The 144,179-nt window shown below is 35.4% G+C and overlaps 1 protein-coding gene across 1 annotated transcript; it reads right to left on the bottom strand.

The window, feature by feature from the left end:
* Positions 1-46,881: 46,881 nt before the first annotated feature.
* Positions 46,882-141,636, bottom strand: BCHE (butyrylcholinesterase). Its single transcript, XM_066240822.1, is given in 9 exon segments — positions 46,882-47,158; positions 53,723-53,889; positions 120,887-121,433; positions 121,436-121,555; positions 121,558-122,406; positions 128,848-128,863; positions 128,865-128,956; positions 141,036-141,094; positions 141,347-141,636. Coding segments are annotated over 9 exon segments (2,265 nt in total). The 3' UTR covers positions 46,882-47,033.
* Between the last annotated feature and the right edge of the window lie 2,543 nt (positions 141,637-144,179).

The following is a 144,179-nucleotide window of genomic DNA, read 5'->3' as shown; positions in this document are numbered from 1 at the left end:
CTTGCCTAAAGCATATTATTTCATTTATCAGTACATATATTTGTTAATCCCCCAACCCCAAAATGGCTTAGAAGAGGCAACACATTGTTTTTAATTTACACTAAAGAAAAAAATACTATATAAAAAGTTTAGATTGTTTTACCAAGGTCATTTTTTTAGTTACTTTATTAAATCCTTCTCTTAAAGATCTGGTTCTTGCTTGTTTTTTAAAACTTATCTTCTGCCCTTTTATTTCTTATACACCATAATCTCTGGCTACAGAGACAGTTTTTCCCACAGCATTGGAATTTGCATGCCAGTTGCTCTTATTATAATATGAGTTCTTGGAAGACAGAGATAATAAATTTCCTTTTATCCTGTGATAATTAATGAAATTTGTTCAGCATGTTTTTGTTAGTTATTATAGTATACACTAGAGACAGAAAAATATTGAGTACAGTTTTGCCTGATTCTAGTTGTACTAGTCTATAACTAAGATAAATATATATATATTTTTAATTGTTATTATGCACCAAATAAATAAATTTGAATACATTTTCCATAATTTGCTTTTTTAAATTTAAAACATACTTTTAAGTTGCTAAAACTTTATTTCCAGACAAAACTGTATTGGATTTATTTCTTACTATAAAATATCTCTATACTAGGCAGAATTTTGTCTTCATTACTTTTGTCCTTGGTGTTTATCACACCAATGAATATATTACATTACATGGTAAAAATAAAATTTTACAGATGTAATTAAGGTTAGTAGTCGGTTGACTTCAAGATAGAAAGATTATCTTGGATTATTCAGGTAGGCCTAAAACAATCACATGAGGCCATAAAGGCATAAGAGGATGTCATAGACATGTGCATAAAAGGTTAATGAGGAATATTTGAAGCAAGAGAAAGTCTCCATTTGTTATTACTGGCTTGAAAATGGAGGGAACCAGGTAAAAAGCATAAGAAATTAATTCTGCCAACAACAATGATATTGAAAAAGAATCTCAAAGCTTAAATTGACTTGCAACTCTGCTGACACTTGGATTTCAGCCTTGTAAGACACTGGGAAGAAAATTTATGTACAATATGCCAGAATTTTGACTTAAAGCTGTAAGATAATAAATGGACATAGTTGTAAGCTGCTATATTTGAGGTAATTTGTTATTCATTAACATAAACCTTATATACAATCTATATCAATGTTCATTACTGTTACAGTTTTAGTTTCTGAGAAACTTTATTGTTGATATATAGCACATTAAATTGATAAATGTTTTAATTAATCTTAATTGTATGTTTAAGAAATTATAATAATGACACTATACTTACGTTCAGTGAAAGCATAATTATTGTATGAGTAGGGTACAAATTTGTGTGTTTCTAGAAAGGTTTTGTGTTATAATAGAAAAATGACTGGAACAGCTACCTAAATGGTCACTAACCACATGATACTGAGCAAATCTTTTATTTTCTCTGCATGCTCTATTTCTTGTATTTAAAATGAGAACATACTAGCTCTCTTCTCCTCTCACAGGGTTGTAAAATACTAATGATGTAATATGTATAAGTATACTTTATGCAGAACAAAACATAATGTAAATATGACTTCTTGCTGGACCACTGATAAGTCAAATACTAATGTTTAAGTTTTCTCAGCTTATTCAGAATAGTTTTCATGATTCTACAGTAATTAATATGTGCAGTTGATTATAGCTTTCTCAAAAAGGTAAATGGATCAATAAGTGGGTAGATAGATAGTTTAATATATATATATATACATATATATATATTTAAAGCATTGTATTCTAAGGAAGATTCAAAATATATTTAGAAGACCCTTCTTTCTGCATAAATGATTTTAGAGGGTTAATACCATTGCAAATGTCTCACTCATTAAATGCCACTGTATAATTTATATATATACTTTTTTAAAGCAAAGTTGCTCAAGTAGCAAATTCAAAGTGACAAGGCTCTTTATATCATATATGCAATGTTATTAATTTTGCAGCATTTTAAGGAGATCTTAAAAATAGTATGTCATGAAATCACAAATGTACATAAAGTTTCCTAAGGTCTAGATACTCACAAGTCTAAACTCTCAAATAAAAGTAGAACGTATTAAAAAGCTCATTCATGTAAATAACAGAATGAGCAAAACATATATTGTCTTAGGCAGTGCAATTGTTGGTCAATAATTCCTTATTAGTTGTGTTATGTTATTGTTTCTATATTAGTACTTCACATTTTATCCTTTAATCTGCTAATTCTTTTTTTACACCCTGACCTTTCTTATATTTTCTGGCAAGCAACTAGCCTAGCAAAGACTTAACACAATCAATCTACAGTTAATTGTTTTTATTAAATCTTTATTAATACAAAATTTTAAAATTTTAAGATATTTTTTCCTTTTCAATAATTTTCAAAATATGACTAGGTTGTGCAAGGTATTTTTTTTAAATGTACAGTCTGACTGAGTTTGCTAAACTTCTAGTTTTCATCAAAGATATTTCTTAAACATAATTTCTTCCAATATTTTTTCTTCTCCTACCAGCCCTTATTCTTCTGAAAAAGCCCTTATTCACTCTATTGCTATGTCTGCAAGCTTGTTGGTTGCTTTGCACCTCTAAAAGTTTCATGGACTTCCCTTTTTAAAGTTTCAGTCTTTTTGCTATCTTCCATTTCTCCCCTCACCATAGTCATAGTTTTGTTTATATTATCAAGTATTTGGGGCATGTACGTTACACCTATTTTAAGATACCTGTGTACTAATTCCCTCATCTCTGTCATTTTTTAAATTTATTATCTTTTAGAAAAAGAGAGAGACAGAGAGAGAAATATTGATTAATTTTTCTATCTATTCATGCATTCACCGGTTGAGTCTTGCATATTCCTGACCTAGGACCCAACCCACAACTTTGGTGTGCCGGGATGACACTAACCAACCAAGGTAACTAGCCAGGGCCTCTGTCATTTTTGCCTGTCTTTCAGTTGATTCATTTTTTTTGTGGGTTATAGGCCATGTGTTTTTCTTGCTTCTTTATATACTTAGTAAATTTGCATTGGATCCTGGACATTATGAATTTTATACTGTTGGGTGATGGATTTTATTTTATTTCTTTAAAAAGTATGAGCTTTTCTTCTGGTAAGTAGGGTAAGTTACTGGCCATTGATTTGACCCTTTTGGAACAGGTATTAAGCATTGTTAGTGTGGGTTTATTCATTCCACAGCTGATTTGACCTAACTTCTAAAGTAATCCTCATATGTGGACTATCTGATGTTCCATACATGTATTTCTACTTTTGGCATTTTCAGAGCTTTAGAATTTGTTTATATTATATTACCCCAATTGCCTCATGGAATGTCCACCTTGTTTCAGTAAAGATCACTAAAAAAGGTAAATATTCAGAGACTTTTCTAAAGTTCTCTGAAGCTCTCTGTGTGCTGCTGATATATTCCCCACTGTATTTGACCCTTTATCTCTGCCCTCTGGATCTTCATCTCAATGAGATTGCTTGCCTTTGTTTGGTTTATCTTTCTTTTCACCACAACCTGGTAACTGCCTTCAGAAATAATTAACCTATATTAATCATAAAGCTGGCTTATTTGTTTTCTTTCTTTCAAAGATCACAATTCTGTTCTGGATGTTGTTTAATGTCTGAAATCTATTATTTTGTATGTATGTATATGCATATATATGTATATAGAAATGAAATAGTATATATTACTAACATAAGTATATATGTTATTAACACAAAAATAGTTGTTTATAATAGCAGGGCCATTATCATAGCAGTAATTATGGTAAAATAATTGAAATACCTTTGAAGTTGTTTTAAAAGTATATTTTTCATTGAAAAGGTCTAGAGATAATGGTATATCACAGCCATAGAATATCCAGTACCCAGCTCTTTGCTTTAAAGTACTATTAAGCACCAACATAAACCAGAACCCCTTAGAACAGGGACTGATTTCAAATATGGGACATGGAAAATAAAGATGAGCTTAAAACAACTTGTTACCTTGAAAAGTAAAAAAATAAATAAATAAAATTAAAAAAAAATTCCTGATTGAATAGCTCAGTTGGTTAGAATATCGTCTCAAAGTACAAAGGTTGTTGATTCCATCCATGGCTGGGGCACATTCATGAAGAGATCAATATTTCTCTCTCTCTCACACTCTCTCTCACTAAAAATCAATCAATAATTTAAAAAAAAAAACTTTAAAAAAAATGCTAAACAACAATAATAAAGCAGATAGGGCTACATTATTAGATAAAGCAGACTTCAAGACATGGAGTATTACCAAGTATAAGATTTATTCATAACAATAAAAGAGTTAGCTCAACAAGAGGATCTAAAAATATTGAATGTATGTGTACCTAACAATAGAGTTCAGCAAAGCATAAAGTAATAACTATCAGAACTATAGGGAGAACAAGAAAAACCCATCGTTACTTTTGGACATCCTGTATGATTTTTATGTACATGCACTTCTAAAACATTAAAGAGTTTCTATGCCCTGACCAGTTATCTCATCAGTAAAATGTCTCCTGGCATGTGTAAGTCCTGGGTTCAATTCTAGGTCAGGGCACACAGGAGAAGCAACTATCTACTTCCCCACCTGTAAGGCCAGTGGCAGGCTGCCATCATGGCCATGGCTATGCAGGTTTCCATTGGATTCAGGCAGATGTGGAGCCAGAGGATGGTGAGCCACTTCATTTGTTAAAGTCTCGTAATGGTGGTCGAGCAAACAGTCAGGGAAGATCACTTCTCTTTCAGTCAGGGCTCCCAAAGACCAGACTCATTCTCCAGACTCTTCTGGAATCACAGGTCCCTACAAGCAAAACAGCAGTCCCAAGCCTAACAAGCTGGGCCAAAATCAGGGATTGCCAAGCCCCTCACCACTCTCTCTCTCTCTCTGAACTCCTTAGCAAAACAGACTGGGGGAAAACAACAACAACAAAAAAACAAAACAAAAAAAAAACCCTTCTCCAGAAAACAATAGCAAACAATGGCTCCTCCCAAGCAGGAAGGCAATCCACAATTTTCAATCTGTCATCCTGAGGGCAAGCAGCCACAACCTTCCATAGACTATACACACATGGCACTACCCCAATACAAGAGAGCAAACTTAAAAAAACATTTGTTTACCCAACACCACCCCTTCTCCACCCCCCTTCACTTCCCCTCCTGCAGCATGACTCAAATAGTAGAGCAAGTTGGCCCCAGGCACTGAGGGTGGTTCCATGGCTGTGCCTCAGGCACTAAAATAGCTTGGTTGCTGAGCAATGGAGCAGCAGCTTCAGATGGGCAGAGCATTACTTTGTAGGAGACTTGCCAGGTGGATCATGGTTAGGGTGCATGTGGGAATCTATGTCTCTGCCTCCCCACTTCTCACTTTAAAAAAAAAAGGAGTAATCTAAGTAAAATCTCAGTAATGGTTTCTCTTGATGGGGGCTTGACTATAAAGGAAATATGATATTTTCTTTGGCTGATGAAAATACATTTCTTTTTGACTGGAGTGGTTGTTTAACAAGAGTACAAATTTGTTAAACTCCTAGGGCTACACACTTAAATATGTGAATTTTATTTCCTGTTATTTTTGACACAACCTCAGGCCATTGTCCAGTATTTTACATAGTGCCCTTTTGTCAGTTAATATATTTAATATTGGATTTTCTACATGTTTATATGTATTATTTTCCTGTTGGAATTATAGATTCTTGCCTGAGCTATTCACTTACTTTGCCCAATTTAGGTAATCAATAAAGACCTGATCTGTGGTGGCACAGTGGATAAAGTGTCGACTTGCGATGCTGAGGTCACCAATTCAAAACCCTAGGCTTGCCTGGTCAAGGCATATATGGGAATTGATACTTCCTGCTCCTATCCCCACCCTTCTCTCTCTCTCTCTCTCTCTCTTTCTCTCTCCTCCCCCCTTAAAATGAATAAAAAACAATAAAAAGATATTCAAATATCCATTGAGCAAATACAAACTAACTATAAATATTGAGTCTAACATTTTAAATTGGACTAATTTTGTTTTGTGTTGTATAGCAGGGGGTGGGAAACATTGCCCATAGGCTAAATTCACCTACTGCTTTATTTTGCATGGACCACAAGCTAGGAATGATATCTGCATTGAATAGGTTGGGAAAAAAACGTCAAAAAAAGGAAAATCACATGAAAAGTAAAAATATGTGATATTTAATTTTTAGAGTAAATAAAGTTTCATTATAATGTAAAAAAGTAAAAGGATGAGCAAGGATATACTGTGCTAAACTGAGTGTGGTAAAGCTAATTTGGTTTTAAGCTTCAGGATGCAAGGTGTCAACAGATATAAATAAAAAGAATTCATAAAGGTAAAAAGTTGTAAGTCTTACTGACAGTGCTAAATCCAAGAATCTGATTGTAACAAACCCTCAATCCCTCTGTAACAAAACCTGCTGTAGGGTAATTGGAATAACAAAGTAAATTCTAATCAGGAGCCACACAAATAATCAGCTATTTTATAGGATACAAAGTAACAGTGGGGGTCATGCAACAGATTGAGTAAAAGGAGTTTACCTAGGCTACAGAAGTTGATACAATTTGGAAGACTGTGAGATAAAGAGATAACTGGTTTTCTCCTACACTGTTTCAACAGCATTGCAAAGATGGGATTTATAAATACTTAATAAATTAAAGAAATTAACTACAGCATCACTAAACTGAAAGTACCACCTACACCACTTGCACAGTTTTCTATTAATAGTGAGAGAAACATTAGCTACCATGACCTTGGAATAAATTATTATTGAATTAGAGCTTACAGAGATGAGTTACTGCCTCTCATATGCACATTACTTATAACAAAAAAATATCATATTTGGAGTCAATCTTTTCCTGTAGAGTCCATGTTAATCCAAATTCGGAGGGACCCGAAATATGGAAGAAAGGAGCAAGATCCGTCATTTACACATTAAAGCTTTATTGTCTAGCTTGGCTGTAAAGCCAGGAGCCGTGGCCAGGGCCACTATCGAAGCAGCCGCCTGGCTCATGCAGGTTCGCATTGGATTCGGACAGTCGGTAAAGAAACAACGGAGCCACAAACTGATGGGCCATAGTCTTTAATCCTAGCTTGCACCCGGCGAGCAAGTAAAAATAAACACTGGGCTCCAAAAGCCACTCACATTCAGTGCTCACAAAGCCACTGACTTATCCGAGTTTCCTAGAATCAAAGGTTTCTAGCTCACCAGCCTTATTCTCCTCAGTTCCCCATCTCCTTCCTTATCCCAGATACAAACTCTGTACAAACAGGCATCTCACTCAGCACTCCGCCATCTTGGCTGCTTTTCCTGGCCTCCTCCCGCTGCTGGCTCTACTCTCTCTGCTCTCTCATGCTAACCTCAGGAACCAAGAGCGACAAACTCCCACTCCGTTCCCATTTTATAGTGTAGAAATACAAACCCTTAATCCAATATACATAATAGGGAAGTCTCTAATACAAAGTCACTTCTCTGAGGCATGATAGGATTGTACCACCTCACACCAAAAAGGGTGGGACAGGCTTAATCCCAAAACCAAGCCTCAGGGTACAACAATTCTCAACACACATTAATATCACCTGGGCGACAGCCTCCTCCTATTATCTTTAACAAAGTGAGCATAATACATTTTATCTGCCCAACATTGGCCAAGCGGCGGGAACTCCGACAGAAATCTGATGGAGAGCGCGCTGGCCCTTCATTCTACTTAGTTTTTATAGTTTTGTAAGTGGGAAGTACAAAAGCAAAAATTGCAATTAGGAGCCCTGTTGGGCGGATAAAATGTATTATGCTCACTTTGTTAAAGATGCCGTCGCCCAGGTGATATTAATGTGTGTTGGGGGCAGGCAGGATCATTGTAGCCTGGGGCTTGGTTTTGGGATTAAGCCTCTCCCACCCGTCTTGATGTGGGGTGGTACAATCCAATCATGCCTCAGAAAGTGACTTTGTATTAGAGACTTCCCTATTTTGTATATTGGATTAAGGGTTTGGATTTCTACACTATAAAATGGGGATGGAGTGGGAGCTTGCACTCTTGGTTCCTGAGATTATCATTAGAAGAGAGAGCAGAGGAGAGCAGAGAAAGGCCAAGTGGAGGAGGCCAGGAGAAGCAGCCAAGATGGTGGAGTGCTGAGTGAGATGCCAGTTTGTGTAGAGTTTGTATTTGGGATAAGGAAGAAGATGGGGAACAGAGGTGAATAAGTCTGATGAGCTAGAAACCTTTGATTCTAGGAAACTCGGATAAGTCAGTGGCTTTGTGAGCACTGAATGTGACTGGGTTTTGGAGCCCAGTGTGTATTTTTACTTGCCCGCCGGGTGCAAGCTAGGATTAAAGACTATGGCCCATCAGTTTGTGGCTCTGTTGTTTCTTTACCGACTGTCCGAATCCAATGCGAACCAGCAAGGGCTGGGCTGCTCTGATGGTGGCCCTGGCCGTGGCTCCTGGCCTTACAAGCCCCTTACCGCTATTGGTTATAGTCATATGTCCTTTAACATGATAGGACCACGTTCAATTTGCAAACCAGACATCATTTTGGAGAAAACAAAATTTACAAGTCAACACAATGGTAGAAAGATATCTCTTTACATATTAAAAGGCCTTCCTATATTTTCTAGTGTTCATCCGCCATCTCTCTGTCCAGAGTCAGACGTATTAACCACATGCATTTACATAAGAGAGGTAGTTTCCATGGGGACAAATGCCCGCAAATGGTTCATTGCTATAAGAAAAGGTTTATTTTGGCTTTTCCCTTCCTGCACCTGGCTAGCCATTCACTCCTTTCCCCACAGGTGTGGTGGAATGTCAGGGAATCTATGCTTTCCTTCCCTTTTCATTTACAATACAGTGGCAACAGCCTTCCTGGTTATGCCAATCACACAGTACAGAGACTATTCTCACAATTTCTCTGCACACTTTAACCCAAATTAATAAAATGTTCTCCAAGCCTCCTAAAATATTAATATTAATTCTGTAGCCTTTTGGTACTTTACAACATCTTCAGGTCAAATGGCTCAGTGGCTCCTCAGTCCAAAAGCTACACAGTTACCACTGTGTGCTTAGACTTATAGCCTTTGTTGGTCAAATAGGTTTGTAGGCATGATATATATGTTTGCTCGCTTGTGACTTGTGATAGGTGTGGGGGACAGGCTGTAGGCAGGCCAGGTTGTTGTAGCCTGAGGTTTGGTTTTGGGACTGGGCTTTTCCCCACACCCTTGACTGATTGTATGGTCTGGGTGGTGCACTATCATGAGAAATCCAATTATGCCTTGGATAAGTGACTTTGTATCGGAGGCTTCCTTGTTTGTATATTGGATTGAGGGATTTTGGTTTTCTACACTATAAAGTGGGACAGACCAGGAGCTCAGACACACAGTTCCTGCTATCACAATTGCAGGGGCTCCCCTGATCCCTTGCCCTTCATGGGAAGAGCTGGTTTTCTGCTTTTCCCTTGTCTTCTTTTGTGGTTTGCCTGTCTTGGTGAGACACCAATAAATAGGATGGCCCCCCATCCTCTGACTCCGCCATTTCTTTATCGCCTGCCCGAATCCAATGGGAACCTGCATGTAAATGGTCACGATGACGGCTCCTGGTCTTACAGTCACGATAACGGCTCCTGGCCTTACAGCCTTATTAATGTTTTATAGAACTGTGTAGCACTCCATCCTGCTGGGAACTTCCAGTGTCATGTGGAGAAAACCTACTCAAGACACAAATTTATGTCAAGAGGAAGAGGGGGAGGCCTCTTCCTAAGGGTGGCAAAGAAAACCTCCTGAATCTCCTTCTCCCTTAGCTTTTATTGATCAGAAGCAGAACAGAGGTAACAGGATTACAAGGGAGGGAGGCCAAGTGATAAGAGAAAAGAATGACTAATGGCCTTTTTGCTGACATAGAGAAAGGGCTAGTTTTGGTCAGTACTTTCTTTTTCTTTTGCTAATTAACAAGCACAAAGAAAGGGGCAATCTAGAACCTTTAGATTAATTTTCTAAAGCCCATTCACAGGAATTCGTTGTTTCTGCAGAAAGGTCAGTCACACAGCTTCTTGGTGTTTGCATCCAAGAAACATTTACTCAGGGCTTTTACCTAAATTTCCCCAGTCTAAGTCATAGAGGGCTCAAGGTTAGATGAGTGATTCCTTACAGAAATGGGGTGGGGAAGATAATGGATAATAATTTAAATGAAGATGAGATGGTTCTTCAGTATATTATGATCTTTTTTTTGGTTTCTCAGCTACTTCTAAGAGAACAAGCAGACATTCCTTGTTTTAAAAGAAACTCATTATTCTATGGCATTAGTTATTAAGGAGAGAATAAATTCAGAATTAATTATATGAAAGATAAAAGAAAATGTTAAGGTCCACACTTAATAAATTGTGATCTATTTCTGAATGAGGATGAAAGCAGGTTTCAGATCAGGATCACCTATCTATAATTAGTACAATTATTAGAACTCTTACTGGCAAATAAAAAACCCATTGGTAATTGCTTAATCAAAAAGGAAAATTTAGGCCCTGGCTGGTTGGCTCAGCGGTAGAGCATCTGCCTGGCGTGCGGGGGACCCGGGTTCGATTCCCGGCCAGGGCACATAGGAGAAGCGCCCATTTGCTTCTCCACCACCCCCCTCCTTCCTCTCTGTCTCTCTCTTCCCCTCCCGCAGCCAAGGCTCCATTGGAGCAAAGATGGCCCGGGCGCTGGGGATGGCTCCTTGGCCTTTGCCCCAGGTGCTAGAGTGGCTCTGGTCATGGCAGAGCAACACCCCAGAGGGGCAGAGCATCACCCCCTGGTGGGCAGAGCATGGCCCCTGGTGGGCGTGCTGGGTGGATCCTGGTCGGGCGCATGCGGGAGTCTGTCTGACTGTCTCTCCCTGTTTCCAGCTTCAGAAAAATACAAAAAAAAAAAAAAAAAAGGAAAATTTATTAATTCATAGGTCTTAGGGCACATAATTATCATTACTGTTGTTTCTTCAATGACTATTTTGGGTGATTTTCTTTCTGGTGTTTACATCAAATGAATCTTTCTTCTTGGAGTCCAAAATTCAAATAATCTGAGAAATAACATTCTAGGCTAGTGCAAAGACACCAAGGCAAAAATAAGTTTGTTATGTTTGACAAAAAAAATCAGAACTTAGGATACCAGGAACCACAGGAGATAAAGTTAAATCTTGAAGGGTATTATAAAAGCATTAGGAATTTGCATTTTGTCTTAAATTTAGTGGAGAGCTGTTAGAAGGGGTAATAAGCATAGGAATGGAAGTGACGTCATGGAAATGGCGCCATGAGCAGCTCGTCCGACAGATTTCCCCAAAATCTCAACAAATTTATCAACTAGAAACAGAAAAATTTATCCTCGGAGCATTCCGGAGTTCCACACAAACTGAAAGCAAAAGGACTGTTATCACTTGAATCTGAGAGACGAGGGTGTGGAGGAAGCTAACTACCACAGGGACGTTCATTCAAGCCGCGGAGGGAGTGCGCCTGAGGTGAGTTGGCCCACGCTCGGGAGTGGTGAGCAGCCGCCGGCGCGCGCCCGGTGCCGTGGTCCAGTCACAGAGCGAGCACCGCCAGCGTCCCCAGTGGCCCGTGCACTGCGAGTGAGAGTCCCCAGCCACCGGTGCCCGGAGCACCCCACTCACGTGCGTGCCCTGGGTGACCCACGAGCCCAGAATGCCCCACTGGCCCGCACACCCAGGGTGTCCCATTATCCCGCGCGCCTGGTGCGCCCCAGCCACCAGCGACCGGGCGAGCGGGAGAGGCGCCAGGGCTGTCTTCCTACTTGGGAGATTCTCTGCGTGGGCGGGGCACCTCACCCAGCCATTCAAGCTAACAATCAAGCGTTGGGGAAGGGGCGCGAGGACAGCCTGAAATACTTTCTGGAGCACAGCTGCGGACCCAATCACTGAAATTAGCTTAACCCACAAAATCTGCTCACCCACGGGGCTCTAATTGATAAGATCTCTCTCAGTTCAGCGATCCAAGACAAGAGGCGTGATATTTTTTAGTGCCTCTCGCTAAAGGGGTGGGGGCAACTTCTGATTGACAGAGCCTCCATATTCAGGAATAAACACTAACAAGAGGGACTTGGCAGATAATAAGATCTATACTACAGTAGTCGCAAGCAGTGACTAGTGCCTCTTCTTTCCAGCCAAAACAGGCTACAAAGTGTGGAAAGCCTGGGTTGAGTGGTCCAACTGAATGCTAGGCGCTGAACAGTCACCTTGACAACAATTGACTCCCAGCCCTGCCTGATTATGCTGGAGGCTCTGACTGCCAGAGCCTTTCCCAAAGCCTTTCGCTGAGTGGGAATAGAGTGGGGATTTCCTACCTCTTTGAACCTCTTACTCCCCAGGCAGAAGCAGTAGCAGCCTTATAGCTGGATCACCCGGCTGCTAATTCAGGAAGTGGAGACTAGGAGAGAGACTCCAGGAAAGCAAACTCTCTCATTGTTGGACCCTGCAAATGCCAACAAGCCTTGACTACCAGCAAGACTAAAGCCAATTATGTGACATTGCCATAGAATCCCATCAACTGCAAATCCCTACCTAAGTGTGACACAGGGACAGTGCCTGGGGTACAGAGTCACCAACCAGGAAGAGGGAGAGAAAGAAAAAGGAAGAAGTTAACCTCTCAAAATCAAGAAAAATCCATAGACTTTATAACTTGTTCCACTAATTTTTCATTGTTGTTGTTTGTTTCTTCTATCTTATTGCCTTTATTATTATTATTTCTATTTCCTCCACCTCGGTCCATTTATTCTCTGCCCATCTTATGCTTCCCTTTTCTTGAATTACACTACACATTAGTGTTACATTTTATTTCTTTTCTTCATCCTCACTCCCCTTTAAGGTTACACTCCAAAACACTTAACTCTCACTCTCTCCCCTTTTGTTTTTTTTGTTTTGCTTTATTTTGGTTTTTTCTCTTTCTTTTTTTCTTCCTTTGTTTTTCTCTTTTTCCTATTTTTTCTTTCTATTCATTTCTTCTTTTCTCCTTTCACTTTTCCTCCCATTTAATCCTCAATCACAAACAAATTATTTAATTTGGGACTCAAGGTTTTTTTTGGTTTTTTTTCTTCTTTTTTTGCTTTTGTTTTAGGTTTTTTTTGTTTGTTTGTTTGTTTATTTTTGTGGCAATTTGGGTACTTTTTACGTTGCTTTTTAACTCACTAGCATTCCTCCCAACCCAAGGTCTCCATTGTATTTAGTCTTCGCTCTACTTATTACAACAGATTTTTACTTTTTATTTTTATTTTTTTCTTCTTTATTATTCTTTTTTTCCCCTTTTTTTCTGGTTCCCTCTTATCTCTCTCATTATATCTCTTAGTCGACCATCACTTACAAGCAAATCATCTTATGCTTGTCTAAGATTTTCTCCCTTTTTTTTTTTTTTGCATTTAGTAAGTCCCTACTCCCTTTTTTTGCCCCTTGAACTCTTCACCCCAAATCAAGCCCTCCGTTATAGGCAGTTTTTGTTCCATTTAGCATAATATAACTCACAGGTCATCACGATATTTCCCTGAGGAGGGGAGACGAGGGGAAGAGAAGAAAGAAAAAAGGGGGAAATAATAAATTATTACTGTTTTTTTTTTTGTTTTTTTTTTGGTGGGGTGTTTTACCTTTTTTTTTTTTTTACTTTTTACTATTTATTAATTCTAATTAGTGCTATCAACAAGGCCACCCTCAGATGCCAATAAGAAAGAGGAAATATAATATTATGGATACAAAAGATAGAGAGGAGCCCTGGCCGGTTGGCTCAGCGGTAGAGCGTCGGCCTAGCGTGCGGAGGACCCGGGTTCGATTCCCGGCCAGGACACACAGGAGAAGCACCCATTTGCTTCTCCACCCCTCCGCCGCGCTTTCCTCTCTGTCTCTCTCTTCCCCTCCCGCAGCCAAGGCTCCACTGGAGCAGAGATGGCCCGGGCGCTGGGGATGGCTCTGTGGCCTCTGCCTCAGGCGCTAGAGTGGCTCTGGTCGCAATATGGCGACGCCCAGGATGGGCAGAGCATCGCCCCCTGGTGGGCAGAGCGTCGCCCCTGGTGGGCGTGCCGGGTGGAACCCGGTCGGGCACATGCGGGAGTCTGTCTGACTGTCTCTCCCCGTTTCCAGCTTCAGAAAAATGAAAAGAAAAAAAAAAAAAAAGAGAGGTAACACAAATAGATGTGGAAAAATCTATGGAGAAAAGATTTAACATATTGGAAGCCTTGGAGCTAAATGACAGAGAATTTAAAATAGAAATCTTAAAAATACTCAGAGATATACAAGAAAACACAGAAAGGCAATTTAGGGAGATCAGAAAACAACTCAATGAACACAAAGAATATATTACCAAGGAAATTGAAACTATAAAAACAAATCAAACAGAAATGAAAAACTCAATTCACGAGCTGAAAAACGAGGTAACAAGCTTAGCTAACAGAACAGCCCAGATAGAAGATAGGATTAGTAAAATAGAAGACAAGCAACTTGAGGCACAACAGAGAGAAGAAGAAAGAGAATCAAAAATAATAAAAAATGAGAAAGCCCTACAGGAATTGTCTGACTCCATCAGAAAGAATAACATAAGAATAATAGGTATATCAGAGGGAGAAGAGAAAGAAAATGGAATGGAGAATATACTCAAACAAATAATAGACGAGAACTTCCCAAGCCTGTGGAAAGAACTAAAGCCTCAAATTCAAGAAGCAAACAGAACACAGAGTTTTCTTAACCCCAACAAACCCACTCCAAGGCACATCATAATGAAGATGACACAAACCAATGACAAACAAAAAATTCTCAAGGCAGCCAGGGAAAAGAGTACAACGTATAAAGGAAGGCCTATTAGAATATCATCAGATTTCTCAGCAGAAACTCTACAAGCTAGAAGAGAGTGGACCCCAATATTTAAAGCCCTGAAAGAGAGAAACTTTCAGCCAAGAATACTATACCCATCAAAGCTATCCTTCAAGTACGAAGAAGATATAAAAACATTCACAAATACAGAAAAGATGAGGGAATTTATCATCAGAAAGCCCCCACTCCAGGAAATACTAAAGGGGGTTTTCCAACCAGATTTAAAGAACAAAAGAAAACAAAACCACAAGTTTGTGCTCCACCAAGAACACAATAAAACGAAACTTAAACTGTGACAACAAAAAAAAAAGGGGGCGGGATGAGGATGGAGATTAACAGTAGCAAAGGATGATGAAATGCAGAAATACTCATAAGATAGGGTACTACAATGAATATAGTAGGTACCCTTTTCATTACTTAATGGTAACCACCCTTGAAAAAACCACCACAAAAACACTTGACTTAAAAAAGGTAGCAACAGAGGAAAGAAAAATGGAATACAAACAAACAAAAACAAATGATAGAAAAACAAAAGAGAAGAATCAAACAAGATACAAAACTAACAGAAAGCAATTTTTAAAATGGCAATAGGGAACCGACAAGTGTCAATAATTACACTAAATGTAAATGGATTAAACTTACCAATAAAAAGACACAGAGTAGCAGAATGGATTAAAAAAGAAAATCCAACTATATGCTGCCTACAAGAAACACATCTAAGCAACAAGGATAAAAACAAATTCAAAGTGAAAGGCTGGAAAGCAATACTCCAAGCAAACAACACCCAAAAAAAAGCAGGTGTAGCAATACTCATGTCTAATAATGCTGACTACAAGGCAGAAAAAGTACTCAGAGACAAAAATGGTCATTTCATAATGATTAAGGGGAAGTTGAATCAAGAAGACATAACAATCCTTAATATATATGCACCAAACCAAGGAGCACCAAAATATATAAGACAGCTACTTATTGACCTTAAAACAAAAACTGACAAAAATACAATCATACTTGGAGACCTCAATACACCGCTGACGGCTCTAGATCGGTCATCCAAACAGAGAATCAATAAAGATATAGTGGCCTTAAATGAAATACTAGAACACCTGGATATGATAGACATCTACAGGACATTTCATCCCAAAGCGACAGAGTATACATTTTTCTCTAGTGTACATGGAACATTCTCAAGAATTGACCATATGTTGGGCCACGAAGACAATATCAGCAAATTTAGAAACATTGAAATTGTACCAAGCATATTCTCTGATCATAAAGCCTTGAAACTAGAATTCAACTGTAAAAAAGAGGAGGAAAAACCCACAAAATTGTGGAAACTAAACAACATACTTCTAAAAAATGAATGGGTCAAAGAAGAAATAAGTGCAGAGATCAAAAGATATATACAGACAAATGACAATGAAAATACGACATATCAGAATCTCTGGGATGCAGCAAAAGCAGTAATAAGAGGAAAGTTGATATCACTTCAGGCCTATATGAACAAAAAAGAGAGAGCCCAAGTGAACCACTTAACTTCCCACCTTAAGGAACTAGAAAAAGAAGAACAAAGACAACCCAAAACCAGCCGAAGAAAGGAGATAATAAAAATCAGAGCAGAAATAAATGAAATAGAGAACCGTAAAACTATAGAAAAAATTAATAGAACAAAGAGCTGGTTCTTTGAAAAGATCAACAAAATTGACAAACCCTTGGCAAGACTCACCAAGGAAAAAAGGCACAGGACTCAAATAAATAAAATCCAAAATGAAAGAGGAGAGATCACCACAGACATCATAGATATACAAAGAATTATTGTAGAATACTATGAATAACTATATGCCACCAAATACAACAATCTAGAAGAAATGGATAAATTCCTAGAACAATACAACCTTCCTAGACTGAGTCATGAAGAAGCAGAAAGCCTAAACGGACCAATCAGCAGGGAGGAAATAGAAAAAACTATTAAAAACCTCCCCAAAAATAAAAGTCCAGGCCCAGACGGTTATACTAATGAATACTATCAAACATTCAAAGAAGACTTGGTTCCTATTCTACTCAAAGTCTTCCAAAAAATTGAAGAAGAAGCAATACTTCCAAACACATTTTATGAGGCCAACATAACCCTCATACCAAAACCAGGCAAGGATGGCACAAAGAAAGAAAACTACAGACCAATATCTCTAATAAATACAGATGGTAAAATACTAAAAAAAAAAAATACTGGCAAACCGAATACAACAACATATTAAAAAAATAATACATCATGATCAAGTGGGATTCATCCCAGAATCTCAAGGATGGTTCAACATACGCAAAACAGTTAACGTAATACACCATATCAACAAAACAAAGAACAAAAACCACATGATCTTATCAATAGATGCAGAAAAGGCTTTCGATAAAATACAACACAATTTTATGTTTAAGACTCTCAACAAAATGGGTATAGAATGAAAATATCTCAACATGATAAAGGCCATATATGATAAACCATCAGCCAACATCATATTAAATGACATAAAACTGAGGACTTTCCACCTTAAATCAGGTACAAGACAGGGTTGTCCACTCTCTCCACTCTTATTTAATGTGGTGCTAGAAGTTCTGGCCAGAGCAATCAGACAAGACAAAGAAATAAAACGCATCCATATCGGAAAAGAAGAAGTAAAGGTATCACTTTTTGCTGATGATATGATCCTATACATCGAAAACCCGAAGGACTCCACAAAAAGATTATTAGAAACAATAAACCAATACAATAAGGTCACAGGATACAAAATTAACATACAAAAGTCCATAGCCTTTCTATATGCCAACAATGAAATATTAGAAAACAAACTCAAAAAAATAATCCCCTTCACGATTGCAACAAAAAAAATAAAATACCTAGGAATAAACATAACAAAGAATGTAAAGGACCTATATAATGAAAACTACAAGGCATTATTAAGAGAAATAGAAAAAGACACAATGAGATGGAAAAATATTCCTTGTTCTTGGATAGGAAGAATAAATATAATTAAAATGGCCATATTACCCAAAGCAATATATAAATTTAATGCAATTCCCATCAAAATTCCTATGACATTTTTTAAAGAAATGGAACAAAAATCATCAGATTTATATGGAACTATAAAAAACCCCGAATAGCCAAAGCAATCCTAAGGAAAAAGAATGAAGCTGGGGGCATTACAATACCTGACTTTAAACTATATTATAGAGCCACGATAATCAATACAGCATGGTATGGGCAGAAAAATAGACACTCAGACCAATGGAACAGAATAGAAAGCCCAGAAATAAAACCACATATGTATGGTCAAATAATCTTTGATAAAGGGGCCAACAACACACAATGGAGAAAAGAAAGCCTCTTCAACAAATGGTGTTGGGAAAACTGGAATGCCACATGCAAAAGAATGAAACTCAACTACAGCCTGTCCCCGTGTACTAAAATTAACTCAAAATGGATCAAAGACCTAAATATAAGACCTGAAACAATAAAGCACATAGAAGAAGACATAGGTACTAAAATCATGGACCTGGGTTTTAAAGAACATTTTATGAACTTGACTCCAATGGCAAGAGAAGTGAAGGCAAAGATAAATGAATGGGACTACATCAGAATAAAAAGTTTTTGCTCAGCAAGAGAAACTGATATCAAAATAAACAGAAAGCCAACTAAATGGGAAATTTTATTTTTCAAACAACAGCTCAGATAAGGGCCTAATATCCAAAATTTACAAAGAACTCATAAAACTCAACAACAAACAAACAAACAATCCAATAAAAAAATGGGAAGAGGACATGAACAGACACTTCTCCCAGGAAGAAATACAAATGGCCAACAGATATATGAAAAGATGCTCATCTTCATTAGTTATTAGAGAAATGCAAATCAAAACTACAATGAGATACCACCTCACCCCTGTTAGATTAGCTATTATCAACAAGACGGGTAATAGCAAATGTTGGAGAGGTTGCAGAGAAAAGGGAACTCTCATCCACTGTTGGTGGGACTGTAAAGTAGTACAACCATTATGGAGGAAAGTATGGTGGTTCCTCAAAAAACTGCAAATAGAACTACCTTATGACCCAGCAATCCCTCTACTGGGTATATACCCCAAAACCTCAGAAACATTGATATGTAAAGACACATGTAGCCCCATGTTCATTGCAGCACTGTTCACAGTGGCCAAGACATGGAAACAACCAAAAAGCCCTTCAATAGAAGACTGGATAAAGAAGATGTGGCACATATACATTATGGAATACTACTCAGCCATAAGAAATGATGACATCAGATCATTTACAGCAAAATGGTGGGATCTTGATAACATTATATGGAGTGAAATAAGTAAATCAGAAAAAAAGAAGAACTACATGATTCCATACATTGGTGGAACATAAAAACGAGACTAAGAGACATGGACAAGAGTGTGGTGGTTACCAGGGGTGGGAGGAGGGAGGACATAGGATGGAGGGAGGGAGAGAGTTAAGGGGAGGGGGAGGGGCACAGAGAACTAGATAGAGGGTGACGGAGGACAATCTGACTATGGGCGAGGGGTATGCAACATAATTTAATGACAAGATAACCTAGACATGTTTTCTTTGAATATATGTACCCTGATTTATTAATGTCACCCCATTAACATTAATAAAAATTTATTTAAAAAAAAAAGCAAAGGAATGATGTACTCTGATTTAGATTTTAAAAGTTCATTGCAACTGCTGTGTGACAAATAGATTCTTGGTAAAAGTAATACTAGCAGAAGCCAGAGACCAATAAGCAGGTTTTAAAAATAGTCCTTATAAAAAATGACAATGGTTTGAAAGTGAGTAATCCCAGTGAAGATTCAAATAAGAAGATAAAATATGCTTTGAAGATGAAATGATCAAAGCTTTCTAATGTATCAAATATGGGTGTGAAGGAAAAGGAGGACTTGAGAATGACTCTGAGATTCTTCTTTTAATTAATTCCGTGTACTGTGGAATGGTGACATGGGGCAACTGGGACAGAAAACTCGGGAATGGAAACGTGTTTATTGAGGGTATAATTCAAGTGTTCTGAAAGTGCTTACAATTTATATTGTTTATATTTAAATAAAACCCACACCCCTTAAGAAAAATTATTCAATCTTCATTTTTGATGTAAGACTATTTCTCTAACCACTTCCCTAGTTAATCTTAACAAATATACATAAATCCCATTTTTGAAATAAACCTGCTATTCTTTTTTCTTTGTTTGAACTACCTACATCTGCATACTTTCTTATGAAGAGCTATATATCTTAACTATAGTGCTAACTATATGTCAGTTTCTTTCTACGGTTTTCCTTGACCCTTAAGAGGTATAGGTATTTTTGCCACACAGCATCACTTCATTTTACTTATACATTTTTAGTGTAAAGTGTCACACTGACATTCTCATCAATTCCACCAAAATTTCTCAAGGGTGAACATATCTCAAATTCATGTTTGAATTCCTGGAAACCAGCCCAGTGCATAAATTCTCACTAAAGACAAATTTTCATCTTCACTCATGCTGAAAAATAGCTCATAAGCAGTATTATCAGACCCACCCACATACATATAGATAGCAATTATTCCCTCTAAATACATCTTCAAGTACAAAAGACAAAGGTATGTTTGAAAATCAAAAGATTAATTTGAAAACTAATAACAAATTTGTTTCAAATTTGTTATTTGTTTTTCATATGGCTTTCATTTAAAAAAAACACCTCATTTATATGTGTTTTTATTTTTGTGGTCAAAACATTTTATTATGAATTTGGAAGAAAAAATATTGTCTTTAATTTTCTCAGTTTCTACTCTTTTGTTGTTAGTGAATATTGTATAAAGGAAGATCCTATTCCCATACTAAATTTTTACATTTGAAATTAAACCAAAATGGTTTTCTTGCAAGTTGTACATAAGGGTCAAGAACATGACAGTGATTGGGACATTAAGAGGCGATAGTAGCAGGCTCAACTGTGTGAGGCCCGTTGTGGAGAAGGACAAGGCCAGCTGAGTGGGATGTGCTATCTCTCTGTTTCTTTTACAGTTGCGGGGTCAGCCAAAAATCTGTGTATTGCTGGCAAGCAAGCAAACCCAATCTAAGCACCTGTGTTGCAAAACTCAGCAATTGTGTGATTGCCATTAGTGATCCATCTGTGAGGCTAGTACTTGCACATGTCAGTTGACTCACATAAGGTGGGTTGGAAAAGAAGTTCCACTAGAAAAAAGGGACTGCATAATTAATATATCACTTGTTCTTCTTTGTGATTGAAAACAATATAACAGACATTGACCGAAAGTGAGACTTTTACAAAAATTTCAAGTAAATTAAGAAATGTCTTATATGACAAATGGGAAAACTTGAATTCAAAAAGAAAATATAATCAAATATATATAATTTGAAGAACAAAGGCTTTACTTTTTTTGGGGGGGGTTGTTTGTTTGTTGGGTTTTTTTTGCTATTTTTCTGAAGCTGGAAATGGGGGAGGCAGTCAGACAGACTCCCGCATGCGCCCAACCGGGATCCACCCAGCATGCCCACCAGGGAGCAATGCTCTGCCCATCCGAGGCATCGCTCTGTTGCGACCAGAGCCACTGTAGCGCCTGGAGCAGAGTCATGGAGCCATCCCCAGCGCCCGGGCCATATTTTGCTCTAATGGAGCCTCAGCTGCGGGAGGGGAAGAGAGAGACAGAGAGGAAGGAGAGGGGGAGGGGTGGAGAAGCAGATGGGCACTTCTTCTGTGTGCCCTGGTCGGGAATCGAACTTGGGACTTCCACACGCCAGGCCGACACTGTACCACTGAGCCAACTGGCCAGGGCCGGCTTTACTTTTTTAATGACTCATTACACACAAATGGAGTATCAGAGTTACTAGAACAGTGTGGAGATTAAAAAAAATAAGATCATGTTTTATCTGAGAATCTAAAATATTAGGTGAAGTTCGTTATCTTAGATTCTTAAATAATTAAATCTCATTTACTAGGACTCCAAGAATTCAGACTTTGTGAAATCAGAACTTGTGTAAAATGAGGATAGGACTGCATTATCAATGAAAAAAAGGGCTTAATAAAAATATCAATAATCTGCCAAACATATATTATGGGAAAAGATTGAGACTTCTTTTGAACACACAATTTTTTTGCACACTTCATCTATCAATTTACTAACAATATACAAATCAAAAGTTATATACTAAAAGCAATTGTCACATTTTTTGAGCGTGTCACATGCACTGAATAAGATGCTACAAGCATCTTATTTTACTTTTTAAAAACTATTAAGTTTTGCCTGACCAGGTGATAGAATGTTGGACTGGGATGCAGAGGACCCAGGTTCGAGACCCCGAGGTTGCCAGCTTGAGCGCAGGCTCATCTGGTTTGAGCAAGGCTCACCAGCTTGGACCCAAGGTCGCTGGCTCGAGCAAGGGGTTACTCAGTCTGCTGTAGCCCCACAGTCAAGGCACATCAATAAAACAATCAATGAATGACTAAGGTGTCGCAACAAAAAAACTGATTGATACTTCTTATCTCTCTCCGTTCCTGTCTGTCTGTCCCTGTCTATCCCTCTCACTTACTCTCTCTCTCTGTGTCTGTGAAAAAAAAAAGTTTTAAGAACTATTGCTCAGAGAAATTACTTATTTAACCATTTAACAAAATAACCTGATAGTTCTTAAAATAAACTTGATTTCCTTTATATAATTTTTGTGGCATTTCGCATAATGGTACTTATTGAGCAGTACGTAATAAACATCTCAGTTCCTAAGCTATTGAGATGGTAGAATTCAATAATATTGTATTATGAAGTACATGTTTAATACTCCACTAGCTGAAAAAATTAATAAAACATAAAATATCCATGGAATAGGTCAATGAGAAATCTGAAGGATTAAAAACAAATATCTGTCATGATAAGGTTGAGTCAGGAAATGACAAAGTTGGATTATAAAAAGCAATGCTTCTGCCTGGATCTGTTAAATGACAAGGATAATTATATGCTTCTCATATATTTCTTTTAATCTTTCCACTTTTTAAAAGGGCATTTATTAAAGCAAATTCTAAAGAACATATATCAAGTATCTTTTAGTAATGAGTATATAATTTATGTTTTTAGATTTTGTTCTTCTGTATTTCTAAAATGCATAACCTTTCATTGTAAAATTCAAAACTTAAAAGAAATATTTAAGATAATTCACTGTAAACAGTGAGGATGGTGTACAATAAACTTAAAAACTCTAAAGAAACATGAGTTTAAAGCAATATAAAATACAATAATGAAAGTAGTAAGAACAGAAATTCTTCTAGATTCTCAAATGCATAGAAATATTAGTTGAGAATGCATTCTTGATCTTAGGAAGTGCTAAATTGTTAGATTTTTTTTTTTAATTTTTATTTTTTGTACTTTTCTGAAGTTGGAAACAGGGAGGCAGTCAGACAGACTCCCGCATGCGCCCGACCAGGATCCACCCAGCATGCCCACCAGGGGGCAATGCTCTGCCCACCTGGGGCTTCGCTCTGCTGCAACCAGAGCCATTCCAGTGCCTGAGGCAGAGGCCACAGAGCCATCCTCAGCGCCTGGGCCAACTCTGCTCCAATGGAGCCCTGGCTGCGGAAGGGGAAGCGAGAAACAGAGAGGAAGGAGAGGGGGAGGGGTGGAGAAGCAGATGGGCGCTTCTCCTGTGTGCCCTGGCCGGGAATCGAACCTGGGACTTCTGCACGCCAGGCCGATGCTCTACCACTGAGCCAACCGGCCAGGGCTAATTGTTAGATGTTTTTATTGTTTCAATATTTCATTAGAATAATTTTCAAATGCACAGAAAAGTTGAAAAAATTTAGAATAATAATTCATACACATGCTATGTCACTGTTACAGCTAATATTTTGCCATATTTATATATCATGTATTTATTCATCCACATTAAAATCATAGATTCACCTCTAATTTTTTATAGATTTCAAATAAAATTATAGAGATCAATTTATTCCCACAAATACTTTGACGTGCATATTATTAACCAGAGTTCAGTATTTGTTTCTAGTGCTTTTTTGTTATTGTTATTTCAGGTAAAATTTATATACAATTCAATGCATAAATCCTAGTGTCCTTTTAATAGATTCTGGCAAATGTATCTAAATGTTAATTTTAAAAGGTCATGGACTCCTATATGATTTCACTTATATATGGGAAGCTAAAGAACAAAATAAGCAAACAAACAAATCTGAAACAGACTACTCATGGATACAAAACCCAGACTGGTGGCTGCCAGAGGGGAGAGGTATAGAGGGCTGGGTAATAGAAGTGAAGAGATTACAAGATAGTAACTGGGATATAAAGTACATCATAAGGAATATAGTCAACAAACTGTGATAACTAGTATGGTGCCAGGAGGGTACTGGAAATATCAGGGGAAAAACTTGGTAAAGTATATAATTGTCTAATCAATATGCTGTATACCTGAAACCATTATTAAAAGTAAATTGTAAAAAAAAAAATCAAAAGATAGAAAATAAAATGAAAACAAAAGGGGACATTGACTCACATTGAGCTCATCTCCTGTTATTTTCTCAATAGCTGTCCAGGTTGGTGGATTGATGGCTATAAATAAAAATCAAATTCTGCATTAATGAATTTATTTTATAAGCACTTTTACTACTTAAGAGTTTTCACTATATTAGAATTGCAAGCAACTCTAATATTTATTAAATTGCAAGCAACAGAAACCAAGTCAAGAGCAACTAAATATTTTCGGCTGAAGCAAGAAAAAATTTCTTAAAATATATATTGAGTTTATATGTTTCAAATGAATAGCATGGAGAAGAAAAAACACTAGGTGCTGGAAGAGTCAGGCTTGAAAGTGAGTGGAGACATGGGATGAGGTAGTACCTAGGATCATTAAACCTGATCAGTGGAAGACACAAAGTAATAGACACTGGATACTGCCCCAGCACCACTATCAACTCTAACTAGGATGAAGTCAAGTTGACCCAACTACTTGAGATGCCATGGCCCAAATCTACATCAAGATGCGTAGTCCCTGTGTTATGTCCCTGAGTGGCCCACCAGTTTCATGACTAATTAGACAGTCTCAGGACTTGAAAATCTAGTAATTTTAGCTTCTATAGTATGTCCAACAAGTTTAGCTTCCCAACAAGAAACAAAAGAAATACTTGTACTGAATAAGTTTATTTGATTGGTACCAAAACAATTTGTAAGTATCACTAACATGCATTATTTCTTTTTTTTTTTTCTGCTCAACAACCCTATAAAGTTGTAACTAGAGCAGGCAAAATATTGTTGTTTTATGATGAGGCAGTTTTTTGGACAACTGATATTTTGTCAATTTGACCTTAGTACCACATTTTCTGGTTTGACTACTGAGTACTTTCTAGATTAGAAAAGTGAGACCACTTTTTCTGGATAAGGGTGCAGGGTAGACTAAAAGAGGTAACTTACTGACACCACTTAAGCCAAAGAGCTCCCTAGCAAGGAGTCTAGACACTCAGTCACAATGATGTCATCCTTCTACAGTAGAAGATTCTAAATTTGAAAACTAAAAGCAGCCTTTTCAGCAAAGAGAGTAGGGATTTTTATTAGTGGCCACTTGCTTACAAGGGCTTGTCACATATTTGTATACCAAGAAGCCCTCGACTGAACGCTCAGCCTCCCACACTATGCCCTGGTTATTACATAGGCTGAGTCAGCTTTATCAGGAAGCGTCTTGTTCCATCAGATCACAACTACTCCATTACAACCAATCAAGAATGTGTGATTCACACTAACCAGAAACATACTAATTTGGATACCTCATTTACATAAAACGGACCTAATTAGAAACCTGGGCAGAAATTTTTTCTTTGCTTTCATTTTGTCTTGGTGGAACACAATTCAGGTTGCAATCTGATTCTGTCTCCTAAACTGTAGCTGCTATTGCTCAAATAAATGTTTTTCATCTTTTACTACAGCTTATAATTAATTTTGGTTTCTACCATGAAGGTCTTGTTCATGTTATTTTTACCTCAGATTTAGGTCGAACTGACTTACAGGACCATTTATGAACACTCAACTGAAGTCATCCTTTAGGAATATGTTATCACAGTGCTCTGTACATAAGGCATCTGTGTAGTGGGAATGAAATAATAAACTTGTGACGGAATGTGAAACAATGCTCTATTTCCTTTCTAGAGATTGTTTTGCTGTATACAAAAATGTCAACACTAATATCTGATGTGTAAGACTTTTACTTGATTTATTTAGAAATTTAGAAGCTAGTATGGTAGAAATTCTAGGAAGATGTAGCTTTATCTTGATCAGAAAACAGATCTGATTATCTGATAAAGAACCTGTCTGGACACGGTAATTTTTTTTTTTTTTAGAAATTATCAATCTGGTTATTTTATTTATTTTTAATTTTGTTTTTAAATTAAAGTTGACATTCAATATTATTTTGTATTAGTTTTATGCATATGCTTTGTAGTTAGTTAATTGTATACTTTACAAAGTGATCTCCTTGATATTTCCTATACTTACTTTGTACCATACATAGTTATTGCAATATTACTGACTGTATGTATTCTTTATGCTATACTTTACATCCCTGTTACTATTTTGTAACTATCAGTTTGTACTTCTTAATGCCTTCTTCACCTTTATCATGGGCATGGTATTCTTACTTTTTGCCCTTTGTTATCCTCTTGTTACACCTTATTAACTGAAAAATAAAGGAAGGGAGTATATATGGGTAAATGAAAGTCAAAGGAAGTCTTTTACTGTGTGGTTGTGATACCAAAATATCTGTGCTCCTTTTGCATATCTCATGAGAGGAAGAAATGGTCTGGGCTTCAAGTGTCCCCACATTCATTTAATCTATTTCAACAATCTCGGGTATAGATACATTCTGTACTTGATTGACACAAACTATAACTGCTTATTTAAAGATTCCATTATGAGGCCCTGGCAGGTTGGCTCAGTGGTAGAGCGTCGGCCTGGCGTGCAGGGGACCCGGGTTCGATTCCCAGCCAGGGCACATAGGAGAGGCGCCCATTTGCTTCTCCGCCCTTCCCCCCCCCCTCCTTCCTCTCTGTCTCTCTCTTCCCCTCCCGCAGCCAAGGCTCCATTGGAGCAAAGATGGCCCGGGCGCTGGGGATGGCTCCTTGGCCTCTGCCCCAGGCGCTAGAGTGGCTCTGGTCGCAGCAGACCGACGCCCTGGAGGGGCAGAGCATCGCCCCCTGGTGGGCAGAGCGTCGCCCCTGGTGGGCGTGCCGGGTGGATCCCGGTCGGGCCCATGCGGGAGTCTGTCTGACTGTCTCTCCCCGTTTCCAGCTTCAGAAAAATACAAAAAAAAAAAAAAAAAGATTCCATTATGAGGCCTAACCTGTGGTGGCGCAGTGGATCAAGCATCGACCTGGAATGCTGAGGTTGCTGGTTCAAAACCCTGGGCTTGCCTGGTCAAGGTACATATGGGAGTTGATGCTTCCTGCTCCTCCCCCTTCTCTCTCTCTCTCTCTCTCTCTCTCTCTCTCTGTCTCTGTCTCCTCTAAAATGAATAAATAAATAAAAATAATTAAAAAAAAGATTCCATTATGAAAATTAAAGACTATACATGGTATTTCCATTTAAGGAATCCTTCCTTCCTTCCTTCCTTCCTTCCTTCCTTCCTTCCTTCCTTCCTTCCTTCCTTCCTTCCTTCCTTCCTTCCTCTTTCTCTCTTTCTTTCTCTCTCTCTCTCTCTCTCTCTCTCTCTTTTCTTTCTTTCTTTCTTTCTTTCTTTCTTTCTTTCTTTCTTTCTTTCTTTCTTTCTTTCTTTCTTTCTTTCTTCTTTCTTTCTTTCAAGAATCAATGCCCTAATATAGATCCCATAGTTATGCAACACAGAGCATGGAAGAGACATTTTGGCTTGTAAATGTTAAAAGCATGTGTGACCAATTATTTGTAGACATTAAAGGACTTTAGTAAATCTCTTGCCAAATGTATAATTTTGGAAAGCACGGCTTTCATGGATTAGTGGCAAAATGTTGCTTCAAGTAGTTGAAGTTATTAACTTGTTGGGTGGAATTATATCACATCATTTTTTCTATTGCTAAACAGTGTCTGCCAAAACCAATAGTATAAGAATTCAGTCATTGTTGCACTGTTTTTGTCCTGAGAAGAAATGAACAACAAGTTTGGCTGTTTCTTCAAAATTGCATGTTATATTTTGTTTTGAATAGGTAATATATGCACATCCTACAAAGTCTAAAAGGCATGTAAAGATAGAACATATAAAATAAAATAAAATCAGTTCACCATTTCTATCACAGCCATCTAATTCCTACCTCAGAGATAGCCATTGATATTCTTTTAAGTGTTTTCAGAGGTAATTGTTTCAAATAGAAATTGCAATACATCTATAACATTACACACATTGATTTCTTTTCTTTTTTTTTTTTTTATTTTTCTGAAGCTGGAAACGGGGAGAGACAGTCAGACAGACTCCCGCATGGGCCCGACCGGGATCCACCCGGCACGCCCACCAGGGGCGATGCTCTGCCCCTCTGGGGAATCGCTCTGCCGCGACCAGAGCCACCCTAGCGCCTGGGGCAGAGGCCAAGGAGCCATCCCCAGCGCCCGGGCCATCTTTGCTCCAATGGAGCCTTGGCTGCGGGAGGGGAAGAGAGAGACAGAGAGGAAGGAGGGGGGGGATGGAGAAGCAAATGGGCGCTTCTCCTATGTGCCCTGGCCGGTAATCGAACCCAGGTCCCCCGCACGCCAGGCCGACACTCTACCGCTGAGTCAACCGGCCAGGGCCTACACACATTGATTTCTTCCAATTGAACAACCTTGGAGACTTTTTGCACAAAAAGACTTACCTCATTGAACTGCTGCACACAGTTCTAAAAACTTTATTATTATTATTATTTTAATCTTTTTTTTAACGAAGTTAGAGAGAGAGAGATAGTGACAGACAGGAACGGAGAAATAAGAAGCATCAATCATCAGTTTTTTGTGGCAACACCTTAGTTGTTCTTTGATTGCTTTCTCATATATGCCTTGACTGTGGGTCTTCAGCAGACCAAGTAACCCCTTGGTCGAGCCAGCGACCTTGGGTCCAAGCTGGTGAGCTCTTGCTCAAACCAGATGAACCTATGCTCAAGCTGGTGACCTCGAGGTCTAGAACCTGGGTCCTTCCACATCCCAGTCTGACACTCTATCCACTGTGCCACTGCCTGGTCAGGTACACAGTTCTAGAAGATAGAAATTTGGAGTCAGTTTTACCATGTGGAAACCAAGGTGTCAGCAGAACCACCTTCCTTCTATTGGCTTCAGGGATGAATTCATTTTTTATTTCTTCTAGATTCTGGTGGCTGTTGGCATTCATTAGCTTGTGGATGCATCTCTCCAATCTCTGCCTCTTTGGCCACATTGGCTTCTCTTCTGTGTTTCAAATTTCCCTCTGACTCTTTCTTATAAAAATACATGTGATTACATTTAGTGCTTTTCTGGATAATTCAATATTATCTCCCCCTTGTGAAAAAGAAAGTCATTATATAGAGATCTGACAATAAGCACTATAGCTTAACAGACACTTAAACATCAAATTAAGTCTCAGTGTTAGAGTCCTGGCTCTGTTCAGCACAGCCTTACATTCAATCTCTGGGTAATCTCCTTCAGCCCAATGGCTTTATAGAACATCTTGAGGCTGGAGACAACTCAATTTATATTTCTAATTTAGATATCTTTCTTCAACTCAACTCTCATTTAACAAAGTGTCTATTCTCTCTTTCTTAAATATTTAATAGATAACTAAAAGTTAACACAACCCTTGGTCAAACTCTTGTTTATTTAGACCTGTTGGACCTACAACATCCCTTGTCTCAGAACATAATAAATCTATTCAACCAGGAATTTAGGCAGAAAATCTTTGTTTACTCTTTTAAATTAACATTTTTGAATAAACACATTAAATAAATAAATAGGAAATGAAACTTTATCTCAATATATTCTGAAACATATTTTGAAATATGTTATGTAAGCATATACATTTATTGTAGCAAATATTCACATATATAATATATATTATATAATATATATATAGAAAAATTGAAGAAGTTTTCTTTAGTCAGTATAATTACATTTTATTTATATTTTCTAAGATTTTTTTAATGAATACACATTTTAAAAATTTGGAACTTTACTGCTAGCATTTTAATGAAAAAGTAAGTAAAATGAGAAAAAAGATAATAATTAATTGGAATATAGATATGCAACCATCAAATTGTTTTGAATATGAAGGTCTTCAGGTACCTGTCCTTCTATACGGTGCAAGTAGTTCTCCTCTAAAAGTTACCTTTAAAAATCTGTTGAATTGGAGGGCTTTATAGAAGAAAATGTCCCCAAATATGATGCCATTAAATTTATTTAGGTGGAATCCAGGCAAATTTTCTGAAATCAATACCCTATACATTGAATGAATGTTAGTAATGTGATAATTTGCCATTAGTACATTAACATATAATCATTTAATTTTTTCTTCTTCTAAGGAATAGTGACAGTATAAAAAAGGCTGAAAAATAAATTATAGACATCATATAAATGTTAAAATGTTTTCCATGGACTAAAATATATATATATGAAAAGGAATTCCATGTGGCAGTGCTAGACAGTGATCAAGAAACTTAAGTGCTCTGGAATTTGACACAGTCCTTGGTAACTGTAAATCTACCATAGGAGAAATATATAGCTGCTTAACTGGCTTTAATGCCAGGTGACTTCAGAAAGAAGACATGATACTTACTCTCTGTCTTTTAAATCTTCAAAAATCAAACAGTATTCTGTTTGAATTCTCACTTAATATTTTGCACATGACTTTAAAGAGAGAACTCCAAGGGAGATTATTAAAATTTTATCTTTCATGGTTATGTGAAAATGTTAATTCACTTACCAAAGAGAATATTATACACACATTTGGTTTAAAATTGAAATGCTACAGCAGATATAAGCCTTTGAGTTTTTCACTAACTTATTACCTTGCACAAAGATAGTAACTTTAAAATTACTGTATTATGATGTTGTAAAACAAAGATAGCACATTTCAACTAAAGAAAACTAGGGAAATATTTTTAAGAACAGTGGAAGAAGAAGATTCTTTTTTTGTGCGCGCGCGTGCGCACACACACACGTTGTTTTGTGCCTCAGGTTGTATAGACTGAAGGTTCTTTTCAATTGAAAATTATAACTAAACCAAATTTTGTCTCTCCAAAAACTCATGCTTCTGAGAATTATATTTTCTAGGGTCTTTTCCCTAAGGCCCAACAGTATAATAACAATTTACATTACAGATGAATATGTAATCTTTTATATCAGTAGTCCACAACCCCCCAGCCGCAGACCAGTACCGGTCCGGGGCCATTTGGTACCAGTCCGCAGAGAAAGAATAAATAACTTACATTATTTTTGTTTTATTTATATTTAAGTCTGAACAATGTTTTATTTTTAAAAAATGACCAGATTCTCTCTGTTACATTCGTCTAAGATTCACTCTTGACCAGGGAACCCCAAATTTTTTACACAGGGGGCCAGTTCACTGTCCCTCAGACTGTTGGAGGGCCGCCACATACAGTGCTCCTCTCACTGATCACCAGTGAAAGAGGTGCCCCTTCTGGAAGTGCAGCGGGGGCTGATAAATGGCCTCAGGGGGCCGTATGCGGCCCTTGGGCAGTAGTTTGGGGACACCTGTGTCTTGATTTTTGTCTCGGTCATGTGGTACATTTATCTGTCCCACCCTAAAGGCCAGTTCATGAAAATATTTTCTGACATTAAACCAGTCTGTGGCCCAAAAACGGTTGGGGACTACTGTTTTATATCACCAGTGACTTCTAGACCATAGCATAAGGATCCGTAGCTATTCTTTTGCATTAGTGGAAAAGAAAAACAGAAAAAGGAGGAGAGAAAAGAAAAAGAAAAAGAAAAATACCATGTGTGAAATGAATTTTTTCTTAGTCATTCTATCAGAAAAACAATATCACCATGAAAATTTTAATTTGATGTAGATGGGAAGAAGAAACTATATTTTGAAATACTGAGCAAATGTTAAAAATAAAAAATGTCAGTAACTTGAGTTAGACACAGGTATGCAAATCATTATCTGCCTAAGGTCATAAAAGATAATATGAAAAAAATACCAAGAATAGATATTCAACACTTCACGAATTCAAGTTCTGCCACACTTTTTGTTAGGTTGTTAAGATAATCACTATTTCTGAAGGATGCGGGCTACAAAAAAATATATTTGTGTTTTCCCAATATGGCAATAGAAAATTGGTGGAAATGTGATTGGGTCATAGACATTTTGAGAAGTCTTGGATGTGTGGTTTGGGCTGATCAAGTAAAAATTGCATTTGACAAAATCAACAGGCAGCAAAGATTTTATAAGGTTTACGGTAAGTTCTGTCCATTTTTGGAATAAAACAAAATACAAATTTTTCTTACCATCAATAAACTTTATTAAATAATATAACTGCCATTATTATTAATAATTTCTTGCCAGCTTGAGGGTAATTTGTATATCCCATTTTTGAAAAATGTTTTATCTTTTGATGCGAAAAATTGAACCAGTGCTTGTTTGATATCTTCTTCATTTTTGAATTTTTGCCCTTCAAAAAATTTTGTAAGGACAAAAACAAGTGATAGTCGGAGGGTGCTAAGTCCGGGAAATATGGTGGATGCGACAGACATGCTTCTGTGGCATTTCTTCCTTGTTGAAATTCGTAAAAATTACAGTGGCGTAAATGAACTTTATCAGTAGCCATGGGTACACTATCGCTTCACACATAAGACTAATGTGAATCAACTTTGTTTTAATTAATTTGCTACATCAGTATGTATACATTAAGTGATAAAAATAGAGAGGCTCACATGTGCCAAACGTGCTTACGTGTTGAAACTTGTGATAGAGACGGACAGAACTTTCCGGTAGACCTTATATTTAAGACTATTGCAATAGAGAAAAGAAATTGAACTCTTCTGATCCCAAAACAATGAATGTTTTTAAGTACTGAGGTGAGCTAGTGGAAAAGTACTGGAAGACATTGGGGAAAGATTGACCAATGGCCTGTGTTGAGCACACTAATTTATTATTGAATTTGCAAATGTTTCTCTCTGTGATTAGGCCATCTGTTTGGTTGATTCATGTCTAAGTTAAGATACTACCTTCCCGGCCCTGGCCGGTTGCTCAGTGGTTGAGCGTTGGCCTGGCGTGCGGGAGTCCTGGGTTCGATTCCTGGCCAGGGCACACAGGAGAAGAGCCCATCTGCTTCTCCACCCCTCCTCCTCTTCTTCCTCTCTGTCTCTCTCTTCCCCTCCCGCAGCCAAGGCTCCATTGGAGCAAAGTTTGCCCGGGCACTGAAGATGGCTCTGTGGCCTCTGCCTCAGGCACTAGAATGGCTCTGATCAGAGAGGCGCCCCAGATGGGCAGAGCATCACCCCCTGGTGGGTGTGCCGGGTGGATCCTGGTCGGGCGCATGAGGGAGTCTGTCTGACTGCCTCCCTGTTTCCAACTTCAGAAAAATACAAAAAAAAAAAAAAAGATACTACCTTCCCAAAGAGACTGGCAGATGAAGACACTATTGAGACATTTTTTTTGTGCAGTAAATATGGCAAGAGGCTGGCAGATTTATACACAGTTCAAGAGGTAGGGAAAGAAATAATAATTTTTGCCTGACTAGGCAGTGACACAATGGATAGAGCATTGGACTAGGACGCTGAAGACCCAGGTTCGAGACCTAGAAGTCGCCACCTTGACTGCAGGCTCATCTGGTTTGAGCAAGGCTTGTTAGCTTGAGTCCAAGGTCACTGGCTCTAGCAAGGGGTCACTCACACTGCTGTAGCACCCCTTGGGTCAAGGCACTATCAGAAAGCAATCGATGAACAACTAAGGTGCCGCAATGAAGAATTGATGCTTCTCATCTCTCTCTCTTTTTGTCTCTGTCCCTATCTCTCTCTCTCTCTCTGTCTGTCACAAAAAAAAAGAAAGAAAAGAATTAACAATTTTAGTGTTTCTCAAGTAAGTATTCTGAGAAATAAAAAGTCAGAGGCCTATCAGTCAGAAAGAAATCTTCCAAAGTTTAGTCAAACTAAGAAAACATTAAAGGTATGTTGGCCAAGACAGTGACTTTGAATTTTATTCCAGGTTGAATTACTTATACCACTAGTGTTTCTCTGTTTTTTTATTTTCTCCCCTTATGTTAAAATTGGGAGTAGCTATCTTAGATAGATAGTGTATACACACATAGATAGATAGATAGGTAAATAGGTGATAGATAGATAGATAAATAAATGATAGACAGATAAATAGATACCTAGATAGACCATTCTTTTGGCATAATCATTTTAAGGATTTTTAGAATTCTTGATATTTATTTATTTATTTATTATTCATTTTAGAGAGGAGAGAAAGAGAGAGATGGAGGAAAAATTAGAAAGCATCAACTGCCTGACCTGGGGTGGCGCAGTGGATAAAGCGCCGACCTGAAACACTGAGGTCGCTGGTTTGAAACCCTGCACTTGTCTGGTCAAGGCACATATGGGAGTTGATGCTTCCTGCTCCTCCCCCTTTCTCTCTCTCTCTCTCTCTCTCTCTCTCTCTCCTTTCTAAAATAAATAAATTTAAAAAATTAAAAAAAAGAAAGCAACTCCCATATGTACCTTGACCAGGCAAGCCCAAGATTTTGAAACAGCAACCTCAGCATTCCAGGTCGATGCTTTATCAATTACGCACCAGAGATTGAATTCTTAACATTTTAAAATACATGTTTATAGTTTATTTTCCAGGGACATATTCAATAAGTTTTCTTTTTTTTTTCTTTCTGAACTATCGAAAAAATTAAAAACAAACAAACAAAAAAACAATTGAGAATTGAAGGTCTCACTTCAGAAAAGCAATGTAATTCAGTAATTGCCTCAAGCAAAATTCTAGTTAATTTTTGAGATGAAAAATAACTGTTAGTACTCACCTACTTTGTTTAATAATTATTTAGTAAAAAATCCTAACAATATCTTTTTTGAGCCTGGCAAGGATAATTACTTGTATTTTTGAGAGATCACAAGACAATAAGTACTTTTTACATAAAAAGTACACTGGAAAATTGGAATTAAAATTCTGAATCCTTATCTTGAATTGGAATTACTATTATCAGCTGTTGTCAAGTGAACAAATTCAGGGTGATTTCAAAGCAAACAATGATCTAATGTAGTAACTATTAAGATGTACACCACAATAAATATTATATACAGTGGTAGGCAAATGAGATTTATAGTTGTAATATAGATAAATAACACACAATGATTAATAAACAATAATACAAGAATAAACTGTTTCACATACAACTAAAAACTACTTTTTCCCACTATTGCATATATCATTAATTATTTTACGAATTTGCCCCAAAGCATAGATTTATTGTAAAAATTATATTCTGCAAAGCTACCTTTGCAGAGTAGAGGTCTTTGAAAAAAATGTATGCACCCCCAATTTAGTCTACATATTCAGTAATCGGTTTAAGTTTCTTGTTCTGATAGAAACATTAGGATCTTAGATATCAGAAACAAGTGCATTTCTTTCATAAAATTTTAGGCTTTATAGCTATCTGCTTGTGAGTACTAAAACAATACAAATGACCCTCAGTTCTTTAAGATTAACCATCTAGAATGGGTCATTGGTTCCCAAACTTTGCTGTACATCAGAACCCATCAGAGATTACTAAGAAATACTGATGCCTGTATCCCACCCTCGCCTTATGATGTAATCAGTACGGAGTGTGGCACAGGCACTGGAATTTTTAAAACTTGCCAAGTTGTTTTTTAATATATATCAATGTTTGGAAACTACTGTTCTGGGACCTATAATTTTTATCTCTAGAGACAGCATTGTTTTTAAACCTGTTAAGACAAACAGTGCTATCATAGAAACATAAATCAGTGCATCTCAACCTGATAAAATCAGAATGACCTGAACAACTTTTAAAAAATATTAATGTCTAAGCTATACTCTCAGTGATTGTAATTTAACTGATCTATTGTGTGCAGGCCACAGTTATCCCCATGGATTCCAATATTATCTATATCTATCTATCTATCTATCTACCTACTTATCTATCTATCATCTATCTATCATCTATCTATCTATCATCTATCATCTATCTATCTATCATTTATCTATCTATCTATCTACCTATCTATCATCATCATCATCTATCTATCATCTATCTATCTATCTATCTATCTAATCTTTAATTTTCTATCTCATCAACTCTTTTGTCCAGAAACTCAATTGTCTAAATAGCACTTGGATAAATTCAGTTTCAAGTTGTGTCTGTAGTGGTGGTAGTGCTCCCTTCTATCTTTTTTCTCTTCCGTCTGCTCCTCTTCCTCTTCCTCTTCCTCTTCCTCTTCCTCTTCATTTATTGCACCTTATTTTCATGCTTCCTCCTGGCTTCCCAAAGATTCACAGCACTGTTTTTTTTTCACAGAGTAGAACTGAACTCTGCTGTATTTTATCCTTTCGCTCATATATTCAATCAACAAACACACCACACAGTGTGGTGGCATTGTGCAAGCAGGCCCTAGCTGGAAATTCAGAAATTATTCTCACAATATCAAACCTTGACAATAAATTGTATTAATGTCAGTTTTTCTATTTTCCACCTTTCAGGGTAATTATAATGGATTAAACTAGCTTAAGAAAATGGAAAATATCTGGAGAAAAATAAACCAGCCTTGCTATGATGGGATAAAATGAGTTTTGTGTTGTGTGTATATGGCTATTTGTGTTAGCATTTGTTTGTAATATCACTCTGCCACTTCTACTGCCTTATTATCTCACAAATTGGTAACCCTAATGAGATTTTGGACCAGAGCAAGGTAAGCTAAACTAAAGGAAGCCAAGGCCCAATTGAGATAGAAATTTTCTTCTTTCCTTTCTTTGCCTTCTGTTGGATTACGATTCCCCATAGTCTTTCAAAAAGATAACTATATTTAATTATATACCATTAGCTTAACATTAAGATGGAAAGTTACATGTATTTATTTGTATTCACTACTGAAACTTGTTTTGCAAAAACGATTTGGAATTATAATTACTTTCAATATCTTGAAAATGTTATTCTATAATCAAAAGTGTATTATTATCTTGAAAACAACTGTTATTCTATAATCAAAAGTGTATTATTATCTTGAAAACAACTGTTATTCTATAATTAAAAGTGTATTAATAACAGTAGCTGACATTTACTTGGCCTTATATTGTGCTAAGCACTATTCTATGACTTTTGCTTAGAGCAACTCTATGAGCTCTTGTTATTAACCTTACTTTACATAAAAAAGTAGGGATAGTACTTTTTTCCCTTCTTCCCTTCTTTCCCTTTCTTTCTTTCCTTCCTTCCTTCCTTTCTTGTTTCCTTCCTTCCTTACCTCTCCCTTCCTTTCCTCCTTCCTTTTATCTTTTCCAGGAAAATTGTGAATTTTGGATATTATCCACATTTAGATATATTATTAGATGTGGTGTAGCTTTATAAATGTTTTACCTTTTACACCCCCTGAAAATCAGTAATGCTTTCCCTGTAATTTGATTAACAATATTCATCACTCAGTTACTAACAAGATAATTGGCTTATTATTTCTCTCATCACTTAATCTATAAAATTACCATATTTCCCGAAGTATAAGATGCACCTGTTTTTGAAAATTTGGGGACTAAAAATTGGGTGCATTTTATACAGAGGTTGTAGATATTTTTACTTGCATTCTTGATTTTTCGCACTTGTCTTTGCACTCATTGTTTTGCACTTGTTACTGGTATATTACAGTAAATTACATTTTGCCATATTCTGCCCAGAAATGGCTTGGAAAAAAATTTTCATACAGTGCTGAAGTCAAGTTAAAAGTGATAAAAAAAAGTTACTGATTTCAAAGGTGGACACAATTGGTGCTTCCGGTTCATGAAACGGGACTAAGCATGTGTACACGCACCAGACTTGCCCAAAAGATGCCTGAAAGCTATGAGCAGAAGGTCCTGGAATTTCATCGTAGCATCATTCAATGTTGAAAGACACATCAGTTTGAGTTGGGACAGATTGCAAATATGGACAAAGTCCTCCTTCAATTTGATGTCCCAAGAAACAGAACTGTTGATAAGAAGGGGGTTAAAACTGTAACTGTGAAGACAAATGTGAAAAGAGCTATTATACAGTTGTTCTAGCTTGTTGTGCCGACAAATCCAAGCTGCCTCCTACACTGATTTTCAAATGCAAAACAATGTCAATAGAAGACATTCCTTGAGGATCGATTGTTCACAATCATGACAAAGGTTGGATGGATTAGGATGAGATGAAGATCTGGTTTGAGAAAGTTTGTAGGAGACCAGGTGGGCTCTTATGCAAACCTGCCCTATTGGTGCTTGATCAGTTCAAGGCACACAAAACAAAAAAAGATAAACAAGATTGCTGCAGAGCAAAAAACAAAACTTGCCATCATATCTAGAGGCTTCACATCCCAGCTTCAACCACATGATGTCAGCACTAACAAACCCTTCAAAACTACCATGAGAGATAAATGGAACCAATGGATGAAGTCTTATGGGGTCAATTTGACACCAACAGGAAGAGTGAAGAAACCAACTATAGGAGAAGTTTTTATCTGCTGAAAAGATCCTGGGATAATATCAAGATTGAGATAGTTGTCAAGTCATTTAAGAAGTGTGGCATTTGAAATGTCCATAAAAGGAACTGAGGACCAGACAATATATGAAGACAGTGATTTGTCATCAGACACAGATGAGGACAAGGTAATGGATGGGAGTTTTGATAGTGATGAGTAGTTGTATAAATTTTATGATGAATAAAACTTGAGTTCAATAACTTTATATAATACATTTTTTTTTCAAATTCTGGTCCTAAAATTAAGGAGCATCTTATACATAGGAAATATAGTATTTTCTAATTACAGCGGCACTTCCAATGGTATATCAAAATAAATATTGTGTTTTAACTTGCCTTAATATAACTAATAACATATTTTATTTTATTTTTATCATATTTTTGATTGATTTTAGAGAAACAGAGAGAGAAAGGGGACAGAGAGAGAGGGAAGCATTTATTTTTTATTCTACTTAGTTGTGTATTCATTGGTCACTTCCCTATTTGTATCTTCTCTGGGGATTCAACCCACTAGCTTAATGTTTAAGGATGATACTCTAACCAACCAAGCTGTCAAACTAGGGTCCAATAACATAAAATTTGATATTATTTTTATTATTATGTATTTTGTCATAAATGCATTATATATTTATACACAATAAGCATATGTATTTATATTTATAAAATATATTTTATATAGTACATTAGTTATTAACACTTGATTAGATCGCCATCATATGACTATAATGCATTCTTCTATTTTTTTTTAATATTAATATTTTTTTATTAAATTTAATGCAGTGACATTGATAAATCAGGGTACATATGTTGAGAGAAAATATCTCTAGATTATTTTGACATTTGATTGTGCTGTATACCCCTCCCGCAAAGTTAAATTGTCTTCTGTCACCTTCTATCTGGTTTTCTTTGTGCCCCTCCCCTCCCCTAACCCCTCTCTCCTTCTTCACCCCCTCCCCCTCCCCCAACCCCCCCCACCCCTGTTGCCATCACATTCTTGTTCATGTCTCTGAGTCTCATTTTTATGTCCCTTCTATGTATGGATTCATCTCAGTTTTTTTTCTGATTTACTTATTTCACTCCGTATAATGTTATCAAGGTCCATCCATGTTATTGTAAATGATCCGATGTCATCATTTCTTATGGCTGAGTAGTATTCCATAGTATATATGTACCAAAGTTTTTTAATCCACTCGTTCTCTGACGGACACTTGGGCTGTTTCCAGATCTTCGCTATTGTGAACAATGCTGCCACAAACATGGGGGGTGCATTTCTCCTTTTCGAGCCGTTCTATGGTGTCCTTGGGGTATATTCCTAAAATTGGGATAGCTGGGTCAAAAGGCGGTTCGATTTTCAGTTTTTTGAGGAATCTCCATACTGTTTTCCACAGTGGCTGCACCAGTCTGCATTCCCACCAGCAGTGCAGGAGGGTCCCCTTTTCTCCATATCCTCGCCAGCACTTATTCTGTGTTGTTTTGTTGATAAGCGCCATTCTGACTGGTGTAAGGTGATATCTCATTGTGGTTTTAATTTGCATTTCTCTAATGATTAGTGATGTTGAGCATTTTTTCATATGCCTATTGGCCATCTGTATGTCCTCTTTGGAGAAGTGTCTATTCATCTCTTTTGCCCATTTTTGGATTGGGTTGTTTGTCTTCCTGGTGTTGAGTTTTACAAGTTCTTTATAAATTTTGGTTATTAACCCCTTATCAGACGTATTGTCAAATATGTTCTCCCATTGTGTAGTTTGTCATTTTATTCTGTTCTTGTTGTCTTTAGCTGTGCAAAAGCTTTTTAGTTTGATATAGTCCCATTTGTTTATCCTGTCTTTTATTTCACTTCCCCGTGGAGATAAATCAGCAAATATATTGCTCCGAGAGATGTCGGAGAGCTTACTGCCTATGTTTTCTTCTAAGATGCTTATGGTTTCATGGCCTACATTCAAGTCTTTTATCCATTTTGAGTTTATTTTTGTGAGTGGTGTAAGCTGGTGATCTAGTTTCATTTTTTTGCAGGTAGCTGTCCAATTTTCCCAACACCATTTGTCAAAGAGGCTGTCTTTACTCCATTGTATTTCCTTACCTCCTTTGTCAAATATCAGTTGTGCATAGAACTGTGGGTTTATTTCTGGGTTCTCTGTTCTATTCCATTGATCTATATGCCTGTTCTTATGCCAGTACCAGGCTGTTTTGAGTACAATGGCCTTGTAGTATAACTTGATATCAGGAAGTGTGATACCTCCCACTTTATTCTTCTTTTTTAAGATTGCTGAGGCTATTCGTGTCCTTTTTTGGTTCCATATAAATTTTTGGAATATGTGTTCTATATCCTTGAAGTATGTCATTGGTATTTTAATTGGTATTGCATTGAATTTATAAATTGCTTTGGGTAATATAAACATTTTAATGATGTTTATTCTTCCTAACCATGAGCACGGTATATGCTTCCACTTGTTAGTATCTTCCTTGATTTCTTTTATCAATGTTTTGTAATTTTCCGAGTACAAGTCTTTAGTCTCCTTGGTTAAGTTTACTCCTAGGTACTTTATTTTTTTGGTTGTAATTGTGAAGGGGATTGTTTCCTTAATTTCTCTTTCTGACTGTTCATTGTTGGTGTATAAAAATGCTTCTGATTTCTGAGTATTGATTTTATATCCTGCCACTTTGCTGAATTTATTTATCAGGTCCAGTAGTTTTTTGACTGAGGCTTTAGGGTTTTCTATATACAATATCATATCATCTGCAAATAATGATAGTTTTACTTCTTCTTTTCCAACTTGAATGCCTTTTATTTCTTCTTCTTGTCTGATTGCTGTGGCTAGGACTTCCAGGACTATGTTAAATAAGAGTGGTGAAAGGGGGCACCCCTGCCTTGTTCCTGATCTTAAGGGTATTGCTTTTAATTTTTGCCCATTGAGTATGATGTTGGCTGTGGGTTTCTCATAGATGGCTTTTATCATGTTGAGGTATGTTCCCTGTATTCCCACTTTGCTGAGAGTTTTGATCATGAATGGGTGCTGGATTTTATCAAATGCTTTTTCTGCATCTATTGAAATTATCATATGGTTTTTCTCCTTCTTTTTGTTTATGTGATGAATCACATTGATTGATTTACGAATATTGTACCAGCCTTGCCTCCCCAGAATAAATCCCACTTGATCATGGTGTATGATTTTTTCCATATATTGTTGGATCCGGTTTGCTAATATTTTGTTGAGGATTTTAGCATCTATATTCATCAGAGATATTGGCCTATAATTTTCTTTCTTTGTGTGGTCTTTGCCTGGTTTTGGAATCAGAATTATGCTCGCCTCATAAAAGGAGTTTGGAAGTCTTCCTTCCTCTTGAATTTTTTGAAATAGTTTGAGAAGGATAGGAGTTAGTTCTTCTTTGAATATTTGGTAGAATTCCGTTGTGAAGCCATCGGGCCCCGGACTTTTCTTTGTTGGGAGTTTTTTGATAACTGTTTCAATCTCCTTTGGTGTAATTGGTCTGTTTAAGTTTTCTGATTCTTCCAGATTGATTTTTGGAAGATTGTACATTTCAAGGAATTTGTCCATTTCATCTAGGTTGTCTAGTTTTTTGGCATACAGTTCTTCATAGTATTTTCTTACAATATTTTGTATTTCTGTTGTGTCAGTTGTTATTTCTCCTCTCTCATTTCTAATTTTATTTATTTGAGTCCTCTCTCTCTTTTTCTTGGTGAGTCTACTTAAAGGTGCATCAATCTTGTTTACCTTTTCAAAGAACCAGCTCCTAGTTTCATTGATCCTCTGTATTGTTTCTTTAGCCTCTATGTCATTTATTTCTGCTCTGATCTTTATTATTTCCTTCCTTCTACTACATTTGGGCTTTACTTGCTGTTCTTTTTCTAATTCTTTTAGATGCAGGGTTAAGTTGTTCATTTGAGCTTTTTCTAGCTTCTGAAAGTGTGCCTGTAGTGCTATGAACTTCCCTCTCAGCACTGCTTTCGCTGTGTCCCATAAATTTTGAGTTGTTGTATGCTCATTGTCATTCGTTTCTAGGAATTTCTTTATTTCTTCTTTGATCTCATTCTTAATCCATTCATTATTTAACACCCTGCTATTTAGTTTCCATGTGTTTGAGAATTTTTGAGCTTTTCTGCTGTGGTTCATTTCTAGTTTCATGCCGTTGTGATCGAAGAAAGTGCTTGATATGATTTCAGTCTTCTTAAATTTGTTGAGAGCACTTTTGTGCCCTAACATGTGGTCTATCCTAGAGAATGTACCATGAGCACTTGAAAAGAATGTATATTCTGCTGCTTTAGGGTGAAAGGTTCTGAAGATATCTATTAAATCGAGTTGATCTAATGTTTCCAATAAGTCTGCTGTTTCTTTAATTTTCTTTCTTGAGGATCTATCTAGTGATGTTAGTGGGGTATTGAAATCCCCTACTATTATAGTATTGCTGTTGATCTCGCCCTTTAAATCCATCAAAATCTGTTTTATATATTTGGGTGCTCCTATATTAGGTGCATAGATATTTATAATAGTTATATCTTCCTGTTGGATTACTCCCTTTATCATTATGTAGTGGCCTTCTTTATCTCTTACTATATCCTTTGTTTTAAAGTCCAATTTGTCTGATATAAGTATTGCTACCCCAGCTTTTTTTTCATTTCCGTTTGCAAGAAACATTTTTTTCCATCCTTTTACCTTCAATCTGTGTGTGTCTTTTGTTCTAAGGTGTGTCTCTTGTAGACAACATATGTATGGGTCCTGTTTTCTTATCCACGCAGCTACCCTATGTCTTTTGATTGGATCATTTAATCCATTTACATTTAAGGTTATTATTGATATGTAGTTGTTTATTGCCATTTTCTTCTTTAAAGGTGTATTCCTTTTTCTTTTTTTTTTTTCTGTATTCTTTTCCCACTTTATCTGTTTACACCAGGCCCCTTAATATTTCCTGCAGCATTGGTTTGGTTGTAATGAATTCCTTGAGTTGTTCTTTGTCTGGGAAGCTTTTTATTTCTCCTTCAATTTTAAACGATAGCCTTGCTGGATAAAGTAGTCTTGTTGTAGGTTCTTGTTCTGCATTACTTTGAATATTTCTTGCCATTCCCTTCTGGCCTCAAGTGTTTCTGTTGAGAAGTCAGATGTCATCCTTATGGGGGCTCCTTTGTAGGTGATAACTTTTTTTTCTCTTGCAGCTTTTAATATTTTCTCTTTATTGCTTAGCTTTGGTATTTTAATTATGATGTGTCTTGGTGTAGGTTTCTTTGGGTTTCTCTTTAATGGAGTCCTCTGTGCTTCTTGGATTTGTGAGAGTTTCTCTTGCATTAATTTAGGGAAGTTTTCAGCTATGATATGATTGAACAAAGTCTCTATCCCTTGTTCTTTTTCTTCTTCTTCAGGAACCCCTATGATGCGGATGTTATTTCTCTTCATGTTGTCACAGAGCTCTCTAAGAGTTTCCTCTGACTTTTTGAGTCTTTTTTCTCTTTTCTTCTCTGCTTTCATGCCTTCATTCCAGTTGTCTTCTAACTCGCTGATTCGATCCTCTGCTCTATCTATCCTGTTTTTAATTCCTTCCATTGTGGTATTTCTGATATTGTATTTGTCGTCTCCAACTGATTCTTTTTTATACTTGCTATTTCTTTATTTAGGTTTTCAAACTCCCCCTCCATTGTTGTTCTAAGATCCCTAAGCATCCTTACAATCATTATTTTGAACTCCGCATCTGGAAGTTTGATTATTTCCATATCACTCAGTTCATCTCTCCAGTTCATCTCTCGAAAGTGTCTCTTGTGGTTTCATTTGGATTGCACTCCTTTGTTTTCTCATCTTCTTCTTCTTTCTTTTTTTTATTTGTAGAGTTGATTGAGTCTAGGCTTGGTGTTGTCTGCCTCCAGTTTTTAGTTGTGTTATTTTTAGGTCTTCGTGGGTTGGTATCAGCTATTATTTGTAATCCACTTTCGGATTTGGGCAGCTTTGAAGTCTTGATTTGTTTTCTTAACAGGTGATAGTCTTGTTAACTGATCTCAGCAGGGGGCTTCCTTGAAACTGTATCCAGGAATGCTGTGGGTGTAACCTGAGACGCTGAAGGTCTCTTCCTCCAACTAATCTCACTGGGGGCAGGGTTTTTTCTCTCAGCTTCAGTAGGGGGAGGTGTATCTCAGATCTCCATGGAGACCTGAGTTACTGCCCCTCCTCCCCACTTCTTGTTTTCAGCTGTGTCTTGTTGTGCTGATTGGAGCTGGATAGATGTCCGGAGATCTCTGATCCGGAAGCACTTCAGCTCTGTTTTGTGAAAGGTTCAGTCCCTCCCCCAGCTATGGCCGCCTCCAGCATGAATGAGTCAGCTTTTTTATTTTGTTTCTTGCATACCTTAGCCCCTCACAGTCTGTCCCTCTCCCTGTCTTTTCCACTTGGGAAATAAGCTGGTCTTTTCAACCCACCTTGCTCCCTGGTCGTCAGGTAAGTGGCTGTGAGCAGTAGTTTCTGCTCTTTTTCCTCTGTGAAATCCTCTCTGGGCTCTCAGCCTCACCCCCCTCCTTCCCTTCCTGTAAGCAGAGGAGATTCAGGCACTCCTTACCAGGGTTATTGTGGCTTCCTCTTTGCTCCTTGGTTTTTGAGAGCTGTTCTTACAGTTCAGTGTTGGTTTTTCATGCTGATTTTTTCTAAATTGATTTGTATTCCAGTTTGGTGTTGAGAGCTGGGTGTCTGTGCATCCGCCTACTCCGCTGCCATCTTCTCTCTGATTCCTATTTTTATTATGGCAAATTTCCTTTTTGACACCTCTTGGAATAAATCAGTGACATTTTTTATGGTAATCCTTTGTTGGACATTAATACACTTCTATACGTGTATATGCATGTATGCATACATCTCACTGTGTGTGTGTGTCTGTGTTTAAATTCTATAAGGCAACAGCTGCAAAAAAAATTTTTACTAAATGTTGAGTTTATTATTCTTCTTCAGCAATGTCAGAAAAGTTTCTTTTATTAGAATATTATGCTAAAATGTCACAGTGTATGCTATGATTTATTTATAAAATTGTATTTCTCATTGGCCAGAAACGACTTTATCTTTAAAAATTATACTCTCCATCCTGACATTTCATGTATCAGAGTATTCCACATCTAAAGAAAGCTTAAGTAATTTTGGAAAACATAGTGGCTTCTAGAGGAATAGTGCCTGAAATCAAGATGATGGTGTAGAATGGAAAGCCTGATAATTCACCCATCATTTGTGTGGATTTCTTCTTCATCACCGAATTAAAGAAGAGCCATAAAGTAAAAATGTCCATTTATGGCAGTACTGAAGTGATATCAAAACTGACTCAGCTTAACAACTCTCTCCAAACAGCTGAAGCTAATCAAATACCTCAAACTTTGAGTGAGAACAGCAGACCTTATGGCCTCTAACTTTAGACACACAGGAAAATGAACAATGAAATATGCTTTAATCAACAGTGTATGGACCTGTAGACTCACTTTGTTCTCTATGAGTGCTAGTTTTTTTATTTGTAATTAGCATAATTGACAAGTACTGCCTTTCTGGAAATTAACATTTCCCAACTTCTCTCCTTTAGTGAACTATAGTGAATTTACTTACTGAAAATGTATCATTGGCATGCAAGTGAGTACATGTAACATTGTAATTCTTTAAGTTATAAAAATAATATAATTTGACTGTTGAAAGAGTAAATATTTTTTTTTGGAACTGAACAGTTTTCCTATCACTCAAATTGAACAATTTTTCCTAATATTTCTAGGTCCAGTTAGATTTTCTAACACAGAAGGTACATGGCTTCTGACTTTAGACTTCTGCTCACCTGCACTTCTTTTTAAAGTATGGGAAGAGCAATTTGCATATGGACATGTTTGGAGAGGGTCAAAAAGTGGAGTGTTGCAAAAGAGCAAGAGTTGAAAGAATAAAAATATAATTTGAGGATTCTAATTATATATATTTTTATATTTTGGCTATTAGCAGCAATATTTTGTTTCTATCTAATTTAACAAGCCTCTTCTTATTTTAATATTCCCTCTTGCTTTATGTTAAAAACAAAAAGGACATTTATTTTCTGTTCCTGTTTGTAACTGATATTAACATTAAATTAATAAATTAATTAGTGGAAAGACTACTATAAATTATTGTATCCAGTGTTTCAAGACCTAATTTTAAAAATATTCTTGTATGAGTGATAATGAAAATAAGTGTATAATTAAAAACAGAATATGAATTTTTAAAAAAATAAATACTGAAGTTATTTAGGAAAGAAGAATTTTGAAGCTGCAAATCATTTTAATATGCATACTGATCATACATAATTGTCATACTTTATATTGTAAATTTAGGTAAACATATTCTAAGCATTTGGGTTTTGTAATGCTAAATGATAGATGTGAGAAATCAATATTATCCTTTTGGCTACATAGTAGTTTTCTTGCTAGGTAGATGTGTGAGAGAGCTACCGATATTTTTGCCTTGATTTACACAAAAGTGAACACCGTATAAAGAGTAAATTTATGAATTAGAGATGAGCACAGCTTTCTTTCTTGCTAGTGTAATCGTTAAATTGATTTTTCCAGTCCATCATGTAATTGTTCCAGCGAGGAAGTCCTGCTTTCCATTCTCATTCTGCTTCATCAATATTTCCTGTAAAACATGAAATAAATTGAATCAATCTAAATGTATACTTCTGTTTACATTAATTGAAAAATATTTTTGATACAGATGTCATTTTTTCCAAGTGCACTGTCAGTAATTTTATTTTTCCTTATTTATCAGCTTTTCTTACTACATTAATACTTTTTAATAAGTTTTTATACACTTTATACAAGTGCTAATAATCTATTTCTATAAAATTATATAAAATATAAAAATGTGTTATATAAAATGCAAAAATAAGTGTATGTATTATATGTCAAATTATATTACATTACATATATTCATTTTTGTTTCTGAAAAGATAATAGATGATATTCTCTTTCCTTGATTCCTCTCCTCATTACAAAATTTTATTTAAAAAATCTTACTTGCATATATATAAATATATTTCAGAGTATTACTTCAGATAAAAGTGTTTATATCACAATATTTGTTTGCATACAGGTATCAGAATTTGGCATATTATATAGATTTTACACTCATATCAACTTTTTTTAATTCCAAACAATATCTAGTCATTGAAAGTTGTTTATTAAAATTACTATAGGGTAGCAGTTTATTAATTGCTTTTCAAGTTAGAAAGATGACTGACAATCTCTGTGTTGTTTATGTTAAAAATAATGTGAGGTAATAAACCAAAGAGTTGTCTATGTGATATAAGAACTTTGAAATCTTATTTAAAAGTGTATTACATTAAAAGAATAAAGTTTGTGAACAACAGAAACTCTTAAATTACAAACTTTTAAAATAATATATTCATATTTCTAATATAAATACATATAATAAGTCTAAAATTATTTAAATTATTGAAATTTATAAGTATTTTATATATTTATAGTTCTGCTACTTTTTAAAAACAGATTTTATTTATTGATTTTTAGAGAGAAAGGACAGGGTGAAGGAAGGGAGAAACATCAACTCGTAGTTGCTTCACTTTAGTTATTCATTGATTTTTTTCTTGTACTTGCCTTGACCAAGCAAGCCTTGGTATTGAACCAGTGGCCTCAGCATTCCAGGTCGACGCTCTATTCACTGAACCACCAGAGATCAGGCAGTACAATTACTTTTTAAACTTTTAGGATACTAGTCATTGACTTAAAAACAAAATTTTAAGTTATTTTTATCTTTCTAAAAATAAGGACTTAGAATTTTTAAAATATAATCTTTTTATTCAAGATTTTTACAAATTAATTGTAACTTTGAAAGATAGTAACTTAGAGAAGACAGTTTATGTGATTTCATATTATGTTATAATATATTGGAAAAGTGTCTTCCTCTTGTTCATATTAATAATAATGGAGCACATTCAGTGATTCATTTTTATATAAAAATCAAAATATTTAAAACATTTGTATAATTATCAAAATATTCTCTGTAATATACTATAAATTTCAGTTTGAAATGTTTATAATGCTTGGAAAATGGACAAATATTTGAAAATTTATCAAAAATATCCTGTTTTTTATGTAAAAATGACTTTTAAGAATTAATGACTCTGATCACTTTGTGAAGAATGAAACTTTCTAAAGAGTAAAAAAATATAATAGATGTGGAAGAAAGTTATTAAATATCATAACTAATTATCTATTCATGCTATTTTTATAACTAATATGTTATAAATATTACATAAAATACTTTAAAGTTCATAAAAATAAAAATTTTAGATACAATAAATTGTTATTTTTTTTAATTTTTTATTTATTCATTTTAGAAAGGAGGGGGGAGAGAGAGAGAGAGAGACAGACAGACAGACAGAGAAGGGGGGAGGAGCTGGAAGCATCAACTCCCATATGTGCCTTGACCAAGCAGGCCCAGGGTTTCGAACCGGCGACCTCAGCATTTCCAGGTCGACGCTTTATCCACTGCGCCACCACAGGTCAGGCCAATAAATTGTCATTTAACACATACCTAAATTTTAATACTTACAGAAAATATTTTAGATATATTTTTTCTTGTTGTTTACATAATTTCAAATCTTTTGATTCATATATATGCAGGTTTATTTTCTTATATGTCATTACGTAAACTTGACTACACTTTTCACTTAGAAGTACTGAATATTAAGACAAAATATAAAACATTTAATTATTTTCTAACAGAATCCAGAGAAACCGAATACACCATAATAAAAAGATAAAAATTTTCAGTCCCAAGACATAAATAAAACCCAAAATTTGAAGATTCTCTTTTCTTTCTTTTTCCAAAAACAGTAATGCTACTTAAGCGTCTGTAGATTTACCATCTATGAGATATATAGATAACAAGGTACTACAGTGTGAAATAAAGAAAAGAACGTCAGTATACAGGCTTTGTAATGACATGGGTTAAAATTCCAGCTTGATCCCTTATGATATTAGTGACAGAAAAAGTTTATAACTTTTCAAATTAGCTTTTACTATAAATGATAGTAATTCCTATTTTACAGTGTTACTGTGAATAATAAATAAGGTGGTATGTGCATTATAAAATCAAGCTCTATTGGGAGCTCCACTAATGAATATACTGCCCTTGTCACAAAAATTTATTCCTAAATTTACCCTTTTTTTTTTTTTTTGTATTTTTCTGAAGTTGGAAAGGAGAGGCAGTCAGACAGACTCCCGCCTGTGCCCGACCGGGATCCACCCGGCAGGCCCACCAGGGGCGTCACTCTGTTGCAACCAGAGCCATTCTAGCGCCTGAGGCAGAGGCCATGGAGCCATCCTCAGTGTCCGGACCAACTTTGCTCCAATGGAGCCTCGGCTGTAGGAGGGGAAGAGAGACACAGAGAGGAAGGAGAGGGGGAGCGGTGGAGAAGCAGATGAGTACTTCTCCTGTGTGCCCTGGCCAGGAATCAAACCCCAGACTTCTGCATGCCAGGCCGATGCTCTACCACTGAGCCAACCAGCCAGGGCCCTAAATTTACTCTTTACTAAATTCATGTACAGCTAGATCAATACCAGTAGTTCATACACATATTCACACAATTTTTTTTCAGGACTTTGTAATCTTTGCTTTGCCCACATTGTCTGACTTGGAAAAAAATAAAGATCAGTCTTTCTTCCCTACAGAAAGCATAACAATAATAAAGCCATATTTTGTCTTGTCAATTAAAAAGAGTAATACTTTGAAGTTAAATATGTTTTACCAAGTCTGAGGAGTTAGGGAAAAACACAGAAAATTAAGTTAATCAAAAATTATTAATGGAGATCAAATTTGGAAAAGATATTAACTTGATATTGAATTATGCTTAAGGTCATAATAAAAATAACATATTTCATGTATGTTGAGATTTCATTAAAAATCTTTTCTGTTCTTCTTACTATTTGTTTTTTCACATTTGTCAACCAGTTATTAAAGTGAACAAGAAATGCATAATTCTTTGATTATATTTTGTTCTGCTTTTAAGGAATAGAAAACCCAGTATATGAAAACAGCAAAATAATTTAATTTTTTCTCCAGTTTTCCACTCTCATTTTTGTTTCCCAATCTTGTTAAATAATTAGCAAATAGCATGTCAAAGTGCTATTGGATTCTTCAAAGTGATCAATCCAAGTGAAATCTCAGTTCTTAAATTTATTCAAAGATCAAAGGAGGAAACACTGAATCTAATACTTGTTTTTATTTGGAAGATGTAAAGGTCAAATAATTTTTTTCTTTTAAATAAATATATTCTTTGACTTTTAGTAAAAAAAATGGTATCTTATTGACATTAACTGGGTCATTTTTCTACTTCCTTTTTTTTCTCTTTTAAATGATTCTGAAGTATTATATAGCTACATTCTCAGTAAACACTCTGAATTTGATAATATTTGAAACAAATATTATATATTTTATTTCTTTTAGATTCATAAAATAACAGCATAAGCATTGCTAAATTATGGTTTGACAGCTAAGGGCTGGCCTTGTCTGGCTTGCTCAGGGGAGAGAGGTGTTGGTCTGGCTTGCAGACATCCCAGTTTGATTCACAGAACACATGTGAAAGTGTTAACATTCATGTGTTTAAATAAGTCTTAGGGATTATTTTATTTGAGAACATTTGTTGCTCACAAGTAAACTGTTTAAATGGTACTTATACAGCTTATTGGGATTCCATCTTGAATGAGGTAAGCATTACATTTGTCCTTTTAAGGAATACAGTTCATAGCCAGTCTTGAAGTTTTCTTTGACTTATAGAGCTGTATTTTAAAAAATAATATTTTTATAAAAGCTTCTACCAAATCCTCTGAATAAGTCCAATTTTCAAAACATCAAAAATAAAATGTTTGAAGTTTTGCAACTTGAAAAATATAGTTTAAGAACATGCGTTTTAAATATTTGACTCCTTTGTTATTTATTATTTATAAAACCTAATTTTAAATTGTTTAACTGTAAATTTTGTTTTTAATAAGTACATTGTTGATATAAAACTTATGTATTTACTTTAAAATTTATAAAATATATTTATGTTTTTTAGAGAAATTATTGGAGAAAAATAGTGCTAGAATATTAAATTATGTTTTTAACACACATGAAACTATCCTCAAAGCATCCAAGCATCCCCAGAGCATGGTACTAACCCAGAGCAGGTATAGTATTTCCACACAGTGTTGCTCAAACTAGAAAGTTGTCCATCACGGCACAAGAAGGAGCAGGAGCTAACCAAGAGTTTTAAAGTTTGTTTATTAAATCAACTTTATGGCAGTTGAGTATTTAAAGATAGAGATTTTGATATACATCTTCAGAAATCACTGATACACTAATTTTATTTTATCAACAATAAATTGCAATAGACCATATGTGACTGAACTGGAACAGCTCAGTTTGGCATATAATAAATTAGCCATTTACAATCCCTCTAACCCCCTACTATTTTTCTGAAATTATAGCTTTTTTATGTAAAATTATTTTAAGTAAATATTAAGAATGTATAGTGTAAGCTATGTTAAATGATACCTCTTCTGGTCTCTTGGCAGATTAAACACATTAACCTCCTTGTTACTCATGCCCAGAGGACACCAGGGCAGCACTGTATCTCTGTCAAGGGATGCAGAAACCCATCTCTGGGTATCTATTGTGTCACAGAACATTTAAAATATACAGAACACTGTTATTTTAGAAACACTTCCCAAACAGATGGAGTACATAATTATAATTTTGGTGATTAATGTCTGGTTTTCAAAAAGCATATTAAACAATCAAATACAGTTCTGAGGTGCCCACATTTGCCTGAAACTAACTCCTTTCTTCTCTAAATAAGAAGCTAATGACATCTACTGTATTGAAATATTTAATATATAGCCTGAAAATCAGAGTGTTATGATGATTAGAATGGTAAAGTGTAGAGGAACTGGCCTGCAATATGTCTAATGGTTGGAATTCAATTATTTTTATTTGAAAAATATAAGGAAGAAAATCAACTATAAGAGAAAAATGGGTTATAAACAGCTGGGCATTTTTTTGGGGGGGTATTTTTCTGAAGTTGGAAACAGGGAGGCAGTCAGACAGACTCCCCATGCGCCCGACCGGGATACACCCTGCACGCCCTCCAGGGGGCGATGCTCTGCCCATCCGGGGCGTCGCTCTGTTGTGACCAGAGCCACTCTAGCGCCTGAGGTGGAGGCCACAGAGCCATCCTCAGCACCCGGGCAAACTTTGCTCCAATGGAGCCTTGGCTGCGGGAGGGGAAGAGAGAGACAGAGAGGAAGCAGAGGGGGAGGGGTGGAGAAGCAGATGAGCACTTCTCCTGTGTGCCCTGGCCGGGAATCGAACCCGGGACATCTGCACGCCAGGCTGATGCTCTACCACTGAGCCAACCGGCCAGCGCCAACAGCTGGGCATTTTAAACCCAAGAATTGAACTGCATATGAATGTCATTTTTCTCATGAAAGATGTAATCACTCAAGTTGGATATTCAAGTTGATTTAAATAATTTTTTACTAATAGATTTTGAAATAAAATGATAATCTGAACCAATTTACCTAGTATTTACTTATATGTCTAGGTACTCAATTTCTAAAGATTAGTTAACTAAATTAATATCTGTTTATTGTATTATGTAATATATATACATGTTCTTAGATAAATATCTCCAAGTCAAAATATTTAGAAATATTTGGATTGTGTTTGTGTTTTTAATTTAAATTTCAGAATATTTCCACTTTAAAAACAAAGAGTTCCACTATTTATCAATAACTTGGTTTTACCTCTTTTTGACTAAAATTATATTTTGTTCTACTTTTAATTCTATAAATTATTTACTTTATATATTTATTTATTCATTGTCTTTTAATTAATTCCACAAAGATTGGCTGAAAGCAAGCAGTGATCTATTTTAGTTTCACAACTTTTTTATGTTATTATACATTTTTTATTTTAGTTTTCTTTATTTACTACTAAAGTGTTGTTCATATAATAAACCCTCCAAACATATCTAAACTTGCTGAAAGAAAGTTGTCAATATAATGAATTCATTGGAATCAAGTAATTAAAAAGTTACAGATTAATACCACCATCTCTGTGCTTGGATAGTCTAATTTGTCCACCCTTTTTCATAATCTACAACCAATTATTTAACTATATACTAAAAACATACACCTGTCATTTCCAAGACTTTTGGAAAAAATAGCATCCAGAATCAACATTGTTGAGCACGTAGCTTAGTATATACTTTTGGTGATTCTGTATTCAAGGTTAAATATTTTTGTTCAGTGCTTTCGAAGACAGGCCATCTTGTACTACTATTCTGGATCCCATTTGGATTTCTAAAAAATTAAAGAAAGCCATTATGGCTCTACTGAAATCATTGCTAAATAAAAATATTGTTTTCAAATATCAACAGGAGATAATTTGTTTGTTTTTTTGTTTTGTGACAGAGACAGAGAGAGGGACAAAGAGAGGAACAGATAGAAACAGACAGGAAGGGAGAGAGATGAGAAGCATCAATACTTTGTTGCAGCATCTCAGTTGTTCAATTATTGCTTTCTCATATGTTCCTTGACCGGGGACCTACAGCAGAGCAAGTTACCCCTTGTTTGAGCCAGTGATTTTGGGCTCAAGTTGGTGAGCTTTGCTCAAACCAAATGGACCCATGCTCAAGCCAATGACCTCGGGGTTTCAAAGCTGGGTCCTCTGCATCCCAGTCTGACACTCTATCCACTGTGCCACCGCTTGGTCAGGCAACAAGGAATTTTTTAAAGTAAAACAAAAAATGTGTATTTTTTTGATGATGTCAAGCATAAATGAACTTGATTGAATATTTTCAGCACCTTGAAACACTGTTAAGTAAAATTGTAGGAAGTAAAATGTGAAGAACATTTACATGCATTTCTGCTTAATATACTAGGAGAAAAAAAACATTTATTTACTAAATAATACTCTTTTCTTTTGAACATGCTCAGAGGCTAATGTTATTTGTGTTCCATCATTTTCTCTTATTCCAGGCCAAAAACTTTCCACAATGAATATTAATCTTTCATCTATTTCATTCTATTTGTTATCCTTATTGCCTGAGTTTGGGACTGATTACACACCTCTTTATTATAATAACCTTGTTACTCTAAGAAACTGCCTTTAGTGCCAATTTTAAGTTGATCTTACCTTCTTGAAGATCTCTTCATTACTTAAAATCCTTTCATAACTCCCAACATGTTCAAATAAAGGTTATTAAACATGATGTTCAAATTTCTAAGCTGATTTTCAGATATTTTCTTTATAAGCCAACCATCAGAAATTAAGGATAGTAATTTCCTCCTTTGTTTTATTTCTTTGTCTTTGTCCTAGCTATTACTTCTGCTTTAAATCTTTTCATTTTATAACACATATGTCTAAATCAATTCAGAACTTTCATATTGTTTTTTTGTACTGATATTTGGTATATCTTTCATTGTGGTTTTTAAATAAATAACATTTGACTCGAGTTTTTATAATTTTATAGTTTTGGGTTTATTTACACATTTGTAGTACTCAATAATACATTATTTCTTAGGTCGCACAAATAGAAACTCAAATGATAAACATTGTGAAAGTGGCTCCAAGTAGAAAATCCATAGATACTGCTTTAATATATTTTTAAACTATAATTATTAGTTAGACATTTCTTGATGTTTTAAATATACAAAATAATATAGGAAACATGGTTTCCTTCAAATAATTTATAAACAAGAATACCTGTGAAAACAAAGAACCAACAATGCATGGAGGCCTAAACCAAATATAAACAGAGATACAAATCATCAGAAGAGGGTGAAATTATTACGTTTGAAAGAAAGTTACCTGTAGTAATTAAACTAGCTAAAATGAACAGAGGAAATAAAAAACTGAACCAGAAAGAAAAGTTAGTAAAGCTAAAGAGAGAAAACCAAATTAACATAGGTACAAATAATGAGTGTTCATCTTAGTTCAAATAACAATTAAAAAACTAGTTTTCGCCTGACCAGGCGGTGGCACAGTGGATAGAGCGTTGGACTAGGATGCAGAGGACCCGGGTTCAAGACCCCGAGATTGGCAGCTTGAGTGAGGGCTCATCTGGTTTGAGGAAAAACCCACCAGCTTGAACCCAAGGTCGCTGGCTCCAGCAAGGGATTACTTGGTCTGCTGAAAGCCTACGGTCAAGGCACATATGAGAAAGCAATCAATGAACAACTAAGGTGTTGCAACACGCAATGAAAAACTAATAATTGATGCTTCTCATCTCTTTCCATTCCTGTCTGTCTGTCCCTGTCTATCCCTCTCTCTAACTCATTCTCTGTCTCTGTAAAAAAAAATAATAATAATTAAAAATTAAAAAAACAAACTTTAAAAAAAAATTAGTAAAAGAAAAATTGGAAAAAAAAAAGATTAAAAAAATGTAAAAAACAAACAAACAAAAAAAACTAGTTTTCTTGCCTGACCTGTGGTGGCGCAGTGGATAAAGCGTCGACCTGGAAATGCTGAGGTCGCCGGTTTGAAACCCTGGGCTTGCCTGGTCAAGGCACATAGGGAGTTGTTGCTTCCAGCTCCTCCCCCCTTCTCTATCTGTCTCTCCTTTCTCTCTCTCTCTGTCTCTCCCTCTCCTCTCTAAAATGAATAAATAAAAAAAAGGAAAGAAAAATGCAGTCTTAAAAAACAAACAAACTAGTTTTCTTTAATTTTATGATAAAGGAGATCCTTTTATAATTATAGCTATAGGATATTAGTGTTAACATATTAAGACCTAGCAGTCTAAAAAAATGGTTTAGATTTTTATCTTGTAACTATTTACTATTGTTGAAGGAGGTTTGACTAAATTGTAAACATAACATTTTAGAATTTTTGACCTGGGAGTGATATCTAGAATAATCCAGAAACTTATAAAGTAGTCACATATACTTTCATCATAAACAGAAGACTAATGTGATAAGAATTAGTAAGTCTTTTATTTCTTTTAGATTCATTCTGTCATGCAAAATCAGATAAAAACTCCAGTTGAATTTTTGTAAAAGATTAGCATGTAAAATTTGTCATCATTCAGTACCTTCTGTAGATTATTCATGGATAGAAAGTTAGGAGGAATGATAGTAGATAAAAAAAATTTTTCTCCCAAAGCTTATGAACCAAGTAGATTTTGGAAAGAGAAGCAGGCATCCGTTCATTCGTCCAGCATCATTATCTAAATGTAGATTTTGCCATCAAGAACTTGCATCAAATAAGCACCACAGATTCATATTTTATCATAGGAGCAGACATATTCAGCATAGTACTCAAGAGCTTTATTGATAAATAGCTTTTTGATGGACTAGTTGATTTTATGTAGGAATTGGATGATTTAGTAAGATTTCTTACTAAGCAGAGCTATTCAAGTTAAACCCATATCATAACAGAACTGAAACCTCCTAATTTAAGGTATTATTTGAGAGAGATCATAAAGAAAACTTCTCCAGCTCACAGTTGGCACACTTGTCTAGGTGAATTATGGAGTCTTTTTCCTTTTCTTTAAAATTTTAGAGACTAACAAGTACAACTGCTGGAGGCTGAATTTTAAACCAGGAGAACCATTGGTCTGATTCGGTACACCAGTTCTCATGTTCCTAAATTGCCCACTTTCCTTCTAATTCCACTTTAATTAACTTATGAAACCATTTTCACTGCTCATTCGTTTTTGGCTTCTATGAAAGGTGACTTAAACAGAGCTGACTTGTACTTGAGTTCCAGAAAGAAGCGATAACGACACTGCCAATGTTCATTTAACAAACTTGGTCCTGGAAATAACTCATGACACTCCAAATGCGATTTAGAGATAATAAAATTCCTTGGCCTATGGATGCAGATATAATTTTCAAAAATGATTGAAATGGCTATTGAGGTGATGCAGCATTTTATTCTATAATTTGCTGAAATTGTCCAAAAATTTAAAACTTAACAAGAGATATAATTCTCTTCCTAGCTGTATCAATTAAAAACTTGGTGAAATACAACTTATTTTCCAGATATATAATTTTAATCTAAAAAATTTAAGATATATTAAACATCTTGACATTGCTACTTTTCAAAAATATTTCTGTTCTTGTCACAAAACAAAGATTGTAAAGAGATTATACCTAAAATTTTTCATGTAGTAGAGTAATTTTTGTTTTATTTTTACCATAATATTCCTTTTGTGCTTTGTGATATATATAAGTAGTCTAAAATCATTTATTAAATATTTTTCTTCTGTAAATATGAAAGGTTTTAGTTTATTTAATCAAAATAGGAACACTATCTTTGTTTCTTTCAAGAAATCACCTGCTTGTCATTGATATGTGAGCCCAGACTTGACAACTTATTTTATAAATAGATTTTTTTTTCCTGTATTTTGCTGAAGCTGGAAACGGGGAGAGACAGTCAGACAGACTCCCACATGCGCCGGACCGGGATCCACCCGGCACGCCACGCCACCAGGGGCGACGCTCTGCCCACCAGGGGGCGACGCTCTGCCCCTCCAGTGCGCCACTCTGCCGTGACCAGAGCCACTCTAGCGCCTGGGGCAGAGGCCAAGGAGCCATCCCCAGCGCCCGGGCCATCTTTGCTCCAATGGAGCCTTGGCTGCAGGAGGGGAAGAGAGAGACAGAGAGGAAGGGGGGGTAGGGGTGGAAAAGCAAATGGGCGCTTCTCCTATGTGCCCTGGCTGGGAATCAAACCCGAGTCCCCCGCATGCCAGGCCGATGCTCTACTGCTGAGCCAACCGGCCAGGGCCTATAAATAGATTTTTTTAATGACATTGAGTCAGGATGCCTGATATGAAAAATTAGTATGTATTTATCTCCAGAAGTCAAGTTTTCTTTGGGTTATAAATCCCAATATTTCCTACCAAAACTAACACTGAAATTAAGATTTTTTTACTAAGAATTCAGAGATAGGCCCTGGCCGGTTGGCTCAGCGGTAGAGCGTAGGCCTGGCGTGCGGGGGACCTGGGTTTGATTCCCAGCCAGGGCACACAGGAGAAGCGCCCATTTGCTTCTCCACCCCCCCCCTCCTTCCTCTCTGTTTCTCTCTTCCCCTCTGCAGCCAAGGCTCCATTGGAGCAAAGATGGCCCGGGTGCTGGGGATGGCGCTTTGGCCTCTGCCCCAGGCGCTAGAGTGGTTCTGGTCGCGGCAGAGCGGCGCACTGGAGGGGCAGAGCGTCGCCCCCTGGTGGGCAGAGCGTGGCCCCTGGTGGGCGTGCTGGGTGGATCCTGGTCAGGCGCATGCGGGAGTCTGTCTGACTGTCTCTCCCCGTTTCCAGCTTCAGAAAAATACAAAAAAAAAAAAAAAAAAGAATTCAGAGACAATAACAAAGTAGGTGATTCAGTTACTTTAAAGTGAATATATTTCAATTTACTTTACAATCTAATAAAATAAATATGTGATTAATAGTTGTAAATTGAAAGAGCACCTAAAATATCCTACTGTCATAGAGAGTACGGGGTAACAATTTATAATAAATAATTTCTTAAGTATGCAAATATTCATAGATTCATATTCTATGTCATGTTACACTTTAATCAAATTGTACCTTAATGTAAAAAGTAGAAGGGCTATAAGAAAATCTGAATATAGAAAAAAAATCATTAATTTATTCAACAAATATTGAATGCATATATGACAGGCTTCTTTAAGTCACAAAAGATTCAGCAAAGACTTATTAGAAATTACTGCTCTCAACAAGATCTTCAACCAGAAACAGAAAAACCTATACTTGGAGCTTCCAGATTCTTCGCAATACACCCAAAGGTATGATTGAGTGAAAAATTGGCTAAATATATAACCAAACCCCGAAGGAAATAGGGAGTAAGAAATGCTCCGCCTTCCTCACTAACCTAAACAGGGCGGCTCTCTCTGGTAACTGTGAATATAGAAACTGAGGCGGGCAAAGGGGGTGAATAGATCCAGGCCGCCACAGCAAAAACGGCCGAACCAGGCTGTGGCTCGGTTATCCAAGCCGAGGAAAATCTGATCCTGTGGCAACCCGGGCAATACAAGCTAACACTCGCGCCAAACCCAAACAAAGAAAGACAAGCGGAGTGGCCATTTTACCCGGTCTCCTGGTCGGTGTGCAGTTAGTGGGAGAGAGATTTCTTCCTAAGCCCCGGAAGTGGGTGCCCGTGTTGCACCACGGAGAGGCAGGGTCAGAGGCCTTTCTGTGGGCTGAGGGAAGAGTCTCTGGGCAGCCCCAGTGCCCTGGGAAAGCCACGCATGGGAGGGAGTGAGAACTAATTCCAAAGGTGGAGATTTTCCGTGCTGGAGGGTGTTTCACTCAGAGGGAACCGCGGCCGGCCTCATATCCTGGTTTGCGCGCGCAGATAAGGAGTGAGCGATTCCTCCAAGCGCCTCGGCACTGCGTGCCCGTGTTATCGCACAGAGGGGCAGAGTCAGGGGCCTTTGTGTGGGCCAAAGCGGAATCTCGGGCCGCCCCAGCGCCTTGCAAAAGACGCGCACGGGGACGGAGCGAGAATTCCAACGCTGCAACTTTTCCCTGCGGTTGGGGGTTTCACTCAGAGCGTCAGACTGCTGGCCGGATATCCTGGTTGCAGACAGTGAGTGAGAGTTTCCTCCAAGTGCCCCGGAAGTGGGCGCCCGCTTGTGTTACCGGATAGAGTGGCAGAACCAGAGGTCTTCGAGTGGGCAGAAAGCCCGCCTGATTATGCTAGCAGCTCTGACTGACTGAGCCTTACCCAGAGCCCTGTGCTGAGTGGAAATAGAGTGGGGAGTTGCCAGCTCTTTGAGCCTCTTACTATCCAGGCAGAGGCAGCAGCAACCCCATAGCTGGATTATCAGGCTACTAATTGAGGAAGGAAAGACTAGGAGAAAGGCTCCAGGAACACAGACTCTCTCACTGTCGGAGCCTATAAATGCTAATGAGCCTCGACTCCCAACGAAACTAAAGCACAATACATGACATTGCCATAGAGACTTATCAACTGCAAACCTCTACCTGAGCGTGCCAAAGGGGCAGAACCCGGGGTACAGAGTCACCGACCAGGAAGAGGGAGAGAAAAGAAAAAACAAAATGATAACCTCTCAAAATCAAGAATAATCTGCAGACTTTATAACCTATCCCATTTTATTATATTTGTTCATTTGTTTCTCTTATCTTCATTCTTGAGACTTTTTTTTCCTCCTCCAATTTGGCCGATTAACTCTCTACCGGTCTTACTCTCTCCTCTCCTTGAACTACACTACCCATAAGTGTTACATATCCCATTATCATTTCTCTTCTCTTCCTTTCTCTCTATGAGGGTTGCACTCCAAAACCCTTAACTCTCTCTCTCTCTCTCCTTTCTTTTTTCTTCTTTTAGTGGTTCCCTCTTTTTCTCTCTCTCTCTCTTTCTTTTCTCCCTCTATATTAGTTTCTTCCTTTCTCCTTTACATCTCCTCTCATTCAAACCTCAATAACAAACAAATTATCTTATCTGGGACTCAAACCTATGTTTGTGGCATTTTGGGGGGTTTTTACTTCACCTTTTTAACTCACTAGCAGTGCTCCCATCCCTGGCTCTCCATATTATCTAGTTCTTGTTCCACTAAATACAATAGTAAGTTTTTAATTTGTCCCCCCATTTTTCCGTTTTCCTCTTATTCCTCTCATCATAACTCTTAGAAAACCAACACCTAAAAGCAAATCATTTTATTCTTGACCCAAATTTTTTCCTTATTTGCTTTTTGTGGGTCCATACGCTCTTTTTTTTTTCTTTTTTATTCCCCCCCCCCTTTTTTTTTTTTTTTCTTTCTCTCTTTTTTGCCCCTTTATTACTTTTCCCCAATTCAGGCCCTCCATCACAGGCATTGTTTGTTATAACTAACAGTCCACCACAAGATTTTCTCAAGAAAGAGGGGAGAGGAGAGGAGAGGAAAAAAGGAGGGGGGGAATAATTTCCTTTTTTTTTAAAATTTTTATTTTATTTTATTTTTCTTTATTTCATTATTAATTTTTTTTAAAAAAAACAACTCTTTTCGATTTCTTATTTTTTTTTAACTTTTTATTCTTTATTAAATCTCATTAATACTATCAACAAAACCACCCTCAGATGCCATTAAGGAAGAGAAAATCGAATATCATGGATACAAAAGAAAGAGAGGTAACACAGCTAGATGAGGAAAAATCTATGGAGAAAAAATTTAATATATTGGAAACCTTGGAGCTAAATGACAGAGAATTCAAGATAGAAATACTAAAAATCCTCCAAGATATACAAGAAAACACAGAAAGGCAATATAAGGAGCTCAGAAAACAACTCCATGAACACAAAGAATATATGTCCAAGGAAATTGAAACTATAAAAACAAATCAAACAGAGATGAAAAACTCAATTCACGAGCTGAAAAACGAAGTAACAAGCTTAGCTAATAGAACAGGTCAGATAGAAGAGAGGATTAGTGAAATAGAAGACAAGCAACTTGAGGCACAACAGAGAGAAGAAGAAAGAGACTCAAAAATTTAAAAAAATGAGATAGCCCTACAAGAATTATCTGACTCCATCAAAAAGAATAACATAAGAATAATAGGTATATCAGAGGGAGAAGAGAGAGAAAATGGAATGGAGAACATACTTAAACAAATAATTGATGAGAACTTCCCAAGCCTGTGGAAAGAACTAAAGCCTCAAGTTCAAGAAGCAAACAGAACTCCAAGTTTTCTTAACCCCAACAAACCTACTCCAAGGCATATCATAATGAAATTGACACAAACCAACAGCAAAGAAAAAATTCTCAAGGCAGCCAGGGAAAAGAAGAATACAACATATAAAGGAAGGCCCATTAGATTATCATCAGATTTCTCAGCAGAAACTCTACAAGCTAGAAGAGAGTGGACCCCAATATTTAAAGTCCTGAAAGAGGGAACTTTCAGCCACGAATACTATACCCATCAAAGCTATCCTTCAAATACGAAGGAGAAATAAAAACATTCACAGATACAGAAAAGATGAGGAAATTTATCATCAGAAAACCCCCACTCCAGGAATTACTAAAGGGGGTTCTCCAATCAGATACAAAGAACAAAAAAAACAGAGCCACAAGTAAAAGCTCCAAGAAGAACACAATAAAATCAAATTTAAACTGTGACAAAAACAAAAAGAAAGAGGGGGAGAAGACGGAGATTAACAGTAGCAAAGGACGATGGAGTGCAAAAGTACTCACAAAATAGTTCGCTACAATGAACAGGGTAGGGACCCTTTTCATTACTCAAAGGTAACCACCATTGAAAAAACCACCACAGAAGCACATGAGATAAAAAAGATAGCAAGAGAGGAAAGATGTATGGAATACAACCAAATAAAAACAAAAGATAGAAAAATGAAAGAGAAGGATCAAACAAGACACGAAACTAACAGAAAGCAAGATATAAAATGGCAATAGGGAACTCACAAGTATCAATAATTACACTAAATGTAAATGGATTAAACTCACCAATAAAAAGGCACAGAGTAGCAGAATGGATTAAAAAAGAAAATCCAACTGTATGCTGCCTACAGGAAACTCATCTAAGTAACAAGGATAAAAACAAATTCAAAGTGAAAGGCTGGAAAACAATACTCCAAGCAAATAACATCCAAAAAAAAGCAGGTGTAGCAATACTCATATCGGATAATGCTGACTACAAGACAGGAAAAGTACTCAGAGACAAAAATGGCCATTTCATAATGGCTAAGGGGACACTGAATCAAGAAGACATAACAATTCTTAATAAATATGCACCAAACCAAGGAGCACCAAAATATATAAGACAGCTACTTATTGATCTTAAAACAAAAACTGACAAAAATACAATCATACTTGGAGACCTCAATACACCGCTGACGGCTCTAGATCGGTCATCCAAACAGAGAATCAACAAAGACATAGTGGCCTTAAGCAAAACACTAGAGCACCTGGATATGATAGACATCTACAGGACATTTCATCCCAAAGTGACTGAGTATACATTTTTCTCCAGTGTACATGGGTCATTCTCAAGAATTGACCATATGTTGGAAAACAAAAACAACATCAGCAAATTCAGAAAAATTGAAGTTGTACCAAGCATATTTTCTGATCATAAAGCCTTGAAACTAGAATTCAACTGCAAAAAAGAGGAAAAAAATCCCACAAAAATGTGGAAACTAAACAACATACTTTTAAAAAATGAATGGGTCAAAGAAGAAATAAGTGCACAGATCAAAAGATATATACAGACTAATGAAAATGACAATACGACATATCAGAATCTATGGGATGCAGCAAAAGCAGTGATAAGAGGGAAGTTCATATGGCTTTAGGCATATATGAACAAACAAGAGAGAGCCCAAGTGAACCACTTAACATCCCACCTTAAGGAACTAGAAAAAGAAGAGCAAAGACAACCCAAAACCAGCCGAAGAAAGGAGATAATAAAAATCAGAGCAGAAATAAATGAATTAGAGAACAGAAAAACTATAGAAAAAATTAATAGAACAAGGAGCTGGTTCTTTGAAAAGATCAACAAAATTGACAAACCCTTGGCAAGACTCACCAAGGAAAAAAGAGAAAGAACTCATATAAACAAAATCCAAAATGAAAGAGGAGAAATCACCACGGACACCGTAGATATACAAAGAATTATTGTAGAATACTATGAAAAACTTTATGCCACTAAATTCAAAAACCTAGAAGAAATGGATAAATTCCTAGAACAATACAGCCTTCCTAGACTGATTCAAGAAGAAGCAGAAAGCCTAAACAGACCTATCAGTAGAGAAGAAATAGAAAAAACCATTAAAAGCCTCCCCAAAAATAAAAGTCCAGGCCCTGACAGCTATACCAGCGAATTTTATCAAACATTCAAAGAAGACTTGGTTCCTATTCTACTCAAAGTCTTCCAAAAAATTGAAGAAGCAGCAATACTTCCAAACACATTTTATGAGGCCAACATAACCCTCATACCAAAACCAGGCAAGGATGGCACAAAAAAAGAAAACTACAGACCAATATCTCTAATGAATACAGATGCTAAAATACTAAACAAAATACTAGCAAATCGAATACAACAACATATTAAAAAAATAATACATCATGATCAAGTGGGATTCATCCCAGAATCTCAAGGATGGTTCAACATACGTAAAACGGTTAATGTAATACACCATATCAACAAAACAAAGAACAAAAACCACATGATCTTATCAATAGACGCAGAAAAGGCTTTCGATAAAATACAACACAATTTTATGTTTAAGACTCTCAACAAAATGGGTATAGAAGGAAAATATGTCAACATGATAAAGGCCATATATGATAAACCATCAGCTAACATCATATTAAATGGCACTAAACTGAAGGCTTTCCCCCTTAAATCAGGAACAAGACAGGGTTGTCCACTCTCTCCACTCTTATTTAATGTGGTACTAGAGGTTCTAGCCAGAGCAATCAGACAAGACAAAGAAATAAAAGGCATCCATATCGGAAAAGAAGAAGTAAAGGTATCACTTTTTGCAGATGATATGATCCTATACATCGAAAACCCCAAAGAATCCACAAAAAGACTACTAGAAACAATAAGCCAATACAGTAAGGTCGCAGGATACAAAATTAACATACAGAAGTCAATAGCCTTTCTATATGCCAACAATGAAACAACTGAGAAGGAACTCAAAAGAAGAATCCCCTTCACGATTGCAACAAAAAAAAATAAAATACTTAGGAATAAACATAACAAAGAATGTAAAGGACTTATATAATGAAAACTACAAACCATTGTTAAGGGAAATCGAAAAAGATATAATGAGATGGAAGAATATACCTTGTTCTTGGCTAGGAAGAATAAATATAATCAAGATGGCTATATTACCCAAAGCAATATACAAATTTAATGCAATTCCCATCAAAATTCCAATGACATTTTTTAAAGAAATAGAGCAAAAAATCATCAGATTTATATGGAACTATAAAAAACCCCGAATAGCCAAAGCAATCCTAAAGAAAAAGAATGAAGCTGGGGGCATAACAATACCTGACTTCAAACTCTATTATAGGGCCACGACAATCAAAACAGCATGGTATTGGCAGAAAAATAGACACTCAGACCAATGGAACAGAATAGAAAGTCCAGAAATAAAACCACATATATATAGTCAAATAATTTTTGATAAAGGGGCCAACAACACACAATGGAGAAAAGAAAGCCTCTTCAATAAATGGTGCTGGGAAAACTGGAAAGCCACATGCAAAAGAATGAAACTGGACTACAGTCTCTCTCCCTGTACAAAAATCAACTCAAAATGGATCAAAGATCTAAACATAAGACCTGAAACAATTAAGTACATAGAAGAAGACATAGGTACTCAACTCATGGACCTGGGTTTTAAAGAGCATTTTATGAATTTGACTCCAATGGCAAGAGAAGTGAAGGCAAAAATTAATGAATGGGACTACATCAGACTAAGAAGTTTTTGCTCAGCAAGGGAAACTGATAACAAAATAAACAGAAAGCCAACTAAATGGGAAATGATTTTTTCAAACAACAGCTCAGATAAGGGCCTAATATCCAAAATATACAAAGAACTCATAAAACTCAACAACAAACAAACAAACAATCCAATAAAAAAATGGGAAGAGGATATGAATAGACACTTCTCCCAGGAAGAAATACAAATAGCCAACAGAGATATGAAAAGATGCTCATCTTCTTTAGCTATTAGAGAAATGCAAATCAAAACGGCAATGAGATACCACCTCACACCTGTTCGATTAGCTGTTATTAGCAAGTCAGGTAATAGCAAATGTTGGAGAGGCTGTGGAGAAAAAGGAACCCTCATACACTGTTGGTGGGAATGTAAAGTAGTACAACCATTATGGAAGAAAGTATGGTGGTTCCTCAAAAAACTGAAAATAGAACTTCCTTATGACCCAGCAATCCCTCTACTGGATATATATCCCCAAAACTCAGAAACATTGATACGTAAAGACACATGCAGCCCCATGTTTATTGCAGCATTGTTCACAGTGGCCAGGACATGGAAACAACCAAAAAGCCCATCAATAGATGACTGGATAAAGAAGATGTGGCACATATACACTATGGAATACTACTCAGCCATAAGAAATGATGACATCGGAACATTTACAGCAAAATGGTGGGATCTTGATAACATGATACGAAGCGAAATAAGTAAATCAGAAAAAACCAGGAACTGTATTATTCCATACGTAGGTGGGACATAATAGTGAAACTAAGAGACATTGATAAGAGTGTGGTGGTTACGGGGGGGAGGGGGGAATGGGAGAGGGATAGGGGGTGGGGAGGGGCACAAAGAAAACAAGATAGAAGGTGACAGAGGACAATCTGACTTTGGGTGGTGGGTATGCAACATAATTGAACGACAAGATAACCTGGACTTGTTATCTTTGAATATATGTATCCTGATTTATTGATGTCACCCCATTAAAAAAATAAAATTATAAAAAAAAAAAAAAAAAGAAATTACTGCTTCTTGCAGGTTTCATTCTTTGAGGAAGATAGACAATAAACAAGATTTATAACGAAAGTATGTTAGACAGTAATAGTTATTATAGATAATACAGTGTAGAGTAAGATTAATAGGAAGTGACCAGAAGCATTAATTGGGAGGGGCAGAGGTGAGGGATTATGTAATAATGAGTTTAATTGACATTGTTTATAGTTCCTGTGAGGTAACATCTAAAGTTTTGGAATTTTTTACCATAACTGATTATTTATGCTAGCAAAGTGACTCACGATGGGCACCTGATGGGTTTCACTAATGTCATGACTCATGGTGGGGCTTCTCATGCTGAGAATCATAGACAAGAAATGGTTATGGCTGAAAGACTAACCATGTGATTAGAAGGTTGGGACTTGGAGCCACATTCAGCCTGTCCACCAGGAAGGGGAGAGGCTGAATAATGAGTTCAACTACTTAACCAATAATTCAAGCACTCATACCTATATAATGAAACCCCCAATAAAAGTCTGGGTCTCAAGGTCAGGTGAACTCCCTGAATTGGTGATACTCCAAGGGCCCATTACCATGATTAATGGCATGAAGGTAATGTATCTTCAAGGTTACAGAAGCTTTGCGTTTGCAACCCTGATGACCTTGTTCTATGTGTCACTTTCTTTGACTGGTTCTGATGTACTCCTTTTGTTATATTAAAATTGTAATTATAATTATGACACTCCCCTGAGTTATTCCAATAAGTAATCAAATCTTGTGGAGTCCATAAGGACCCTGAATTTGTAACTGGCTAGTCTGAAGTAAGTATGGCCTGGAAACCTTGATCTTGTAACTGGTGCCAGAAATATTGTGCCAGATTAGAAGTGTGAATGTACTGAACCCTTAACCTTTACTTAGGCTAAACTTTGGATAGGGAGAGTCTGCAATATTTGATAATAAAGGGACATTAAAGTAAAGACTTAAAAGAGAGTAGTGTGTGCCTGAATTATAGTATTTAGGCAAGAAATATTACTAAAATAAGAAACATCACAACTGGTAGTTCAAGTTATCTCATTTTTCTTTGTAGCAAATGTTTACATTTAAAAACTACCACCACAATGAACAAACAAAGTAAATTAATAGTACCACCACATAGAAACTCATATTTTATATATAATCATTTAGCTAATCTCAGGAATTTAGTATTCTGAGTCAAATTATTTAAAATTCTGTTGCAACTAATTTGTTACTATGACCATAAGACATCATGAGACAGTTTTGATTTGTGCCTTACATAAAAACTCTTTTTTAGCATAATAGTTTAATATTTAAATAAAACTAATTGATAACATGGTATATAACCTGTGCCTAAAGGATTCACTTGTAAAAAAGTGAAATATGTTCATTTAGGCACCTTAGAAAACATTAAGAACAGGTTAAGCAAAAATAAAAAGAGATATGAGTTAGTATTAGGATTTATAGTAATTGCAGCAAATAAAAAAATTTCATAAAATGTTTCTATTATTTTGACATAAATCAAATTGTATATAGTAAACAAATTATTCTTTATATTTAAGTATAAGATGAACATGGAATCATAACATAATTTGTTTTAAAAAAGTATGGAGACACAGGTGAAATAACAATGGATAAATAAGAACATGTTTTATCCCAAGATTTTGTTCTTTGTTTCATTGTGCATACAAAAAGCTACTTAGAATAAATATAAACATTAAAGAGTAGTGTCTAAAGGAATTTTCTGTGACTATAATATATTTATTAATTTGACCAAATTCCATTACTAATTTTGTTTAATTAAATGTTCTAAAATCTGTGCAATCTCTAAAACTGACCAAAGAGAACTTTCTTAAGTTAAATTATTATTAATAATATTTATTATTAATTATATAACCAACCAAAAGAGTTTAATATCCATTATATTTTATTAAAGTAACTATTAATTTATAAATGCATTTCTAATATTTCAATCATAGTGATTCCATTTTAATCTACAAGGCTAATCCTAGGTTGACAGATTAGTTTTATGAAATTTACACAGAACTTCATGGTTTCTACAAGATTCTAAGATGGATTTTTACTTAAAGAAAAATGAAATAATTTATATAATTTGCATATATACACACATACACAAACATGTCCATTTCTGATTCTTCTACATACATATGTTTTGTATATATATTGTGCACTGTATATACATATATGTGTATATACATGTATGTGTTTAAATTTATATATTCTGCAACTTACTATTAAAGATAACAAGAATAATTGAACAAATATTATTTATATGAAAATTTAATTTATATCATAACATACTATTGCATCTCACTGTATGGGTGCCAAATTATATAAATAACAACTCTATTTTAGAGCATTTTGCATTCTCAGCATCTATTATGAGCCCTAACAGAAAGTTCAAAAATTATTGTTAAAATGAATAAGTAATTAGCCTTCAGAACTTTAGATAAATTTTGTATTAATTCAGTATCGGTTATAAAATATTAATTTTCATAGTATTAAAAGGGAAAAATTCACTTTATTCTCATGTGCTAAATGGAAAAAAAGTCTTACAAACATTATTACTCTTCTAAGATTAAAACATTTAAAATTTACGTTCATTCTTCAAGTGCCTAAAGATATAATAACACTATATTTGACTTCAAAGTCCTATGTCAGCCAATGAGGAATGACAATATGCATGAATTTTTCCTAAGCTTGTTCACAAATTGAAACTCAGCTTTTTTCAAGGTTCACTTAGCTCCTTCACCTAGACTCATTGTAGTTTGTTAGGAAGGTCTCTTGACTGTACAGTGTTCCTTCTGGATGTAATAAAAGCAAAAATATCAGTTACTAAAGCAACATGGAATGTATAATAATGTAGTTGTGCATAGAGAATTTTTTAAAAGTGGATTGCTTGCAATTCAGGTTATATTTAATGCAAATATCTAAATCGGGTTTATTTTTGTTATTTGCTTTTACCTATATCCTGACATTTCCATTGCAAACTACAGAAATAAGAGAAGAAATTATTGAAGAACAAGTCCCTAGATACATTAGTTTGTTAAATTTTTTTTTTACTTCAACAAGTTTCCTTTTCTCAGCAGAAACCTGGGTACTTGAGGGGCAAGATTTTATTACTAACTGGAGGAAGTTTCCAATTATTCAGATATTCTCTAAAAATGATTTCTTGAATTGAAGTATATTGTGTAAGTGTAGTTGGTTGTCAAGATTGTTATTAAATCTTTATTATTTCATCATTCCTAAGTAATGGATTGGAATACATTCTAAACTTCTTTACAGAAATAAGAATATAAATTTTTATGAAAGAAAGAAGAGAAGGACATGGAAGAGAACAACAGAATCTAAAAGGAAATATATCAGCTGTATGATTGTGTTACCAAATTTACTCAAAAAAGCAATCTACATGAATGGGCTAAACCTTCTAGGTAAAAAGAAGAAAAGAGAGAAAATTTATTTTCACTCAACACTAATAAAAAGAAACAAATTAACTGTCAGTTTAAAAATGCCATTAGAAAGATGAGGTATATTTAGCTACACACCATCTTTCCTTCCAAATTTAATAATAATTAGCAAATGTAGTAACTAGGAGCCTGCAGAATGTGGGATGAGATTTCAGCACTAGCAATAAGCAAAGGCCAATTATGTTATAATACAGTTAGACATGTGCTAAGAAAGTGGATGCCTGGTAAGATAGGAAGAAACATCTGATTTAAAGAACAGATTTAAAAAAATAAAGCTAAATACAACATAAAAGATTAAAATTCTTGAGTTCCCTGGTGTCAAAAACTTTGTCTGATCATTTTTAAATAATTTTAATTACAATCTTCTGACAAAGTACCTGGTATAGGCTGTCGGTCAGTGTTGTTGAATTCAATAATATTTAAAGGAGAAAAAAGGAATAAAGAAATGACTTACACCCAAATTTGATTTCCCTATTAATCCAAATTTAAATTGCTTAACACATTTTCACCTTTTCTGAGATGTGGTATTTTGTTTTCTAAATTTATAACTAGGAATCAAATGTCTACTCTAAAACACATTTTTAATGTTTTTAAAGAATGTTTAGATCTTAATTAAAAGAAGTTTTTGTACTTCACACACTCCTGTAAATACTTCACTGTAGTGAAGTGGCCGGACAGAGTCATGCAGACAAACTGATTCCCAGTTCACACATTGAGCAATTAGGTTGCATCTCACAAATTCAGTTGTTCATCAGTTGAAAGGGAAAAAGGTTGTCAGACAAAAGATTTCAAAGATAATATATCAGCTGACACAGGGTTTTGAATGAATTGGGCTTAATATTAGATTGATCTGGAGAGAAGCAGGAACACTCTTTCTTCTCTTTCTCCCTCCCTCCCACCCTTTCTTCCTTTCTTCCTTCCATCCATCCTTCCTCCATAGGTGTGTATGTGTGTGTATAAATAGAATTCCTTTTATATTCTTCCTCTTTCCTTCTTTTCTTCCATCTTCTTTTTTTATTATCTTAGCAAATATGTCTAGTTATTGTGCCTAGTTTCTAAGTATGAAAATGATTATATTTGTACCAAGTTTTGTTTTCTAATAACAGCCGAACTGCTGCTATTGTTTTGATTGTACCTAATTTTGCTTTTTAGCATCAGTAAAGCAACTGCTGTCATTGGGATAAAACCACATGAATCCCAGAGTGGTTTAGCCCAAAAGTCTGTAGAAAGTTTAAATGCACTTCCATATAATGACTGCTTGAGCACTTACTTTAATAAGGGGACAGATAGCATTTACTATGGGCAAGTAAATAAACCGAAACTTGACACATATGATTTTCTTTTTTAATTTTTTTATTTATTAATTTTAGAGAGGAGAGGGAGAGACAGGAGAGACAGAGAGAGAGAAGGGGGGAGGAGCTGGAAGCATCAACTCCCATATGTGCCTTGACCAGGCAAGCCCAGGGTCAAGGTGACCTCAGCATTTTCAGGTTGACGCTTTATCCACTGCGCCACCACAGGTCAGCCATGATTTTCTTTTTTGAGTCGTCCAAATTCTATCAGTTTTGTTCTTTTTTGTGTCATTTTACTCTATCTAGTCAGTGCCATAGAGTTGATGGCAGCAAGCCAAGTTTCAGGAATTACCTAGAAAATGCCAAGAAAAAGTCTTGGAAACTTAGTTTTGTAGTAGCAGATAAATCTTAAAATAGTTTGGTTTTAAGGGAACACTTGAACATTACAAGGGACTTGGGAGATCAAATGCTCTAAGAAAATCATATGAAACCTTAAATTGCAATGTTTTCAATGAGTAATTTGAATTTACTGGATAATTCTTCATGAGTTCAAAGTTATTTTCTTTCTATCATTATTCACTGGAGGTCCCTACAATTGACTAATCATCTCCGTTAGACTGGATAACTTTATGAGAGCAGAGAACATGCCTGATTTTATTCTAGCAACCAAGCATAGGCAATGCTTAATAAAAGTAGCTTGGTAAAGGTTTTGACTATCAGGGGTCTTGCTAAAGTGAGAAAACCATTACAGTGATTATATTTGAACACAGTATAATTTCATGTATAAATATATAAATATAAAGCTCTCCCAATGTGCAAAGGAAAGATTCCGGTAACACGATGAATGTATTGCAAACTAAAAATTTTAAAATATTAAATTTGGTTTTATATTTATATTTACAAAACACTGCTTCTAGGGAAAGGTAGAAGAAACAAATATGCCTCGTTAAGGTGCATAGCTAGCAATAACACTATTTTTGGAGGAACCCGTTAGCAAAACAAATATTTTATGTTTTATTGCAATAAAGAACAAAGCCCCAGATCCTACTTAGAAAATTAACAAAGTGAGCATCCAAGAATGTTGCATTTCTAGTCATTAAAATGATTATCATAGAAATAATCTTATTTCATTTTAATGATTAATTTTATATAATTTAACTAATTGATAAAAACCTCTACCTTAAGTGATATTAAATCTATACTAAGTTGGAGACATTACAGTAAGTACATTTGCTGTCTACCTGTAAAATATGTTGTTTTTCAATAATGCATATGTTATATTATTTATTAACTATTTGTTAATTATTGTTATTAATCTTTATACTAATTATTTTTTAAAAATTAAAAAGTATCATATTTTTTCATTATTGAAAACTTTAATTATTACTCATTGAAGCACTATATTCTATTAACCTGCAGTTGAAAATATTTTATAATCAAAGATTTCTATTTCTTGTATTATTTCAGTTAACTCTTTTCTGGATATTTTCCCTAGCTTTTTTATTATTTATATCATTTTTATTTTTTCACTCAAGAAAGATAAATATTATGTCCTTCAAATATTCTTAATTTTTTTCAAAAGTAATGTAACCTCCTATTCATTCTAGCTTCTATTTGTTCACTTTCTTTTTTTTTTCCTTTTTTTTTTTTTTTTTTGTATTTGTCTGAAGCTGGAAATGGGGAGAGACAGTCAGACAGACTCCCACGTGCGCCCGACCGGGATCCACCCGGCACTCCCACCAGGGGGTGATGCTCTGCCCACCAGGGGGCGATGCTCTGCCCCTCCGGGGTGTTGCTCTGTTGTGACCAGAGCCATTCTAGTGCCTGGGGCAGATGCCAAGGAGCCATGCCCAGCGCCCAGGCCATCTTTGCTCCAATGGAGCCTCGCTGCAGGAGGGGAAGAGAGAGACAGAGAGGAAGGAGAAGGAGAGAGGTGGAGAAGCAGATGGGCGCTTCTCCTGTGTGCCCTGGCTGGGAATCAAACTCGGGACTTCTGCTCGCCAGGCTGACGCTCTACCACTGAACCAACTGGCCAGGGCCTGTTCACTTTCTATAATTGGATTTGGGTCATATTCTGGACAAGTTTTTCTCAATCCCAGACAACTTTATTCATTACTAACTCTAGTTGATAAAATATATATGTATTTCAGGCTTTGGGGTATTTTTTTATTCTTCCTCAAAAATAACTTTTTTATATTAAGCTAAAAATGGTCTTTAATAAATTTTACCCTTAGGTTTTCTGCTTTGTGTACAAAAGAATATATCTAAACTCTCTTTTATGACACAATTTTTGTCTTACTTTAAGTCAGATGCATTCATGTCCTCACATACTCACTTTTGTTTTTGTTCTACAGACTAAAGATAACCTCTTTGTCTTTGATACAATGTCATTTCTTTTAAATCTGGAAATATATCATATGACAGCCAGTAGTCTGATGAAATATTAAATTTTTAATACAATATTGGACACTTTTTTTAAGGAAGCTACTTGTTATTCATTCATTGAGTTTTATTGTCTAGTGTGTATAAGAAACTTTTCTACTGGCAAAAAAACTGTGACATTGAGCAGAACTGATACAGTTCCTGATCTCAGAGTTTCATCAATTTAATGTGTAGGGATAGAAAACAAATAATCAATGAAATAAATATTTAAAATATAGATGGTAATACTGTCTATGAAGAAAGACAAGAGGTATAACCAAATATCTAAAGAGAGCATCTATAACATGGGGAACACAATTTTTGTTGCATCCACAAAAAACACTTGTTCTTACCTAATTCAAGTGTGATGATCTCAAATCTGACATTAGTTTTTCTCTGTAAGCTACAGTTTTTTTTTCAATTCAAGATTTTAGTTCTCAACATTTAGTTTAACATAATAAAGTAGAATGTCTTCTTGGGCATCATGTTTGTGAAAATATAATAATTTATATAATGCAGTAAATATACTAATACACTAAAAGACATGATTACATCAGAATTTGTCTACAATTTCAAAATAGAACATATTAAAACACTTATTTTAAGCATAAAATTTGCACAAAACTTATTTAAATTCTATTCAGGCAAAAATTTGTGTTTGTAGCTCTTGTGTTTGTGTACTTGTTGAGAACAATCTTGTTTGATGCTCCAGAAGTAGTCTGCTCATCATTAACAGCTCCAAGATTTTTGGGAAACTTATCAAGGTGACTGTTCAGGAAGTGAATCTTAATGCTCATGTTACATCCAATGTTGAGAAAAACCAACAGCATCCTTTGAATCAGACGTTCATAGTTTTCTGCTTTTTTGTTGCCAAGGAAGTTCTTTGTAACTGCCACAAGAGACTGCCAAGCTGCTTTCTCCTCTTTATTCATTTTCTTGGCAAATTCTACATCACATAGGAGAGTTTGAATTTGAGGTCCATCTAATATACCAGCTTTTATCTTCTCAAAAGACAAAGCAGAAAAAGCAGAAATAATATGTTGAAAGCATTCACTTTCTCTATTCAAAGCCTGGACAGGAGATGATGTCAGAATAATGGCGCAGTAGGAAGCGATACCAATAAATCTCCCCCAAAACTCAACAAGATCTTCAACCAGAAACAGAAAAACCTATCCTTGGAGCCTCCAGATGTTTCGCAATACACCCGAAGGTATGGTCGAGCGAAAAATTGGCTAAATATATAATCAAACCCCGAAGGAAATAGGGAGTAAGAAATGCTCCGCTTTCCTCACTAACCTTAACAGGGCAGCTTTCACTGGGAACTGAGAATATAGAAACTGAGGCAGGTAAAGGGGGTGAATAGATCCAGGCCGCGGCACAAACGGCCGAACCAGGCTGTGGCACGGAGATCCAAGCCGAGGAAAAACTGTGCCTTCAGCAACCCCATCAAAACAAGGTAAGACTTGCGCCAAACCCAGACAAAGAAAGACAAGTGGGGCAGCCATTTTCCCTGATCTCCTGGTCGGCGCGCACAGGTAATGGGCGAGAGATTCCTTCCAAAGCCCCGGGAGTGGGCGCCCGTGTTATCTCACAAAGGGGCAGAGTCAGAGGCCTTTGTGTGGGCTGAAAGCAAAATCTCCAGGCAGCCCCAGCACCCTGAGGGAGCCATGCACGGGGAGCAAGAGCCAATTCCAATGCTGCAACTTTTCCATGAGGGAGGGGTTTCACTCAGAGGGTGAGGCGGCCGGCCTAATATCCTGGTCAGCGTGCACAGAGAGAGAGCAAGAGATTCCTCCCAGCACCTCAGGAGTGGGCACCCGTGTTATCCCACAAAGGGGCAGAGTCAGAGGCCTCTGTGTGGGCCAAAAGTGGAATCTCAAGCTGCCCCAGTGCCCTGAGGGAGCTGTGCACGGGAAGGGAGCAAGAGCCAATTCCAACACTGGAACTTTTCCGTGTGGGAGGGGGTTTCACTCAGAGGGTGAGACTTTCGGCCTGATATCCTGGTCTGTGCACAGATAGTGAGCGAGAGTTTCCTCCAAGCTCCCCAGGAGTGGGTGCCCGCCCGTGTTACTGGAGATAGTGGCAGAGCCAGAGGTCTTTGAGTGGGCGGAAACCCCACCTGATTATGCTAGTAGATCTGACTGACTGAGCCTTACCAAGAGCCCTGTGCTGAGTGGGAATAGAGTGGGGAGTTGCCAGCTCTTTGAGCCTCTAACTATCCAGGCAGAGGCAGCTGGATTATCAGGCTACTAATTGAGGAAAAAAAGACTAAGAGAGAGGCTCCAGGAACACAAACTCAATCACTGTCGGAGCCTATAAATGCTAGTGAGCCTCGACTGCCAACAAGACTGAAGCACAATACATGACATTGCCATAGAGACTTATCAACTGCAAACCTCTACCTGAGCATGTCAAAGGAGCAGAACCCAGGGTACAGACTCACCGACCAGGAAGAGGGAGAGAAAAGAAAAAGCAAGAAGTTAACCTCTCAAAATCAAGAATAATCTGCAGACTTTATAACCTATCCCATTTTATTATATTTGTTTGTTTCTCTTATCTTCATTCTTGATTTTTTTTTTCCTCCTCCAATTTGGTTGTTTAACTCTCTGCCAGTCTTACTCTCTCCTCTCCTTGAACTACACTACCCATAAGTGTTACATATCCCATTATCTTTTCTTTCCTCTTCCTTTCTCTCTATGAGGGTTGCACTCCAAGACCCTTAACTCTCTCTCTCTCCTCTTTTTTCTTTTTTCTTCTTTTAGTGGTTCTCTCTTTTTTTTCTCTCTCTTTCTTTTCTTCCTCTATATTAGTTTCTTCCTTTCTCCTTTACGTCTCCTCTCATTCAAACCTCAATAACAAACAAATTATCTTATCTGGGACTCAAACTTATGTTTGTGGCATTTTGGGGTTTTTTTACTTCATCTTTTTAACTCACTAGCAGTGCTCCCATCCCTGGCTCTCCACTTTATCTAGTTCTTGTTCCACTAAATACAATAGTAATTTTTTACTTTGTCCCCCCATTTTCCTGTTTCCCTCTTATTCCTTTCATCATAATACTTAGTCAACCAACACGTATAAGCAAATCATTTTATTCTTGACCGAAATTTTTTCCTTATTTGCTTTTGGTGGGTCCATACCCACTTTTTGTCTGTTTTTTTTAACCCCTTTATTACTTCTCCCCAATTCAGTCCCTCCAGTACAGGCATTGTTTGTTCTATTTAGTACAACATAATTCACAGTTCACTACAAGATATTACCAAGAAAGAGGGGAGAGGAGAGGAGAGGTAAAAAAGGAGGGGGGGAATTTTCTTTTTTTTTAAATTTTTTATTTTATTTTATTTTTCTTTATATAATTATTTTTTTTAAAAAACTTTGCAATTTTTTATTTTTATTTCTTTAACTTTTTATTCTTTATTAAATCTCATTAATACTATCAACAAAACCACCCTTAGGTGCCATTAAAGAAGAAAAAATCAAATATCATGGATACAAAAGAAAGAGAGGAAACACAGATAGATGAGGAAAAATCTATGGAGAAAAAATTTAATATATTGGAAACCTTGGAGTTAAATGACAGAGAATTTAAAATAGAAATCCTAAAAATACTTTGAGATGTACAAGAAAACACAGAAAGGCAATTTAGAGAGCTCAGAAAACAACTCAATGAACACAAAAAAATATATTTCCAAGGAAATTGAAACTATAAAAACAAATCAAACAGACATGAAAAACTCAATTCACGAGCTGATAAATGAGGTAACAAGCTTAGCTAATAGAACAGGCCAGAGAGAAGGTAGGATTAGTGAAATAGAAGACAAGCAACTTGAGGCACAACAGAGAGAAGAAGAAAGAGATTCAAAAATTTAAAAAAAAATGAGATAGCCCTACAGGAATTATCTAACTCCATCAAAAAGAATAACATAAGAATAATAGGAATATCAGAGGGAGAAGAGAGAGAATATGGAATGGAGAACATACTCAAACAAATAATAGATGACAACTTCCCAAGCCTGTGGAAAGAACTAAAGCCTCAAATTCAAGAAGCAAACAGAACTCTGAGTTTTCTTAACCCCAACAAACCTACTTCAAGGCACATTATAATGAAATTGGCACAAACCAATGGCAATGAAAAAATTCTCAAGGCAGCCAGGGAAAAGAAGAATACAATATATAAAGGAAGGCCCATTAGATTATCATCCGATTTCTCAACAGAAACCCTACAAGCTAGAAGAGAGTGGACCCCAATATTTGAAGTCCTGAAAGAGAGAAACTTTCAGCCATGAATACTATACCCATCAAAGCTATCCTTCAAATAGGAAGGAGAAATAAAAACATTCACAGATACAGAAAAGATGAGGGAATTTATCATCAGAAAACCCCCACTCCAGGAATTACTAAAGGGGGTTCTCATATCAGATACAAAGAACAAAAAAAAAAAAAAAAAAAACAAAAAAAACAAAGCCAAAAGTAAAAGCTCCAAGAAGAACACAATAAAACCAAATTTAAACTGTGACAACAACAAAAAGAAAGTGGAGGAGAGGATGGAGATTAACAGTAGCAAAGGACAGTAGCAATTAACAGTAGCAAAAATACTCACAAAATAGTGCACTACAATGAACAGGGTAGGAATCCTTTTCATTACTCAAAGGTAACCACCATTGAAAACACCACAACAGAAGCTCATGATTTAAAAAAGATCGCAACAGAGGAAAGATGTATGGAATACAACCAAATAAAAACAAAAGATAGAAAGATAAAAGAAAGGATCAAACAAGACACAAAACTAACAGAAAGCAATCTATAAAATGACAATGGGGAACTCACAAGTGTCAATAATTACAATAAATGTAAATGGATTAAACTCACCAATAAAAAGGCACAGAGTAGCAGGATGGATTAAAAAAGAAAATTCAACTGTATGCTGCCTACAGGAAACTCATCTAAATAACAAGGATAAAAACAAATTCAAAGTGAAAGGCTGGAAAACAATACTCCAAGCAAATAACATCCAAAAAAAAGCAGGCGTAGCAATACTCATATCTCATAATGCTGATTACAAGACAGCAAAAGTCCTCAGTGACAAAAATGGCCATTTCATAATGGCTAAGGGGACACTGAATCAAGAAGACATAACAATTCTTAATATATATGCACCAAACCAAGGCGCACCAAAATAGATAAGACAGCTACTTATTGACCTTAAAACAAAAACTGACAAAAATACAATCATACTTGGAGACCTCAATACACCGCTGACGGCTCTAGATCGGTCATCCAAACTGAGAATCAACAAAGATATAGTGGCCTTAAACAAAACACTAGAGCACATGGATATGATAGACATCTACAGGACATTTCATCCTAAAATGACTGAGTATACATTTTTCTCCAGTGTACATGGATCATTCTCAAGAATGGACCATATGTTGGAAAACAAAAACAACATCAGCAAATTCAGAAAAATCAAAGTTGTACCAAGCATATTTTCTGATCATAAAGCCTTGAAACTAAAATTCAATTGCAAAAAAGAGGAAAAAAGCCCCACAATAATGTGGAAACTAAACAACATACTTTTAAAAAATGAATGGGTCAAAGAAGAAATAAGTGCACAGATCAAAAGTTATATACAGACAAATGAAAATGACAATACGACATACCAGAATCTATGGGATGCAGCAAAGCAGTGATAAGAGGGAAGTTCATGTCACTTCAGGCATACATGAACAAACAAGAGAGAGCCCAAGTGAACCACTTAACTTCACACCTTAAGAAACTAGAAAAAGAAGAACAAAGACAACCCAAAACCAGCTGAAGAAAGAAGATAATAAAAATCAGAGCAGAAATAAATGAAATAGAGAACAGAAAAACTATAGAAAAAATTAATAGAACAAGGAGCTGGTTCTTTGAAAAGATCAACAAAATTGACAAACCCTTGGCAAGACTTACCAAGGAAAAAAGAGAAAGAACTCATATAAACAAAATCCAAAATGAAAGAGGAGAAATCACCACAGACACCGTATATATATAAAGAATTATTGTAGAATACTATGAAAAACTTTATGCCACTAAATTCAACAACCTAGAAGAAATGGATAAATTCTTAGAACTATACAACCTTCCTAGACTGAGTCAAGAAGAAGCAGAAAGCCTAAACAGACCTATTAGTAGAGAAGAAATAGAGAAAACCATTAAAAACCTCCCCAAAAATAAAAGTCCAGGCCCAGACGGCTATACCAACGAATTTTATAAAACATTCAAAGAAAACTTGGTTCCTATTCTACTGAAAGTCTTCCAAAAAATTGAATAAAAAGCAATACTACCAAACACATTTTATGAGGCCAACATAAACCTCATACCAAAACCAGTCAAGGATGGCACAAAATAAGAAAACTACAGACCAATATCTCTAATGAATACAGATGCTAAAATACTAAACAAAATACAACAACATATTAAAAAGATAATACATCATGATCAAGTGGGATTCATCCCAGAATCTCAAGGATGGTTCAACATACGTAAAACGGTTAATGTAATACACCATATCAACAAACAAAGAACAAAAACCAAATGATCTTATCAATAGATGCAGAAAAGGCTTTCTATAAAATACAATACAATTTTATGTTTAAGACTCTCAACAAAATGGGTATAGAAGGAAAATATCTCAACATGGTAAAGGCCATATATGATAAACCATCAGGTAACATCATATTAAATGGCACTAAACTGAGTACTTTCCCCCTTAAATCAGAAAGAAGACAGGTGGTCCACTCTCTCCACTCTTATTTAATGTGGTACTAGAGGTTCTAGCCAGAGCAATCAGACAAGACAAAGAAATAAAAGGCATCCATATCGGAAAAGAAAAAGTAAAGGTATCACTTTTTGCAGATGATATGATCCTATACCTCAAAAACCCCAAAGAATCCACAAAAAGACTACTAGAAACAATAGGCCAATAGAGTAAGGTCGCAGGTTACAAAATTAACATACAGAAGTCAATAGCCTTTCTATATGCCAACAATGAAACATTTGAGAACGAACTCAAAAGAATAATCCCCTTCACGATTGCAACAACAACAACAAAAATACCTAGGAATAAACAAAACAAAGAATATAAAGGACTTATATAATGAAAACTATAAACATTAAATCAAAAAAGATATAATGAGATGGAAGAATATTCCTTGTTCTTGGTTAGGACGGATAAATATAATCAAGATGGTTATATTACTCAAAGCAATATACAAATTTAATGCAATTCCCCTCAAAATTCCAATGACATTTTTTAAAGAAATGGAGCAAAAATCATCATATTTATATGGAACTATAAAAAAAATCCAAATAGCCAAAGTAATCCTAAAGAAAAAGAATGAAGCTGGGGGCATTACGATACCTGACTTCAAACTATATTATAGGGCCATGACAATGAAAACAGCATGGTGTTGGCAGAAAAATAGACACTCAGATCAATGAAACAGAATAGAAAACCCAGAAACAAAACCACATATATATACTCAAATAATTTTTGATAAAGGGGCCAACAACACACAATGGATAAAAGAAAGCCTCTTCAATAAATGGTGCTGGGAAAACTGGAAAGCCACATGCAAAAGAATAAAAATGCACTACAGTTTGTCCCCCTGTACTAAAATTATCTCAAAATGGATCAAAGATCTAAACATAAGACCTGAAACAATTAAGTACATAGAAGAAGACATAGGTACTAAACTCATGGACCTGGGTCTTAAAGAGCATTTTATGAATTTGACTCCACAGGCAAGAGAAGTGAAGGCAAAAATTAATGAATGGGACTACATCAGACTAAGAAGTGTTTGCTCAGCAAGAGAAACTGACAACAAAATAAACAGACAGCAAACTAAATGGGAAATGATATTTTCAAACAACAGCTCAGATAAGGGCCTAATATCCAAAATATACAAAGAACTCATAAAACTCAACAACTAATAAACAAACAATCCAATAAAAAATGGGAAGAGGACATGAACAGACACTTCTCCCAGGAAGAAATACAAATGGCCAACAGATATATAAAAAGATGCTCATCTTCTTTAGTTATTAAGAAAAGCAAATCAAAACTGCAATGAGATACCACCTCACACCTGTTAGATTAGCTATTATTAGCAAGACAGGTAATAGCAAATGTTGGAGAAGCTGTGGAGAAAAAGGAACCCTCATTCACTGTTGGTGGGAATGTAAAGTAGTACAACCATTATGGAAGAAAGTATGGTGGTTCCTCATAAAACTGAAAATAGAACTACCTTATGACCCAGCAATCCCTCTACTGGATATATACCCCAAAAACTTAGAAACATTGATAGGCAAAGACACATGCAGCCCCATGTTCATTGCAGCATTGTTCAGGGTGGCCAAGACATGAAAACAACCAAAAAGCCCATCAATAGATGACTGGATAAAGAAGATCTGGCACATATACACTATGGAATACTACTTAGCCATAAGAAATGATGACATTGGATTGTTTACAGCAAAATGGTGGGATCTTGATAACATTATACGATGTGAAATAAGTAAATCAGAAAAAATCAGGAACTGCATTATTCCATACGTAGATGGGACATAAAAGTGAGACTAAGAGACATTGATAAGAATGTGGTGGTTACGGGGGGAAGGGGGAGAGGGAAAGGAAAAGAGGGAGGGGGAGAGGCACGAAGAAAACAAGATAGAAGGTGATAGAGGACAATCTGACTTTGGGTGATGGGTATGCAACATAATTGAACGACAAGATAACCTGGACTTGTTATCTTTGAATATATGTATCCTGATTTATTGATGTCACCACATTAAAAAATAAAATTATAAAAAATAAAAAGCCTGAACAAACTGCTTCATTAAGCTAAGTTTGACGTAAAGAGGTGGGGGGGGAATGATCCTATTTCGATTAACTACAGGTTAATTCACAATATTTGGCATCCCTACTTCCAGAGCTTCATGATTCGGCCACTCTTTCTGTGTCCAGTGTTTCTCCGAAGGTTGGCTGTCCCACAAACACAGAAAGCAAGTATTCTTCGTCAAACCTCTCTGTCGTCCTAGCAGGAAACTTACCATTTTAAAATCCACACAAATGATCCAGTTATGCTCTTCATACTTCAGAAAGTTGAGGACAATTTTTATGCCATTCTTACTAAGTCATTCAATTTAGTTTGGTTAAACAGCTGAGGGGTTAATGACTTCTTGGCATCGGAAGAAGACTCTTCATATTCTACAACTATTTCCTCATGCATCTTATCAAAATACACTTAATCACCATGTTCACTTTCTTCATCCTTAGAAGAAATAAAAACCATTGCAAACTGGAACTGGGAGTGTCTCAGAGTGCGGGATAGGTCGTATTACTTAAAGAATATTAGGATATGCGATCATATGCCATTTTTCTTGCTGATGCCCTTTGTATGGATCAGACAGAAATAACAGTCACTGCTGTGGTCCTTAGGTTCACGCCAAACCATGGGAATACCAAAAAGCATTGTTTTGTGTTTTTCTTTTGTCCAGTCACAAAGCATTTGCTCACAGTTATGACACACAATATGAGGAGCCCAATTCTTGTCTTGATCACCAAGGGGAACTTGAAAATAGGCAATATAGGCACGTATCACAACTGATGAAATATTGCGCCTTTGACATTGAAGTATGTAACAGCCACATATATAACAGAAGGTGTCAGGACTATTCTTACATTCACACCTACTCGAAGAAGCCATGATTCAATCTTAAAACAAAATAAGAGGGTTTTTTTTATCAGATAATTTTTTTACACTTAAAAACTAAAATTATGTAAAAGTGATGTTTGAAAAACATTAATTGCCTTGTGGTTATGTTCAATCTAAGAGTCGTTGCCCTTTAAGTCCAATTTAAAAACCAATGCATACCATTAACTGTAACAAAAAGAAATTATAAATGTATAAAAACTAAAGCATGTTACGGGGGGGAGTGGGGAATGGGAGAGGGAAAGGGGGAGGGGGAGGGGCACAGAGAGAACAGGATAGAGGGTGACGGAGGACAATCTGACTTTGGGTGATGGGTATGCAACATGATTGAACGACAAGATACCCTGGACTTGTTATCTTTGAATATATGTATCCTGATTTATTGATGTCACCCCATTAAAAAAATAAAATTATTTAAAAATAAAAAAAATAAAAAAAATAAAAAAAAAAAAACTAAAGCATGCACCAAAAAATGGATTTTAGTTTTGAAATTACTGATGCAGATATATAGAAACAGTTCTAAAACTTCATGCAACAGAAAATGAAAAAAAAATTGTTCCCCAATTTTATAACTGGATATTAAGTCATAAAGAATTGGTGTGAGAGGAACTGAAGAAGGAATGCAAGTAAACCTTACTTCCTGCACTGTCTTGACTATAGCTTTCTGGCTTTTACCTAGAAATAGAAATATGAGAAGAAATAACAGGGTAGACTTTGCAGTTTTCATGGATTCTAAATACAGATCAAGCAATTTCTTCCCGACTGACTATTCTTTAGTGACAATGATGGATGTGACTTCCAAATAACTTATTAATTGCAACTAAGTCACAGATTTTTACTTCTTATGTCCAAGGCAGATGTATCATAGTACAAACTACAAAGACAATTATTCTTTACTGGGAAGTAGGATTTAATAACTTGTGAATTTGAAGACAGTGTTCCCTGGAAGGTATTTTTTAAATTGTATGCAAAAGCATTTAAGATAATGCTGAAGAGCCTTACCAGGCAGTGGCGCAGTAGATAGAGCATCAGACTGGGATGCGGAGGACCCAGGTTTGAGATCCCAATGTCACCAGCTTGAGTGCAGGCTCATCTGGTTTGAGAAAAAAAAAAAAAGCTCACCAGCTTGAGCCAAGATTTCTGGCTCGAGCAAGGGGTTACTCGGTCTGCTGTAGCCCCACAGTCAAGGCACATATGAGAAAGCAATCAATGAACAACTAAGGTGTCGCAATAAAAAACTGATGATTGATGCTTCTCATCTCTCTTTGTCCCTGTCTGTCCCTATCTATCCTTCTCTCTCTCTCTCTGTAAAAAAAAAAAAATTAAGATAATGCTGAAGAATTAAAAGTATTATTTTCATTAAGTTCTATGCTATTTTATAATTAAAGCTATATAAATATTTATCTTATGATCAGGGATTTTTTTACATTTTATATAAATATACAATTATGATATATAAATGTGAAATATAATATATAAAATCAATAATGATTTTTTGAAATGAGAAATCTGAAAATGTCTTATATGAAAAATGAAATAAAATATTTTTTCTGTATAATGATAGTGTTATAAAAATAAGTTTTATAAAAATAATTCTGAAATACATATATTTATTTTATGATTTAAAGTTTTCTTTTAAAACATTATTTCAAGAACAATAATTTAAAAACAATTTTAATGTCAAGAAATAAGGTAAGAAAAGCATTTATTAAAAATATAATTAGTGTGTGACCTTGGACAATTTGCCTAAACTATTAATCATCAGTTTATTAGTAAAATAGAAATATTAGTTTATTTCACATAGAAGTGATTGTGAAGTATACATGAAATATATATGAAAAATGTTTGTAGCCATAATTAATTTTTTTAATTGATATATTTTTAGAGAAGGGAAAAGGGAAAGAGAGAAATAAACAGATTTGTTATTACACTTATTTATGCATTTCTTGGTTGATTCTTGTATGTGCCCTGACTGAAGATCGAACCCACAACTTTGGAGTAACAGGATGATGTTCTTACCAACTGATACAGCTGGCCAAGGCCTTATTGAAATATTTAATAAGAGAAAGTTATGAAATGAAGTAGGGCAATAGAGACTGTGATCAACAGTCATTTTGGCTGTTGCTTGCAAGCTTTCTACAGTTAAGGTACATATTACTGGATATGTTTTCCTAATAAAGCTGTGAGGTAGGTTTTATTATGGAAATAGAAACACAGAAAAATTCATTACCTTGGAAACTACAGGGTAAACATGTGCTTAAAAATTAAGTGTATCTTCCTCTATAGGTCATACTCTTTCTTATTCATATTAATTTGTTGGAAGTTTAACAAAAAAGTAAGGCTCTTTTTTGGGAGGTGAAAGAAACACCTGGATCTCCAGCTGTAAGTCTGTGTTTAGATTTTCAGTTTTTAATGTGATTTATTTCAATATTTTTAGGATTAAGAAGTAATTAAAATGAAATATTATTTCATCTTTTAAAACTGTTTGTTATCTAAATATCTTCATCTTAACTCTTTTAAAAAGCATATTCCATCAGACATACATTTACCAGTAGCTTATATTATTTGTACAGTGATGAGAATGTTATCCATGGGATAGTTTTTAATTTAAAGATGAATTTTTTTTACATTGTGTCTCTTTTGCTACTACCATTATTTTTTTTCTTATATTGTTAGCCTGTTATTTTGTCTGTCTAGTTTGAAAAAAATACTTTTAGTACACCCCTGCTTCCTATGTTATGAACCAGTGACCTGCAATGAAAAGGGAAATAAGAGAAGAAAATGGAAGTGATAAGGAGACACATATAATTCAGGGTCATACCAAACTTATTTGCAGGACTTTTTTAAATTGCACATGCCTACACAGAGATTTTTGATAACGATCCCTGTCATATCCCCTACCTTTAAAATCTCTATCATTGTTACTGGAAGCAAGTAAAACCTTTTTATGCAAATATTTGTAGTAATAATAATAAAAAAACAACCCTGTGATTAGATTCTGTTTTCCGAAGATAGCACCTAACCCAAATTTTCTTTCTGCCTTTGTCCTCTCCCTTGATAAACTTATTCATTATTTTCTTTAATTATTTTAAATTGAGTTGAGAGAAAGAGAGAAAAGGAGAGTGAGCAAGAGAGAGAGAAATACTGCTTTATTTTTTACACTTATGTATCCATTCATTGGTTAATTCTTGTATGTACCCTGAGCCAGGATTGAACCCTCAGGCTTGTTGTTTGGGGACAACAGTGTGACCAACTGAGCTACTTCATCAGGGCCAGTGTTAATGATTCCTTCATCAACATCACCTTGTTGGGCTCTGGCTGTGAAATTCCAGCCACTGCATATACATCCATATTTATCATTTTGTTTTCCCTCAATTCTATGGGACCACTGTATATTTAGCCTCTGCAAAATTACATACTTTCTATGTTCTTTGATTCAATTAATGTCCTCAATCTGCTCCCAATTTCACATTAAATCTTTTGGGACTCCAAAATACATGCTGTGGAATCACAGGTTTTGCTACCAATTGGTTGAACTAGCACAAAGTTATTCAACTTCTCAGAGCCTATTTATTCATATATTTTTAATAAGTGGTTTGAAGAAGACCAGGTTGTCTAGAGTATAGTGAACAGGAGAGAATCTTAACAGAGGTAGTGAAAGAACATGTCTTATAAGCTCTTTTAGATAATCATGAGAAATCTGGATTTTATTCTAGATAAAAGAAGTCAGTGAGAGTGTTATTATCTAGGCAATAATAAGGTCTGGCTTTTATTTTGAAAAGATAACTTCAACCACAGTGAAGAGAATAAACTATAGAGACAGTAGTGAGATCATGGAGACTGGCTATTGTGGTAAATCGGAAAAGATAGGTTGGTGGCTCTGGCTTGGTAGCTCAGTTCATTAGAGCATCAACCTGATATGCCAAGGTTGCAGGTTCAATCCCTGGTCAGGGCACATACAAGAGACAATGATGGCATAGATAAGTGGAACAAGTCTAACAAGCTAATCTTTCTGTGTGTGTGTGTGTGTGTGTGTGTGTGTGTGTGTGCGTGTGTGAGTGCTTGTCCTCTCCCTTCCTCTCTCTCTAAAAATCAATGAAAAATATTAAGAAAAAATTCATTGGCAGCAATAAATAGGCTTGAGTCTGAAAATAAATGTAAGTTATCTCTGGATCTATTTTGAAGGTGGAGTTGATAGAATTTGCTCATGTGGAATAGAGAAAATAAGAACTTAAATATAGAAAGGTTTAGATTTTGAGCAACTTGCAAATTTAGGAGACATTTACAGAGATATAAACAGAAATCATGAGCATATATATGTTTAACCTCATATACATAGATAAGATTACTTAGAAAAAATGACAAAAGAATAAAAAAGAAGAGATCAAGAACTAAGCTCTGGAGAGCTTTAGAGGTGAGAAAAATGAGAAGAATAATTCAATTATTGATTTATTCCTTATTGAACAATTACTCATTGACTGTCTATTGTGTGCCCAACAATGTACCAGGTATACAGTTCTACACCAAATATACAGCAACCCCTGTTCTTCTTTGAATGTGGGAGAAAGATGATGATTAACATCAATTATATAAATAATACTTTCAAAGAGGGCAAATAAGCAGAAAAAGAAGGTGTTAAGCATATAGAGTTAAAAATGTGTTAGCATGTCCAGGAAAGGGTCCCATGAGAAGGTGATTATGAGTGACCTAAAGTAAATGAAGGACGCATTCATGCAAATATCTGGAGAAGGAGGCAAAGAGACCAGTGAGGAAGACTCAATGCGAGAGTTCTTAGTATTTCTAGTACAGGAGTGTAATTTTAAGTTCAAGAAACCACAAGGGCCCTGGCCAGTTGGCTCAGTGGTAGAGCATCGGCCTGGCGTGCAGAAGTCCTGGGTTCAATTCCCGGCCAGGACACACCAGAGAAGTTCCCATCTGCTTCTCCACCCCTCCCTCTCTCCTTCCTCTCTGTCTCTCTCTTCCCCTCCCGCAGCCTAGGCTCCATTGGAGCAAAGATGGCCCGGGCGCTGGGGATGGCTCCTTGGCCTCTGCCCCAGGCGCTAGAGTGGCTCTGGTTGCAACAGAGCAATGCCCTGGAGGGGCAGAGCATCGCCCCCTGGTGGGCAGAGCATAGCCCCTAGTGGGCGTGCCAGGTGGATCCCGGTCGGGCGCATGCAGGAGTCTGTCTGACTGTCTCTCCCCATTCCAGCTTCAGAAAAATACAAAAAAAAAAAAAAAAAAAGAAAGAAAAAAAAACCACAAGAAAACCAGTGTAACTGGTGTGGAATTGAGATGCTTTGTTGAGAAGAGATAGAAATTGAGCCAACACTGAAAAGACGATGCTGTATAGAAGGCTTATGTAAAATGCAGATGGAGGATGATGGTGGCTCAAACTTGAATAGTAGCAGTGGAAGTAATAAAGTCATTAAATTCTGTTTCTTTTCTAACTCATTTTATTTATTTGTGTTTTATGCTATTGTACTGACACCACATTCTTCACATAAGCAATAGTATGCATCTCCCTCTACTTAAAAAGTACATTTTCTCACTTAGTCAAAACAATACTCTAATACCTAATAAATTTAACTATTATTTCTTTTTTTATATCTATAAATAAAAAGAGGATAGATGGTGCAACAGACTTCTGATGAGGCCAGACAGGGATCCACTTGGCAAGCCCTGTCAGGGCCCAGTGATGGAACCAACCAAGCTATTCTTAGTGCCTGACGCCAATGCTAGAACCAACCAGCCAACATCAGCTCCCAGGCCGACCCTCAAGTAAATTGAGCCACTGGCTGTGGGAGGGAAGAGGGAGAGAAGAGGGGAGAGGAAGGGAGAGAGAATCAGATGGTTGCTTCTCTGTTTGCCTTGACTGGGAAGTGAACACAGGTCATCCATACCTGGGCTTACACTCTACCCAATGGTCAACCAGACAGGGCCTGTTATTTCTTAATATCACCTAATGCCAGACTATAATTACAATGGTTGTAGATGAAAAGATATGTAATAAACATTAATAATTATAAACAATATGTACTCTTAGAGTGAGTGTTGGCTTGGGTATTTTTTTAAAGGTCTATTTGACATGATTTACTGACAAATGGGATGTGGGGAATAATAAGAAAGGAGGCAGCAATGTTGATCTTTGAGGCTTCTGACATAAGCAAGTGAAAGAATGGAGTGCTTTTTTAACTGAGATAGGGAAGCATGGAAGGAGGATATTAAAGGAAATTATGGATATTTAAATTTTGTGATACTTCTTAGATATCTGAGTGGATATACATATAACATGCAGGGAAAGGTCTGGGCTGCAGATGTAACTTTGGAAGTCACCAGTATGTAGATGGTAGATAAAGGCATGAAGCTGGATGGGATCACTTATGAAATGAGTATCCTTGGGAAGGAGAATATGTCTGAAGACTGACTTTTGGAACATTACAACATTCAGAGCTGAGAAAAAGAGGAGAATGCCAAAGGAGACTAAAAAGCAAGTTCAAAAGGATTAGATACAACCTTGTCATTGTTAGGTTCCCAGTACCCAACAAGGAAGTTGCTTCAAGGAGGAGAGAAAGCACAGAGTTCAAACCAGGTTAAATAAGATGACTGAGAAATAATTATATGATTTGGCAATGTGGAAGTCACTGTTGATAATTATGAGAGCAATCAACATGAGGTAAATGAGATACTGCAATAGCTTAAATACAGAATGAGGAGAAAATTAGGCAATTGGTAGATATAGCACATTTAAAGAGTTTTGCTGTCAAAGACAATAAGAAAATGAGGAGTTAGCTACTGATCAATGTGAGGTCTTTTTTTTTTTAAAGATTAGAAATATTGTATATTAGTAAAATAATGGGAATGATAGAAAGAAAAACTGATGATGAAGAAAAGAAGAAAAATAATTTTAAAAGCTAAGTTCTTGCATAGTTATGAGTAAGTGGGCACAGAATCTTATTTACAGTAGAGATGGGAGACAGCATACATATTTCAAAAGGAAGAAGGGAAAGTACTTGTGTGAGATTTTGATAGGTTGGTGTATTTGGTGAGCTAACTGCATCTGGGTATATATTTTTTTCAGTGTAAATGCAAGTTTACAACTGATAATTTTTAAAAAGGTTTTATTTATTCATTTTAGAGAAAAGAGAGAGAGAGAGAACGTGGAAGAAGCAGAAAGCATCAACTCCCATATGTGCTAGACTAGGCAAGCCCAGGGTTTTGAACAGGCAACCTCAGCATCCCAGGTCAATGCTTTATCCTCTGCGCCACCACAGGTCAGGATGACAATTATTTTTAATGTTATGATTTCTAACAATATTAAAATTATAACTCTTAATTATGGTTTCTATGTGATAGATACTGTATTAATTGATTTAAATGCATTATTTTTTATTACTCCAATTAGAGATGCTGAGATTTATTTGGGGGAACAAAAACATATGTTTCAGGTAGACTACATTTTGTTTACTGCATTTTTTAAAATGGATATCTGAGCCCTGGCAAGGTAGCTCAGTTGGTTAGAGCTTCATTCCAATATGCTAAGATTGCGAGTTCCATCTTGGGGTATGACACATACAAGATTAACTAATGAATGCATGGATGGGTGGAACAACAAATTGATATTTCTCTCTCTTTAAAAATCAATAAAAATATTAAAAATTGTTTAAATAGATATATGACAATAAAAATATTATTTACAGTTATACTCAATATGAGCCAAATAATAGTTTTCTAATTTGCTATTTTCTAGCAGCAGAGTCACATTCACAGAGAGTTCTTGTAAGTTTTCTATATTGTTTCTAGTGGAAAGATCTTGGTAAACACTATATACAGTGTTCTTGAAGAGTGTTTATTTTCAGTAAATATTCTTCCTTCATTTGTGTGTAAATGTTGTATTTTAAAGGATTCATTGCAAACTTTGCATGGCTTTAACACTTTACAATGTTTGTTCCAATTTTGTCCTTGGGTATGTTGTTTTGTAGTCAGTTTTCCACTTTGGGGGTAGGCTGTAATACTGGGACAGCAAACATCACTACTAAAACTACCCTGGGAATAAGGATGCATTGTGTCATCAGCTTTGCTTCAGTGGCCATCTGGAAAATCAAGTTCTCCCATTTAAAATTAGTGGTAACTTGTAAGACATTGGTTTCCATAGCAGTATTTGAAGCAAACCGTTACTCTGTCTCTTAAAATGTTTTTTGTTCTTTAGCATACCATTAAATATAGAACTGCAATGGTACTTTTATCTTATAAGACAAACTGTGGAAAGAATGGAGAATAAAACTGAAGGGAAATTTCTGGAAGAACAAAAACATCTGACTCAAGCTTAATACATGAAAACATGCAGTGAGTGATGGCTGCTCTTTTATTGTTTATTTTACTTGTAAGTTAAATTGACTAAAATTTATTTCACAGCAATTATGAAATGAAGCTGCTGCAGTACATAATTGATAACTAAAATAAATACAATAAATATTTTATTTTTTAAAAATCAGTAATGGAAACAGAAGCTATGCTAAATTTTAATTAGTGGAAAAAAATTACACAAGCAGTGAAGCAATCTTGCTCAAAAGTGGAAGACTCAAATTGTAGATTAATCTAAATTGAGAGATTTAGATTTCTCCCTCCAATAGGCAGTTAACATTTCCACAGAAGAGGTGAAAATAGAAATAATTTTGCTAAAATTGTTCTAGGACACTTTCACTACTAAAAATGTTTAGGATGCCTTTCATAATGGCATAGGATTCCACAATTCTCTAATTGCTCAATTAGCTTTACTTTCATTCTCAGCATTCTATGATGATCATTTGCACACATTTTTGTAAGGTTAGGATTATGGTTTAAAACTTTACTTTGGCTATTTTAAAGTTCACTTTGACTATTTACCTATAAAATTTAGAAGATATATTAATATGTAGGTAGAACCTTTTTGATGTTGAACTAATTTTTATATTCTTTTATATATTAAATTATAAAATATTTGTGTTGATCATTTTAATATAATCCTTTGTTCTTCTTTCTGTTTTTTTCTTATTAAATAAACAATTTTCAGTTCTTAAATCACTCAATATTGAAGATCAATTTTGATTTTTTCATCCTTTGTTATTTTCCTTTAGTAGATAACTGGTTATGTTTGTATCTACAGCAGGTTCACAATGGGAGAGTTTATATATAGTATACTAATATTTTGTAAAGTCAACACTATTACCAAATAAAAAGGTTATTAACCCACAAACATGATGAAAAGTTAGTTTACAGTATATTCTGTATAAATTATATTTGATCCACTAATTAGATTCACTTATCTACAACAAAATCTTTCCTAGCCCCCAAAATGAAAAAATAAAATAAAAATTAAGACATAATGTTGACATAAATTTCTAGGCTCAAAATAGTGCCACTCTTGCCCAGAGATGCTATCTCAGCAAACCAAAATATAAATAAATTTTGTGTTCCTTCTATAAATGTTCTATTTGACCAGAAACACAGACCATTCAATCAGCCAATATTAAACCATCAAGCCAACTTTAGACTCTTTACTTATCTTCATTACTCCTTAGTCTCTTGAAATCAAGTCAGATATGCAACACCAATAGTCTGTCCTGTGTCTTGTGCTGCTCCTCCTAATACTGCTTCTCAAACATGCTGTTGCTCCAACACCCCTTGGGAAGAGTGTTCCACTTCTTGTGAGGCATTGTACTCATCCAACCCATAGATTTTCTCTTGAATAAAGGACTTCTAACTTGTTACTGAATTGTTTTATTATTTTATTTTTTGATGACAATAAATATAAATTTGTTTTAAACAAATTTTCAATAAACATAAGGGGAAATTGTAAATATACGTTCAATTTCATATTTAGAAGTTAATATTTCTCACTTTAATAATACTTATTCATATATATTCATATATATACATGATCTCCATTGCACTAATGGTAGAAAAAATATGAATAAATAAAAAACATATAAACAATCAATGTGGTTCTATACAATAACTTAGGTAGAGGTTTAAAATTCTGTCTTAATTTATACACAGTCTATTATAAGACTAAGTAACTAACAGGAGACTATCTTAACCTAAACTTTATAAATATAACGATCAAAAATTGCATGTTTAAATTTTAATCATTTTTATAATTGTTAGGTTTCTATAGCTTCTACAATGGTGCTTTGTAATAAAACCCTTTATTTTACAAATACTGAATAATTTATTTTATAATAATTCAAAATAATTAGTCAGAATATTATAAATTGTTATTTTTATAATAATTTGAAGGTGAAATATGAGATTGCAAAGTCTGGTTTTACAAACAGAATTAGTTTGAAGATTTCACATATAACATGTCTTCTGCCTTATGTTATTTTCCATTTATTTTTCACTTCAGGATTCATTAATATGATTCAAAAGTCTCTATGAACATATTTTATGCAACTTTTATTTCCCAGAGGTTATCTTTTCTTAAAGAAAGAACAAAAAATCAAAATCCAAACGTAAGCAGTAATATATACTCAAATGCATATTCATAGCTTTAGAAATTCAGGTTAAGAAAGAAGGAAACCATACTTCTAATGTAATATTAATATTTAGATTAACTTTTGCCCTTATGATATTAGTCTTTACTCTTCTCAGCTCATTTAGCACTTACTGGAAACCCTATACATGCAAGCTGAGCTCTCCTTGCCCCAGAACTACTCTTGAGAAATGCAGCCAGGACAGAGAAATGCAAAGTATTCCTTAAAATCCCCCATTTTCCAATCCCCGCTGTCCTGATCCAGTAGGTGTAAGAACCAATTCTCAGTTGTGTTCTTTTTTTTCTTCTTCTTCAGTTCTTTTCATCAACCTGTAGGCCCTACACTGAACTTCCTTCTGACAGTTTTTTGGGGTTCTGTAAAATACCACTCTTTGGGGATATTCTCAGTTCTGTATAGCACAACTGATTTGCAGTTAGAACTACTAGATTTAGTAAGAACCAGAACACCAGTGAAATATGAATTTCAACTGAACAAGCAATTTATTTTTAGTAAGTATGCTGCATGCAGATTAGATTTTTACTGGGTCTTTTATACTTTATCTTGCAACTCTACTTTAGTATGTATCTAGAAATATGTCAGGTACTTTACATGTATTTTCTCAAATTACCATGAGCACCCAAGAAATAGATATTAGCATTCCCATATTAAAGATAAGAAAACTAAGAACAAAAGGGACTCAATAATTTTCTTTCCCACTGGTACACAAAAATTCTAATAGAAACGAAGCAATGTATAGGGAAGATGTACCTGGTCTCTATTAGAACACAAGGTTCAAATTGGATCTCTGGCTCCTACTAATATATAACTATGGAATTTTGAGCAGTTTAAGCTCTTTAAGCATCAGTAACCTTGTCACCACCTGTTGGTGATGATCATACTTCCTTAGAGAGCTGTCATAATGAATGTAAAGTCCTGAGCTCAAAACTAGCACATATTAGCAGTTAGTATATTTTAATTAGCATTACTATTAACAAAAACAGCAAATTGGCTCAAAATGGTTAATTCAAAAGCTATTTGGTCAGTACTGTCTTAAGAATTTTCTGACCACACAAGGTCAAATAATAATAATATTATTATATTAATATTTGTGTTAAATAAATGTTTTATAATATAATTATTATTTGCAAATAGTATTCCTCAAGTGCTCAGTTATTTTTATTATAACATATTTATTCTATTTTAACAAAATAATTTTTCTGACATTGCATATTCCCCTGAACGCTAAAGGACACAGAAAATACTCCATAGTATACTGCACCGTCTCAGGGTCAATATTTTGTTACTACTTTTACTAACTCACACTTAAAAGGTTATTCCTTAAGCTGTTTGTCTTGCTGTTAGTCTCTGACCTCTGGGACTGATGTAAAGTTGCTTTCTTCTTGCCTTAGCTTTCAGAAAACTGCTGCTTCCCATTTCTCTCATCTTAAAATAAAAGTATGATTCTTTACAACTTAGGGCACATTACAAGTCAATAGGTTCCAAATGTTAAAACACAACCCTTTATGTAGAATTACAAGGATGTGCAAAAGTAGGTTTACAGTTGAGAATATGTAAAACACAGTTTATTCTCATTTTACTTCTTTAGTTATTATTGTGTTATTTATTATTATTAACCTACTTTTCTGAGCTTTGTACCATAAAAATATTTTATAATAACATTTTTTATATTCAAAATATTTGAGTGGTGGTTTTATTTTTCTTTGTTTCTCATCTCCTGGTTTCTTTAGTTAATGTTTCACAAAATTCAAATTACTAACAGCCTGACTTGTATTCAACTGGCTGGAATGGTATTTAGATGCACTCTTTTCTTAAAAACAATAATAATAATTGGATAAAATTAGGACATTGCTTATAATGCTGACATAAAACCAAATTAGTCACATTAATCACCATACTGCTCCCATCAGCACACATATTGCAATATCTCCCATATAAAAGAAAACAATAAAAAATAAACACATGCCCTCTCTTATCTCCATGTCCTTTGATTTGATTTCCCCATTCTACTTCAGAGTAAAGCTCTTTGAGAAAGTTAATTCAGATTGCAATTCTAATTTCTCGCCTCCCATTTTCTTTGTAATCTCTGTTAAGGTTTTTGTTCCTAACATTCTTCAAAATATCACAAGTATTTGCCACTAATAACCATCACATTTCTAAACATACTGGCCTTTATATACTGTTTCAGATAGTTTTCATTATACTCATTCTATATTTCTTCTTTTGGTCTTGGGGAGATATTTTGTTCTAGTTACCCTTTGAACTCATTGGCTACTCATTTTTTCTCCTGGTTGCTCTTTCTCTTTCTAACCTCTAACCTTGGAGTGCTCAGATATCTGCTCTGTCTACAACCTCCACAAAGGATGTAATTCTGTCTCATGGCTTTAAATATCATCTTCATGCTGGTAGTTATCAAATTTATATCTCTAGCCCTTACCTCTCTCTTGGATTCCAGACTTCAGTATCAGAATAGCTATTTTATTGCTCCAAGTATCTGCAAAATAGGCATCTTAAATTTAAAATGCTATTTTGACTATACAATTCCTACTAAAAATACATCCTCCCATAGTTATTTGTATCTCAGGAAACGGCACCTCTGTTCTTCTGGTAGCTCAAGTCAAAACCCTTTAATCATCCTTGTCTTCACTATTCCCTCATATTCCACAAACAATCCACCAGCAGATCCTATCAGATCTTTTTTTTTTTTTACAGAGACAGAGAGAGTCAGAAAGAGGAATAGACAGGGACAGACAGATAGGAACGGAGAGATGAGAAGCATCAATCATTAGCTTTTTGTTGCGTGTTGCAACACCTTATTTGTTCATTGATTGCTTTCTCAAATGTGCCTTGACCACAGGCCTTCAGCAGACCCAGTAACCCCTTGCTCGAGCCAGTGACCTTGGGTCCAAGCTGGTGAGCTTTGCTCAAACCAGATGAGCCCGCACTCAAGCTGGTGACCTCGGGGTCTCGAACCTGGGTCCTTCCGCATCCCAGTCTGACATTCTATCCACTGTGCCACTGCCTGGTCAGCCTCCTGTCAGATATTTTAAGTTATATCCTGAATCTGACCATTTCTTTCCACTTAAACCAAATTCAAGACATAATTATTTCTCACCTAGATTTCAATATGACCTCTTATCTCTACTCTTTTTCACCCCTATTTACCTACTGATCAAAGAGATGCTTATAAAATTTAGTCTAATTGTGACACTCAACTGCCCCAAATCTTTCATGATTTGTTTTAATTAAAGTACATTCCAAGAATTTCACTGTTTCAAATTCCATATGTATTTGTCCTCTATACTTCTCTTACTTTAACTTCTACTATGTACTTACCATTCATCCATACTAGCTTTCTTGCTGTTCCTTCAACATTTGATACACTTCAGTCTTAGGCATGTCCTTGTTGTTTTTTTCTTTTGAGAAAATATTTCCAAGATAATCACATGGTAACTTTTTCCCAGGTATCCAATGATTAATTAGGTCACACCATTGTAACATAACTTTGTTAGAGGCTTTTCATGACCACCCTACAGATGATGTCACATTCACTCACACCATGCTATGCCCTTAACTATGCTATTTTTGAGAGCTCTGATCATTATAATAAAATATATTTTATATTTATATGTTTAATGTCTTTTTACTTAAATTATAGGCCTTAGAAAGTAGAGCTTTTCTCTTTGTTTTTCTCCTCAATGTTTTCCTTTTTTGTTTTTATTTTTCCCTACATCTATTTTATTTACTGATATATCCCCATCACCTAGGGAACCCTTGATCTATACAGTTTTCAAATATATTTGTTGAATAACTTAAATGGAAGAAAAATACACAAATTACCATAATACATGACTTGTCCACATAAAAAGTTTTAACTTGTGATTAACAAATACTCTATAAAAATGAAGATTTATTTTAATAAGTTTGATAAAATGTGTTTTCCATACTTTCAGTAACATTATCAAATCAGCAAAAACATATAATTGACAAAATGCATTTTAAGTAAAACATAAAACCTATCATGTGCTACATGGTTATTATTTTGGTTTGTAATGGATTATCAGATAAAATATATTTTAATTAATTTTTCATTCTAATAAAATAAATATTTTTATATTTATCCTTTTATACTGATACAACAAAATAATTCAATTTAATTTATATAAAATAAAAACACTTGTTTTTATGTAACAAAAGTCCATGGACAAGTTCATATTAATTTCATTAATTTATACTTTATATATATAAAACCAATAGGTTAATAGTACTAATTATGATGATAGGAACAATCCAAGTAATATGTTAACATACAGAAAATAAGAGCATGCATTTGTGCTTTTTAGCATATGACCTTGAGTGTTATTGACTGGGAAGGCAAATTGGAAAATTGGAGCAAGAATTATTTTGTAGAGCTCATCAATCTGACCAAACACATTTTAATTATATTTGACTATGGAACAGTAAAAAACACATATTATTTTATATAGTAAAAATATATAGGTCAGTGTTGTTCTTTGTTAAATTTAAAGTTATTATCTTATACCTGACAAATCTATTAAAGTATTTATATGGTAATTTTAATTAAAAATTGGTTAATTATGTCAGACTGAAGTTAAGATTTGCAAATGTTATAATTTTTCAAAAAATGAACACACTTGGGAAAACATAGAGAACAAATCACATTATTTCCAAATATATGAACCTTTGAAATATGATTTTCTATGTTTTATAAATTAATTAATTAATTAAGACAATTAAATTTAACAGGGTGACATTGGTCAATGAGAGTACATAGATTCAGAGAAAACATTTCCACATTATTTGGACAGTCGGTTATACCGTGTACCCATCACTAAAGTCAAATCACCTTCTGTCAACCTATTATTTGTTTCTCTTTAAGCCCCTCCCCTTCCCCATCTCCTCCCTCTCCTTTTTTCCCCTCCCCCTGGTAACCACTGCACTTTTATCTATGTTTTAGTGAACCTCTTTATATTACAAAATAACCAGTTTTCTCCTCTTCACTGTGATAGAGTATTTTGAAACACTTAGAGAAACATAGTTTAGTTTTATGTCTCTCTTCATAAATGTAGCCCTTTGGGGATCTAGCTCCTCCTCTCATTCCACTGTCACAGATGGTAAAATATTGCTGCACTTTGAAATGGTCTTGCAAGTGATCTCTATACACTTTAAATTGTCCCATAATGTAATTCTTCTTTTCCAAGTAAGTTACACTAATGCATATATGTTTTTATCACTTACATTTATATTCTATCTGGTAAACTTAAAGTAGTTTAACAAGAACACTACACTACAGTTAACATTTATTGTTTCATTCTTTGCAAAATATCCTCATCTAATTCCTAAGAGGAGAAAAAAATGACTTGAAGTAATGGAATGTTAATGCTGTTAGGCTAGCAATAAAATAAATCCAAGGGGACTGAACCCTCACCCTTTTACAAAGTCATCAAAATGTTCCAGTTTGGTTAATTATGGTAATGAACCACAATAATTATAAAATCACAGGGCAAAGTTGTTTTTTTTTTCCCCTCTGGAAACCACATGAACTCTCAGAAAATCTAATTATAAGCCTGATAATAATTGGGCCTAGATGACCAGATGACAGAGTTTCAGAAACTTAAACTCATCTCTCTATATGGCATAATGTTTCATTTTAGTCTGTTCTCTGTCCTTACCTTTGTAACACTAACCTGGCCAGCATCAGCATGCTAACATGTTAAAATTATAAGCTTGCAACCAAATGCATTTCCTAAGCATATGTTTTTAGTGCTTTCAATAATTCATAGTGAAAACAGCCTCATAAATGGATAATACAAGGAAAGGAAAGTTAATAGCCTTGAGTCGTAGTTAATCTTTGTTCCGTCACCTATTAGGTCCAATCCCTTTATCTTCTAGAGCCAATTATTATCTAAAAATATGTTTGATAGTATCATCATTTCAGCATATTTTATTCTAATAGAATCCATATATTTCATATCTCATTAGTGTAATGGTACCAATTATGTTAAAAACTACCTTTAACTGCTAGCCTTTTGGTATACTTAAGAAATATATTTTTAAGAAATATGTTGGCTCTGGCAGGGTAGGTCAGTGGTTTGAATGTTGTCCTAATACACCAAAGTTGTGGGTTTGATCTCCAGTCAGGGCACATACAAGAATCAACCAATAAATGCATAAATAAGTGGAACAACAAATTAATGTTTCTCTCTCTCTCTCTATCCCCTCCTTTCTCAAATGGTATACTATGCAGCTGTAAAAAAAGAAAAATTACCTTTTGAAATGGCATGAAACAACTTAGAGATTATTATGCTAAGTGAAGCCAAAGAAATAAAAATACCATGTGGTCTCACTTATATGTGGAAACTAATGAACAAATTAACCTGACAGAATAGAAACACAAATATGGATAGACAAAACAGACTGACAGATGTCAGAAAGGAGGAAAGGTGGAGGACCAGATGACAGAAGGTGAAGGGGTTAAGCAAAAAAATAAAACATATATATAATACATAGACACAGTGTAGTGACAGCCAGAGGAAAAAAGAGGTGGGGACAAGTAGAGACGGGCTAAGAGAAGGTTTTGTTGGGGTGAAGGGTGTGCATGATAGTGTGTAGATGTTTTATTCAGTTGCACATCTGAACCTGTAAGCCAATAAATTCAATTAAAAATAGGAAAAAAAAAGAAAAAAACTGCAATTAGATAGAAAAAATAGCAAGTTTAAATACAAACACATCTACAACTACATTCATCATAAAAACACTTCAATTAAAGGCAAAGATAGTCCAATTAGACAAAGAAAAGCAAGATATAATTTCCTTTTAACCACCAGTAGATAAAAAGGATGAGGAAAATAAATCATTAAAATATTAATTATGAACTAAAGACGGCAGCGGAGTAGGCAGACACACAGACGCCCAGCTGTCACCACCAAACTGGAATACAAATCAATTTAGGAAAAATCAGCATGAAAAACCAACTCTGGATTACAAGAATGGCTCTCAAAAACCAAGGAGCAAAGAAGAAGCCACAAAAAAACCTGTTAGTGAGCACCTGAATCTCCCCTGCATACAGGAGTGGAGGGGGGGGTGAGGCTGAGAGCCCAGAGGGGAATCTCACTCCAGGAAAAAGAGCAGAAAATACTGCTCACAGCCACTTGCCCGGCGACCAGGGAGCGAGGTGTGTTGAAAAGGCCAGCTTATCTCCCAAGTAGAAAGGAGAGAGAGAGGGACAGACTGTGAGGGGGTAAGGAATGCAGGAGATGACCTAAAAAAGCTGACTCATTCATGATGGAGATGGCAATTGCTGGGGGAGGGACTGATCCTTCCACAAAACAGTACTGAATTGCTTCTGGATCAGAGATCTCCAGACATCTCTCCAGCTCCAATCAGCGCAACAAGACACAGCTGAAAACAAGAAGTGGGGAAGAGGGGTAGTAACTCAGGTCTCCATGGAGATCTGAGATACACCTCCCCCTACTGAAGCTGAGAAAACACCCTGCCCCCAGAGAGATTAGTTGGTGGAAGAGGCCTTCAGAGTCTCAGGTTACAACCATTGCATTCCTGGATACAGTTTCAAGGAAGCCCCCTGCTGAGATCAGTAAACAAGACTATCACCTGTTAAGAAAACAAATCAAGACTTCAAAGCTGCCCAAATCCGAAAGTGGATTACAAATAATAGCTGATACCAAGAAGACCTAGAAATAACACAACTGAAAACTGGAGGCAGACAATACCAAGCCTAGACTCAATCAACTCTACAAATAAAACACCCAAACACAGACAATTAGAAGACAAAAAAGTGCAATCCAAATAAAACCACAAGAGACACCTTCAGGAGATGAACTAAGTGATATGGAAATAATCAAACTTCCAGATGCAGAGTTCAAAATAATGATAGTAAGGATGCTTAGGGATCTTAGAACAACAATGGATGGTCATGATGAATACCTAAATAAAGAAATAGCAAGAATAAAAAAGAATCAGTTAGAGATGACAAATACAATATCAGAAATAAAGACCACAATGGAAGGAATTAAAAACAGGATAGATAGAGCTGAGGATCAAATCAGCGAGTTGGAGGACAACTGGAATGAAGGCATGAAAGCAGAGAAGAAAAAAGAGAAGAGACTCAAAAAGTCTGAGGAAACTCTTAGAGAGCTCTGTGAAAACATGAAGAGAAATAACACCGCATCATAGGGGTTCCTGAAGAAGAAGAAAAACAACAAAGGATAGAGACTTTGTTCAACCATATCATAGCTGAAAACTTCTCTAAATTAATGCAGGAGAAATTCTCACAAGTTCAAGAAGCACAGAGGACTCCATTAAAGAGAAACCCAAAGAAACCTACACCAAGACACATCATAATTAAAATACCAAAGCTAAGTGATAAAGAGAATATATTAAAAGCTGCAAGAGAAAAAAAAAGCTATCACTTACAAAAGAGCCCCCATACGGATAAAATCTGACTTCTCAACAGAAAAACTTGAGGCCAGAAGGGAATGGCAAGAAATATTCAAAGAATGCTGAACAAGAACCTACAACCAAGACTACTTTATCAAGCAAGGCTATCGTTTAAAATTGAAGGAAAAATAAAAAGCTTTTCAGACAAAAAACATTCAAGGAATTCATTACAACCAAACCAATCCTGCAGGAAATGTTAAGGGGCCTGTTGTAAACAAATCAAAGTGGGAAAATAATATAGCAAAAAAAAGAATACAGCTTTAAAGAATAAAATGGCAATAAACAACTACATATCAATAATAACCATAAATGTAAATGGATTAAATGATCCAATCAAAAGTCATAGGGTAGCTGCGTGGATAAGAAAACAGGACCCATACATATGCTGTCTACAAGAGACACACCTTAGAACAAAAGATACACATAGACTGAAGGAAAAAGGATGGAAAAAACATTTCATGCAAATGGAAATGAAAAAAAAAGCTGGGGTAACAATACTTATATCAGACAAATTGGACTTTAAAACAAAGAATATAGTGAGAGATAAAGAAGGCCACTACATAATGATAAAGGGAGTAATCCAACAGGAAGATATAACTATTATAAATATCTATGCACCTAATATAGGAGCATCTAAATATATAAGGCAGACTTTGATGGATTTAAAGGGCGAGATCAACAGCAATACTGTAATAGTAGGGGATTTCAATACTCCACTAACAGCACTGGATAGATCCTCAAGACAGAAAATTAACAAAGAAACAGCAGACTTATTGGACACACTAGATCAACTCGATTTAATAAATATCTTCAGAACCTTTCACCCTAAAGCAGCAGAATATACATTATTTTCAAGTGCTCATGGTACGTTCTCTAGGATAGACCACATGTTAGGGCACAAAAGTAGTCTCAACAAATTTAAGAAGATTGAAATCATATCAAGCACTTTCTTTGATCTGAATGGCATGAAACTGGAAATGAACCACAATAGAAAAGCTCAAAAATACTCAAACACATGGAAACTAAATAGCAGGTGCTTAAATAACGAATGGATTAAGAATGAGATCAAAGAAGAAATTAAAAAATTTCTAGAAACCAATGACAATGAGCATACAACAACTCAAAATTTATGAGACAAAGCAAAAGCAGTACTAAGAGGGAAGTTCATAGCACTACAGGCACACTTTAAGAAGCTAGAAAAAGCTCAAATAAATAACTTAACCCTGCATCTAAAAAAACTAGAAAAAGAACAGCATGTAAGTCCCAAATGTAGTAGAAGAAAGAAAATAATAAAGATCAGAGCAGAAATAAATGACATAGAGGCTAAAGAAACAATACAGAGGATCAATGAAACTAGGAGTTGGTTCTTTGAAAAGGTAAACAAGATTGATAAACCTTTAGATTCACCAAGAAAAAGAGAGACAGGACTCAAATAAATAAAATTTTAAAAATCGTGGAGAAATAACAACAGACACAACAGTAATACAAAATATTGTAAGAAAATACTATGAAGAACTGTATGCTAAAAAACTAGACAACCTAGATGAAATGGACCAATTCCTTGAAACATACAATCTTCCAAAAATCAATCTGGAAGAATCAGAAAACCTAAATAGACCGATTACACCAAATGAGATCAAAACAGTTATAAAAAACTCCCAAAAAAGAAAGGTCCAGGACCTGTTGGCTTCACAACTGAATTCCACCAAATATTCAAAGAAGAACTAACTCCTATCCTTCTCAAACTATTTCAAAAAATTCAAGAGGAAGGAAGACTTCCAAATTCCTTTTATGAGGCGAGCATAATTCTGATTCCAAAACTAGGCAAAGACAACACAAAGAAAGAAAATTATAGGCCAATATCTCTAATGAATATAGATGCTAAAATCGTCAACAAAATATTAGCAAACTGGATCCAACAATTTATGGAAAAAATGATACACCATGATCAAGTGGGATTTATTATGGGGAGGCAAGGATGGTACAATATTTTTAAATCAATCAATGTGATTTATCACATAAACAAAAAGAAGGAGAAAAACCATATAATTTCCTGGAAGTCCTAGCCACAGCAATCAGACAAGAAGAAGAAATAAAAGGCATTCAAGTTAGAAAAGAAGAAGTAAAACTATCATTATTTGCAGATGATATGATATTGTATATAGAAAACCCTAAAGTCTCAGTCAAAAAACTGTGGACCTCATAAATGAATTCAGCAAAGTGGCAGGATATAAAATCAATACTCAGAAATCAGAGGCATTTTTATTTGCCAACAATGAACAGTCAGAAAGAGAAATTAAGGAAACAATCCCCTTCATTGTTACAACCAAAAAAAATAAAGTACCTAGGAGTAAACTTAACCAAGGAGACTAAAGACTTGTACTCAGAAAATTATTAAACATTGATAAAAGAAATCAAGGAAGATACAAACAAGTGGAAGCATACACCATGCTCATGGTTAGGAAGAATAAACATCATTAAAATGTCTATATTACCCAAAGTAATCTATAAATTCAGTGCAATACCAATTAAAATACCAATGACATACTTGAAAGATATAGATCACATATTCCAAAAATTTATATGGAACCAAAAAAGAACACAAATACCCTCAGCAATCTTAAGGAAGAAGAATAAAGTGGGAGGTATCACACTTCCTGATATCAAGTTATACAACAAGGCCATTGTACTCAAAACAGCCTGGTACTGGCATAAGAACAGGCATATAGGTCAATGGAATAGAACAGAGAACCCAGAAATAAACCCACAGCTCTATGGACAACTGATATTTGACAAAGGAGGTAAGGAAATACAATGGAGTAAAGACAGTCTCTTTAACAAATGGTGTTGGGAAAATTGGACAGCTACCTGCAAAAAAATGAAACTAGATCACCAGCTTACACCACTCACAAAAATAAATTCAAAATGGATAAAAGACTTAAATGTAGGTCGTGAAACCATAAGCATCTTAGAAGAAAACATAGGCAGTAAGCTCTCTGACATCTCTAGGAGCAACATATTTGCTGATTTATCTCCATGGGAAAGTGAAATAAAAGACAGGATTAACAAATGGGACTATATCAAACTAAAAAGCTTTTGCACAGCTAAAGACAATAAGAATAGAATAAAAAGACAAACTACACAATGGAAGAACATATTTGACAATACGTCCGATAAGGGGTTAATAACCAAAATTTATAAAGAACTTTTAGAACTCAACACCAGGAAGACAAACAATCCAATCCAAAAATGGGCAAAAGAGATGAATAGACACTTCTCCAAAGAGGACATACAGATGGCCAATAGGCATATGAAATAATGCTCAACATCACTAATCATTAGAGAAATGCAAATTAAAACCACAATGAGATATCACCTCACACAAGCCAGAATGGCACTCATCAACAAAACAACACAGAATAAGTGCTGGGTAGGATGTGGAGAAAAGGGAACCCTCCTGCACCGCTGGTGGGAATGAAGACTGGTGCAGCCACTGTGGAAAACAGTATGGAGATTCCTCAAAAAACTGAAAATCGAACTGCCTTTTGATCCACCTATCCTACTTTTAGGAATATACCCCAAGAACACCATAGAATGGAGAAATGCACCCTCATGTTTGTGGCAGCATTGTTCACAATAGCGAAGATCTGGAAACAGCCCAAGTGTCCATCAGAGGACGAGTGGATTTAAAAGCTTTGGTACATATATACTATGGAATACTACTCAGCCATAAGAAATGATGACATCGGATCATTTACAATAACATGGATGGACCTTGATAACATTATATGGAGTGAAATAAGTAAATCAGAAAAAACTAAGAACTATATGAATCCATACATAGATGGGACATAAAAATGAGACTCAGAGACATAAACAAGAATTTGATAGCTATGGGAGTGGGGGTGGGGGGAGGGGGGATGGGGCAAGGAAGGAGAGAGGGGGTGGGGGAGGGGAGGGGCACAAAGAAAACCAGATAGAAGGTGACAGAAGACAATTTGACTTTGGAGGAGGGGTATACAGCACAACCAAATGTCAAAATAATCTGGAGATGTTTTCTCTCAACATATATACCCTGATTTATCAATGTCATTGCATTAAATTTAATAATAAAAAATATTAAAAATATAAAACGTTAAAAAATAAAAAAAATAAATAAAGTTAGGACTTAACTAGTATATGAAAATAGTAGACAAACAGAATTTTACTAGACAATAGGCTATTAGGTAAGGTAGATTTATTAATCAATACTGACCTTTTAGAAGCTTTTGCCAATATTGTTGTTGCTGCTCAAGTATTGTGTAACTGTACTTAGAATGGCTTACCACCTGATTTATATCTTATAGAAGTGTACTACTGCTAGTACTCGACTTATCATCATGGTTGGTTTCAACAGACCGGTCATAACACAATTTGGTCATAGGTTGAGTAGGCTATATGTACAGTACTGTGAAATGGTGTTATAGGAATCTTTAAGTCATATTCTATCATAGTTTTCTTTCATTATTGTTATATATCATGATTTTCTTTGTTCATTTTATGCCATTTGTGTCATCTCTACACCATTTTGTTTCTTGTTTTTGCATTCGTCAGGTTTAAGTGAAGCACTGCATTAACAGTACAGCTGTTTTAATATTTGCAGGGACAATTTCCTCTTGGTGGACATCTTGGGAGGGGTTTGATAAAAAATATCCAGGACACAGGGCACAGGTTGCTGTACCGAGTCTGGGATAACAGTTGAAATGGTGCACGTGGAGATGGTAGTGCTGCCGGAGGCTGGTTCGCACTTTCATATGCACAGCTGGACAACACTTGTGCCGCCAGACTCGGAGCAGTCGTGGCTAGCGATTGTGGTTGTAAAGTTGAATGGTCGTGGGTTGCATGGGTCGTAAGTCGATCAATATTTGTAATCTGTTCTTTTTTTTTAAAATATTTTATTTATTGATTTTTAGAGGGGGGAGAGAGAGAGAGAGAGAGAGAGAGAAAGGGGAGGAGCAGGAAGCATCAACTCCCATATGTGCCTTGACCAGGCAAGCCCAGGGTTTCGAACCAGCAACCTCCATGTTCCAGGTTGATGCTTTATCCCACTGCGCCACCACAGGTCAGGCCTGTAATCTGTTCTTGAAATATTTACCCATTTTGGAGCACAATTATTAATCAATGTTTTCTGCATACCATATGATTAAAACTTAGTGTATAAAAATAAAGCTATACTAGCCTTTGGCAGAGATGCCTGGCAGATGAGCTAAAAAATATATATATATATTAATTAAAAAAAGTGGCTATATTAATATCAGACTACTATGAACTTTTAAACAAAGAATATTGTTGATAAAAAGGAGCATTCCATGATAAAAGGGTTTATTAATTAGCATAGCATTCTTTTTTATATAGTCAATTACAGAGTTGAAATATAGAATGAATGATATTATAATAAAAATAAAATAAAATCAATCAATAAAAATTTAAATTAACTATTAAAGAAATGTGTTGTCATAAAGTTTGAGAATATTATTTTTAGGTTAAAAATTTAATAAAAAATAAATTCAAGTGTACTTAAAAATCAATTTTTTGGTGAAGGGATTTCTATAAAATTTATATAATGAGTACTGATACATCCTAAATTCATATAAGGAGATTTAGAATAAAGGAGAGCTGGGTCTCCACTTCTATTTTCTTAGACTTTTCTAATGTTTTTCTATTACCTTTTGGAAATATAAAATGATGCCAGGTAAGAAAAATCAGGGAATACATAAAGAAAATACAAATATATCAATTTGAAAAATAAGTGTGTTTAAAATATTGTTTTTGTCAATTGCTTTATTTCTTGTGTCAGGTATAAGTAAACAAGATAGAAATATAACTATTAAACATTTAATATAATTAATCAATTTCATATTACACATATTAAAAGACTATTATTGAGTGCATTTCTAGTAGATAAAGAAGTTATGGGCCTGACCTATGGTGGCGCAATGGATAAAGCTTCAGCCTGGACTGCTGAGGTTGCCGGTTCGAAACCCTGGGCTTGCCCGGTCAAGGCACGTAGGAGAGTTGACGCTTTCTGCTCCTCCCTCAATTCTCTCTCTCTCCCCCTCTCCCTCTCTCCTCTAAAATGAATAATTAATTAATTAATTAAAAAAGAAGTTATGGTAATGTGAATGAAACACTGCTCAGTGTATGTGATGAAAAATAATTCAAATCAGAAAGTTCGTTGTTCTAGAAATCTGAACTCAGATTTTTGAATGATTATAATTGTGATTTAGTAGGTAAAAAAAATGCTTATTATGAAATTGTCTCAATTATTTCCAAAACATCTTGTGCACTAAGAAATTATTGCTTTGCATTGTTTGATCACACCTAACTCCCAGTACAAAAATCAGAAACACATTTATTTATTTATTTATTATTATTACTTTATTAAGTGAGAAGTGGGAGGCAGAGTGACAGACTCCTGCATTTGCCCTGACTAGGAGCCATCTAGCAAGTCCTCCATCCAAGGATGCTCTGCCCATCTGGGGCTGTTGCTCTGTTGCTCAGCAATAGAGCTATTTTAGTGCCTGAGGAGAGGTCATGGAGCCATCCTCAGCACCCAGGACCAACATTCTCAAATCAGTTAAGCCGTGTCTGCATGAGGGGAAGAAAGAGAGAAGAAAGAGGGGGAGTAGTGGAGAAGCAGATGGTCACTTCTCCTGTGTGCCCTGACTGGTAATTGAACCTGGGACATCCACACACTGGGCCCACATTGTACCAATGAGCCAGCTGGCCAGGAATTATTTTTTTTTCCATGAGACAGAGAGAGAGATAGACAGGGACATACAGACAGGAAGGGAGAGAGATAAAAAGCATCAACTCGTTGTTGTGGTACTTTAGTTGTTTATTGATTGCTTTCTTGGAATTCTTCTTGTTATTTTTTATAGATCAGTGAATTATGAGGCTGAAATTTTAGTAATATATTTTAATATTAATTTAATAAAGTATTACTTTTGTGATAAATTTCCTTACAATATAAAAGAACAAATAATAAATAAAATACATGAGAATAGCAGCAGGTATGATGGTATAAAGTTACTTACAAATTAATTATTTGTTTTCATGATATCAAAATAAGATAAAATATAAGTGACTTGTGTCATAGCATTTATTTCTGGCAAAAGCATGTTAAGAAGCATTAACAATTTTAAAGGAGTTCTGAATAAATGAATTCTCACCAAAAAAACAAAAGCATATTAATTGCCTCAATTTTGCAGGTTACTTTTATTGGTTTGAAAACTTGGTTAATTTTTTAATGTTATGCCAGAATGTTAAACTTGGATGGAAACTAAGTTTAATGTTACATTAAAATAGATTGAAGTAGAGTATGCTTGGTAGAGGAAAAACTGAATTATTTTTTACATAAAGAAGGAATGCAATGCCCTGTCCATGATAAGGTATATTTCAATATATTAGTAAGGAAGTATATTTATATACCCATTCTAAAGATAAGAAAAAAAAAGTAAAAAGTTTTAAATAACTTGTCTAAGGTCATATGTACATAGAATCTGTGGAAAGATTGACATTGAACATGTCAGGGCAAGTATATATGACAAGGAAGACTGTATAACTGCTCTTCGAATGGCTACCTTTGAAGAAGTCTAAGAGAAGAATTTTAAATATAGCAACCAGAGAAGATATAGTAAACAAAAGATGCTTTACAATTGTAGGACACAACTGGAGAGGTTCTGGAATAATGATCTTCTTCTATGTTACATTATTATCTAATTTTACTTTGGCTTAATTTCCTTCTTTAGCTGCTCTGGTTTTGCTGATATCTTAAGTTTGATTTCACCAATTTCTTTTACCACTGGAATAGTGCTGAAAGAATTTCATTAAATGCTGCTTAATTAAATTTGTCGGTCACCAAGTTATTGCTTGGATGAATAATTAATGGAGATATGTTAAATTGATATTTCAACATATATTAGTATAGGATAATGGATGCAATGTACATACAAACCTGTGTGCTATTTGGGTAACATTTTAAGTTCACTTTTAGAGCAGGGATTGAAGATAAAGCAAAAACAATAAAAATACATAAAGGTGGTAGCTGTAATTAACAAAGACCAAATTATATTATGACTTCTGTTTTGTAAGTAATCTCAAAAGGTGCAATTAAAGATACCAAATTTGAACACCATTTAATGTTACTATAGATTAAGGTTTTCTTTATTTTTGTCATGAAGACAAAGTATAAACATTTTTATATACTTTAGAAATTAGTAATATACTTTAAAGTTACTGAAAAAATGAGTTCCTTCAGCTGAGAAATAAAAGGTTTAGATTCCCTTAAAATGCAAATGGGGAGAGGCTGGGCTTTTATCTTTATCCAGATGGAGTGATTAAAACTAGATTAGCCTTCCCAACATAAACAATTATAATCCTGGACAACAACAACAGAAAAACAAAACAATGTTTCAGAAATTAGATATTAGACAACACAAGTATATGATGTTTGAGACAAGGAGAACTCCGGGATGAGCCTGTGTTATTCTGGTTACTCATGAGGATAATCTACTATGCAGGATGCTTGAGCCTAAACAGAGTGCAGTGGCTCCACTGAGCCTGATACAGAAACAAGTTACGAAATACGAAGAACCCAGAATCTGTGGGGCAACGACTTCAGAAAGAAGAGACCTAGACAAAGGTTGTGAGCTAGAATTCTCGTCATGAATTTCCTGCAGATCACTGGCTGAGGCCTGAGCTAACTACATGCAGAATAAGAATATAAGCAGCATACCAAAGATGCTGCAGGTCTGAGAGCAGAAAAGAGATGGGACAAGTTAGGGAATAATAATTACCATAATATCAACAGAACTTTGTTTATATCTTTTTAATACTGTACTGATACTCAGTGTTCAGATGAGTGGAAGTCCATACCCTAAGCATAAGAATTATACTGAGAGCTAGTTTATGCCCACCCTAACAGAACCTTAAACTGAGTACCTGAAATATCCTCAGAGAAGACAGACTTGTGCATTTAAGTGCAGCCAAATTGGAAGGTCTATAAAATATCTTGAACCTGCAATGTATCCACTTTGACAAAATATAAAACCAAGCCTATTATACATTTTAGACAAATTCAATTCTATACACATCCCTTAATTGAACTGCCTGGTAAATGAAACACATTTATCAGTGGACACATATATTCTTCAGAGGAAGAAAATATAACATAGTTTCTACTGCATATCATCCACAAAGTTAGCATAAATTTGAATATTATTAGGCATGCAAAGAAATAGGAAAATACAGACTAATCCCATGAACCAGATATTGAATGAACAAACAAACCTCAAAAGTATTTTAAATATAGTTAAGAACTTAAAGAACAATATCTTTTTAAATAGGAAACAAAGGATAACTCTTAACAAAGAAATAAAACTACTAAAAAAAGGAAACTTTCAATCTGAAAATGAAAGTGAAGTAAAAAATTCAGTTAATAAGTTCAACTAAAAATTGGAGAAAGTAGAGTCACAGAGCTTGAAAAGAAATCAATAACAACAAAAAAAATTACCTACCTTGAAAAGTAGAAGCAAAATTAAAAATAGGAAGAAGAACCTCAGTGAGCTATGGCACACTATTATCCAGCCTAGTGTATGTGTAATGGGGGCTTAGGAGAAGATTTGAATGTGAATAATGCATAAAAAATATTTGCTGATATATTGATTCAAAATAATTCATATATGACACTAAAAATCAACAGAAAGTATCTTAGAAACTGCAAACCCCTTTTAAAAATACAAAAAAAAATTACAACAGGTAACATTATGGACAAATTATTGAAAATCAAAGAGTAAGAGAAAATTTAAACATCAACTTGGGGTGTTGAGAAGGGGGAGATGTTGCATGTAAGGATAAAATCTTATGAATAAAGGCTTTGTTTACATCACAAACTGAAGAGACAAGAAGATAATAAAACACATCTTTACATGATGAAATTTTTTAAAATGATGAACTCAGAATTTTATATTCTTATAAAACTTCTTTCAATTAAAGTAAAATAAAGAGACTTTTATATAAAAGAAAGCTGACAGAATTTGTAACAAACCAATCTGCACGATGAAAAATCTAAAGGTTGTTCTCAATATTAAGAAAAATGATACCAAGCCTTGGTCAGTTGTCTCAGTGGTTGAGTGTTGGCCTGGCATGTGGGTGTCCCAGGTTTGATTCCTGGTAAGGTATACAGGAGAAGTGAGCACCTGCTTCTCCACCCTTCTTCCTCTCTCTTCTCTTTATCTCTCTTTACCCCTCCCAGAGCCAAGGCTCCATTGTAGCAAGTTGGCCTGGGCACTGAGGATGGGTCCATGGCCTTCACCTCAGGCAGTAGAATGGCTTCAATTGCAATGGAGCAATGCCTCAGATGGGCAAAGCTTCACTTCCTAGTGAACTTGTCAGGAGGATCTCGGTTGGGTGCATGCAAGAGTCTGTCTCTCTGCCTACCCTCTTCTCACTTAAGAAATATACAAAAAAGGCCCTGGTCGGTTAGCTCAGTGGTAGAGCATCAGCCTATCATGTGGGAGTCCGGGTTCAATTCCCAGCCAGGGCACACAGGAGGCGCCCATCTGCTTCTCCACCCCTCCCCCTCTCCTTCCTCTCTGTCTCTCTCTTCCCCTCCCGCAGCCAAGGCTCCATTGGAGCAAAGTTGGCCCAGGCGCTGAGGATAGCTCTGTAGCCTCTGCCTCAGGCGCTAGAATGGCTCTGATTGTGGCACAGCGATGCCCCAGATGGGCAGAGCATCGCCCCCTGGTGGGCATGCCGGGTGGATCCCGGTAGGGCACATGCGGGAGTCTGTCTGACTGCCTCCCCTTCAGACTGCCTCTGAAGTTTCCAACTTCAAAAAAATACAAAAACAAAAACAAAAAAACCCCAAAACAAAACAAAAAAAAAGAAATATACAAAAAAAAAGAAAAAGAAAAAAATAGGTACCTAATACCAGAGGAAAACTAGAACCCATTGAAAAGAATAAGGAATATAAATAATAAATACAAAAACCATATTTTCCTTTTCATTTATCAAGTTACATAAAGATAACTAATTATTAAAAACATATTTTTAAAGGAATTTGATATTAATACATTGACTAAATATATGACAACAATATGAAAAACATGGGAGGTGAATGCATGAAGCCATACTCATAGTGTCTAACATTTGTGAAGTTGTAAGAGTGAAATAGAAAATGAGCCTGACCTGTGGTGGCACAGTGTATAAAGCGTCGACCTGGAAATGCTGAGGTCGCCGGTTGGAAACCCTGGGCTTGCCTGGTCAAGGCACATATGGGAGTTGATGCTTCCAGCTCCTCCCCCCCCTTCTCTCCCTCTGTCTCTCCCTCTCCTCTCTAAAATGAATAATAAAAAAAATTAAAAAAAAAGAAAATGAGAAGCATGAATTGTGAAGAAAGTGAGAAATATCAGTTGCAATATCAGTTGCAAAGTGTAAAGTGGTTCAGTATTAACTCTAAGTAGATTCTTATGTTAAAGAAATAATTATTGGACCTAAAGGAATCACTGGAAAAAATTAAAGGCAAACTAAAACATCTAAATATAAATGAAAATAAGAATATTATTAGTTAATGTAAAAAATATAAAAAGGGCCTGACCTGTGCTGGCACAGTGGATAAAGCATCGACCTGGAAATGCTGAGGTCACCGGTTCGAAACCCTGGGCTTGCCTGGTCAAGGCACCTATGGGAGTTGATGCTTCCAGCTCCTCCCCACCTTCTCTCTCTGTCTCTCCTCTCTGTCTCTTCCTCTCCTCTCTAAAATGAATAAATAAATAAATAATTTAAAAAATATTTAAAAAAATATAAAAAGGAGTAATGGGAAGAATAAAAAAGAGAACAGAAAAAAAAAAAAAAACAACAACAAAAAGAAGCAAGATGGAAGTGAAATAAGCCAGACACAAAAAGACTACTATCATATGCTATCACATATATGTGGAATATAAAGAACAATATAAATGAACAATATTGAAATGGACATATAGATTCAGAGAACTGATTGAAGTCAGAGGGAAAGGATATTGGGGCACAGGCTAATAAGTGGTGATGAGATTAAGTACTAATTGGTAGTTACAAATAGGCATGAAGGTATAAAATACTGTATGAGGAATACATTTAACAATACCGTACCAGTTATCTGTGGTGCCAGATGGGCATATGAATTATTGGAGAGAACTTGTAACCTACATGAATATGTATCTGCTATGCTGTATACTTAAAAATAATAATAATAAAAAAAGTTGAATGCAAACTGTAACAAAAAAAAATTGGAAAAATCCCCCACAAAAATAAGCAAGATTGTGGAATTAAACAAAACCATGTTGATAATTATAAGAAATGCTAAGCAGATTAATTATACCAACTCTAAGAAAGGTTTCTAAAAAAACTTAAATGGGATGAATAAAAAAGATGGAACAAACTATATTATGTTAACATAGCGTGGTAACCTGGATGAGTCTATCTTAATATTAGACAAATCCAACTTCAGGATAAAGAAAGACATTTCATTATGATAAAAAGAGTCAGTGAAGGATACATAATCCCACATATGCACTGTATTAAGAACATTGATTTAAATTATTATTATTATTATTATTATTTTGTGGCAGAGACACACAGAGTCAGAGAGAGGGGCAGATAGGGAGACAGACAGAGTCAGAGAGAGGGGCAGATAGGGACAGACAGACAGGAAGGAAGAGAGATGAGAAACATCAATTCTTCGTTGCAGTTCCTTAGTTGTTCATTGATTTCTCATATATGCCTTGACTGGGGGGGCTACAGCAGACTGAGTGTCCCCTTGTTCAAGCCAGTGACTTTGGGCTCAAGCTGGTGAGCCTTGCTCAAATGAGATGAGCCCATGCTTAAGCTGGTGACCTCGGGGTCTTGAAACTGGGTCCTCCACATCCCAGTCCAATGTGCTATCCGCTGCGCCACCGCCTGGTCAGGCGAACATTGATTTAAATTATAAAGAGAAAATCAGCAGAGCTAAATGGAAAAATAAACTAAGCCACAATTATAGTTGAAGATTGTAATACTTTTTACTCAATCTTTGAAACAAGTGGAAACAATATTAGAGAGAATATTAGAAGACCCAAACAACCATATATTTATGAGATATACCATACTATATAACTGAAGAATTCACTTTTTTTTTTTAAGAACACAGAAAGTAATCACCCATAGAAGTCATATAACAGGTCATTCATAAAATAATTTTCAATATATTTCAAATGGGATATTTTCAAATAGTCTCTTACTAGAACTGGATTAAATTAGAAATTGACAACAAGATATCTAAAAATTATCCTAATCTTTGCACATTAAATAACAGACTACTAAATAACTCAGTGGCAAAATAAAAAAATCACAAAGAAAATTTCAATATTATTTTGAACCTAATTATATTGAAACATACAATGTATACTTGACATTATTTAAGGAGAATAATTTATTTACACATTTTATAAACCATAAACTTGAAAACTAATATTTCTGATTTATAACTACTAATTCTACTTTTTGACTTCTTTATGTATCATTTTTAGGTAATGTGGAAGTAGAAATCTGCAGTTTCTCCATCTTGTTATTATTGGAATTTAGAATGAATAATTCTTTGTTGTAGGGGCTGTTTTTTAACAGGGTGTTTAGCAGCTTCCCAGGCCTTTACTTTAATGGGAACAACCACATTCCCAGTCATGGTGCTCAAAAACAGCTCCAGACATTATTCCCTGGTTTGAGAACTGCAGAGTTAGATTTTCACCAGTAGCAATTATCAGTTTTGTTTCCACTGGAGTTGATGTAAGCATTCTAACCTATATGCTTTGAAAAAAAGATAATGCATACCAAGAGATTAACATTGCTTTTGCCATGTTGTTAACCCTCAACAAATATGAAAACTCTCTCTTCAACTTTGTAATGATGGATTATTTAAAAATCTCATTAACTGAGCCTGACCTTTGGTGGTGCAGTGGATAAAAGTATCGACCTAGAATGCTGAGGTTGCCAGTACAAACCTTGCACTTGTCTGGTCAAGGCACATTGTGGGATTTGATGCTTCCTGCTCCTACCCCCTTTCTCTCTCTCTCACTCTCTCAGCTCTCTAAAATGAATAAACAAATTTAAAAATTAAAAAAGAACACATGCAGACTGGTGCAGCCACTGTGGAAAACAGTATGGAGATTCCTCAAAAAACTGAAAATTGAACTGCCTTTTGACCCAGCTATCCCACTTTTAGGAATATACCCCAAGGACACCATAGAATGGCTCCAAAAAGAGAAATGCACCCCCATGTTTGTGGCAGCATTGTTCACAATAGCGAAGATCTGGAAACAGCCCAAGTGTCCGTCAGAGGACGAGTGGATTAAAAAGCTTTGGTACATATATACTATGGAATACTACTCAGCCATAAGAAATGATGACATCGGATCATTTACAATAACATGGACGGACCTTGATAACATTATACGGAGCGAAATAAATCAGAAAAAAAAACAACTAAGAACTATATGAATCCATACATAGAAGGGACATAAAAATGAGACTCAGAGACATGAACAAGAATGTGATGGCAACAGGAGTGGGGGGTTGGGGGAGGGGAGATGGGGTGAAGAAGGAGTGAGGGGTTGGGGGAGGGGAGGGGCACAAAGAAAACCAGATAGAAGGTGACAGAAGACAATTTAACTTTGGGGGAGGGGTACACAGTGCAATCAAATGTCAAAGTAATCTAGAGATATTTTCTCTCAACATATGTACCCTGATTTATCAATGTCACTGCATTAAATTTAATAAATTTAAAAAAATTGTTAAAAAAATAAAAAAAAGAACACAAAAAAACCCTCATTATCTGAAATGACAAATCACAAATCATTATGGCTAAACTACTTAAAAAGTTTACTTTTATCTTTTAATAATATGTTTATATAAATTGATCATTACAATTCAAATATGTTTAAACCTTTATTAATTTCCCATTAACAAATGGTAATCATAAATTAGGATTAAACAATTTATTCTATTGTGTCAGATTCTATTCTTTGATTTGTCACTACCCTGGTTCCATAAACAAGACATTTACCACATCTGATTCTCAATGTTCTCCACTGTGACAAAAGAAAATATAAATTTCTCGATGATTTTAACATACAAAATATGAGTGCTTTAAAATTTATAGGTATTGATAATTTTAGAAAAGATTACCTTTTAAATTATGTATAATCTCAATTATAAGAAAGAATTGAAAATATATTTAAATTATTTAATATGAATATGGCCTTTAGGAAAAGAACAAAATGAGATATAAGTAATTCAGAAATAAGATGATCCTTATTAAGCAAAAATGTAAATTGACATTGAGAAGGCATAAATTATTGCGGAACTTCAAATAATAGAATAGCTTGTGTAACTATAAAATATATATACAGTATCTATATATTTTTTACTTAAACTAGCCTTTACAAAATTTCATTCAACTATTAAATAAATATTTGTTAAATATATATACCCAAGTCAGTTCTTTAAAGAATATAACCACAATTTTTATTTCAAGAAACTAGTTTAATCTAGTTAAGAAGCTCAGGATACAATGAAAGATAGTATACGGACAAGGTATAGTCAATAACTTCAGTGAGACTGAAAAATCAATCTGAAGAAATTATAACTCTAGAAAATAAAGATACACTAAATGAAACACATAGTTGCTGAGGACCCAAAACAATAGTAGGACTGATATCATTTAAAAGGGGAGGAGTACATGTCTTAAACAGAACAAGAAGGCGGCTAAACATGAAATCTTGGACATTCATGAGAAAACTGTTCTACCAACCAGCTAGGTCTTGTTGGAAAATATGGTTTGCAGCAGGATTAGAGAGGCCCTTTAATGCCAGGTAGAAGAATTTAGCTTCATACATGGTGGATTAGCATAATTTTTAAAAAAAAATTATTATACAAGAGTTTTGTTAAAAGATACATTCAGTAAGCTTGACCAGGCAGTTGCACAGTGGATAGAGAGTCAGACTGGGATATAGAGGACCCAGGTTTGAGACCCCGAGGTCGCCAGCTTGAGCACGGGCTTATCCGGTTTGAGCAAAGCTCACCCACTTGGACCCAGGGTCACTGGCTCGAGCAAGGGGTTACTCGATCTGCTATAGCCCCACGGGCAAGGCACATATGAGAAAGCAATCAATGAACAACAAAGGTGTTGCAACAAAAAACTAATGATTGATACTTCTCATCTCTCTCCATTCCTGTCTGTCTGTCCCTATCTATCCCTCTCTCTAACTCTCTCTCTGTCTCTGTAAAAAAAAAAAAAGAAAAAAAGATACATTCAGTAATGTGGAATACAGTAAATTTCTAATGGAAGTTAATAAAAAACAGCAATAATATCACTATCAACATTTTTTTCGGTTATAAAAAACAGTATGACAAGCCCTGGCTGGTTGACTCAGTGGTGGAGCATTAGCCCAGCATATGGATGTCCCTGGTTTGATTCCTGGCCAAGGCATACAGGAGAAGCACCCATCTGTTTCTCCACCCTTCCCTCATCTCCTTTCTTTTTATCTCTCTCTTCCCCTCCCATAGTCAAGGCTCCATTGGAGCAAAGATGGCCTGGGCACTGAGACTGGCTCCATGGCCTCTGCCTCAGGCACTAAGAAGAGCTTGCTTGCTAAGCAACACAGCAGTGCTAAGATGAGCAGTGTATCACTCCCTAGTAGGCATGCCAGGTGGATTCCAGTTGAGCACATGCGGGAGAGTCTTTCTGCCTCCCTGCTTCTCACTTCAGAAAAATACAAAAACAACAACAACAAGAAAAATAGTATGACAAATTGGATTAATGTATCAATTAATGGTGACTTTCTATAACATATATAAAAATAGATGTCCAAATTTTTTTATTATTCTAATTAATACAAGCTATTCCAAAATATTAGAAAATATACAAATTAGCATATATATTTAAACTTTTCTGACTCTTGAGGACATAATATTACACTATTTATAACATATGAGGGAACATATTTTATTTTGTGAAGTTTCTGATTATCTACCATCATCTATATGACTCCTCAGGTGGGTAACAACTTAGCTAAAAATGAGGAGCCTTGTACCTTCTGTCCAACACATGTCACCTGAAAGTTCTAAGCAGCCTATTAGGGGGGAAATCTATAAAATGGGCACTTACCCATATTTTGCAAACCCTGCATTTTGAGTAATCCAAGGATGAAATCCACCACCATGCTGCCCTTTAGTTTCCCTGAGCCATGTGTGTGTTTCTTTATGTATCAGATACCACTGTTCCCCTGCTTAAGAGAATGAGAAAAATATACATTTCTAGTCTTTCCTAGACCTGTTAACATTAAAATCTTTCAGGTTATGCCTGACCTGTGGTGGTATAGTGGATAAAGTGTAGATCTGGAACACTGAGGTCCCCGGTTTGAAACCCTGGTCTTGCCTGGTCAAAGCACATATAAGAAGCAACTATGAGTTGATGCTCCTCCCCCTTTTCTCTCTCTCTCTCTCTCTTTCTAAAATAAATAAATAAAATATTTAAAAATTTTTTCAGGTTAAAAAGCAAGGCCACAATAATTTTAATTCTTAAGGTAATTATTTATTTTCATACAAACTCTGACTACATGCTAAAGTGTTCTGCAATGTTTTAGAAATATGAGAAAACATTTTTCATAAAGGTTGTTTGATGATTTCCTTTAAGCATGCAGATGCAAGGAATTGAAATTCACTGTATAATAAAAAACTAAACCAGTTTAAAGTACAAATAATAAATATTTTACAGGTTCCTGTGCTTTTAATGAAGTCTACACCAGGCACCAAGCAAAACTAAACAAAACAAAACAAAGAATTAAAAAAATGGCACTTACCCATATTTTGCAAAATTTGCCCAGTGTTTCATTATGGATCTACTCAAAATTTCTTCAGCTTTTGTGTAATTTACTCTTCTTTCCAGAGGTAAAACAAAGACAAATTCAATTTCATAAGCATGCATCACTCCCATCCATTCAGGCCAAGGAAGTTTGGAGGACCGGTGTTCAAAATAGTAGAAAAAGGCATTATTTCTGAAAACTGAGAACTTTTTGGTGAACTCCAAGGCAGGGCATATGAAATTGTAATCCCCAACAACATCATCCAAGGCCTCATGGTAGTTTTCAGCTCTTGGATCTAACCAGTCCATATAATGAAAAAGGATCGATTCCCTTCCAAACTCACCTACTCCTCGAAAAAGTATTTTTAAACCATCTTGAAATTCTTTTCTAGTTATGATACTGTTGTTATCTTTGCTGAAACCAGGAGCACCATACACTAAAAACGCTGTCCCTTCATCTTTATTAACACCCACCATGATCTGGATTTTTTTGAACTGTCCAAGTTGGAGTAGTGTATCTGGCATGTCAGTGAGAAAATCACCTCCACACTTGGCCCAGAAGTTGCCGACAAGAGAGTATCTGAGGGGATAAGAAGTATTTCATTCAGAAGGATTTCCTGGGGATCTTTAATTCGAAGGCATTTGATGATTTCAGTCTCATTTTCTCAAAGCAACCAATAAATTTAGCTAAGGTCAAAGTTCTGTTTCTAGCTTCATAAAGAGATGTTACTGCCCAAGGGGCGTTAGAAGATCCACTTTGCAGAATGGCTCTGGTAAACAATGGATGGCTTCTAGGGGAAAGTAAGTGAAGGCTAACTGAAGCTGCTCCTGCACTCTCTCCAAAAAGAGTTACACTTTTAGGATTTCCACCAAAGGCTGCTATATTTTTTTGCACCCACTGATGTGGCAACTGTTGGTCAAAGAAGCTCATGTTCCCTGGTGCTTCCGAATTTCCTGATAAAACTAAAAATCTTAGAGCACCTAGCCTATAGTTCATTGAAACTACAATAACTCTTTCAACCCTTGTCAGAAACTTGCCATCATAAACATGTAAAGATGATGTTCCAGTTTGAAAACCACCACCATAAATCCATATCATTACAGTGGCGTTTTTAGGTCTAGGTGTTGGAATCCAGACATTTAGATATAAACAGTCTTCACTGAGGTCAGTATTTGGATTCCACATCTCTAACCCAAGGAAGCCAGGAAAACTCTGATCTGTGTTCTGATAGCAAGAATGTGCATATTTTGTGGCATTCCAAATATTGGACCAGTCAGTCAAAGATTGTGGCTTTTTGAACCGAAGTCTACCAAGAGGTGGCTGTGCATAGGGAATTCCAAGAAAAGCTGTTACTGTGCCACCAAGAACTGGCAAGTTCATCCCTCTAACCTTACCATTCATGGTTGTAATGACAATGTCTTCTTCAGTGTGTGATTTCCCAGTAAGAACCCAGAACAGAAGAAACCGCAAAAGAAATCGGATAAATGTGATTGTACCCTTGCTCTGCACACTGGTTTCTGAAAGAGAGGTGAGTAGGATGTTTTAGCAACCTCATGCATCTGACATTATATTTTATTGATAATGACTAAAATATAGTAGTTCTTATTAACCATGCACATGATGAAAATGAATAAATCGCAATCACTACAAAGGTTTGCGTTCACAACAAAAACAACTGGAGATATTTTAGTTTTCAGTTTAAAAAAATAAGTGAAATAAAAAAATAAAAATTATTTTACTTTAGAAAAATTTATTATCAAACCTTTGTAAAGAAAATTTACTATTCTAGAGGAAATTTGTTTCAACCGTGTATGTATACTTATTACCATACATAGCCCTACCATGAAGTGGCAATAAGTGGTAGTGTATTTATTATAGATATAATTTCTGCCTTGGTTAGAGAAGGAAATACAAGCACATGTATTCTCTGAAATATAAACAGTTCTAATCACAGCTACCTGGCACTTTACAAACTGTGAAGTAGGTTGAGAAACTTTAATGATCTTTAGTCTTCTATTATTGTCTTTTTCTGTTTCCATGGTCCCTTCCATGGTCCTTTATGCTCAGCGGTTTCTTCCCCTATGTAACCTTAGTCTATGGTCAGAAAAAATTTTGGAAAACCTATTCATTACATGTTAGGTAACAAAAAATACAGTAAGCATCTTTTATCTTACACATTATGAAAATTAACAAGTTTGCTACCATTATAAGACCTAGAAGAAAAACTGACAAGGGAAGGTGACAAATATATACCAAATAATTTTTCTGAAATTCAATAACTGTGAAATCTTCTCTACTGGAATTACAAAGTCCATGGAGAAAACCAGGGGTTGATAATACAATGCACTGGTGGAGATACTGACTTAGAAGGAATTTTACACTCAGAAATTACTCAATGCATATTTTTTAATTTGTTAATTATTAAAGTATAATGCAACTAGTAAGGGTAAATATGTTAGCATGGTAAGATATAGTTTGATAGTTAAAACAAGTGAAATAAGACTAAAGCTGAGAAATTACTAAAAAAAAGTGGGGGAAGCAAAAGTAATCATGGCAACCTACAAAAGTATATCTTTTGGCATTTTAATAAATAATATTTATTTGATGATATGAGGACACCATTTGGGGAAATCAAAGTTTTGTTAAATATTCATAATGCATTCTTGAGTTTTTAAAAATAAAATAATTAAAAATCAGCTTCTGAAACTTTATGTAGCAAAGAGGGACAGAGAAATGTAATCCAAATATATTTTTTCATAGAGCTTTATAAATTTTATTTATTTATTTTCCAGAAAGGGGTGGGGAGTGAGAAGTATCAACTCAGTTGATTCACCTTAGCAGTTCATCGCTTGCTTGCCATATGTGCCTTAACAGGCAAGCCCAGGATTTGAACCAACGACCTCAGCATTTCAGTTTGACCCTTTATCCACTGTGCCACCACAGGCCATATCCAAATATAATATAAAATACCTAACATATTTATATAACTGAAATAATACCTGATTCAAAATGTCAAATACATACACCAAACTCATCCACATAATAATAAAAGAGGTCCACAAATATAGAAACTCTTCTCTTTAATACTTTTTGATACTGTAATTATAAATCCATTGTATGTATTCAAAAGTTAATTATCGGAGCATTAAAAATTTGTATTATTACTAATTTTTTTAAAAAAAAATTGGATGTCTTTCCTAACCAGGTGGTGGCGCAGTGGATAGAGCCTCAGACTTGAATGGAGAGGACCCAGGTTCGAGACCCGGAGGTCGCTAGCATGAACCCGGGCTCATCTGGTTTGAGCAAAGCTCACCAGCTTGGACACAAAGCTGCTGGCTTGAGCAAGGGGTTACTCGGTCTGCTGAAGGCCCATGGTCAAGGCACATATGAAAAAGCAATCAATGAATACCTAAGGTGTCACAATGATGATGGATGCTTCTCATCTCTCTCCATTCCTGTTTGTCTATCCCTGTCTATCCCTCTTTCTGACTCTCACTCTGTCTCTGTAAAAAAATAAATAAATAATAAGTAAATAAATAAATAAAATAAAATTTAGATTGTCTTAGAAGACAAATAATAAGCCCTTTCCTGATAACTGTCCTAAATCTAAAATACTCATATTTTAAATCAGCCTAATTTATCACTGCTAATATGACAGCTAGTGATCAACAAGTACTTTTGATCCTCTAAAAATATCTGAAAAATTCATAAAGTATGCTATTTAGTTCAGTGTTTAGCACTTACAGATATATCTCTAACTCTACACCTTTGTTTATGCTTATGGCTGTGTCTTTGTCCATACCTTATTCTATTAATATCAATATGCATATGTATATATACACATAGATAATTGTTATTATAATGCTTTTAAAAATTAACAAGAATATTACTTTTATGTTCTGAATTTCAATACAATTGAGTTTTCACCAGGACCAATCTAATATATTACTGAAGTGCATAATATTTTAAACATATTTTATGCTGTTATGATATTTAGATATTATAATTATAATAAATGTAATTTTTGTTATAAATAATAAAAACTAAATATAATAGTAATATAAAGTTTCCTGTAGACTTGACACTAATGACATTTTATATTTCTGATAGCTTAATAGTTTTAGAAGCATTTTTTTTCTTTCTGATAATTTCTAAGCCCTTTTTTCTCTCTTTTACATACAAAAATTGAGGTAGGATTTTGGAGAAGACAGAAAGACAGACTCCCACATGCACCTTGACTGAGGATCCACCTGGCAAGCCCACTAAGAGGTGATGCTCTGCCCATGTGGAGTGTTGTTCCATGGCTCAGCAACTGAGCTCCTCTTAGTACCTGAGGCAGAGGTCATGGAGCCATTCTTAGCACCTAGGGCCAACTCACTCCAATTAAGCCATGGTGGCAGGAGGTGAAGAGAGAGAAAGGGAGAGAGAAGCAAGAGGGGGAGGGTTGGAAAAGAAGATGGGCACCTCTCCTGTGTGCCCTGACCAAGAATCAAACCCAGGATATCCACTCACTGGGCCAATGCTCTACCACTGAGCCAACTGGCCAGGGCCAGGATGCAATTTTTAAAATCTGCTTTGGAAAGCAAACAGAATTAAAATACAATGCTGATTTACTCTAAACTACATTTCAACTGATTACTCAAGGAATTTCAGGTTGGATACGTTTCTCTCTTTGGCCTACCTCATCAATGTTTGTTCAAGTCTAATGTAAAGTTTGCTTCATTTTTAAAATTTTTATATAATATTATTTTGTTTTAATAAAACAAAAATTAAATCCTAATAATTTTAGTCTCTGATAATTTTCAAAATCTTGTTATACAGTTTACTAATTATATTGCACAAGTATAATTATTACCAAAATATTTTATTTTTATATGTAATTAATGTGAAAAATTTTAGTACATATGTTTAAAAATAGCTAGTATAACAACTAAAAGGTTGTAATATCATTCCCATGTCATTTAGGTTGATTTCTTGTGTTTTATTTTATAGTTTTTGCTGAGTGGACATTAATGTAACATAATATGATTTATACAAAAAATAATCTTGATTTTTGAACATCTATGATTCATCATCCTGTAAAAAATGCAACTAATAACATTAAAACAAGCATTGTAAGCATGTATTCATCACTTGAATGGCAGTACAATTCCAACTTATCTTCATACTATCTATTATAGAGTGTTACATTACCAAATCTAAACTTTAACACTAAAATACACATGTGTTCTCATACTCATTATTGATATAAGGTGAATTTTTTTAGTTTTATTACCTTATTTAAATAAGCACTATTTTGTCCTTTTCATAATCTGTTATTCTCGAACCTAACCTGTAACTCTATAATTTTAACATTAAGAGATGTCTATATTTTTAATATATGCAATCACATAACTAAACAATCTAAAAAAATAATTAAGGGTAGTTATGAAAATATTAGTCTATATATCTAAATATTTATTCATAATTAAAATATTCAATAATACTTTATTTTTTTCTTTCTGTTATAAATCCTGGTACAAATTAACTGCTATCACATTAAATAAACACTTTAAACACTAAAAACTTATAACATTTATCATAAAAATGGGGTTCATGCCAAATACAATTGACTTGTGTTAAGGTTTAATATTTGAAAAAAATGTTTAATATTTTTAAAAAAGGAAGGAGTTATTGTTTTTAATTGCTAAAGAAAATAAATGATTGGAGCAAGAAGGGTAAAAACCTGAAAAATGAAAAATAACAAATACTGTAGTGTTTGAATTATATCAAATACTCCAAGATAAAAAAATTGACTGGGAATATTAAAAAACAATCTATACCTTCCAAAATAAAAAAGGTAAAATATAATTTCCTTTATTTTGCATTTTGAATTTAATTTAAAAAAGTATTATCAAAATTCCTTAATCAATTTTAAAAGAAAAATTGTAATGTTACAGTATAAGATATGGGTATAAGAAAATGATTGACATAAAGATAAATATTTGCCATTTATTTTCTATAACTGGATATCAACCAAATTTTCAAAATACTGGGTCAGGTAAGAACTTCTTAAAAAACAGTCAAGCAAATATTAAAAATTGTTTTCTGTGTGGATAGAATAATTTTTCTGTATTTTAAATAGTTGTTATAAAATGTGTATTTCTACATAAAAATAAGGCTCTTAAAATGGTGGGAGAGGAGCTACATAGATAATATGATCTAGCACAAACTCTGTTAAATGAATTTGGTTAAATTAAAACATTAAGCCTTTATAACAAACCTAAAAGCTTGTTTTGTTGCAGGCAAAGTGAAGCAGGGAGCTGAGGAAGTTTGCTTATAAATAAACTATACTACTGCCTTTCAGAGATCCTTCAGATACCCATTAGGCACTAAAAGGATGTGTGTATATGGAAGACACTGTACTAGGCATGAGAAACATAAGATCTGTATCTGTCCTCAGTCAGGAAGAACATTCACAAACTTTTCATTGTGCGAATAATTTGAATATTTAATATTAGAGAGGTATCTTTGGTCTTCTTTGTAAGTTGAATCTGTTCTTAAGTTAACATCTATTCAATTTAGAATTATCTAATATCTGGGACAGTTTTTACAAGAATGAGCACATTTTACTATAAAAATATTAAAATGAAGACAACATACAATTTAAATGTGTATTGTTATAAATAAAAGAATAAATCAAAAATTAATTTTATAAATATGATGCCACTTAGAATATATCACTAGCTTATATTTAAAAACTGAAATGTGGAGTATATCTCATTTTTATAAATTAAAAAAGTAGGACATGAAAACAAGCAATAACAAATCTAGAATAAGATAAAACCTTGTAAATCCAATTAGAAATTTTATTTTGTATCCAAAAGGCCATGTTACTTCAAATTCACAGAGAATTCTAAAGATATTCATTTAGAGGATAAAACTACTCTCTAAAAGCTTATGTTCATCCTTTTAAAAAGTAACTATCAATACAGGTAAGATATATTTATTTTAACTACAAAACAGTTTATATTAATTATTGAAGGCACTACACAGACTAGTAATAGTAACTCCCAATTGAACTTGTTATCATGTGATATATTCACTAAAATCTTAAAGACATACTCTAAAAATTAAAAAATACAAATACAAATCATAAACAATAAAGTAATTTTGTTCACATTTAGTTTACTTTTAAAAATTCATACATTTTATACTCAATGTCTAATCTTCTGGTTAAATAAAAACTAACATAATCAAAGTAAAAGTAGGTTTACAATATTAAAATATGAAAAGTTTATATTTTTATAGTCTATATATTAAAAATAATAGTAAATATAAAGTATTTTGCTATAATTTACACACACATTAAAAGAAGACAAACAAGGCAAAAGAAGCAAAAGTTTGTAAATCAAATTAAGAAATAGATTTTCTTTTCAGATATAAGAAACTTAAAGCTTTCCTTTGTCAATTGATATTGTTCAAGTTTCAGATGGCAAAATATTCATTAAGAAAAGCACCCTGTCATGCCAGACAATAAGATAATTTTTCTTCCCATACAACTCAAAAAATAGAATAAAACTAGTCAAAAACCACTTTTCCTACTCTTTTAAGTAGAAACTCACTAAACAGTGCATTTAAGGATAAAGAAGCACAGCATAAAACATTTTTGCTTAGGTAATGCTCCAAGAACACACAAAACAATGATTCCACAAATGCTACGATCCTTTATACGAAATTGAATAAATTCATTATTTCCTCAGCAGTTAAATGGATTCAGTCTGTGTTCAATGAATAGTAATAGGAAGACTTGATGTATGTGCCTGCTCACTTGCTTCATCTGCCCTTTTGCAGTGACTGTCCTCCACGGAGCACTAAAGAGGCACAGCAAACACGTGAAGGGATCTCAATCCTTCTACAGAATGAGTTTCACAGCAACTTGCATCTCTACAAGAAGATGAAAATTCGTAACAACTTACCCGGCTCACTGCAACAAAAGATGATATAGTTTTCAAGGAGCGGAAATCATGAATTACTTCAGAGAAATGCCATACGCAGCTGCTGCTCCAGCCTGTAAATTGGACTGCACTGGCGTTACAATCAACTGTTACTGACAAAGCTCGCGAGACTTAGCAGCAGCAGCTAGGTCTAGAAGCAGCCAATCTTTACTTTCTGACATCTGTTCAGAGGCTATCTGTATGAATGCAACAGTGATTCATTTACAAAAGTATTATTGAATGCACAGTTCAAGACTGCAAGAGCTCATCCAAGAAGGAAGCTTCTGTTTAAAACGCTGAAACGGAACAGAAACTGCCCGTTTTTAAACACTACCAGAACTTTTAAGACTTTTTATTGGTAGAACATATATTTTGCTTTAGCTTTTGTTTTATGATTTAAATGTGTACGTTCTCAAAAAATGCTGTTATTGAAGTATTTGTACCTACCTTCAATCTGTGCCAATTCTAAAGAAATGTAAAAGATAGATTAGGAAACAACATAGTTACTCTTAGGGTAGAGGTGTGAAAATTAAAAAAAAATGTTTTATTAAGTGAATGAAAGTCTCATATATGTATTTTCTTTCATCTTTCACACCTCAACACTTATTTAAGTCAGACAAATCTCAGCAGTTTCCTTTTCAGAGCCCTGCAGACAGTCGAGTGTAATAAGAAGCCACAATTTTCTAGTCAAGACAAGGAAAACTTTAAAAAGCACTCTTCATCTAACTATGGAAAAGACACATTTGTCAGATGGAAGTATGCAAGTTCTCAGGAATGTATTTATGTCTTTCAGGCTTATGTTTCTTAAATTAAATATTTGAAAAAATAAAAAACAAAATAATCATTCAATGCCTGACTTTGTAATGGTTACGTTCTTTATCTTTAGCAAAACATTGTTTTTACTTTAAAACTCTCAATCTTGGCTCACTATGGACTAACCAATAGGCATGTAATTGTAGGTAAACCAATTTTTGCTTTAAAATTTTTTTGTGTGTGTGAGTATATGACAGAAACAGAGAGAGAGACAGAAAGAGAGACAGATAGGGACAGAAAGACAGGATGGGAGAGAGATGAGAAGGATCAATTCTTCATTGCAGCTCCTCAGTTATTCACTGATTGCTCTCTCATATGTGCCTTGATGGGAGGGGGGCTACAGCAGAGTGAGTGACCCCTTGCTCAAGCCAATGTTGGGCTCAAATCCATGACCTTTGGCTTCAAGTCAATGACCTTTGGGCTCAAGCCAGCAACCATGGGTTCATGTCTATGATCCCACCCTCAAAACAGCAACTACTCCATGCTCAAGCTGGTAAGCCCGAGCTCAAGCCTAATGTGCCCTTGCTCAAGCCTGATGAGCCCATGTTCAAGCTGGTGACTTCCAGGTTTCCAACCTAGGTCCTCTCCTACCTAGTCTGATGCTCTATCCCCTGCGATACTGCCTGGTCAGGCTTCTTTTTAATATTTTTAAGATTTCAAATATACAGTATAAGAATTGTAATTTGTTATTGATACTACCTTATTTCAGTCATTATAATTAACAGTTTCCATAAATTATTTTATTTTATTCCAACAAATATATGAATTAAAAATTATTAACCATAATCTTAGTTGATGAAGCTAAATATGAAAAACTTGCTATGTATCTTATCACTAGTATATGATGGAATCAGAATTTTAACCTAGACTTGTCTAATGTCATTTCATGTCAATTGTTTCCAAGATAATAGTTATTTTGATCTTTTTTATTGGTTTTAATTTATTGTGTTTATATAGATTCTAGTGTCCTCTGAATGCATCTTCCCCTTCCCTGTATTCCCCTTAACATTCCTCTTTCCTCCCTTCCCCAACAGCCCCCCCCTTCCCTCCAGGATTTGCTTTCCTGCTCTCTATAACACTGTGTTATGTGTATATAATTTCACCAATCTCTTTCCCTTCTCTGATCCCATCCTCTCATCCCCTTTCCCTCTGTCTGCTTTGCCTCTGGTCCCTTTGATCCTGCCTCTGCCTCTAATCCATTTCTCAGTTCACACTGTTTATTAGATTTCTCAAATGAGTGAGGTCATATGATAGTTTTCTTTCTCTGCCTGACTTATTTCACTGAACGCAATAGTTTCCAGATTCATCCATGTTGTTGCAAAAGGTAAGATTTCCTTCTTTTTTATGGCCCCATAAGTATTCCACTGTGTATATGTGCCACTGATTTTTAATCCACTTGTCCACTGATGGACACTTGGGTTGTTTCCAGATCTTCATTATTGTAAACAATGCTTCCATAAACATGGGAGTGCATTTCTTCTTTTGAATCAGTGATATGGTGTTCCTGGGATATATTCCTAAGCGTGGGATAGCTGGGTCAAAAGGCAGTTTCATTTTTAATTTTTTGAAGAATCTGCATACTGTTTTCCACAGTGGCTGCACCAGTCTGCATTCCCACCAGCAGTGCAGGAGGGTTCCTTTTTCTCCACATCCTACCCAGCACTTATGTATTGTTTTATTAATGGACACCATTCTGACTGACTGGTGTGAAGTGATATCTTATGGTGGTTTTAATTTGCATTTCTCTAATCATTAGTGATGTTGAACATTATTTTATCTGCCTATTGGCCTTCAGTATATCCTCTTTGGAGAAGTGTCCATTCATTTATTTTGCCCATTTTTGATTGGATTGTTTATCTTGTCGGTGTTGGGTTTTACAAGTTCTTTGTAAATATTGGTTATTAACCCCTTAACAAACATATTGTCAAATACGTTCTCCCATTGTGTGGTTTGTCTTTTTATTTTGTTCATATATTTTTTAGCTGTGAAAAAGCTTTTTAGTTTGATATAGTCCCATTTGTTCATCCTGTCCTTTATTTCACTTGCCCGTGGAGATAAATCAGGAAATATTTTGCTGCGAGAGATGTCGGTGAGCTTACTGCCTATGTTTTTTTTTTTTTTAATTTTATTTATTCATTTTTAGAGAGGAGAGAGAGAGACAGAGAGGGAGAGAGAAGAGAGAGAGAGAGAGACAGAGAGAGAGAAGGGGGAGGAGCTGGAAGCATCAACTCCCATTTGTGCTTTGACCAGGCAAGCCCAGGGTTTCAAACCGGCGACCTCAGCATTTCCAGGTCAACGCTTTATCCACTGCGCCACCACAGGTCAGCTATGTTTTTTTTTTTTAAAGATGTTTATGGTTTCATGACTTACACTTAAGTCTTTTATCCATTTTGAGTTTATTTTTGTGAATGGTGTAAGTTGGTGGTCTAGTTTCATTTTTTCTGCAGGTAGCTGTCCAATTTTTCCAACACCATTTGTTAAAGAGACTGTCTTTATTCCATTGTATGCTCTTACCTCCTTTGTCAAATATCAATTGTCCATAAAGGTGTGGGTTTATTTCTGGGTTCTCTGTTCTGTTCCATTGACCTATATGTCTGTTCTTATGCCAGTACCAAGCTGTTTTGAGTACAATGGCTTTGTAGTATAACTTTATATCAGGAAGTGTGATACCACCCAATTTATTATTCTTTTTCAAGATTGCTCAGGTTATTCGTGTTCTTTTTTATTCCACATAAATTTTTGGAATATTTGTTTTATATCTTTGAAGTATGTCATTGGTATTTAAATAGGAATTGCATTGAATTTATAAATTACTTTGGGTAATATAGATATTTTAATAATGTTTATTCTTCCTATCCATGAACATGGTATATACTTCCACTTGTTTTTTATCTTCTTTGATTTCTTTTATCAATGCTTTATAATTTTTCGAGAACAAGTATTTAACCTTCTTGGTTAAATTTACTCCTAGGTACTTTATTTTTCTTTTGCTGCAATAGTGAAAATAATTGGCTTCTTAATTTCTCTTTCAGACAGTTCATTGTTGGTGTATAAAAATTCCTCTGATTTCTGATTATTAATTTTATATCCTGCCAACTTGCTGAATTCATTTTTCAGGTCCAGTAGTTTTTTGACTGAGACTTTAGGGTTTTCTATGTATATACCATATCATCAGCAAATAATAATTTTACTTCTTCTTTTCCAACTTGAATGCCTTTTATTTCTTCTTCTTGTCTGATTGCTGTGCCCTGCACTTCCAGAACTATGTTGAATAAGAGTGGTGAAAGGAGGCACCCCCACCTTATTTCTGATTTTAAGGGGATTGCTTTTAATTTTTGCCCATTGAGTATGATGTTGGCTGTGGGTTTGTCATAGATGGTTCTTATCATGCTGAGGTATGTTTTTTGTATTCCCACTTTGCTGAGAGTTTTGATAAATGTGTGCTGGATTTTATGCTTTTTCTGCATCTATTAATATTATCATGTGATTCTTATCATTCTTTTTGTTTATGTGATGAATCATATTGATTGATTTGCAAATATTCTAGTAGCCTTGTCTCCCCATAATAAATCTAACTTGATATAATTTTTTTCATGTGTTGCTGGGTCTGGTTTGATAATATTTTGTTGAGAAATTTAGCGTCTAAATTTATCAGGTATATTGGCCTATAGTTTTTTTCTTTGTATTGTCTTTGCCTGGTTTTGGATGCGGATTATCCTCACCTCATAAAAGGAACTTGGAAGTTTTTCCTCCACTTAAATTTTTGAAATATCTTGACAAGGATAGGAGTTAGTTCTTTAAATATTTGGTAGGATTCACCTGTAAAGGCATCTAGCCCAAGGCTTTTGTTTGTTTGAAGTTCTTTGATAACTGTTTCAATCTCATTTGTTGTAATCAGTCTGTTCAAGTTTTTGATTCTTCCAGATTGATTTTTGAAATACTATGTTTCATGGAATTTTCCATTTTACCTAGGTTGTTTAATTTTTGGCATACAATTTTTCATAGTATTTTCTTACAATTCTTTGCATTTCTGCTTTGTCAGTTTTTACTTATTCACTCTTATTTTTAATTTTATTTATTTCAGTCCTCTCTCTTTTTTTGTGGTGAGTCTGGTTGAAGGTTTATCAATCTTGTTTACCTTCTCAAAGAACCAGCTGTTGCTTTCATTGATCCTCTGTATTTTTTTTTTTAGCATCTATGTCATTTATTTATGCTTTGATCTTTATTATTTTTTTCCTTCTACTATCTCAGGGCTTGTTGTTCTTTTTCTAAGTTCTTTTAGATGCAGAGTTAAGTTATTTATTTTAGTTTTTTCTAGCTTCTTAAGGTATGCCTGTAATGCTATGAACTTCCCTCTCAGTACTGCTTCTGCTGTGTCCTATAAATTTTGAGTTGTTGTATGTTCATTTTTATTTGTTTTTTAGAAAAATTTTTATTTCTTCCTTGATCTTATTGTTTACCCACTCATTATTTTATAACATGCTATTTAGTCTCTCAGTGTTTGACTGTTTTTTGTATTTTCTATTGTAATTGATTTCTAGTTTCATAGCATTGTAATCAGAGAAGATTCTGATATGATTTCAATATTCTTAAATCTAGTGAGACTCATTTTGTGGCCTAACATGTGGTCTATCCTAAAGAATGTACTATGAACTCTTAAAAAGATTGTATATTCTGCTGTTTTAGGGCATAAGGTTCACAAGATATTTATTAAATCCAGTTGATGTAGTGTGTCCTTTAAGTGTGCTGTTTCTTTGTTAATTTTCTGTCTTGAAGATATATCCAGTGCTGTTAGTATTGTATTGAAATCCTCTACTATTATAGTATTGCTTTTGATCTCACTCTTTATGTCCATCAAAATCTGCTTTATATATTTAGGTGCTTCTATATTAGATGCATAAATATTTACAATGGTTATATCTTTTTGTTGGATTGCTCCCTTTATCATAATGTGGTGTCCTTTTCCATGCCTTACTATACCCTTTGTTTTAACATCTATTTTTGTCAGATATAAGTATTGCTACCCCAGCTCAATTCCATTTGCATGAAATGTTTTTTTTTTTCTATCCCTTTACTTTCAGTGTATGTACATCTTTTGTTTTGAGGTGGGTCTCTTGTGGACAGTGATTGCTTTTCTCGCAGCTTTTAGTATTATTATTATTTTTTTTTATCTCTTAGCTTTGGTATTTTAATTATGATGTGTCTTGGTGTAGGTCTGTTTGGAGTCCTCTTTAGTGGGATTCTCTTTACTTCTTGAACTTGTATGACTTTTTCCTGCATCAATTTAGGGAAGTTTTCAGCTATGATTTCTTCAATCAGTTTCTCTATCTCTTCTTCCTTCTCTTTTCCCACAGGAACCCCTATTATGTGATGTTCTTTCTCTTCCTGTTGTCACAGAGCTCTCTTAGTTTCCTTAGACTTTTTGATCCTCTTTCTTTTTGCTGTTCTGTTTCTGTGCTTTCACTTGTCTTGTCCTCTAAATCGTTGATTCAATCCTCTGCTTCATCCAGCCTGCTTTTAATTCTTTCTAGTGTATTATTTCTGATATTGTTCTTGTCATTTCAGTCTGACTATTTTTTATAGTTTCAATATCCTTTTTGAAGCCAGCTATATCTTTGTTTAGGTGCTCGTTTTCTTCACTATTGTTGCTCAAAATCCTTGAGCATCCTAACAATCATTATTCTAAACTCCTGCATTTGGTATCTTGTTTATTTCCATTTCATTCAGTTCTTTTTCTGGGGATTTCTCTTGTTGATTTATTTGAATTGCATTTCTCTGTCTTCCGATTTTGTATCTGTATAGACTAGATACTGCTCTAAGTATAGTTGTTAGGTTCTGGGCCACTTCATGTAACAGCACTGGACTTCTCTAGACAGAACCTGGTGCAGGCCAGTGAAGGTCATTGTTTTTGACTGGCTCTTAGCAACCTTCTTTGAGCTACAGGTGATCCAGAATTTGTAGCTGCCTCTGCTGGGCACTGATGACATTGAAACTACCAGCTGCACTCCTAGGCTGTCGTTTATCTTCTCTGGGCCACTGTGTGTGGCCTCTCTATTCTGGATGTGAGGTATTTTCTACAGCCCCCTCTTCCTCCACCTTCTCAAGCACTTGGGCACTAGCAGGGACTTTCAGGCCACAGTTTGGCTTCTCCGTAGTTACAAGGGACTCCTTGCCTTGCTGGGCTCTTCCCCCATCAGTGCACAAGCTGCCTCTCCTAGCTCTGCCTCTGTGAGCATATAAAATATCTCTTTAAGTTCTACCCTTCTCCTTTGCAACATGGGCCAGTGGGCTCCACCCTCAATGGTCACACAGAATGCCTCTCCAGGCTTTGCCCTTCACTATCACTGCCACATGGGCTGGCTTGCTGGGCTTTGCCCCCGACCACCTTGCTGGCCAAGTGTTGCAGACAGGACCTTCTGTCCTTTGGAGGGTACTCAGCAGGGTGGGGGGGCTTGTAGCCCAAACCTCAGCACTCAAATCTTGTGTCTCTGATTTTTCCCCTGATTCTAAGTGTCTCTCTGCACTAACTGGAGCAGAACAGCCTTAGGTAGGTGGGTAATTGCTTCCCTTTGCTGGTGTTGATTCTTCTAGATAAAATGGGCACTTTAAGTTTGGGGAGTGACCCAGTACAGGGGTCAGGGTGGCTTTCCCCCACCATCTCTCCCTGTGCCCTCAAGATTACACTCTCCTCTTGCAATTCCAGTCCCTTTGGCACCCCCCACTCCCAGGTCCCTGGGTAAGTGGCCATGAATAAGGTTTTCTGTGTGGTCCCTTTAAAATGGAGCCTGGGTCTGTGAGTTCTGTCTACCTGTCATAAAGAGTAACCCGGCTCTTCTTTCAGCTAAATACTGTCTGTACACCTCCTCTAGTCTCTGGGGCTCCAGCTTGGGGCTACGGTCCTAGGGCTGAGTGTTCACAACTCTCTGTGAATCCCACTCTGCCGTGAGAGATCCTCCAGGATGCCACTCACTTCTGGGAGCAGGGAAACCCTTTCTGTGTCTCCACCTTTCTTACTAGCTCAGTGTGGTTCCTTCAGAGATGCTTGTTGTATATTCCTCTTAGTTTAGTCCAAAGTTGTTTTTCAAGAGATTGTTCCTAAGTTAAGTTGTAATCCACTTTGGTTCTGTGAGGTAGGAGTTGTAACATCTGCCTACTCCATTGCCATTTACCTTTGCCATTTTGATCTTTTAAAGTTATTAATTATGGGAAAATTGTTACTTGAGCAGTATTTATTAGACAATAAATTTCACACTTCAAAATTATAATCATTTTAATTTATTTATGTAATTTATGTAATGACATCCTAATTACACAAAAGTTACAGACTAATTGGACAATCTAAAACAATATTTAAAAAAGATAGTATATTGAAAACTATGCAATGATTCACAAAGAGATGACATTTTATTTAAAATGTAGTCATTGTGATGATGCACATGAAAGTTTACTGCTTGAATATGTGTGTTATTTTAATTTAAATGTCAAAATTCTTGTCCCCACCACAGATCCACTCATTGATTTCTGTACTACTATGTGATTGATCTTATTCACAAATTCTATAATTGTTGAGGGATGTTTTAGATCTTAGAGAATTCAACAGCATATTTGGTATGCTCCTAAATATCCACTCTCTACTGTGTAAAATGTATTACACATATACACATATTTTATTTTTATTTTAAACCAGAATCTGAATAAACAATAATCTTTTAGAAGCTGATTTTTATTACTAACACATTTTAGCTGGCTGACTACACAGCAGCTGATTACAAATCCTGACAGTTTTCCTCTGCTCACCTTTTGCTTCAGTGAACTACCTTTAGCTACTGCCTTCTTAGTTTATTTTCTCTTATAATTTCTCAGCTGTGCCACATTATTTGATTCATTATTTCAGTGCATTTCTTTCTGTTGTATTTGTGAGTTTATTTTTTTATGACTGAAAATATATCTGCTGTTTTACTTCTGTGATGTCATCACTTTTTCACATACATCCAATAGGAAAGTATAGATCTTAGGCAGTGAGTCTTGTTTCAGAGTTAGTAACCAAGTATGACCTGACAGCCTAATGGCTAAATGACCGTGCTGTTAGGTGATGAGTGTGCCTTGTACATGACACTGCCAAAATACCACATCATTTCACACAGATTTAACTCTGCTCAGATTTTACAATCATATGTTGAAGTTCAAGCAAGACAACCATATGATCTTGGCATGATCACTTTCCGTTATCCTATTACAGTGACTTTTTACTGTTCAGGTTTGGTGTAACTTAGTTATCACTGGGGTAGTAACTTTCTAGATAGCAGATTTCAACGAAATCTGAGACAGTAAATATATTAATTTGTAGTATATATAAGTCTTCTCTAGGTACAGTGATGTGACAAAAATGCACTAATATTTAATTAGTAATTTTTTACAAAACAGTCTCTTCTCTAAAGAAAATATGAATTAAAAAAGCATATTTCTACAGTTTATATATCAATTAGTTGAAAATGATTATGATATATTCTATTCTAGTTTTTTAAATCTATGTACTTAGTTACAATTACATAAATGTTAAAAATGTATTATTTTTTTCATTTCATGTTTTTAATGTAATTAATATTAATTTTTATTTAAAAATTTAATGACTGATATGTTTTCAATGATAATACCATAATTTATTACACTACTTGTTACCCATATTATAAAAATAATTTTAATTATTAATTACTATGTGCACATATTAATATGTTAACTCCATTTAAAACTCAAAATCACCTTTTAAGTAAGTACTATTATTATTTCTATTTTATGGTGGAAGAAATTTTAGCCACAAAGTGTTAAAGTAACTTGCCAAAAATCATATGGATAATTAGTCTTTTGTAATATAATTTTATGCAAACATTATTATAATTGGCATTTTTGTATATGGCTTATTAAGTACAACTTTTGATTACTTTTACATATATTTCCCAGAACTGGAATAACTCAATATGACCAGTACAAAATAGTGTGTGGGGTTTTGTTTTGTTGTTTGTTTGTTTTTTGCAGTCTTCTGAGACATCTCTTTCATAACTATTGAATAAGAATAGGTTTTCAACAATTCTTGCAAAAAGAAGAAAATGTTCTTAATTAGAATAAATCTGAACAAATCTCTGGAATCAAGAGGCTAAACATTTATACCTGGGTTTGGCATGTGTTTAAGGTGGATTTCTTGAAAGACTTTAGAAGTGAGCCTAGTTCTGTAGGCAATTAAATTGTTTAATACGGTGGAAAACAGCCCACAGGACACTGGGCTGCACTTAATCTATCCACCTGACTGGCACAATTTATCCCTGTGGTGCCAGACTCACTTGAAATTGAGGCTGGGATCTGTGAGCCACCAGCTTTAAAGCTCGGGCATTGGCTTAGAGGAGGGAGTTTAGTGTGTGTGGATAGAACACCCCTGATCAGCAATCTTTGAAACAGCAGCTCCCTAAACTCAGGGAAACCGGTTTGTGGCACACACCACCAGCCCAGCCCAGGGCTGTGCCTGGAGAATTTAGAGTGATATCAGAGGAGGGACTGGACTCTGTCACCCCAGCCCCCTCGTTCCTCTTTGCTCTCCTTGCTCTGAAAAGAGCAGTCATGGCAGACCCCCCTCCACTTGGTCCCCAGGCTGCTCTTTCCTGTGGGAGGTGGGGGCACCCAGAGACTAGATTCCCTGCTCTGTGGGGATGTGGGAAAGGGTCTTGAAAGACTCCTGGTCAGCCAGTGCTGGTATCATAAATTTTCAAAGTTCTAGCAGTAAGACCTTCCTACCAGTGTGCTGACTCTGCCTTCATTATTACAAAGATGACAACTAGGCCTTAACATATCACCAAAGAATCTTGCAGAGGCAAATCTTGTGCAGCATCTCCTGCCAGAAAAAGGAAAAGTTATCTCTTATTGGGATTATTAAAAATACCGCCCACAAATACCATTAAGGAAAAAAAAAATCAAACATGGACATACAAGATAGAGATGTGACTCAGATAGAAGATAAAAAATCCCCAGGAAAAAAATCTCAATTACATGGAAACCTTGGAGCTTATTGACAGATGATTCAAAATTGAAGCTCTAAAAATACTCAATAAGATACAAGAAAACACTGAGCAATTTAGTGAGCTCATAAAACAACTGAATGAACAAAAAGAGTACTTCACCAGGAAATTAAAACTATAAAAAAGAACCAAACAGAGATGAAAAAGTCAATACACAAACTGAAAAATGAGGTAACAGGGTTAGCCAACAGAACAAGCCAGATAAAGGAAAGAATCAGTAACATTGAAGACAGGCAATTAGAGATATGATAGAATGATGAAGAGAGAGACTTACGAATTAAAAAAAAAAAACTGAGAAAGACCTACAAGAATTGTCTGACTCCATCAGGAAGAGCAATAAAAGAATAAGTATATTAGAAAAGGAAGAGAAGGAAAAGAGAATAGAGAACATATTGAAACAAATAATCGGTGAGAACTTCCCAAGCCTGTGGAAAGAGTTAGAGCCTTGAATTCAAGAAGCAAACAGAATGCCGAATTACCTCAACCCAAACAAACCTACTCCAAGGCACATCAAAATAAAATGATCACAAATCAATGACAAAGAAAGAATCCTCAAGTCAGCTAGGGAGAAGAAGGATAAAACATATAAAAGAAGGCCCACTAGGCTATCATCAGATTCCTAAACAGAAACTCTGAAAGCCAAAAAAGAGTGGACCCCAACACTTAAAGTACTGAAAGATAGGAACTTCCAGCCAAGAATACTATATCCATAAAAGTTATCCTTCAAATATAAAGGGAAAATGAAAACATTTAAAGACACAGAAACTGAGAGAATTTATCACCAAAACCCCCCCACTTCAGGAAATACTAAAGGGGGTTATCCAACCAGATAAAAAGAACAAAACAAGGGAAGACAAGATGGTGCTGGAGTAGGCGGACCTACCAACATCTACCTCCCAGAACCGAAGTGGATTACAGACTAATTTTAAGAACTATCATCTGGAAAAACCAACTTTGGACTAAACTGAGAGGACTCTTCAACCAAGGAACACTGAAGAAGCCACACCAAGACTGGTAGGAAAAGCAGAGACGCGGAGAGGGCTGCCCAGCTCCCCAAAGCAAACGGCAGCTGGGAGAGACTCCCGCGGCAAGAAGTGAGTTTAGCAGAGAGGGGAAGGTCCTGAGCCCCAGGAACAAAGCCCCAGCCTGCAGCACCGGAGCCCAGAAGAGGCATAAGGACAGTATTTAGCTGGAAACAAGTCAGGATACTGTTTGAGAGAAAGAGTCTGATTTCTCAGACCTGGGATTCTTCTTAAAGGGACTGTGCAGAACACCTCTCTCACAACCACTCACCTGGGGCTCTGGGGAATGGGGAGAGGGAGAGTGCCAGAGTAGCAGAAGGGGAGTGTAATCTGGAAAGCATAGGGAGAAACATTTTGGGAGACAGCCAGCCTAACCCCTGGGATGAGTCACTCCCCAAATCTGAAGTGAATATTTCCCCCGGAAACAGTAATACAAGCAAAGGGAAGCAGGAGAGCAGACAAACAAGCTCCCCCCACGGCATTCAGAGCAGAGTTGCTTAGAAGGAGGGAGCTTTCAGGGCTACAGTAGTGAGTGTTAAAGTCTGAGCTGCAGTGCCCGCACCCATGCAGCTGAGGGCTCACCGGAGGATGGGCAGCAGCGGGAGACGGAAGAACCATTCTGCTAACAGGGGCAGAAGCCAGCTGGCCACCACTGGGCTCAGGTGAAAGCACAGTCTTGTCCGGCTGGGGAGGAGAGAGCATGCAAAAGCGATCAAGTCCAGCTGCTGGCAGCCTGTAATCCAGCCTGTGGGAGAAGGGCGGGAACAAGGAAAGGGTGGAGACCAGCCCCTGAGCAAGGGCGCAGGAGCACAGCCTAGCCCCACCCGTGCAAACCAGGCCTGTGGTCTGACTTGGGAGATGGCTCCTACCATGGGGGTGGAGCCAAAAGCCCAAGAACAGGCTGAGTTCCTCTACTGAGCTAAGCATGGGCACGCAATTCTGCCCAGCCTGTAGAGATAAGGCTAGCAGCCATTCCATGAGTGGGCTCCTCCCGCAAGGGCGGGGTGAAAGCCTGGAAACAGACGGAGACCCGCAGCTGAGCAGAGGTGCTCGCCAGTGACCTCAGGACTGAACATAACGTCGTCCACGTGGGTGGGGCAAAGGCCAAGGCCACCAAGGCTTGTGCACCTGAGCATGTTATCACAGCCACTCCTGTGAAGAAAAAATTCAGAAGCAGAGAAATGCAACACAAATGAACCAAGAGAAATCCCCAGAAAAGAACCTAAATGAATCAGATATAACTAAATTACCAGATGCAGAGTTTAAAATAACGATTGTTAGGATGCTCAAAGATATTAGAATAACAATAGATGGTCATTACAAAAACCTAAATAAAGAGCTAGCAAATATAAAAAAGGACATTGAAATAATTTTAAAAAATCAGAAAAGACAAATACAATATTTGAAATAAAGAATACAATGGAAGGAATTAAAAGCAGGATGGATGAAGCAGAGAATTGAATCAGCGAGTTAGAGGACATGATAAATAAAGGCACAGAAGCAGAGCAGAAAAGAGAAAAGAGACTCAAAAAGTCTGAGGAAACTCTAAGAGAGCTCTGTGACAATAGGAAGCAAAATAACATCTTCATCATAGGGGTTCCTGAAGAAGAAGAGAAAGAACAAGGGATAGAGACTTTTTTCAAACATATCATAGCTGAAAACTTCCCTCAATTAAGGCAGGAAAACATCTCACATGTTCAGGAACCACAGAGAACTCCATTCAGGAGAAACCCAAAGAAATCAACACAAAGACACATCATTTTTAAAATACCAAAGCTAAGTGATAAAGAGAAAATATTAAAAGCTGCTAGAGAAAAAAAGACTATCACCTACAAAGGAGCCCCCATAAGGATGAATTCTGACTTCTCAACAGAAACACTTGAGGCCAGAAGGGAATGGCAAGAATTATTCAAAGTAATGCAGAACAAGAGCCTAAAACCAAGACTACTTTATCCAGCAAGGCTATCATTTAAAATTGAAGGAGAAATAAAAAGCTTCACAGACAAAAAAATATCTCAAGGAATTCACTGCAACTAAACCAAGGCTGCAAGAAATACTAAGGGACCTGTTGTAAACAGATCAAAGAGGGAAAAGAATATAGCAAAAGAGGAGTACAGTTTTAAAGAATAAAATGGCACTAAACAATTACATATCAATAATAACCCTAAATGTAAATGGACTAAATAATTCGATCAAAAGAAATAGGGCAGCTGCGTGGATAAAAAAACAGGACACATGCATATGCTGTCTACAAGAGACACACCTTAAATCAAAAGATGCACACAGACTGAAGATAAAAGGATGGAAAAAAATATTTCACGCACATGGAAATGAAAAAAAAGCTGGGGTAGCAATACTTATATCAGACAAAATGGACTTTAAAACAAAGACCATAGTTAGAGATAAAGAAGGTCACTACATAATGATAAAGGTAGCAATCCAACAGGAAGTTATAACCATTATAAATATCTATGCACCTAATATAGGAGCTCCTAAATATATAAAGCAGAATTTGGTAGACTTAAAGGGTGAGATCAAAAGCAATACTATAATAGTAGGGGATTGCAATACCCCATTAACATCATTAGATAGATCCCCAAGAAAAAAAAAATTAGCAAAGAAACAGCAGGCTTAAAGGACATATTAGATCAACTTGATTTAATAGATATCTTCAGAACCTTTCACCCTAAAACAGCAGAATATACATTATTTTCAAGCGCTTATGGTACATTCTCTAGAATAGACCACATATTAGGGCACAAAAGAGGTCTCAACAAATTTAAGAAGATTAAAATCATATCGAGCACTTATCTGATCACAATGGCATTAAAATAGAAATCAACCACAACAGAAAACTGAAAAGCATTCAAACACTTGGAAACTAAATAGCATGTTATTAAATAATGAATGGGTTAGCAATGAGATCAAAGAAGAAATTAAAAAATTCCTAGAAACAAATGATAATGAGCATACATCAACTCAAAATTTATGGGACAGGGCAAAAGCAGCCCTGATAGGGAAGTTTATAGCATTACAGGCATACCTCAAGAAGCTAGAAAAAGTTCAAATAAACAACTTGACCCTACATCTAAAAGAACTAGAAAAATAACATCAAGTAAAGCCCAGAGCTAGTAGAAGGAAGGAAATAATAAGGATCAGACCAGAAATAAATGACATAGAGGTTAAAGAAACAATACAGAGGATCAATGAAACCAGGAGCTGGTTCTTTGAAAAGGTAAACAAGATCGATGAACCTTTAACCAGACTCACCAAGAAAAAAAGAGAGAGAACTCAAATAAATAAAATTAGAAGCGAGATTGGAGAAATAACAACTGACACAACAGAAATACAAAACATTGTAAGAAAATACTATGAAGAACTGTATGCCAAAAAGCTAGACAACCTAGATGAAATG

The sequence above is a fragment of the Saccopteryx bilineata genome, chromosome 8, assembly GCF_036850765.1.
Source record: "Saccopteryx bilineata isolate mSacBil1 chromosome 8, mSacBil1_pri_phased_curated, whole genome shotgun sequence".
Classification (NCBI taxonomy): Eukaryota; Metazoa; Chordata; class Mammalia; order Chiroptera; family Emballonuridae; genus Saccopteryx; species Saccopteryx bilineata.
This window is presented reverse-complemented; position numbering and strand designations above follow the sequence as displayed.